The sequence below is a fragment of the Periplaneta americana genome, chromosome 9 (assembly GCF_040183065.1).
Source record: "Periplaneta americana isolate PAMFEO1 chromosome 9, P.americana_PAMFEO1_priV1, whole genome shotgun sequence".
NCBI classification, from domain to species: Eukaryota; Metazoa; Arthropoda; class Insecta; order Blattodea; family Blattidae; genus Periplaneta; species Periplaneta americana.
Genome location: NC_091125.1, coordinates 56,992,555 through 57,128,908, shown reverse-complemented (window position 1 = coordinate 57,128,908; position 136,354 = coordinate 56,992,555). Strand labels below are relative to the sequence as shown.

Genomic DNA, 136,354 nt, shown 5'->3' with positions numbered 1-136,354 from the left:
ATTATTTTACTTGCGTAATAGACATTATAAGTTTGAAGAAGAGAAAAACTATTTTAATTACAAAAATTCAAAATTACAATTGAGAGTTGTTAGCACTAGAATTTGTACTAAAATAGTGCCATTGTAATTCATTCTTAATACAATCTGGTAAATTTTAAGCATTTATTATTCATATTATTTTAAAATTACTGCTATTTTATTTAGATAGTTTTTAATTATTTAATTAGAAATATAAGTATTAACAATATTACTCTTCAGAATATAAAGCATATAATATGCTTTCACGTGTTAATTAATTAGGTTACCTTGTTGACTAGTTGCAGCTGGTGGACTATCATCAGTTGAAACTAGTAACAAGGTAACCAAGTTAATTAATACGTAAAGGTATATATAAATACTTTATATTCCAAAGTGTTATAGTGTTAAAAGTTGTGTAATCAAGATGTAAAATACTATTCTATTGAGCAATGGTTCCCAAACTTGTTGAAGGCTCGACCCACTTTTGGGCGAGACTTTAGTTTGCGACTCCCTATTATCTTACTGTACTTACCCCATTTCAAAAACGCAAATTTATGTAAAATCGGAAATAAAGATAACTTTCATTTCAAACTATGAACGCTATGACTCTGCAGTAGTAGTTCAATACAAATTGCACATTCTGAGGGATTTTTTTTTACACGCAATTAATATTGCACAATTTTAAACAACAGTTTTTTCAGTACAGTAGAGCGTCGATAATCCGAAGTAATTGATGTTCAGCCCTGTTCGGAGTATTGATTCCTTCGCATTTTCGAACAGAGGATAAAAACGACACAAAAAATAATTTTAACTACATACTGTATTAACTTTAAAGATTTCAGTAGGCCTACATACTGTACTACTCCAAACAACACTGGACAGATTTAAAAAGGTTTTTGATCTTTTTTTTAATTTTTACTGAGCTTCGTTTCTTTGCAGCCAAGTCTCTAACTTCATGCCCGCGCTTTTTCAAATGCACGTAAAAAAATTTAGTGTTCGGGTTGGAATTTTTGACGGTTCAGATTATTGACGTTCGGATTATCGACGCTCTACTGTATTACCGGAAGAAATTCAAAACAATTATGAGAGTCATTGAATCTATTTTTAGGCAGTTGCGTTCAACTGGTTGAAATTAAATAAAATGAAAAAGTGTGAAGAAGAAACTCAATGAAATATTTAGCTACTGATGAAAGGTTGAAACTACACTCTCACTGCACAGCGTAGACAGGATTTTGATCAAAAGAATGCAAGAATACCTCGAGCTTGCAAACGAAGCTCTTAATTTTTTAAAAAATATTCGTAACCTTGTACTTATACAAAATAAGTTTCTCCTCTATGACTATCAAAACAAAAACGAGAAATCTTCTTGAACTTGAATACATCAGTGTGTATATCGAACACAGAGTCCAGATTTGAGAAGCCCTTTCTGAAAAATAGGCATAATTTACCGCATTAATTGTGTTTTTATTTTATAAATATTAAAACTTTTGTTTATATAATATTATGTTCAACGTTTATGTTTATATGTATAATTCAAAACAAATATATGTTAATAAGGTGTTGTTGTTTTATTTTGCAAATTATCTCGCGACCCCCTCAGCTCTTTATACCATCCCCAATTTGCTCTTAAGAATTTCGTAAGTTTGGTGTTGTCACACCAGGGAAGGATCTCTGAATATACTTATTCGATAAAATTAAAATCATCAACACATCTTTGTATTCTCCAATATTTAAGTACTTACATGTGTAAGAATAAACTGAAGATTTGAAGTAAATAAGGGCGTAAGTGCCATTTTTTTTATTGTGTTTTTACTGGAATAACAATTTATATAGGCCTACAGTGAGGAACATAATAGATGTGTAATATTTAAGTAGAAAAGCTAAGCGAATATCTCTTCGTCAACATAATTATGACCGAAAAGTTTCGGCTGGAAGCATACACAGTGTGGCATTCTTTGACTTATTAGAAAGAAAACCCGAGTCACTCAACTATTAGGCCTATGTTCCTCATTGTACCTCGCCCTATAACATAATAAGAATCAAGGTCCAGATTTGTTTCTTTATCGTTTTATTAAGCGTTTAAGTTTAAATGGCACTTAAATCCTTATTTACTTCAAATAAATCAAATCTTAAATATTTTTAATAATGTATTTCCTTTCTAAAGAATTGAAATGAGTTAATTTGAAGAAATGTAATAATCTTTGAGGATGAAACATTATGACAGACTGAACTGGAATAAAATCACGGAAGAAATTTAAGCACTTTATAAGTTTTTGAAGTTCTTACCACAAAGAACATACCGGTAATTGAATAAATCGGGTGAATGGAAAAAGGATAATATTCCAACTTCCCTAGTTCTATTGGAAAAGTTACTATTAGGTAATTGTAGATCTAGTCATTAAGTGTTCACTCAAACAATCTCAAAGTCAAATACTTATTTGTTTAATAATTACTAATAAAATTAAATGTGTTGGAATATTATCCTTTTTCCACTCAATGTTTTGACAACAGATAAAATTATTAACTATAAAGTTTTTTATGACATGAAATGTTTAGTACTACAAAGAACACTTTAAAATGGTTTTACTCTATACAATGATGACCAGAATATGAGTCTTTATTCATCCTTATCATTGTCTGCTGTATTTGAAGTTGGATACGTAAGGATGTCTTCATAGAATGACTTGTACTCATCAGGTATGTAGTGCGTGACTTTTGAGATGTTCTCTAGCTTTTCGATGTTGATTGCAAGTTTCCCATTATATACTGCAGTAGTGGGGAGCTCCACATGATCTTGTTCCTTCAACCTGAATGTTCCATGATGCAAACCATCAATGTACTCTGAAGCCTAGATACAGCCTTTCATCTTCTACTTGTAGTTTAATGACTGAAAATGCTCTGTCACATGGCAGAAAACTGTGACCTCGGATTTATGTCAATGCAATATTGAGTAGAAAAAAAGAGAACATTTCTGGAATGTTATCCTTCTTCCATTCAACTAAAGCTTCAATGCTGGTTTTAATAATGATATGAGACTGGAATATTCCCCTTTTTACACTCATTAGATAGCTTAAGCAAAAATGTAGGAGAGGCTATTTCAGTTTAATTTGTATTTTTTTTTTTGGAATGTTATCCTTTTTTCACTCGTTCAATTCAATATTTTGTATGACTTGATATATTTGTAGAAATATTTGATTTTTACGTAATTTATTTCTACTTGTGCATTAAATGTATGTGGAAGTAGGGATACACAAATCGAGAATCAGTACGAACAGAAATAAGTAAGTACTTGTTTCGAATTAGTAACTGGCTCAATCTGTGAAACTGATTGCAGAATGTAGCCTAGAGATACACTACATGTACATATTTTTTATAATAAATGACTTTCACCTAAGTATTTATTTTCATATAAAAGTAAATCTGTTCGTTATCCAAGAATTTTACATACTCTGTTTTATAATGACTATTACACTCTTACTACGTCATACTACTTTTGACCAATAAAACTATACGAAAGGACGTATTTCAACCAATCATGGCTGCTTATCGCACAATTTTATCGCGTCCGTAGCATTTGTTTAATTTTATCGCGTCCCTAGCATTTGTTTAATTTTATCGCGTCCCTTGCATTTGTTTCTTTGTTTGTCAACATTTGAAATTGCGCTGGTCTGGACGCCAAAAAAAAAAAAAAACATATATATAATTACAAACCACTCCAGTCGATGCAGAGCAGTTTCAAATATGACTCGCATTGGCATTCAAGAACAAGAATTAATAAAAATCACTGACCATACCTATGCATCTTCTGAAATCCGATTTACAAATAAATGAAGAGCACCATTCGGAAATCCTGAATAAGTTGAATACACCATGTAGGCCTAAATCAACGAGTTCCACTTCTATTACGCACACGTCCAATATAACATCAATTGAACCACCAACCACATTCAAATTTGAAAATTGTACATTCAATAATTATTATTTTTAAAATTATTCATTCGGAAATCCTGAATAAGTTGAATACACCATGTAGGCCTAAATCAACGAGTTCCACTTCTATTACGCACACGTCCAATATAACATCAATTGAACCACCAACCACATTCAAATTTGAAAATGGTACATTCAATAATTATTCCTTTTAAAATTATTCATGTTTATTTTTTATGTCATCGTCGTTAATTAAAACTTTTCTAACACTTGTGTATATTAGTTAGGTTATGTTATAGCTTCTGCTATATGATATTATGGATAGTCACGTATCAGAGATTGTTTAATATTAAAATTTATTGAAAATCATCTGTCAAGTGACGTTGATTACTGGGATTCGGATAATTGAAGTGGAATGCAACTGTTTTAATAAAAATGAAACTGAATCAACAAAGCCTTCTTGACTAGTAACATTGCCATCGTGTATAATAGAACGAGAACTTCTCTACGAGAAGGCATTGCTCACTACTGCCATCTAGCATGCATCTAGCATAATATTTGTAATGTTGGAATCTGTTATTTGTCTATGGTTGAGATGGTACAATAATACATTTGAAGACAGTTGTATTTTCGTAAGTGAATTAATATTTTATTGCATTGGAGTACTTCGTTACTTCTAATCTTATAATAAATTTCTAAATTATAGACATCAGCTCAAAGAATTTTGAGTGACCACAAGGGTCCTGAATACAATAAATATGTACAATATAATGTGATGTGATACATTAAAGAAAAAAGAAAGTTAATTGTTGAAGGCAAATATAAGTTGATTAATTGAAATAGAGATGATGATGATGATGATGATGATGATGATGATGATGATGATGATGATACTTTCTTCTAATCGTGTAATAGTCAATTAAATCCCACTCGAGTTTTGATTTTCTCTAGATAAATCAAAACGTCTAGTGAGATTACTGTTGATAACTTGGTAGGCGTACCGGAATGGTCATACTTAGCATCATCAAACATTTTGTAAGTTGTTTATAAACAAACATTCTCTCTTTCAAACAGGTTTCAGAAACTGAAGCTACCACATTACAAACGGTAGCCCATTTCACGTTAACTATGCGAGGAGTATAAAAAATGCCGCCGAGCCTGAGATGTGAGGGAAGCGTAACAACCACTAGAACATTGAGCACGACTTGGCTATAACTTTACATGTTAGCTACATTTCTAAGGACGGCACGTTTCGAAGGTCAAAGTGTGTCTAGAGAAGTAATGTATTTCTAGAGAAGTACTGTACATTCTAACGCTGCTAATTTTATGCGTAGTTATAGGCGCATTTTCAAGCTGATCCGGAACTATGTTCGAGCGTAGGTTCGACTCCCGTTTCGACAGAATATCTGGTTGAACTTCATCCGAGGTTTTTCCCAACTGTAAGGCGAATGCCAAGTAATCTCATTACAAACTTTCGATTGCATCTTGCCAAATACCATGTCTCTATCATCAATTTCATTGAAGGTAAATAGCCCAGTAGCTGATACAGTGTTGTTAAATAACCGAATAAAATGTCTGCCTATGGCTTTATAATTCTAATCTGTGTGTATATCAATCAATACATGAGTTTCAGTTGTTTTTGCATAAATCATATCTTCGTCCATGTTTCTTGTAAATTATATTCTATGGTTGGTGATTGTGTACTATGGCTTTGTAACTACTGTCTATGCATAGTCTATAGTCCATTTACAATGGGCGTTGAGACATTAGATAATCTCTTTCTGATTGGTTCGAACCAGTTATCGGTTATCATGACCTACATTAATTTACTAATAAGTTTAATCTAATCACACATAAATAACACTAATAACTGGGTGATGAAATAATAATTACATTTCTTTAACAAAATTACTGTATGTCCATTGTATAAGCAACCATGAAATATTTTATCTGCTCGTATCAACAATTAAAATATGTAATGATTTGATATCATTGAATAATTAGAAAATGTAAACAAAAATCTATGAAAAGTAAAATCACAGACATTTTATATCGGAATTAAACAAATTTGATAAATAATAATTATATAACATAAGCTTAACATATTATTATATAATATAGGTCTAATTTCTCTACATTTTATACGTGATTTATATGCACCGTGTCCCAAAAAATGAAATGGCTGTAACTTAAAATCTATACATCAAAAGGAAGTAAATGTACTTAGGTTTGGTAGTATAGATTTTTCAATTTATGTAACAGTGGTTCTCATTACTAAATAATAACAAACTGTTAAGCATACAAACTTCAAATAACACAGCGGATCAAGCCCGACGATAAAGACAAACGGCTGGCTTATGTTGCGAGTGTCCTGGACAAAAATTATCATGTGTGTTTCTCAGGCAAGTCAATTTTCCAAATATTATCAGGAAAAGTTAAAGACACAATCACAGAATCTGGAGTGACAATTCGCGTGTTGTGTTTGAACACGAACGTGATTCGCTCGAAATTAATGTATGGTCCGGCTTAATGAAAATCGTGTGATAGGTCCCTTCATTTTTCCTGAATCTATAGTGACTGCCACAACCTATTGGGACATGCTTGAGTTCTGTGTTGTGCCATAATTTCCTGCTGAAATCATTTATGAGCAAGACGGCGCTCCTCCTCACTTCACGTGCCAGGTACGCAGTTTTCTTAATTACAACTTTCCGAGACAATGGATTGACAGAGGATTCGAGGTCATAGCTTGGCCGCCAAGGTCACCAGATCTAACACCCTTGGACTATTTCTTATGTGAATTCATGAAGGATCAAGTGGCATAGAACGCTAGTGACTGACTTGGATGATTTGAAGCACGGAATACACCTTGCGATTAAAAATATTACTATTAATATACTGAGGAATACCTGGATATAGGCTGACAACAAATTTGACATCTGCCGTGCTACAAGTGGTAATCATTTTGAAATCCATTAAATATTAAAATTGTAACTCTTGATGTATCAGAAAGTGTTAAGTTTTAATTAAACAATAACTTTTTCATTAGAGCTGTGAACTTTCGTTTTACAGTTTGTTATTATTTCTCCATTTCTTAATTTCCATAACAACTATCGTTGCATTAATTGTAAGATCTGCACAACCAAGCCTAGGTACATTTATTTCTCTTTGGGGTATACATTTTAAAGTATATCCATTTCTTTTATTGGTGTTATAAGTGGAATATGGTGTATTTTACAGTCACTTATATCGCTGAGCAATAAAAAAAATCCCTTACCTTATATTTACTAGAATCATAGCCATTATAAGTGCTTATTGTATTATGCATTGAGATTCCATTGTCTCTTCTCTTAGATATTATTAATTTAGAGGGACTTTACTCTGACTCTATCTGTAAATATCAATCGATGCATGTTTCAATTGTTTTTACGTAAATCATGTTTTTGTGCGTATTTTTTTAACTATAATTTATTCTAAGGTTGATGATTTTTTTTGCTTATGGCTTTATACCTCCTAGCTATATCAATCGAGTTTCATAATATATTCTGACGTACTAGTCGACACAGCGGAAAAGCGTACAGCTTGGGAGCGCTCGTGTCGTTGTGTTTATGTAGTCTTCTGCTGAAATAAGTGTGTAGTCCGCATCATATACAAACTGGAGCACATAAGTGGATCCGTAAAAAGGGTTGTAAAGTTACATACATTGTTAAATAAATTATATTATTATCATCGTTATTATTTTTATTCGTCGTTATAATTTTCAATTATTATTTACTTTTCTTCCAACATTAAAACATACTGATATAACAATTAAACATAACTTAGTATACATATTAAGAGGAGAGGACGGTATTTTTGGTGAAAAATGTGTACATTTTCAAAAAAAAATCTTTAAAATACCCTGTGATATGTGTGGAATGCTTGCATAACATTTTGTGAGTATTTGTACCCTTATCGGATGTTGAGACGCCATTGTCACATGCATTGCCCTTGGCGTCTCAACATCCGATAAGGGCACAAATACCCACAAAATATTATCCAATGCATTCCATATCACAGGGTATTTTAAAGAAAAAAAAATTTAGAAAATGTACTCATTTTTCACCAAAAAACACCGTCCTCTCTCAAACTTCCTGCGCTATGGATATTTAAATCACACGTCCCCTTTTATTGTTGTTTCCGGTAACTTCACTTTTTGCTATAATGCCAGACAAAAATGGATATAATTTTTGAACTATTAAATATACATGCGTGAAATTTAGAACACACACTCTCTAGACCATTAGGAAACTTTTCTCCTTAACAGAATTTTGTTAATTGATTTCATTTTAAAAATTGTCTGTCTGTTGGCAAAAATGGAAATGAAAACAGTGTCATTAAATTTTAATTGTCTATTTTACAAATGTAGGGAATAATATCAAAATTGTGTTTCAGACAGTTTGTAGAGCATGCCTTTGCAAGTACATTGCAAACAACTGTTTGAATCTATCTTTAAAAATGGCTTAGATATATCGGTTTTAGTAAAGTCCTGCATTGGGATTTTTTTTTTCAAATCTGGACCCCATTTTTTTGTCAAAATATTTATATTTTAATTGAGTTACTACAGCCATGAGCTCTCTATATACAAAAATTAATATTTTACACCAAATAGGAAAAAAGTTTTAAAAATACCGTCCTCTCCCATTAAGTTACGAAATCTGCTTGTTCACCTCCTCCCTGTGGAAACGTCGGAAGTGTTAAAAGCTACACCATTGTCAAGAAGCCACTGATGCATACCACTTTTTAATGATGCGTATTGGAGGTTTGTTGTCTTTTTTATGATTAGGGCATTATCCGTAACTATCATATACAGTAATGGTAATCCTGGAATTAACTACGTGGTCAACCATTTCACATAATTTTCACTATTAATTTCGTTAAGTTAATCACCGCATTTTGATTTGGCTTGGTAGGCCTACATCAAAAACGCCTCAGGAATAAACCCCCATAGCAGCACTTGCAGATTGTTTTACACGTTTTGAATTTGAATCCCATAGCTTTAATAATATTATCAAATTCCCGGCGATTCACCACTACCTTTGAACCCTGTTTCGTCCTGACACCACTTTACACTACGTAACTTTCTTTACGATCACACTAATTTGTGAATCTGAAGCCCATTAGCGCATTATCCATGTTGTCTACGTCAATTTTGTAGAGGCTGGTTGGTCGACATTTCTTCGAAGATGTAATAGTAAACTCTTATTTTTAAACTATCTTACTTTCTTTTCTTATCTTACAAACAGTGGCTTTATACCCAGCAATGAACGTTTCGTTGCATTGGATATTCATATAAATATGTTATAACAGTTTTCTTAAGTGAGTGACAAAATGTAATAGCTTTATAAAAGAAATCTGGCTTCACTACGCATTACCTTTCACTACTTCGACATATTGAATTGTACGAGTATTAATTGGAACTGAGGATACTTGTGGATGAAGCACAGTCTAGTATAGCCTATGCAGTCACGAAGCTTGAGTTGTTGAGGGTACTAGGAACAATAGACTGTGCCGGTACTATTTCGCTTTGCCTGTGACGATGCGAAAGTAGCGATTCTAGTGGTTAGCATGCATATTCCCTACGTATTGAGCTTCGTGACTGTGTATAAGTACTAGAATGTGGATGAAGCATGACGTCACACATTGTAGTTTCGAAGTTCATCAATACGCTTTTCCGCTGTATCAACTAATAACTCATATGTTCGCCCTGCTTCTTGTAAAAAATATTCTAAGGTTGGTAATTGTGTAAGTATGGCTTAACGTATCGATACATGAGTTTCTATTGTTTATAGTGTATGTAAGACATATTTTGTTTGTCGTACTTGTTGTAAAGTACATTTTAATGTTCGTAATTGTATGCTTTTACGTTGTAACTCCTAGCTACTGTGTCCATCAAGAATATTCATAAAAGCAATCGTATATATTGTATAGTGCTTCTATGGTTAGTGATTGTATGCGTACGGCTTTAGAACTTATAACTCTGTGTATCAATTCATAGACGAGGTTCATTTGTTTATGTTTTTGTCCTCCTCCCCAAGGACTGAACCGGTGAATAATCGTGGCTATACTTTGTCAGTCAAGCGGACTTAAAACTTCTGTCATTGTGAATAAATTCGTGAGTGAAATGATAAAAATTTAAAACGTTTCACATACTAATAAATAATTATCTCCCCCTCTGAGTGACTGTAGATTTGTTTTAGAAACTATTAGGACTGCGGTTAAGAGGAAAGCTGTCGACAATCTACAGTAAATTCTGTGTAGACCTAATAAAGTGATTGTAAAAAGTTTGCCAAGAACAAAGAATCGAAATTACACATCCTCACCATAGATTTCCAGGGAATTCCATGTACACACTTCGAAGGAACACTTCCCAACTCTGACTAAAAGTTTAGGAACTTTAAAAACAACTACATAATGCCAGAGAAACATTAGTTTTACAAGGTGAGCAATTTGTTTTGCCAATATAGAAACACAGGTTGTTTCATTTATATATAAGCATTTTGTGTAAATAGATTAATAGGTGATAATTATTTACTTTAGCGATACCGTAGTTGATGACGTGCCCAATATGACACAAGAGAAACTAATAGTAGAGGCTGGGAATAGGAAGTTTTGGGTGGGAAGAAATTTGTGCTAACCTAACCTAACCTAACCTATATTATTATGATGTACCGAAGTACATATGATATGCAGAGGGAACCTAAGAGGTGGAACTTAAACTGAGAGGATTGAATCCGACATCGGAATAGGAATCCGGTGTGGCTTAGTGGATAAAGCGTCAGCACGTAGAGCTGAAGACCCGGGTTCAAATCCCGGTGCGGGAGAGAATTTTTCTCCGCTCCACCCATCCATCATATAACCTAACCTAACCTAACCTAACCTAACCTAACCTAACCTAACCTAACCTAACCTAACCTAACCTAACCTAACCTAACAGGGTCTACCGTATAATACGATACGGAACTATTTTTTGGTTGATGTTCTTTTGTGTACTGTTGATTACGTTGTTAGTGACGTCATCAATCAGTGCTTTGTTTATAGGCGGCAGTGGTTCTATGAAGTGTTTCTTGTGTTATGTTGGTGATTCTGTGGTTTGGTGTTTTCTGGTAGTGGTAGTTGTGATTTTTTGAAGTTGTGATGTGAATAGTGAAGTGAGTTTCAACGGGCTTTGCAGTGTAATATATATTTGGTAAGTTGATTTTGTAATTTGTTACGATACATTGTAATGAGATATAAGTATAGATAATATTATATTATGGCAAACACTAGTTGTTTGGGGCGGAAAGGGGAGTTATGGAAGAATATGTTCCAGACACTGATTCAGATACCAAGTGCGAAGAAAATTTTTCGGCAGTTTGTGTGGTTTCTGCCCCTGTTAAAGAGATTACTATTATGACGACAATTTTCAGTACTGTCACCCTCTGCAGAGAATATGGATAGTACGTTTTACACAATAAATCACCCCTTGGTAGGTACCTACATGTTAATAGATTAACATTGTCTGCAACAAATTGCTGGTTTCCACCCATCTAATCTTGTTACAATCCTCAGTCTTCTGTCACTTAGCTGTTCCCTAATCTAATCCAGTCTAACCTTGTCACAGACCTCCGGGCTATGTGTCACAGACGTCGGTAATTAATGCAATACCATCATCTAATAAATGATTCCTCAGTAATTTTAATATATGCGGGGCATAAAAAATTATCCACATTTGCTTATTTCGGTATGTTGGATTTTTAAAGCAATTATTTCCGAAACCTATGTTCATAAATCAATAAATTATTATTATTATTATTATTATTATTATTATTATTATTATTATTATTATTGTAGTTCCGAACTTTTTCTTCCCAAATCTGAAACAACTTCCACAACTATAACAAGTGTATTCTGCGTCAGTAACTTAGGTAATTGCAGTATCAAAATAATAAGAGATAGGTTGTTTCTAACCTGCATACAAACCACGGAATATACTACATAACTATCTGAATGTGATATGAGGTGCCAGATTTATATCTTACTCCTGGTCGTAGCAGATACGCGCATCAACATTCATTTTATCAAGGTTTACAACACTTTTCTATATTGCTATTTTTTTGTTTTACTAGTAGTTTTGTTCTGTCAGTCATTGTTCCGAATCTCAATAAAATATAAATCACGTATGAATAATTTCGAGGAAAAATTGTTCCGGGGCCGGGTATCGATCCTGGGACCTTTCGTTTAACGCACGAATACTCTCCAGTGTTACAAAATAGTTTTAGTGTTTATTGGAATCTCTTTGATTAAAAAAGTAAAATGTCCTGTTACATAAGAAAATAAAACAATAATCAAATATCTAACATTATTAAAACAATAGTTGATGGATCATATTATGTAAACAGCACATTACTGGATAACTTATTTGTTAAGTTAGAGATAGATAAGAGAATGCGCATCATATAGATCTAACGTAGTACTATGAGCACAGAATGACGAAGTACCCATATGTAGCTCCTCATAACTTTTATTTTTATATGTAGAATATAATCTTTAAAGCAATTTGTATTAATTAGTTTTGCTATAATATTAAAAAGAACGAAATCTGTGCAGATGTTCAGAGGAGGAATATCGTAAATTTGTGTTTGTGTAGTGATATTTAGTGACAAGTGCACTGAAATACAGAAAGAGTTAATATTCGCTATTATTCATTAAGCCACGGTTGTTACTTGCGCCTGGTGTTATGAATCAATGAATAATAGTAACTCATTTTGTGAACGGCTTAAATTGACCAATTACTTGTTAGCCAGATGTATGCGGACACATAAGTAATGGATTTTTAACCGTGTGTAATATAGGTCTACAATGTTTTAACTTATCCAAGTCATTATTGTAATTATTATTGTTTTCCTTCTTATATGTAATATTAATTAGCCATAATGAAAAATAATTCTTTCAAGCCGTCCTAGCATAATGTAAAAATTCCTTTTTGGCACTCCTACATGGAAATTGCTATTTTTCATAACACATTATTTGTTAGAAACTTCGTCTTTGCTGTACGCGTACGGCAAAAACATTGTTAGATTCATTTTTCCGCACGAATACCGAAAAGTTATCATAGTAACATAATATATAGGCCTAGTTGCAATATTATACGTACTATAAAGACAATGTAGCATTAGAAGGCCGTGACTCGCAGCTACGAGCGTACTAAGCTAGCCCCGGCTATCCACTGGTTACTAGTACAGAATTCAAATCATATCCTATCGCTAACACTGGTTTATGAATACGAAAAACACTGATAATCCACCGAAATTCCGCGCTAAAAATGTCTATGAATACGGCCCTTGGCGTACAAAAATTTCAATAGTCTATGATTACCGGTAATTAATAAGTTCATTAATTCACATATACTTCCCATGTAGCTGTTCCAAAAAATATTGTACGTAACTAGTACGAAAGTGTCTTTCGCGCACTCGTTTCGAAATTCTGGACTCTGCTAATGCCTTGTCCGTAAATGTCTCACTCGTACACAAAAGCATCACTTTCTGTCCTAGTTACGTAATAGTAATATGCGTTAGAAGAGCGGTATGTTGAAGTTTTCATGTTCGAGGAAAAGTTTGAAAAAGCGAAACGTAGTTGAGCTTTTTTAATTTTCGAGAATTGAAAGAAAACATACCGCTCGTGTATCGTACATTATTTTGTGCGAAGATCGTTTATTACATACCTGAAAGTGGAATTTCTAATTAGTTGCAATGAAATCTCCATCTTGGTTTCTGTTCAATGACTGCAAATTTGGAAAATGAAAATATCTATCTTCAACATTGTTGCTTTAAAATGTTTTCTGTGTTTACTATACTCCAGCAGGCCGTGATATACGTCTGTATCCCCCCCCCCAGTCTATAAATACGAACTTAAAACAAACGGCTTCCTTAATGTTACATGCATCACGAAATGCAGTAACTTTAGTGGAGTTGTAGAGTTTACTTAATTTTTGCAAATATTTAAAAACAATAATTAACAGTGCAATTTAGGTGAAATTGCAGTGGTAAGTTTCCAATTTATAATTATTACTATGTTAAACGTCTCTAAAAATAATATGTTAAAAGCCTAAAGCAGTAAAATGAATGTCGCGCTTAAGCGGTAAGAAGAGGGAAATTGTTGTGTGTGTTCGGTTGGGAATACTGAATGTGGAATTTTAGACTTACCGCGGATTGGTTTTGTGCGGAAACCAAGCAAATACGCACGATCTCGCACAATAGTAATATACGTTACAAGAGCGGTATGTTGACGTTTCCGTGGTCGAGGAAAAGATTGAAAAAGCGAAATGTAGTTGAGCTTTTTTAATTTCCGAGAACATGAAAACAAACATACCGCTCGTGTATCGTACATTATTTTGTGCGAAGATCGTTTATTACATACCTGAAAGACGAATTTCTAATTAGTTGCAATGAAATCTCCATGTTGGTTTCTGTTTAATGACGGCAACTTCGGAAAACCAAAATATCTTTCTTCAACATTGTTCCTATAAAATGTTTTCTGTGTTTACTATACTCCAGCAGGCCGTGATATACGTCTGTCTCTTTTTTCCCCCAGTCTATAAATGCGAACTTAAAACAAACGGTAAGGTTATGTAACGATTTATTTTTCATTTTAATATTTTAACAATATTATTTATATAACATATTGCAGTAATAACATTGGCATCTGGAATCATGTTCATTTTTTGACGGGTTCCTTAATGTTACTTGTATCAGGAATGCAATAAGTTTCGTGGAGTAGTAGACTTTACTTAATTTTTGCAAATATTTAAAAACAATAATTAACATTGCAATTTAGGTGAAATTGCAGTGGTAAGTTTCCAATTTATAATTATTACTATGTTAAACGTCTCTAAAAATAGTATGTTAAAAGCCTAAAGCAGTAAAATGAATGTCGCGCTTAAGCGGTAAGAAGAGGGAAATTGTTATGTGTGTTACGTTGGGAATACTGAATGTGGTATTTCACACTTACCGCGTATTGGTTCTGTGCGGAAAACAAGCAAATACACACGATCTCGCACAAATAACTATTGTCGCTAAGTTACAGGTCGGATATAAATATTTGCTTCTAATTAAATTTAATTGTATAAGATAAATTTAACATGTGAAGTATTGAGCTATTTCTGACAGTTGCTGGTAGTTTGATAAACGATACATTATATCACTAGGATAAGAGAAAAAGACGATTATAAAAGAGGTGTTTTTTTTCCGTGGACCAAAAAATACAATACCAATTGAAAAAAAAGAAACTATATTTGTGCTAAATTAAGTAGCTACGTTTTACCATGGCATATATATCCTCTGATTGAGGTTCTGGTTGATATGTAGCCTACTTATATTATCAGGAAGTACATGTCACTGAACATGTGTGTCAAAGGAAGACCAAATGTTTGTATGCATCTGAAGTCTGACTAGTGTAATATGTAGCTAGTGGTCGATGTATGCAATGGAGGGGGAAAGGAGCTGGCCACCCCTACCTCCATCATCTCCTGGCCTAGTTGCCTCATAAGTGGTGTATTCTTGGTACCACCTGTGATGTTCAGACTTGTCTTCGGACAGTTGGCTAAACAACAATAACCATGGCATACTGAAGGTGTTCCACAGTGTGTGAACAGTGCGTTATTGAGTTTCACAGAAACGGCATTTTTCCCATGAGAGTCCCACGGTCAATCAAATAATAATAATAATAATAATAATAATAATAATAATAATAATAATAATAATAATAATAATAATAATAATCCGCGGTGCTACAGCCTTTTGAGGACCCAGACCGACCAGCCGACTGCTGGCCTCACGTCCATGTCGAAGCAGAGGTGAACGATTATTAAACCAGAATGGATGTATCGTGTGCTTAACACGATGATTGTCCCCTCCAACCATTACAGCTGGTTTTCGTAACCGGATTTCGCTATCTATCGTAGCTCCCCAAGTGCATCACGATGCTGGATGATAACCGAAATTTCATGAGAAAATTTCTTCCTCCATGAGGAGCCGAACCAGCGCGCATTCCGTAACGCGAGTCCTAGGCATGATGCCTTAGACACGACGTCACGTAGGGGGGCGTCAGTCAAATAGTGGGTTGAAAAAAACTCCAAATATGATCTTATGGCAGTAGGAAGACTCTTGTTAGTTAGGAGGTCTACATACATACTTACATACACACATACATACATACATACATACATACATACGGTCGGCCTGGTTGGCGCAGTTGGTATAGCGCTGGCCTTCTATGCCCGAAGTTGCGGGTTCGACCCCGGGCCAGGTAGATGGCATTTAAGTGTGCTTAAATGCGACAGGCTCATATCAGTAGATTTACTGGCATGTAAAATAACTCCAGCTGGACAAAATTTCAGCACACCGGCGACGCTGATATAACTTCGGCAGTTGCGAGCATCGTTAAATAAAACATAACATTACATACATTCATACGCCTACATAATACTGTACATACGTACACACATAATAATAATAATAATAATAATAATAATAATAATAATAATAATCATAATAATAATAATAATAATTTATTTATTCTGGAGGAGTTACAAATCCACACATACATATATACATACATACATACATACATACATACATACGACTACATAGGCTACATAATACATACATATATACAAAATAATAATAATAATAATAATAATAATAATAATAATAATAATAATAATAAATTTATTGTGGCGAAATTATACATACAAACATACATACATACATACATACATACATACATACATACATACATACATACATACATACATACATACATACATACATACGTATATAATGCGCCTAAGGGACGAGCTGTATTGCGAGGATGCCACTGTGATCGGTTTGTTATGATTAGCTTGTGATTATAGTTTATTAAGACATCAATTTGACAGCATAATGCGCGAATCACCTACAATTAACACCCCATGTCCACCGCTGTGGAGTAAGGTTAGCGCATCTGACAGTGAAACGAGTGGGACCAGATTCAAATTCTGGTTGGAATAAGTTGCCTGGCTGTGGTTTTCCCGGGTTTTTCCCTCCACCAATTGAAGCAGAATTGCTCGGTAACTTTCGGCGTCGGACCTCAGACTCATTTCGCCATCATTAATTCACATGTTATCATCATACATACAATAGTCCTGGTTAAGTTTGCAGTGCGGCGTGCTGTACTTGTACAAGAGCGCGGCAGTTTGGCTACCCAATCATTCACAGAGTAGGAGTGATAAGCACAATAAGCTTCAGGCTGCAGTGTAAGCCTTCGGATCCCTCCTTCGGACGAGAAGGAAAAACGCCCAATACTAACAAGATAATCTTAGACATTTCATAGACATTTCGCTAGCCCGCGCTAAGAGCGTGCTAAACTAGCCCCGGCTATCGACTGGTTACTTGTACAGGATTCATATCATATCATATCGCTAACACTGGTTTATGAATACGAAACGTTAGTTCGCTGATCATCCACCGGAAGCCCGCGCTAAGAATGTCTATGAATACGGCCCATAGATTTTAGAGGTAATGGTGCAACTTTCGTTTTAAATGTTATGTTTTCGTTCCACTGATATTAGAAATGTGTTATTATTATTATTATTATTATTATTATTATTATTATTATTATCACTTTCACTATCATCATCATCATCATCATCATCATCATCATCATCATCATCATCATCATCATCATCATCATCATCATCATCATCATCATCATCATCACTAAAAAGGACATCCTCCACCAAATTCCCATCACCTGCATTTGATCTCTGAAAGATTGGCAGATGTGATATTAAGTGCGTTCACTATGATATAAGACGTTTAGTGAATTATTTCACTGATACAGCTGAACGGATGATCGCATCACATAGTCATAATTTTCTGAAACTGATGCAGTTGCATGATGGAATACATTATTTTCATCGTGCTTTTGTATTGGTATGTCTTGCGTAGTTACTATTACAGGAATTGTGAATTTTTTATTTGTGAATGAAAATAAGCCCGGTTAGGAAATGGGAGGATTGTATCTTCCGTCTATGGGACTGGATGGTTGTCCGCTGTCCTCCCCGGCAAGGGAAAATAATAATAATAATAATAATAATAATAATAATAATAATAATAATAATAATAATAATAATAATAATAATAATCTTATATATGGTAGGCCCGAAGGCCTGTTCCGGCTCTCTCCATCTGGTTGTAGGACGACCAATTTCTCTATGATCTTCTGGTTTATGATGTAGAACATTTTTACTTATTCTATTAGAATTCATTCGCAATATGTGATCAACCAGCTATTTTTATTTAAAACATTTTTTTTTATTTAGATTAAATATATTTAGCCTAGTCCTACTTCTTTTCACTTGTTTAAATTTTTCTGACAGATCTATTTGTTCCCAATTCACTTAATCATACGTTAGCATTGACACTTTGCACAAACTTGAGCTGTGTCGATTCGGGTTTTGTTTTTCGGAATTCTGTGTATTGTACCACACATATGTTGGAATTTTATACAGTTTATTTATAAGATCATTCTTCATGTCATATGATACATCACATCCAAGATAATGAAAATGAGTAACTTGTTCTATCGGTTCATTATTTACAATTATTTTTGATCTGACTGTTTGTTTACTTTCAAAGGCCATTACTTCAGTTTTATTGCTTGATATGAACAAATTATAAGTAGATGCAATTTAATGTAACTGTTGAGAAGCCATTTGAAGTTCATTTTCCGTTTGAGCAAATAAAACCTGATCATCAGCGAATAATATAGTATCCAATGTTGGTGGCACATAATTTAAAATGCTTGAAAATAATAATAATAATAATAATAATAATAATAATAATAATAATAGATCAGCACGTCTAAAGTATATAATGTCTAATAAAAAGACTACAATTTGTCATTGTCTAATTGGAAAACATCTCGTGCCAAAACGGCCAAGTTTGCATTACGTCTAATCACAAATAATGTCTACTGAATTATGGTCTAATGCCGAATTACTGTATATAACTGGAAACAATGTCTATTTAATCCTAAAATTTATCCTCGTCTAATGGGAAAAGGTCTCATGCCAAAATGTCTAATGTTGAATTAAGCATAATCACAAAAGAATGTCTACTGAAGTATGATCTAATACTGGACTAACAATATCCGTTGACTTCACGGTACAATATGATGAATTGAAAAATATGAGATAAATAATATTACAGCTTCTAAATTAATATTATCAATCTATCAGTTTAACACACTCTGATTCGATAAAATAATGCGGCAGGCTTTTATCGCATATTCCTTAATTACAAACAATGGTTTAGACCTATTCAATAATCCTAGAAAGTGGCATTGTTATAACTTTAATTATGTGCGAGTATACGTTTCCTTGGCAATAACTCTATCATTTTAAAACACATAAACACTTTGAAATTCAGGATGAGAACGTACACAATAATCTCAGCTAAAGGGAAGAAAATTCTTGTCAATGATGACTTCGACTATCATGTTCATATGAGACTGAAGTGTAGGATATGAGATACAATTTATTGCAGGTGCGCACTCAGAGAGCTTGTAATACGACTTGTACTACCAATGCTGATTTTGAAAATATCCTAGTCTTGATAGTGAGTGCACACATCTCAAGCGAAGACAAGATGTTCTTGAGAGAAAATATGCAGCTGCTGTAAAACAGCATGTCTCGAATTCTCCTAATGGCAGGACACATCAGAGTGCGGCATTATGTTACAAAAATCGTAAGTAATCAATCAAATTCAAGTTAAAAGAATGGTAGTGAATTATCAAGAATATAAAGACCGTAGAGAAATTAAACTCTTCCTAAGTAGTTTAAACTATAGGCTCAAATTGAAAGACGAGCCATTAGGTGAAAATTAAAAGGGTTGAAATACATTTAAATATACAGGGTGTTTAAAAAATACGGGGCATAATTTCAGGTATGTATTTCCCACATGTAGACAATCAAAATAGTTCATTACAACATGTGTCCGGAAATGCTTCATTTCCGAGTTATGGCCTTCGCAACATTGAAATTCACCGGAACGTTTTTCTTTCCGCAGGTCGTTGTCATTACAGAAGATGTTCAAAATGTCCACCTCCTGCTTGAATACAGACCTCACATCGATGTCTCATTGACCTGCGAACACGATCCCAAACTCCTGGAGTATTGCGTATGTCCTCAGAACATGCCACAATTCGATTCCGAAGGGATTCCAAATCAGGCACCGGATACGAATAAACCAATGATTTTAAATGGCCCCACAAGTAGAAATCGAGAGGGTTCAGATCAGGTGAGCGTGGAGGCCAAGCAATTGGGCCACCTCTACCTATCCATCGATCAGGAAACCTTCGATCCAAGTACCGGCGAGCCGTACGACTGAAGTGTGTCGTCATGCAAGAAGTGAATGTGTTGACGATTGATCAGTGGAGTGTCTTCTAAAACATGAGGTATGGTGTTTTCCCGGAAGTTTGTGTACGCCTGCCCCGTAAGTCTGTTTACAAGTACATGGGGTCCAACTAATCGATCACCAATGATACCGGCCCACATGTTGAGGGAGAACCGCACCTGGTGATGAGATGGAACAGTTGCACGTCGGTTTTCATACGCCCATACATGCTGATTGTGGAAATTTGTTATGCCATCTCGTGTGAACTGTGCTTCATCTGTAAATAATACTAAGGCAGGAAAATTCGGATTTACACCACACTGCTGCAAGAACCACTGACAGAACCTAACTCGTGCAGGATAATCTGCTGGTGACGGGGCCTGTACACGTTGCAAATGATAAGGATACAATTGATACTCTTTCAACAGTCTCCAGACAGTCGTATGAGGAACATTGACTTGCAACGCTACCCTTCGTGTGCTGATAGAAGGAGTCATGTTCACAGTCTCCAGAATCTCCTCCTGTACTTCTGGAGTTGTAGATCTTGGTCGTCCCCTTCCCAAACCAGGAGAGTTAAATTTTCCATACTCGCACAGACGGTAATGGAGGCGTACAAATGTCTTCCGATCTGGACATTGTCGCTGTGGGTACCTCTCCTGGTACAAACGACGAGCCAGCGCAGCATTGCCGTCCGCCTTACCGTACATGAAGTGTATCTCTGCTAGCTCTTGATTTGAATACATGTCGCACAGTCTAACGCCTACACAACACTGAATGTAACTTTCGCCTCGGAATGAACTGTCAGAGTGCCCTCTTAATGTCTCCTTTGACGGCAACGACCTGCGGAAAGAAAAACGTTCCGGTGAATTTCAATGTTGTGAAGGCCATAACTCGGAAATAAAGCATTTCCGGACACATGTTGTAATGAACTATTTTGATTGTATACATGTGGGAAATACATACCTGAAATTATGCCCCGTATTTTTGAAACACCCTGTATAGACATGTATCACGGTTATAGATATAAAGTGTATATTTAAACAATTTTCTCTATTCAGACATTCTTGGAGTCGAAATCTGTTGCACACTTTGTAGGTCAACTTTTCCCAACTTCAGACAACATTGGAAGTTAGACATAGAGGTAATGGGCATGATTGTAACTTAGACATAGAGGTATTGGATTTGATTTTACATGAGACATATTGGTATTATACCCGCTTTCTTAGACCTTCTCTCGTTAGAATTAATAAATTAAACATTATTGTATTCTACAGTAAATATTTACCCTGTACTGACTGCTAACCAACAATAGTGGTATGTGTTGGTACACTGAAACTAATCCATAAAAGGGAATGTTCCAGAAATTATTAGTAAATGATAGTATACCAGTACAGAAACATTCTCGAATTTTCTGTCTAGATATTTCGATATTTTATACGTATAGAAAGTTCTCGAAAGTCTTGCGAAACCCTGGAAGCTGTCGAATATTCAAGAACATTGTCAAAGACACTAAATTACCAAAAAGGCAGCCAGACTCTGTTAACTGTCTGGGGCTCTGGGTCCGGGTCTGTTTATCTTGTGATGTATCTGCGGTGGCACTGCGTTGTGTTAATCCCACATCCAGGGAGGCCCGCAATGCGTAGTTGTCTAGTGTTGATTCAGTGACATTACCCTCCCCTCCTTACACCGCAGTGGTCTGTAAGTCGGTGTTGCAGGGGAAGCAAAACTGATAAAGAAAGAAAGATTAGGCCTATTAGATTAATACGCACTAATTTCCAGATTTATGTGGCTTTTATATGTGAGATAGGTTTTAGTTTAGTTTCAAAATTTGTTTGAATATAACGATTACGAATTGCCGATGCTGATAATAATACATACTATATTAAACATAGACCTATGTGTTGATTGAAGTCTATAATAATTTCTATTTTTCTTACAGACGCTGCGCGGGAGCGACACAGTTACACAAATAGCAGGAAACAAAAGGTAAGAATATTGTTTTAAGCCGTAGTGTCTTCAGATTTATAACTTTAAAATGTAGAAGAAATGTAAACTTTGACCTCGTAATATGACGCCACATTATTTTTATAAAGGAAGTTTCTTTCTGACGGAACCATGTTTACTAATGCAGTTATAAGACTTACGAGGTGTGATAAAAAATAACGTAAGTCGAGCCACCTTTGGACTCTGGTTCGAAGCTGGGGGGGGGGTGTCTACCCTAACTTTCAAGCTAACTGTAAAGCCATAAACCGCTAGTCTGATGCATTCCAGTATCCCGTGAGAGGTGAGTAAGTGAAGCCGTGTTTTCAAGGCTTGTTCATTTTGCAAAAAATGTCCAAATTCGAGCAAAGCAGCAGTATGAAATTTTGCTGCAAATTAGGATTTTTGGTTCGGAAAACTTGCCAAAAACAACAAATAGTCTATGGCAGTCACGTCAACTGATGCCTATAGACGCAAGCGCGCGTTTTAGATCTCAGGAGAGCCTGAGCGCTTTACAGCGGAAAGAAAAGAGGCAGACGAAAGAGGTAGTATATGCCACTTGGTCCAGCTATATACAGGGATGGCCAACACTGATTCAATGGATAAAATGAAGAGAACTTATTAAAACTGTATCCGTGTTAATTTTTAGATTTGTCTGAGAAGTTTATTGCATTATAAGAATGTAAGTTTTAATTTTAATGTTCATTTTTCTCAAGTTTGCTTTTTTATTTAAAAGGAATATTTTCTCTACTATTTTACAGAAAAACGAAATTATTATCAGATATGTTTGTTTAGTTGCCATACAGGTACTGAAATAATGTTTTCGTAAATCTAATATATCGTAAATACGTATAACTGAAGATAATGCATTACAAATTTCAAAAATATTCGCATGGAAAATGTTTGTAAGGAAATTAATTAAGAAAGCAACTACTGTTACATCATAAACAAAAGATATATGCCCATGTGTTGTAGAGAAGTCAGCTCTATAGCTTCAGTAGATTTCGAGAAAATAATGTAATATTCTGATGATAGGAAGTTGCGCATCAATATCACTTTAAAAGCTTAATGCGATAAGAGTTTTGTTATGTAATATTAGTTACAGTTAAAACGTATATCTAGGTAACTTAGCTTTGTATTGTAATAGGCTATTGTTTTGATTAGTTTATTGATTACTTTTATAAGGCTAAAGATATTATCAATATCAATTCCATCTTATCATGTCATACTCAGTCTCTTTCCTTGTGATATCACTTTGTTTATGAATTATGTGTTTCATTCACTTAGTATAGTTATACTACTATGGAATTTATGTTAATATTCCTTCTTAACTCTTTGTTATGTTATTAAAGTTTAAAACACAACTGCAATATTAAGAAACTGGTATAAATATTTTTGTTTTAAAAACAATATACGTAATATCAAACAGAAAGAAGCCATATAAAAATAACGACATAAAATTTTACGTTCCGTTTGAAGTTTGTGCACCACTGTTTTCTTAATGCAACAGGCTGCTTATTCGTATTCATATAGTAATCCTTCCTCTTTCCATATCTAGCGCTTGATGCCCGCGCACGACGTCAAGGTAAAAAAAAAAATAGCTTGCTTTTGACATCACTGGTCCATGGTGATGTTGCTGTGACAAAAAGACAGTTTGTAAGTGGTTTCAACGACTTAAAACAGGCAAATTTTCACTGGACGACGAGCATGACCATGGAATCGCTTACAAATGAAAATGTGGTTCGGGATTTGATTAGAGCCAACCGACGTCTGACAATTTAAAAAAACCTGAACAGAGACCTCTTTGTCTTAGGTATCTGTTCAGACCATTCTGACAGAGAATTTGGACATGAGACGTGGCAGAATCATGATATCTTATCTGAAAATGACGTTCACGGCGGACTATGTTAGAGTTTTCTTCATTAACAAATTGTACCAAAACTCTTATATCATAAAAAGTGGCTTAAATCTGAATACAGATGGAAGAGCTCGCATTTACTTGCGTATTTCATAGTTATGTGTAGATCCAACTCTTGTAGTTTGGACGTTGCGAGCGATTGAAGATGGGGCGTGAGCGAAAATTGTTGCATTTTACAGTTATTTTGTAACAATGTGTAAAGTACTGGTTATTGAATAAAATAATATAGGCCTACATAGGTAGAAAGCTCTTTATTTACTCTTCAATTTACACATAGGTTTGTGTTTATATTTTGCAGGTACTGAATTATTGGCATTTAACGATGTAACGCACCAGCGTGTCTTATTGGGTGCATTTTGTGACTAACGCATGGTCGTAGATAAATGTTATTCGACGTTTAAAGAACACTACTTCAATTATTTCAGCAAAAAATCGAAATGAAGGTTTCACATATCTCATTAAGCAACAGGAATTACAATATAGACTGCTACTCGGCATAAGATTAGAGCAGTTCACGGCCTTTAGCTAGAATGGAAGTAGATAGAACACTGCGCGAGACTCAGTTTAGATGGACTTACACAATAAGTATGTGGAGTCCGAGGATAAGGAAAAGAAGATATAGGCTACATAGACTCGGTGATCAGACTTCTTTAATAGGACGGTATCAATACAGTGACTTTGGGTAGAACAGTAGAATGTGGAAGAAACTGAAAAAGCATCTCAATATTTTGTGAAACTCTCTTATTTTTGTGGCAAATTATTGTAAGCATACGCCGAATCTACATTTACAAAACACATCTTTACATTTCCGTCGTATAAATGTGCATTGTCTTGTACGAAATTCGAATCTCGACTTATACACACTGTATACAACATCGAAACTGCATCTTCTTCGTTGCAATGCATACACTTTGACTGACAAGTAAAGAATTCGTTCTTACAAGTAAAATTGGAGGTGAAAGAGGTAAATCTACAAGTGAATTGTCAGTTTCGACACTGCATTGAGTTTTAATATCTGGGGCTTCTAGAAGAAAGCTGAGATCATTTTTTGACAAGAAGACGGTGTCGTCATTTGTTCATTTGCAGCGTCGTTTGTTGCTGGCGAACAGACGCTCAATCTCCTCGAGGGACTTGCCCTCCGTCTTGGGCAGTTGAAAGAATAGGCACACAAAGCAGAGGCAGTTGATGGCGCAGAAGAACCAGAAACATCCGTAGAGGTGCATAGAGTGCTCGGTGGCAAGGTACGTCTTGGAGGCTATAAACCCCACCAGGTACATGGCCGATGCAGCCACACCGCCTGCTATACCCCGCGTTCTGCAAACAGTTTAAAAAATAAGTGCCTTAACTTTATTGTTGCGAACTGGCTTGTTAAAGTAAGTCCAGTCAGAGTTCATATTTGCCATTTTCTAGACACGTCGTAAAATAGTATATACAGGTCAGAAACAGACTATCTTTGCTCTTTATTTGTTTGTGTTTCCATAGAAATTCTATCCTGCAAGATTTAATGACTTGATTTTTAAATTTTTTACACGTTTTTTTCCTGCTTCCCAGTGAGAAGTAGTTTCTGAAGAAGGCTCTCTCTCTTTGTCTTTGCTGTAATAAAAGTTATCGTTTACCATATTATAGGCCTACAGTGCTTTCATTTTACGAGGAAACTTCGCTTCATTCCTCGCCGGCCGACTTTCTGCTCTCCCGACCGCAGCGTGGGGTTCCAGTTCTACAAAATATCCCAGCAGTTAGTTGCTTCTGAGAGTTGTACCAGAACGTGTGTGTGACTGTTGCTTGTGTAGTAAGTTATCAATTGGAAAACGAAGTATACGGTTGAACAGCGAATTTATTTGGTGGAATGTTACGTGGAAAAAGATTACTATAGAAGTTGTATTCGGAGATGTAATCGTAAATATCATGACACTAGTATTCTTCAAAATCTTACGCTACGAAGTTGATGATGCCGATGATAAGAGAAAACACTCCCGCCGGAGCAAGCACGACACACAGGAAAGCGTAAGCCGGAGTTCCGCTATAATCTAGTTTCCTCGTTAAATAGAGCACTGTACCAGGAGTATTTTAAAAAATAGATTCCGTTTGTGCATCGCACCAGATACATTTTTAACCTTGGAATTAAATCTCCAATTAAAAACGGCTCTAGAAAAAAATTATAATTTAAAGAGATACACACGTATGAAAATACTCTGGAAAAACTAAATTAATCCGAGGTATCCCCAGGATCATGAACATGACCATCATCATCATCATCATCATCATCATCATCATCATCATCATCATCATCATCATCATCATCATCATCATCCTTCACGCTATTAGACCAGGTGTTTCGTTAAGGCACACGAAATGAAATCGTCAGTTACACGATTTAAAGGTGGTCCTAGTTTTCTTCTTCCTCCGGTTCGATAATTCAAAATTTGTATAGGTGAGAAGGCAAGACGTGACATGTGAGCTGCGTGAGAAGGGAAAAAATGAACTGTCACAAAGAGAGTTCGTTTCGTGATGGTTAATATTATACGCATCTATTGACAAGGATGTTCATCTTAGACTAAAACTTATCTTCCCCCTCCATACCCGTCGGTGATATGGCCACGGCACATGATAAGGTCACAGGACAGGTCTTGACTCCTTTACTGCTGTCATCCCTTCTAAATATAATGTATTCAATTTTTGTTTTGCAATTTCTGATTCTTTTTAGAATAGACGGACTATATTTTAATTATTACATAATTTCTTTATTTATTTTATGGTAGTCTATAGGAAAGTATATTTATCTGTTTTCCTAAAGAACTTCATTTATAAGTATTTGACCTTCTTATTATTTTTATTTTAAAATATATGTTTTCCGATAAGTTGCTAGTTACACTTGTTAAATCTTGTTTTCAGCAGTTAGCGTAAGAAATGTTCTTGCACAACCTTCAGCACTGAATAATTACATTATTGTCATTCCTCTGTCTTGCAAAGAAAAAATAATAACGCGATACGTTTATGCGCTTAATACTCGAGAAATCTGGTTACACTTTCTGTTAATTCGGTGACGACATTAACTACAGTAAGCCTTGGATAACAGAAATTTTAATGTATTTAAAGGAAAGTATTTTCGAACGAGACAGTCGTTATAAAACGTAAAGAGGAAACTAATGTGACATCATTCATCCATAGTGTTCTGCGCAATGGCAGGTCTTCCATTGCAAACCCAGCATTCTCCAATCTTTCCTATTTTTTTGCCTTCCTCTTAGTCTCCGCATATGATCCATATATCTTAATGTCGTCTTTATCATCTGATATCTCCTTCTGCCCCGAACTCTTCTCCCGTTCACCATTCCTTCCAATGCATCCTCCAGTAGGCAGTTTCTTCTCAGCCAGTGACCCATCCAATTCCTTTATCTATTCCTGATCAGTTTCAGCATCATTCTTTCTTTATTTCTCTTCCCAACAGAACTTTGTTTCTTATTCTGCTTGTCCATTTCACACGCTTCATCCTTCTCCATATCCACATTTCAAGTGCCTCTAGTTGCTTTCCTTCACTTCATCATAATGTCCATGTTTCTGCCCCATACAATGCTACACTCTACATAAAGCACTTCACTAATCTCTTCCTTAGTTCTTCTTCAGCAGAAGATGCTTCTTTTTCTAATAAAAGCTTCTTTTGCCATTGCTATTCTCCTTTTAACTTCCTGGCAGCAACTCATTTTACTTCTTATAACTTAGTATACTCCAAGTATTTGAAGCTGTCCACTTGCTCTACTGCCTCATTTAGAATTCGCGAATTTACCTTCTTAATTTTTCTTCCTATGATCATAGTCATGGGTGGGCAACTCGTACTCTCAAACTGTGAACAAATTCAGTCAGGTAGAATGAACTCTGTGCTAGCTGTAGTGTACGTGGGCCTTGCAAGACTGGTAGTTGTGTTTTGAAAGAGTTCGCTCTCGTCTATAGTGAGTGGCGGCTCGTCATGAGCGAATCACAGTGTAATGGGTTCAAATCTTTTCCCTTTAGTAGCGAATGGGAAAACAATTACTTTTTTGTTAATAAGGAAGGTTAAGCTGTGTGTCTTATATGTTCTGCTACAGTTTCTTACGCGTCACAAATTTCTTAAGGGCATTGACAGTGATTATCATGATCTCATTCATTACACTGAAGTAAGATGGCTTAGTAGGGGTGCCAAGTTACACAGGTTTTTCATGCTCAAGGAAGAAATACATATTTTTACGAAAAGCGAAGGTATAGAAATTCCACAACAAACAGACCCAGCATGGATTTCTGAACTTGTTTTTTTGACGGACATTTGTACACACCTTAATGATATGAATGTGCATTTACAAGGAAAAGACAACTTGATCATAAATATGATCGACCAGCTGAGAGCATTTGTAGGTAAATTAAAAAGTGGCAGTATCAAATAGAAAATAAACAAAATTCACCACTTTTCTTCACTATAAACTCTTTTCAAGAGCGATGAAGAAAGTCAGCTTATCAAATATAAAACCCTTCTTTAAGACCTCACAACAGAATTCACTGGTAGATTTGGAGAGATAGCGACAATGGACAAGGAATGGAGATTATTCTACAATCCCTTTGGGTTTCAGCCGATAGAATCTCCTGAAAATTTGCAGCTTGAATTGATAAATCTGCAGAACAGCAGCCACTCAGTGTTTCGGAGAAATCGGGAATCGAAATGTTCACAATGCTGCCTAAGTCAGAATTTCCAAATCTACGCTTGTTTGCCTCCCGCCTAGCAGCCATGTTTGGTTCCACATACAGTATGTGTGCGAGCAGTTTTTCACTACGATGAGCAACAACAAAACTGTTTGGCGATTCAGGGTCACAGACGACAATTTAGTGGCTGTTTTAGCTTATGTGTTTCCAAACTTGAGCCAGATTTTAATGCTCTGACAGCAAGAAAAAGGTGTCAAACATCTAAACGTGCAGAAGGAGTTCAGTAGTAAGTTCATTTCATTTTCTGTTATATGTATAAAATTACTTCCTTGATTTTGTGATTGTTTAGGAATGTAATACTTTTTGAAATCTCTTTAATCTATAAACACTTGTAAACTCTGATTACGTTCTATGTTTCAATGAAGACAAATAATAACTAATATTAACAAACATTATAATAAGTGCTGCAAGTATATTTGTTGTATCTTGAAAAAGTTGTTTTAATTTATGTTTTCAGCACTAAATAATGTGTTATAATTTACAAAGCTTGGCAATAATGGAATTTTAGTTTTGTGTATTTAGTTGTAGCGTGTTTAAAACTACTGTAGGCCTAATTATTGCACCATACATAATTTTGAAATACAAGTTATGGAGTAGGCATCTTTAGCTTTGAGTATTTAGTTACAGCCTGTCTAAAACTACTGTAATTATTGTACCATGCGTCATTTTGAAATACAAGTCATGGAGTAGGCGTAGATATCATTATCACCTGCACAAGCCGCCACAGCGCACCACGGCAATGAACAGTTTCTGTAACGAAACTACACACAGCTTGTGATTGCAGCGGCTACCTGAGTGTGTGCTTTTTTGTGTCAAGGTTTTTAATGCCTCATGAGTATGAGTTGCCCACCCATGGCCTTTTGTAAAAAAAAAAAAATGATAAATCAACACAGCTTACCGCATCCAACATGGGTATTAAATTCTTCTTCTTCTTCTGATTTCAAGAGGTTTTAATGTGATCCATCTTTATCAGCGTTGTGGTGAACAATAGTTAACGAAATACGAGATCATGGTGATGACCATATTATGTTACCACAGTACTGGTTGGATGACATTTAACACCTCTGCCGATGTTGTGGACGTGAAGCTAGAAGTCGACTGGTAGGCCTTCGCCCCCTATGGGCTGCTGCGGACAGGATTATTATTATTATTATTATTATTATTATTATTATTATTATTATTATTATTATTATTATTATTATTATTGGACTACTATTATTAACCATCTTGACGTGTAACGAACTCTGTGTGTGTAAGCTAGTGGTTTATAGCCTAAAGTTATTTTCTGATATGCGTGTTAATAGTCGAAGCCAATTTTGTCTTCTTTTTCCTATTTAATGAGTTAAGTTAAATATTTGTAGCTGTTACTAATATCTGTATTTTTTCATTTGATCATAGTAGCGTACCTCGCAAGTGTATGGAGAAATCTCAACTCTACTGGTTTTATTATGTTTGAATAATTTAATGTATAATTTTTACAATATTTATAAAATAATGTAGGAGCCGTCGTTACTTTATATAATTTCAGCTGTGTTCACTCTAAAATGTTGTATTTTGGTTTATTGATCTTATTGTTCCACTTATGTTCTGGAATTTATTTATTTACTTAGGCCTATGTATTTTAATAATTAACTTCTGTTGTTCGGATGCTAGGTAGATACGTTGTGTCGGTGTTGAGTTATATCTAACCGTGACCCTGATGCCACGAGACTTTGTGTTGCTGCTATCAGCTGTACTGAACACATATGTATATCTCCAGACGTCCAGAGAGAGAGTTCACAAGAATGCGTGTTACGGAAGAAAGAAACGTGATTTTATCCGAAACTATTCAAAATCGGACACACTTGTTTATGAACTTTTTTCATCAGAATGATGTCAGAAATCGCATCCTAGAGTATTGAACAATCTTCGTGAATCGTTCTGTATATAATGTTGGTATGTTGCAACATCGATATGCCTTCAAACAATTGAATTGCTTATACGTTATAACAGTCATTGTGCTGCAGTCCAGAAATGTGGAAATGACAGAAGCTATGAGATATGTGCAAGAATAATATTGTTAAGTATATATACCAGTCCAAGTCCTAATAGTTATTAAAGCAAATATGAAAAGTGTCCGTGAAAACAATTATGAATTTAATATGACGTGACATGTACGAAAATAAGAAATACTACTGTATCATCTTTTATATTTTGCTCTAGTCACGCCTTGTGACGTAGAACGACAATTTTCCGCAAACAAATAGTTTTTCTCAACATAGAAGGAGTATTTCTTTTGATAAACTGAAAAAGTACATGATCAAGTATTGTAAGAAATGTAGAGACATACCACTATGGTCCACACCTGTGGAGTAACGGTTAGCACGTCTAGCCGCGAAACCAGGTGGCCCGGGTTCGATTCCCGGTCGGGGCAAGTTACCTAGTTGAGGTTTTTCCGGGGTTTTCCCTCAACTCTATAAGAGCAAATGCTGGGTAACTTTCGGTGTTGGACCCCGGACTTATTTCACCGGCATTATCACCTTCATCGCATTCAGACGCTAAATAACCTCAGATGTTAATAAAGCGTCGTAAAATAACATACTAAAATAAAAAAAAAATACCACTATGTATTTTATTTGTGACTTTTATACGTATGCATAAATTATTTTAGGTTTAAATTTACGAATGTTCTAATTTGACAATTAGTATCCGTTTATATTGCTTTCTTATAGTGTTTCTTATTGTATGGCGATGAACCTTTGGCACAAAGTCAAGTTTGGTTACCACCGGACTGTACATGTTTGTTGTGCTGGTTTATTAACGTTTAGCGTTACTACTGTTCATTCGGTAGCGATATAGTCCAAGCTCACGCAACTTAATACACTAGTGTCCAAAATTTAAGCATAATTCGTAAAACAAAGAAATGAAAGGGAAAGCGGTGAGCAATCGTTACAAAACTTTATCACAGTGTGTGTCGCATCGTACTTGTGCGCTGTGCATAGGGAGGGGATACCTCAACCTCCGCCTCCCCTCCGAATAAACACATGTTTCGAAGGTAAGCAAACAGACCCAGTGCGACTCATTCGTTCTTGTTCTCTCATTGTGAACTGAACAGAGGGTAGTTTCTTATCGCAGTGTATACAGGACACCACCAACATGCCACAGAGACGCCAACTGGACCCTGTTTTGAAGGGTAGAATAATCGGACGTCTGGAAGCAGATCAGACACAGACCGAAGTCTCTCGAGCCCTGAATTTGGCACAAAATATCATTTCCAGGCTTTGGCGACGGTTCAAAGACATAGGAGATGTTCGTCGTATGCCTGTACAAGGTTGCCCAAGAGGACCGATATTTGACCTTAACAGCACGACGTAATCGGACGATGCCTGCAAGACAACTGCCTTCTGAGCTTGCAGCTGCCTCAGGCGTTCGAGTTTCCAGGCAAACTGTATACCGGAGGCTCAGGGCAGGCGGTCTCTGTGCCAGACGACAAGCAGTGTGTGTACAACTCACTCGAGTACACATAAGGAACCGTTTACAGTGGAGTCGGCAACACCAACATTGAACCTTGGATAAATGAAGGAACGTGCTGTTTACAGACGAGTCCAGATTCAGTTTGATCAATGATTCCCGTCGCACAATAATCTGGAGGGAACGTGGAACCAGGGTTCATCCCACAAAAATCGTGGAAAAACGCCCGTTTTGTGGAGGTGGCGTACTCGTGCGGACAGGCATAATGTTCAATGGACATACAGATCTACACATCTTCGCAGCCGGTACTGTGAATGCCCAGAGATACAGAGACGAGGTATTGGAACGACATGTGCAAATTTTCAGAGGTGCAGTTGGTCCACACTTAATCTTTATGGACGACAATGCACGTCCGCATAGAGCAAACTTGGTGGACGAGTATCATGAGGGGGAAGATATCCAGCGCACGGACTGGTCAGCGATTTCCCCGGATCTGAACTCTATAGAGCATGCCTGGGGTGCATTAGGAAGACGAGTTGCAGCCCCCCAGCCTCCATGGAGGACACTTTCAACCCTCCGCAATGCTCTTCGTCAGGAATGGAAACAGCTGCCTGCTGATCTCTTGAACCACCTGATAGAGGGCATGCCACGGCGCTGTGACTCCTGTGTAGCTATGAGGTGTAACCACACCCCATATTAACCGATCAGCACCATCATTGTTGTGGAAGCGATAGATTTTGTACAGTAATTGTGTAGAATGTGTCCCTTCGCCACAATAAAACAAAATTTGCTGATATGTGTTACTCTGTTGCATACCAAATCCTGTTTGATTCATTTGTACAAGTTTGGTGCCATTCTGATAGGTTGGGAACAAAATATTGAATCATGCTTAACTTTTGGACACTAGTGTAGTTTTGGTACCAACCTCATAGCTATGCTAATAATATGCTCACGCATGGGAAGAGATACAAATTGAAATAAGTAAGATTCGAAGTCACATACATCTCACTCCACACTCAATTAAATCGCTTGGCCAGAAACTGAGAACGCCTCGTTTTTGGTCATCTGTTTCCTCACATGAGATATCTTTAATATTACAGGTTGTGGTGGCCTACTTCCGAACCTGACTTACAGAAACGATATAGCCGTTCACGAATGCAGCCATTCTTTTCTCAGTGAATGTACTTTGTTATGACTTCCTTTTGACAAACGTGTGGTTGAAAGCAATAAAAATTCAGGCTTTACTGTAAGTTGTAAGAAGTGATAAGTGTGAGGGTCGTTCCGAAAGTAATGTCTCCTATTTTTTCTGTTGACTTGTAACGTCTGGGCCGGATGTGAGTGGCATTGTAGTAAAGGTTAAGCCTTCACGCTAATATTCTGTTAGTTTGGTTGTCGTGCTACAAATAATGGCAGGAGGGCAAAGTACCAAAATGGCACCTGACGTAAAGGTGCGTAAGAAACAGAGATGTGTTACTAAATTCCTCACTGTCGAACAAATTGTACCCATTGACATCCATCGACGTTTGCTGAAGGTGTACGGAGACCATCCAGTGCATGCGAGCACATTAAGGCCGTGAGTAGTGTTTATCAATACTGGCGAAAATGACAGTCTTCTGGGATAGGCGGGGTGTGATTCTTTTGGATGCCGTGGAGCCTGGAGAATCTGTTAATTCTGGCTAAGCTGAAAGCCTGAATTTCCAGGGTCAGACCAGAGAAGGAAACCTTTCGCTTGCAACGCCATAAGGCCAGGCCCCACAAAAGATTCGCGACCACTGAGCACGTTGCAAAATTTGACTGGACTGTCCTATTACATCCACCGTATAGTCCGGACTTAGCGCCTTCAGACTTCCATCTCTTTGAGCCTATGAAAGATCGACTACGTGGGCAACAACATTTTACAGACAATGATGCTGTCAACGCAGCTCTAACAAAGCGGCTTGTCTCTGCTGGTTCAGATTTTTATGAGCACGAGATGCAGGCTCTTGTTCATCGCTGACAAAAATGCACAACGAATGGTGGTGATTATGTGAAAAAATAACTGTAACTAGCTGAAACTTTGCTCTCTGTATCTGTTGTAGTTTCCATGAAAATAAATAAGAGGCATTACTTTCGGAACGATCCTCGTATGTTATGACAGATGTAAAAGAAATGACTCTGTAATGAAGCCGGAACTGAAAAAAAGTCTCAAGTGTTCACAACGACAAGCATGACAAAAAGTTACATCAACTATAATTACATTAAAATCCGGGTACTGATGTATACTCTGAGTGGGATTAATATCTTGTTCCCAACGACCGTACCTTGAAGGATATAGAGGTGTACATTTTGAAGACCGGGTTGCATATTTAAGTAAAATACCTCAAGAATAACAATGAAAATTATTTACAGTATATGTGGACCTTGTGACGAAATACTTGACTGCAGGAATACGAATCCAATATGATTTCACGAGATACTCCTTTCGATAAAAAAGTTTGAGGACTAGTGAATCCGTAATTCCTAACCGATTATTGTATCTCCCATATAGACTGTTCAGAAAATTCCATCCAAAAAACACAAAACAAGATGCGAAAGAGAATTTTCATGGTATGTCAGATAATGATAAAATTTACACCATAACTCACTATTTTAATCAAATCAAATGGGACATATTGCATTTCTGTTGATAATGTACTGTTAATCAACCTTCGGTCCAAGTATCAATCAAAATATCCCGAAGTTGCTTACACTTTCTAAAATGGCTTTCGTGAATCTAGAAATAATTACTTAGAAGTTACATAAACAAGCAGAAGCCTGGTTATCAGCGCACTACTTTGTAACAACTGGCATAGCATAAGGAAACGGTACGTGATTTACTAGAGTAAAAAAAAAAATGAAAAAAAAAAAAAATGCACCGAAGGCGAGTATGCAAATCAAAATTTATTCAAATGTTAGTGTCCAACAATTTACGGTTGTACAGCTGTCAAAAAAAAAAAGTGGCCGCACTCGTGAACAGCGAATATTTTCAAAGTCCACTTCGGGTCGCGGCGATGTTACACGATGCATGTGCTTGTACAAGCAGTTCCGGAACTATGGAAGTGTTCCATATCTGCTCCTCGCAGACCAGCGGTAGAGTGCTTGTTTAATGATTCAAAGGTTGTGGGTTCGCGCCTTCTTCAAGTTTTCATTTTATTTTTTAATCGTTCTTTAGCGATGTAAATGATATTCAAATTATCATTTATATCCAGTTATCGTTCTTGATGGATATCACGTTATTTATATTTTGTTATCGTTCTTTAGGGATATGAATAAAATTCAAGTCATCATTTGTATTCTGTTATCGTTTTATAACGATATGAATAATAATAATAATAATAATAATAATAATAATAATAATAATAATTATTATTATTATTATTATTATTATTGTATCTCCAGTGGGGGTTAGCCCTATTTTACATATGTATGTTAGGGCTATAGTTTTATACACAAAACAGATAAGCATAAAGAGAAATGGAAAAGAAAATTAAATTAGATTACGCTATGTAAACAAAACATAAACAATCCGTAAATTAGGCATTGCGATTGCAAAACAAATATCAGTTATCAATTTGAAACATACAAAAACATTAACAACACACATACGTAACACTTCTATAACACAAATATGCAGCTTTCCATACCATACATCATAAATTAATACACAATAGTCACACAAACACAATCAAACTATAATTACGACATTGCGACGACATCAAGCATCCCATAACTGACTCACATACATAACAAATCAAGCATCCGTTGCAACACATACACTTCAACATAGTAACCACACTTTTAAAAGTTACAACTTTGGCTCCAAGAAGAATAAATAGGACACTGTTACTAATTACTATTCTTCTACAATTTCTTAAATACATCTGTAATAAATCTGTGAAATTCCGATATGAATAATATTCACGTTTTTTATATTGTTATCGTTCTTTAGCGATATAAATAATATTCAAGTTATCATTTACCCTATATTCTGTTTTCCTTCATTAGCATTATAAAATAATATTCAAGTTATTTATATTGTTATTGTTCTTTCGCAATATAAATAATCTGTATTTTATGTAGGTAATTATTATAACACAAATAAACATCTTTCTTTGTAAAATAGGTTACTTTATTTAGATAATTAAACACGTATTATATAATATCTTATATTAATTAAACAAACCGATATTTATCATTTATATTGTGTTATCGTTCTTTAGTGATACTGTATAAATAATATTCAAGTTATTTATATTGTAATCGTTCTTTTAGCGATATAAATAACATACATTTAATGTTATGTTTGGAAAAATCCAGTTGCATAATACTGGTATTAGTTTTTCTTTTTGTATTATTACATTATACTATCTTGAACCACAATAAAATGAAAAGAAGTAACGAGGAATTGAACCTGAGACTTTGACATCTAAATTCCGACGTTCGTCCGCTGAGCTACGAGAGCAAAAGTGTGGAAACATTTTCGGAAAAATTGGCCCAATCACATTCTAAGATTTTCTGATGATTCGTAGAAGCTAGTCCAGGATGCGGGGGGCAAAGGCTAATTGAGATTTCCCGGTCTCTGACCGGGTCAAACATCCTGATAGAATTAATATTTAACCCTTGCCGTGACTTTCGGTGAAGTCCGGAGGGCCCAATTAGTCAAATCCACTCTCCTCATCTCCACGCTTGGGCCCCCTGGAATTTAATAAGTTGCGAAAGAGATAGTGGTGTGCGGAAAGCAACGGGATGTTACCGCATTTAGGCCTATCCTTCCCAAGAAAAACTGCAAACATGAACAAAGGAAGCTTTAAATAGAAGAAGAAGCATCTTCTGCGGACCTCTGGAAAAAGAACTAAGGTAGAGACTAGTGAAGTGCTTTGTGTGGAGTGTGGCATTGTATGGGCAAGGAACATGGACATTACGACGAAATGAAGAGAAACGAATTGAAGCATTTGAAATGTGGATGTGGAGAAGAACGGTGCGTGTGAAGTGGACAGATAGAATAAGAAATAAAATTGTGTTTGAAAAAGTGAGTGAAGAAAGAATGATGCTGAAACTGATTAGAAAGATAAAAAGTAACTGGTTGGGTCTCTGGTTGAAAAGAATAATAGACGACATTAGGATATGTCGATCATATGCGGAGACTAAGAGGAAGGCAGAAAATAGGAAAGATTGGAGATTGCTGGGTTTGCAATGAAAGACCTGCCCATGGACAGAACACTTATGTATGTATGTTCAGAATGCCTGGAATATCGTGTCTAAAAACAGTCGCTATTTGCATAAACTAGTCAATTCCATGCCCACTCGACTGCAAGATGATCGAGATAAGAGGAAGATAGGCTAAATATTGAATTATGGCTTTTTGTTTTGTTTTTTGAACGCTTAATTGTTTGAATGTTTTAAGGCCGACACCAGTAAATTTATTTTTTTTTATGCCACGAAAGATATTTTTATTGAGAATAAAATCTTTTTTCTTTCCATTTGCAGCCACAATATCATAATGATAAAGTCATGGCATAATATATTAATGAACCTGATGTTAATTACTAAAATAATCGTAAAAGAAAAAGGAGCCATTATGTATAGTTTGTCTCTCTCAAAAACAGAACAAAAAAGAACATAAAAAGCACGTGGTTGTAGTCGAACGCAGGACCTCATGAATAAGAGGCATAAGAGGCCTGAACGCTACCATTATGCTATCGATAACACACAGAATACTTCAATTATAACTGTAGATATCAGGCAACGTGGTCCAACAACATGTAACATCGCCTGTCTCCGAATTGTAGCGAAGATACCCGAAGGGAACTTTGTTCCAGGAGAACGGCCACTTTTTCTTTTGACAGCTGTACATACAAGGAAAATAAAAAACATTAACATTGTAATGGGTTAGGCCCACAATGTAACATAGAAAACGGCACTTATTCGTCCTGGGCGAGAGTCTCAATTGTCCCAGCGTTGCTGCGAAGCTATGCGGAAGGATATTTATCATTCATAACATATCGCCACAGCATAGACCTGTATGTACATACAGTCTTGGAAAAAAGTGTTGTTAAACAGATACTTTATAAGTACCTGTGAGCATGATCAGACATGTACCATCACGTGCCACAGATTGCTCATAACGTTTGTGCGTATTTGCTTGTTTTCCGCACAGAACCAATACGCGGTAAGTGTGAAATACCACATTCAGTATTCCCAACGTAACACACATAACAATTTCCCTCTTCTTACCGCTTAAGCGCGACATTCATTTTACTGCCTTAGGCTTTTAACATATTGTTTTTAGAGACGTTTAACATAGTAATAATTATAAATTGGAAACTTACCACTGCAATTTCACCTAAATTGCAACGTTAATTATTGTTTTTAAATATTTGCAAACATTAAGTAAAGTCTACTATTCCACGAAACTATTGCATTCCTGATACAAGTAACATTAAGGAAGCCGTGAAAAAATCAACAAGATTCCAGATGCCGATGTTATTACTGCAATATGTTATATAAATAATATTGTTAAAATATTAAGATGAAAAATAAATCATTACATAACCTTACCGTTTGTTTTAAGTTCGCATTTATAGACTGTGGGAAAAAAAGACAGACGTATATCACGGCCTGCTGGAGTATAGTAAACACAGAAAACATTTTATAGGAACAATGTTGAAGAAAGATATTTTGGTTTTCCGAAGATGTCGTCATTAAACAGAAACCAACATGGAGATTTCATTGCAACTAATTAGAAATTCGTCTTGCAGATATGTAATAAACGATCTTCGCACAAAATAATGTACGCTACACGAGCGGTATGTTTGTTTTCATGTTCTCGGAAATTAAAAAAGCTCAACTACATTTCGCTTTTTCAATCTTTTCCTCGACCATGAAAACGTCAACATACCGCTCTTGTAACATATTACTATTCTGAAGATTAGACTACTGAACATATTGATGAACAAAGGTTTCTGTAAGGACACAAAAATGACGTTATTTTCTTGCGTAATTCGGGAATATGTGTAGGTGTGTCATCTATCTTGAAACGGATTCTTTCAACATACCCATATGTAGGCTTCTGAAGCCGTGAGATCCGGGGAGCAGGAAGGGTGCGAGAATGGAGTTGCATGAGAAATTAGACGATCTCTAAAGTGTCGTTGCAGAAGGGTAAGTGACTCCATCTTGCTGCATCCATTGTCGTGGTAATAATGAGGTCTCTGTAGAGTACCTGGTTTACTGTTTTTGGATTCTGTGCAGCATCCTCGACGAAATAAAGACCCAGTATTCCATGACCCGACACGGCGCACCACATCGTAACCCGCGCACTTTGCGGTGCTTTCTGGATAACGACATCAGGCCGTTCAAACCCTAAAAAACTAGTTGCTTGTCGGTTGATGTAGCCATCAAGGTGAATATGGCTTTCATATGAAAACCAGATGTTGCAGAAGAAATTTGGATCCTGATACGTCATGGACAACACTAGGCTGCAATACGATAATCGGCTCACTCATCCCTTTCTATTAGACGCTGAGAAACTTGAATGCGGTATGCAATTCCACCCAGCTCTTTAAACATTCACCGAATAGATCTTTCTCTCAAACCAAGTTTCAGCGATGTTCATCGTAGACTACGCTTTGGGAGCTGTAACATCTGTTGGAGAAGTCTCCATGATTCTCGTTTGTGATGACGGTTCTTAGGCGCCCTGTTATTCCCTTTCGTTGACTTAAAACTGATCCCGTACGACGGAACTTGTCAACGACAGCTAACATTGTTCTGTTATTTGGTGCCTCCTTATTAAATCTCTCCTCGTACTGTTCTTCAGCGTGAAGGAAACTTGGGCCATTCTGACGTCCTACTCCGTATGACCGGAAATAATGTTCCACGATAAACACCTTCTCCTCTGTTGTGAGAACCATAAATGCAGAAATCAACACAACACTGAATTCACAATGTGAAAAAGTATTATATACTATAATTAAATAAATACTTCGTTTCTAGGTAAACGTGGACAGCAGATGAGCAATAATTTCAGTATCGCTTGTTCTGCCGCATAATGTATGTATTTGTTACTGGTTGTACGTGAAGCAGATTAGAGAGACGGAAAAGCTGTACAAGTGACTGAGCTTATTGTTACTTTCTCCCCCACCCTCTCAACATGACATATGGCGGTAAAATTTGTTCTCTTAGCCGACACCATTACCCTCAAGTTCATTGTCAGTTAGCTGTCCGATTTCATGAGCGGTGTCCAGTATTTCGTTGTCACTCAGACCTTTGAAAACCTGGGAGATAGTCTATAAAGAAAGAGCCAAACACCTTTAAACAGAATGACAAAACCCATGTAACCCCTACAGATTAAGTGAAGTTTAAATAATCCACTCACGGCTACTCTAGGGTCACTGTTTTAATTGACTAAAAATTAGAGGGCCTAGCTGTGAGAATCCACACAAAATTCACACAAAAGTCAAAATTGCATATACTTTTTTTTTTTTTAATTTCACACAGTTTGGCAACACTGGGCAGGAGTCACAATCTTTCATGCCTCCGTAGAAACGATAATAACCCTTCATAATCTGCGTCGCAAGCCATATCGTCAGCTCGTAATTGTAGTTAGCTTTGAAACTTCGCTAGAAATAAAAACAACAGAAGTTATCATGTTTTTTTCGATAAATAGTTACTCTTCGTTTGGGGGTTAAACTCTTAGCTGTTTGTATATTGTGAAGTTTAAAAGAAATGATGTCAGATAAAAATTTCAAATTGAGTCGCGGTCGGTGATAAAGTGCTGTACCTATATTTGAAAGGGTTTGTATTTGGTATGGGGTTTTCCATCACCCGTTAAGAGCAAATGCTGGGTAACTCTCGGAGTTGGACCCTGGATTCATTTCGCCGGTATTATCACCTTCAATTCACTCAGACGCTAGATAACCATAGCAGTTGATAGTGTCGTAAAATAACCAATTGTATATGGTAGATTACATATGAAGAATCAATGTCCTTCGTACATCGCCATAAAAATTAAAGTGAGAGGTAAAGAACGGAGATGAACACCGTATTGGAAGATCTATTTCTGTGGCAACTCCAGAAATGATCGGTGTCATCCAAGACCCGATTTTGAAGGATCGACGAATTGGACTTAAACCTATATCAGAGACTTCGAAAATTTCCTATGACCGTGTTTTTCACATTGTACATCTTGACTTGGGTATCAGAAAATTAATTGCCGAATGGATCCCGATATACCTGAACGCTCATCAGTAAAGCGCGGACCTCGTTGCCTTTTCATTGCCTGCTGCCGCGATACAAGTTGTCTGCACAAGGGCTATACCGAGAGTCTGACGTCACGTCCACATCACTCGCGATGAGTACGGCGTCTCGACGCATTCTCAATACGTACAACAGTCGGTCGGGCACCTGTAGACCGTACAGAGTTGTAAACAAGAGTGCCAAGACGTAAAGAAACAGAAGTTGTTACAATATGTGGAGGAATTTGGCCGTGAGTATTTCACTATACAATTAGTAAATATATTTTGCAAAGTATGCCATATACAGTTTAAAGGCCACAGAAAATTTTCATCCAGAAGCACTGTAAGTCTAAACAACATAAAAAAGTATAACGCTGTTTGGCAGACATGATACACCATCGGGTGCAAATTCATATAAGCCTACTCAGAGAGTTTTGTAACGACCTCTGCAATATGATGGTAAGTTGCAATATTCCGTTACAAAAGTTACAAAATGCTACTTTCAAATCATTTCTACAGAAATATACTGGGCGAAACGTTCTATGCGAGTCAACTCTACGCAAAATATATTTATCCCCGTGCTATGATCATGTCATAAACGGCATTAGGAAATCTGTCGCAAATAATAAAATATGGGTTTCTATAGACGAAACGGCAGATGTGGAAGGAAGGTCTATTGGCAATGTTGGAATATTATCTCCGGACAAACCTTCACAAAAATATTTGTTAACATCCGAGATGCTTACTGCAGTAAACAGTTCCACAATTGATACTCTCTTTGAGACTGCTATGAATCTTTTGTGGCCTGATAGAATACAAAGAGAAAATGTCCTTTTTGCGACCGATGCTGCAGCATACATGTTAAAAGCAGCACGCCAAATCCGGACTAGATATCCAAACCTGCTACATTTAACTTGCTTGGCCCATGGTCTGCATAGGGTAGCTGAAGAAATTAGGTCGTTATTCCCTGATATTGATGGCTTAATCTCCAACGGAAAGAAAATGTTTTTGAAGTCCCCGTCTCGAAAACAGAAATTCAAAGATATCATATCAGGAATTTCTTTGCCACCACAGCCCATTTTAACTCGGTGGGGAACTTGGTTGAAGGCGGCATTGTACTACTGTGAACACTACAAGTAAGTCCGTGGTGTAATACAAACATTTGATGGTGAAGCGAGTACGTCAATAAAGGTTGCAAAGTTTTTGTTTTCGGAAGCACTCTATGAAGATCTGTTGTACATGAAAGATGTTTACAAAGATGTTCCCACAACAATAAAACAACTAGAATCGTCAACCCTCGAAAGTCCAGTGGCCTCCAACTCGTAGAACATTTGTACCAAAGTCTGTGTGAAGCAAAACTACATCCAAGTTGGAACCGGTTAAGACGAAATTTGGGACCATGTTGAAAAAGAACTGTGAATTTTCAGCAGTGTGTGAAGTAAGAGATACTTTGTCGGTTAATGGCGGGCCCTCAGATGATACGTGTGACAGCTCATATTTTCGTTTCGCACCACTCACGTCTTGCGATGTGGAACGCACATTTTCTCAGTTCAAAATGTTTCTAAGTGATAGGCGAAGAGGTTTTTCTTTCGGCACTTTACGGAAATGTATTGTTCTTTATTGTAACGGAACTGTGGGCGCATAAATAGTAAATCATAAATGAAAACTGTTGTGCAGTATTGCATTCTATTAATAATATAATGTTGTTGAAGTTCTAAGGATGTGTTACAATGCATTTATTTACAACAACGCTGTCATGTAAAGAAGGTGCAACTTTGTCCTTCACCGCACCGAACCTATACAACGGACGGAACGTCCGTATCTTCCCCTCCCATCACACATCAAGCTAGGCATACACTACACTATCCAAGCGCAGGTAACTTATGAACGCGGGCAATGAAGACTGTGTGCTTTACTCATCAGAAACGACAGAAAGTGACAATTTCCAAGTCACCTTTCGGCGTTTTGAAGAGGATTCTTGTAACTTTTTAATCGTATTGTAGCTATGGACGGAACATGTATTCATTATTACGATACAGAGACAAGAAAAATCAAAAGAATTAAAACACTATGTTACTTCCTGCCTAATGAAATCGGGAGGAAAGGTGCTTGCATCCGTTTTCTGGGACAAGAACGGAATTACTATGACAGACTACTTAGAACAGAGTAAAATTGTGACAGGAAGACATTATTATGCCTATTATTATTCATTATGAACTGAACTTCGGGTAACGTTGTGGAGAAACTTCTTGGTAAACTTTCCAAAGATGTGTTTTCTTGCAAGAAAATGTATCCGCTCATATTTCCACGTTTTCGATTAATGAAGTTAGGTTTGAATTGATTAGCCGTCCTCCAGTTTTCCCTAGGTTTAGCCTTCTCAGACCATCATTTATTTCCGCAAATTAAAAAAAAAAAAAGAAAAACTTATTGGAAGAAAAACTTTCATCGCATGAAGTAATGGAAAGTATTGTGGAAAAATGGTTTGCAGATTAAGAATGCAAGTAAAGAAACTTAGAATTACTTTATGACCGTTGTGCTAAGTGTGTAGAGTTAAAAAAAGGTGAATATGGTGGTTGAATAGATCTATATAAAAATGTCTACAGTAACTTTTCCCGTATCACCTCGCATTATTAACAATTTAAAAAGTGTTTTGGCAATGTGGCTCTTTTGGCTAAAAGACAGTAAGTACTGTATCTCTAACTTGTAGTCATAAATTCTTGTTTTCCTTACTTAAATTAATCGTAATACAGTATTTTCCCTGTTCTGCATTGCTGATCTTGGACAATGTTTTGCGAACACCGCAGATATTGCATGAAGATAGTCACACACGTGTTAGCAGACTGACAAGAGATACATTCGAAGACGTTTCAGCTTATAGTTGGCCTTCGGAAAGTGTACTTTCGAACCAATCTAATGCCGTGAATATGTGAGAGAAACAGAGTATTTCGAATATTCATGTCGTTTTTGGTGACTAGAGGGTGACAGAATGTCTAGATCAGTCATGGGCAATATGTTCTCGCGCGGGTACAAATAATCTATCTCTCTGCATATACTAGAGATGGTAGATTTTCGCAATCACGATAAATACGAAATGTACCCATAAATACTATCAAAATGAGTAATTTTATGTTTAAATCATATTAATTTTAGTGTTTAAATCAGCGATAAAATGCGAAATTGAGTACAAAATGTGAAATGTATGTAATCCTACGAAATAAGAGCAAAGTTGCATTTAATCTCCAAACGAGCTTTTGAATCCAACAATGGCTAGTCAGATCAATACCATTATTCCTAAAAAAAAAGTGTTGTCTATTAAGGCTAGAATTTCATATTTTATTCCTGTAGACTCATGTCACTTTTTTATGTGGTTATGATTATTTTCATAAACATTGCTAACCGGTATTAAAGACAATTCATAAGTTGACTGACTGCAAATTTTATTTAGCAATGCAAATAAAATTTCCATTCTTTGTCCATGCGGCTATTCAGTCCACTGGACACCTACCAATAGCGTGGATGCAGAACGATTTTTAGTAGACTAGGTTCAATTTAATTGTTACAGACAGGAGAAACATTAACCACTTCCCTGATTAACCCGAGTTAACTCGGGTTGCTAACTTGTGTCAAAATTTAATAACCCGAGTTAACTCGTTTGAGTCCCATTTTCGCTGCTAAGGATTATATCCCGAATATATACGTGTCCATTCTTTCATTAACCTTTTCCGCACTAGATGGCTACAGAAGTTAGTGATATTGCTATATCTGGTGGTGTTTTTGTACTTCTTCCTTGCGAGTGGAATTCTATGCTCATATAGCATTCACACACAGTAGTGAGTAGATGCTAGTTAGTTTTTGCGGTTTTTGTTTGTGTTTAGTGTTTTTTTTGTGCTGTTTTGTGTAAAGATGGATCAAGTTAGTGATTCCGAAACTTTTGATCAGGAATATATTCCTGTAGAAGTTTAGGAAATGAAACATCGGTATCAGAAGACGAAGTTATAGACCAACAAACAAATTCAGATCAGTTGATGTCGCGTCTTTTCGACAGTGGTTTGAATAGAAGACATCCGGCACCATTTCTTCTGCACCTCCGAGGTTCCCATTCCCTGAAATTTTAACATTGTTTCTGATAACGATAATTCTCAATTTTTTAAATTATTCTTTAATAATGACCTCATGAACATTATATTCGAGGATACGATTCGGCATACTAATAAGTGTTCACAGAATGCAGAAAATAATTCGTGGCGGCCTACTACAGACTCTGAAATACGTGTACTTTTGGGCATAGTGATACTGCAGAACATTATTCACAAACCTGAAGAACAGATGTACTGGTACAAATATTCAAAGACTGCTACACCATTCTTCCCAAAACGCTCTCATATAGAAGAGCAGATACTACTGGCCGGAATGCAATGTGCCACTGTGCGTAACACCCTGCTTTCGAGTCTATCACACGACAAGCAACATTTAACGCCTTGATAACAGCACTGGTTTTGTACCCCATAAATTAATCCATAAAAAACATAAGTTGGTAAATAGTTCAGGAGAAAATCAAAGTGGGACAACTACCAGAGCTGGAATCAAGGTGCACGAGATAACTCGGGATAATAATTCAGGTATGAATGTATGTATGTCTATTTCATAGTGATTTTTAGGTACGTAAGAAAATTAGTGATATACAGTGATTCTGCAATATTAAATGACCTCTTTACGAAAATAAAAAAATATGACACTTTTTTCACAAAACTGGTAAAATATATAGTAAGGGAAGAGGTTAAAGTAGAGTAATGTTGAAATTTGTCTCATTTTAAACGTTGAGTGAGTGTCTTTAAAGGAAATAAAAGAATTTTTGTCTAGAATAATTACCGTATTTTCTCGAATGCCCCGAGCACTTTATTTCCGAAATATAGACTACAAGTAAAAATACGAGTGCTCGGCTTACTCGAAATAAAGCTGGCAACATTGTTCGACTTTCCTTCCGCACAATTCCTTAGGTGATAACACATGCTATTATCTTTTCACCCGAGTGTTTCAATTGTAGACAATGTTAAATGGCGTTTGTGTCAGAATCAAGCTCAAGTGTGCTAAGTGTATAGTTCGCGCGTCCCATATTTTCAATTCTGAAATTGAGTGCCACTTTACTTGCAAGAAAAACTTGAAATTATCAAAGATGCGGAGGAAGATGAAAATCGTGCTACAGGCCGGAAATTTTATGTAAGTGAAAGTTTATCAGAGACTGGAGGATCCTGTTCCAGGACAAAATTTGTTGTTAACTGAACTGTATTTTGTATTTAATTGTTTTTAATTTGTGGTGAATTTGTTAAAAGTTGTATTTTTGTACATATAGTTGGGACCTATGTTCTCTTCAATGTGCTGTCCACTTTTAAATTGAACGCATTGTACTTTCTTCTTAAATTCTTGTAGTGAGAAAGTGAAAATCTACAATATAGTAACTACTGTATTAAGCAGTCTTTACTATCAGAGGAATATATTGGCACTGGAGTCTGACGCCATAATTATCAGAATTGCGGTCTTAATTAATTACATATCACCTTAATTTATTTACACATCAACTAAATTACATATCATCTTAATTAACTACATATCAACTTATATTAATTATATATCAACTCAATTAGTTACATGACACAACTTAAATAATTACACTGCACCTCCAATTACATTTTCAGTCTAATCTTTTCAACCTTTCCTTAAATGTATTGATTTTAAGAGGACCACCCTGAAAGATTGCCGCAGGTAAGCTGTTCCAGTCAACTATTGTGCGGTTAACAAAGGAAAATTTTGCCACGTCCGTTCTTTGTTTCCTACGTTTAAACTTCCTAATATGATCAGCCCTTTCTAAGTATGATGGTGTTGCTAATCTAGCATTGATATCGGTCCATGCTTTGTGTCCCATTTGTGCCTTAAACAATGCGGTGAGTCTGGTTTTTCGTCGCCTTGATTTTTGAAGTTCCCACCCTAAATCTTTTACTATCTCCTCACCATGTCCCTTCCCCATTTTGACATATTTTGCTGCCTTGCGTTGGACCTTTTCTATTGAATCCATATTCCATTATTGGGCGAACAAGGGTTTTGTACGCTAATTCTTTTGACTTTCGGTTAGATTTCTTCAGAATACGCATAGAGAAATGTAGTGCTTTCCAGGCTTTCCTTGTGGTATTAGTGACTTGTTCCTCCCAACCCAGTTTGTTACTTAAATATATACCTAGGTATTTACAAGTATTCACTTGTGGCACCGATGTACCATTCAGCTGATATCCAAGACAAATTTCTTTATGCGTTCTACAGAAGGATATTGACTTACTTTTACTGACATTGATTTTCATTTTATTTTCTGTCGTCCAAGTTTCAATAACGTTAAGATCGTTTTGTAAGGTGGCGATATCGAATTCATCATTAATTTGTCTATATATTATACAGTCGTCCGCGAATAACCTTATCTGAGACGTAGTATTTCTATTTATATCGTTTATATATAAGAAACAATAGAGGTGCAAGGACCGCCCCTTGAGGCATGCCTGATGTTACATTTCCTAGTTCCGATATTTCTTTTCTTAGTCTGACCTTTTGGGTTCTGTTCTCCAAGAATTTATTTATCCATCTTACTACTCGTTTATCTATTGGAAGCCTGCTTAGTTTCTCTAATGGCCGTGTGCACCATTCTCGATCATCTAGCCCGCTTATCAGCAATCACGGAAACATGGTTAATTCTTGACAATGATAAAGTTACAGATGCGGTGCACCGACATTTTCCCTCGATCAACTCAGTACCGTCTGTTATTTGTCTATGAGAAGAATCATCTGAGCGCTAGGTTACTTACTTTTACTTTTAAAGGCTTCTCCACTTTATAAGCGGTTGCCTTGAATTCCCTTTTTCCATTCTTCTCTGTTATTCCAGGATCCATCTTCCAGGCCTCTAGCTCTCATTGCTTCTATAATTCTTCCCCTCCACATATATCTAGGCCGTCCTCTTTTTCTTCTTCCAGGTGGAGACCAATTCAATACTTTCTTGGGCCACCTCTCGTCTGACATCCGTTGCACGTGTCCAAACCATCGTAGTTGTCTTCGTTCCATACGGTCGATTATATTTTCTTGTAGGTGTCTTTCATTCAATGTCCAGCCCTCGGCACCATATGTCAGAATACTTTCCACTATCACATTTGAAATCATCAGCTTTGTCTTATGTGTTATGTTCCGACTCCAAAGGACTCCATTTAACTGCACCTTTTACACCAATGCATATTAAGGATGAACAGCTGAATGAATTAATGGAAACATGTAGAGATAATCAAGAACTTTGTGTACTAGGAGACTTGAATGGTAGAGTAGGTAGAAGACTTGGGAACCCGACAGTGAAAAAAAAAAAAAGCGCTAGGTTACCGCGTATAAAACAGCGAACGAACGCACTCTGTCAATTATCTCTTCGTTTTTGTTTGTCGTACTGTTTCAAATATCCTCGCAGTTTTCAAATAACAAGTTTCAATAATCATGGAAGAAAAAAAGAAAAGAGCACCGAACTTCTCACAGTTCGAAGTGGGAATTATTTTAGAACTCTTCAGCAATTCTGCATCTATATTAGAGAATAAAAGTAGGCCTACTGACGGAAGTTCTCTAAGAGAAAAGCAGGCTACCTGGTTGGATTTAACCTCACAATTCAACATGAGTTATACGTGTTTACATAATTCCACATAATTTGTAACGTAATTTATACAGTGGTTATTTCATATTATTGATAATAATTAGGAAAATTTCAGTATACGGATACCTCACTAACAATTATCTTGAAATAGGCTACTAAAAAGAGCAGATTTGTATGTGTTTGTCGAATGCTCATCATCTTGCTTACGAAAAGACACATTTCAGTGCCAGTAATTTATATGGGAAAATTTCAGTATACGGATACCTCGCTAACAATTATTTTAAAATAAAGAAAAAAAAAACAATTCGTCTGTGCATGTCGAATACGCATCATCATGCATATGAAAAGGAAGTTTTTAGTGCCAGTTTATTTTGTGTGCACAAGGTTGGAATTTTGGAGTAAGAGGAAAAGGAAAGTAGCCTATCCTTGTTCTCAAATTTATCCATTTATTTTGTGTTCACAAGGTTGGAATTTTGGAGTAAGAGGGAAAGGAAAGTATCCTTGTTCTGAAATTTTTCCATTTATTTTGTGTGCACAAGGTTGGAATTTTGGAGTAAGAGGAAAATTTCTCTTAATTCAAGCGTAAATACACTAATTGTCCAAAAACGACATGTAGATCGTAATAGTTTCAAACGGAAAATCTATAGCTAATAAGTGATAATCTCGCATTCTACAAAATGGTAATTTAGTTTTACTGTATTATTACCGGCACAGAATAACTACTTTATTATTATGTTAACAAAATTGGACAGTTAGGCCTAAATAATATTTTATCCTCAAGTAAAGTCCCGATCTTCCAAAACAGAAACATATATAAAACATTAGTCTATTTTGAGAAAAGAAAACATTTTTATTATTCATCTACAAACTTACTCTTTCTACAATAACACCAATTCTGTTATTTCCGCAGTGATTTGCGTGTTCAAGATACATAATTTCATCTTCAATTCCATCAAGTACGTCAAATCGTGCCGCCATTTTGGTTTTCTCGACTTGACCATGTTCAATTCAAGATAATCGGTGCCACACCCGTGATCAAATTCGATCATCATCAACTCGCTTGTTTAACTTTGATCGAGATTGATGCTCCGCAAATTGGCGTTGAAGATGGTCAAGTGCCGACTTAACCATGGTCAAATTTTAATCGAGAATGGTGCACACGGGCATAAAAGTTTTTCGTGAGGCACTACGTCGAAAACTTTAGCGAAATCGATCACAACTCCGTCTATTCTCCCCTCCCCCTATCAACTTCATCGGATAAATCTTGTATTAAGGATGTGATTTTAATTCGCAAGGTATCCTGGTCTGAAGCCGTGTTGATTTTTGTTCAGCCACTCGTTATTTTCTAAAATGTTGGGAATATATTGTGTTATTAGATGTTCCATTATTTTGCAGATAACTGATGTGAGACTAACAGGTCTGTAATTGTTCGCATCGCATTTGTCTCCTGCTTTATATATGGAGATTATGATAGCCGATTTCCAGTCTTCTGGGATACTACAATTTATTATTTATTGATATATTAAAAATTCGCATTAAGTAGGGGATCATGGCTTCACCTCCTAACTTTATAATTTCTGCGGGAATATCGTCTGGACCGCGCGATTTTCACAAATGTACTGAAAACATATTTCCCATAGATTGTATGCTTAAGATTTCGTAGGTATTTATAAATTTAATTTAACGCTGGATAATATTTATCTACAAGCCTGAGCTAGACACAAAATGTAAGTCACGATGGCGCGTAATATAGTTAAATGTCGATAACTCAGTAAGTCTACCTCTGAAAGACAACACAAACCTATATGCAACTTAAAGAGTAATGTCTATGTAATTTATTTTATTAATAAATAATTTTACGCGTTGTTATATAATTACTGAAAACATACAACAGTTTTTACTCACTCTCCATCGTTAATAGTTTGCCACATCCAAAGTACAAGAGTTGTACTCTTACATATTACAAGTGAACTCCATATGCCTAAGTAAATCGAGTTTTTCAAATCTGTATTAAAATTTTAGCTAGATTGTGTGATCTGATTTAGGTTTTGGCACAATTTGTTAACAATGCTTTGTTACTCGTATATTGAAGAAGACTGTTTCGTAGTCCGCTGTGACGTAATATACATATAAGGTATCATGTCGGCGCGAAGCAAGCATGCCGAGTATAAACGAATATGCTGTAATCTATAATAATAAATCTGTAGCCGAAATTTTTCTGGTAATTTTCGATTTTCCAAAAATAATTGGTCCTAACATATATAATTAACCACACTGAAACCGAAAATCGCTTTTTTGAAATTTATGTTTGTATGTCTGTCTGGATGTTTGTTACCTTTTCACGCGATAATGGTTGAACCGATTTATATGAAAATTGGAATATAAATTAAGTTCGTTGTAACTTAGATTTTAGGCTATATGGCATTCAAAATACATTATTTAAAAGGGGGGTTATAAGGGGCCTGAATTAAATAAATCGAAATATCTCGCTTATTATTGATTTTTCTAAAACATGTTACATAACAAAAGTTTCTTTAAAAATGATTTCCGATATGTTTTATTCATTACAAAATTTTGATGGGGCTGATATTTAATGAGATAAATGAGTTTTAAAATTAAAATAACGCCATTTAAGACGGTGCAATGAAGTAATAACAAATGACTTCGTCTATAAGGGGCCTAGGACAACAACAATCGAAAAAGTGGCCTTGACCAACAACAATCGAAAGCTATTAAATATAGCCCACGGAGAATGTTTCCGTGTTTGTATGAAGTAATATCGGAAGCTAAATTAACCGATTTGTATAATTAATTATTATTTCACCATTGGAAGGTGTAGTTTCTCTAGATGGACATAATGCTATAATGCTATTACAGTAACTTCTGAGTAAATCGAGGACAGGTAAGATTAAAATAGCTTCTTATGCACAGAAAATTTGATAGGCTATTTTGTACGTTCGTTTTCTGGATTTCTTAAAATAATATTTATGTACACACTCATTTTAATCTCAGAGAATTAACGAACAACGAGAGTGTATTGATTTAGTATGCAGTAATAGTACGTTAGCTTAGCAATCCATTATTTTATAATTCAAATTTTAACTATGCTCAATTGAATCGTGTTAAAATACATAAAATATATATGTAATAAATGCAATGCAAAAAAAAAAAAATGAGTAATGAGCCAAGCAGATTATGTTGCGCTGTTGTAAAAGTTGTTCCTTCTGAGATTCAATAGCCCCCACAACAAATAAAAAACTTACTTATCGGAGTACATCCGTTATCAACGCACTTTTTTATATAATATAATATAATATAATATAATATAATATAATATAATATAATATAATATAATATAATACAATACAATACAATACAATACAATACAATACAATACAATACAATACAATACAATACAATACAATACAATACAATACAATACAATACAATACAATACAATACAATAAAATATAATATAATATAAATTATTTAAGTTATTTGAAGGGTTCAGAACCTTAGTGGCCCAAGCGCCATGTACTCAATACGTAGAAAACAAGGGTTAAAATTAAGTTATTACCATAATTCAATGAAAACATATAGCAAGTAAAATAAAGTATACACATTAAATCTAAATGATATGTCAGTCTTCATTAAAGTATGGTTGCATGTAATAAAAATTAAGAAACATGTATTGTCATTGCACCAAATGAGTGGTCTCTGGACCAAAATGATCACATTTTAATTATTTAAATACAATTTAAATTGAGTAACATATTAAACGATTTATCCTTCTATCAAACACGAATCTTCCCTGGATCAAATGTCCTATTTTAATTATGTAATTACTTTATATTTATTTCTAACGGGTGCAGCGGAGCGGACGGGTACGGCTAGTAATATAATATAATATAATATAATATAATATAATATAATATAATATAATATAATATAATATATACTAATAATAAATATGTAACCGAAATTTTTCTGGTAATTTTCGCTTTTCCAAAAATAATTGGTGTTAACATGTATAATTATTCATCCTGAGACCGAAAATTACTTTTTTGAAATTTTTGTTTGTATGTCTGTCTGTCTGTATGTCTGGATGTTTGTTACCTTTTCACGCGATAATGTGTGAACGGATTTCGATGAAAATTGAAATATAAATTAAGTTCGTTGTAATTTAGATTTTAGGCTATATGGCATTCAGAATACTTCATTTAATGGGGCTTGAATTAAACAAATCGAAATATCTCGCTTATTATTGCTTTTTTGTGAAAAATGTTACATAACAAAAGTTTCTTTAAAAATGATTTCCGATAAGTTTTATTCTATGCAAAATTTTGATAGGACTGATATTTAAGGATATACAAGACTTTTAAAAGAACAATACAATACATTTTCACCGCCGCCTCAGATTGTAGCGTTGTTGTTCCTGCTGTAATTCCTATGTGCAAAATATAAAATATTTGAGTAGGAAGAAAAAACACATTTATTCATTCCATGGCAATGGCACATAGGAGATCGTGAATTCTTACATTTTCGAGAGAAAGAAATATAATTACATATCACTGTTTATGCTGTATCACTATATAAGTTATTTGAAGGGTTCAGAACCATAGTGGGCCAAGCGCCATTTACTGAAAACGTAGAAAACAATGGTTAAAATTAAGTTATTACCATAATTCAATGGAAACATATAGCAAGTAATATAAAGTTTACACATTATAACTAAATGATATGTCAATCTTCATTAAACTATGGTTGCATGTAATAACAAATAAGAAACATGTTAAAGAAATTGTCATTGCACCAAATGGGTGCTCTCTGGACAAAAATGATCGCATTTTAATTGTTTAAATACAATTTCAATTAAGTAACGTATTAAACGATTTATCCTTCTAACAAACACGAATGTTCCCTGGATCAAACGTTCTATTTTAATTATGTAATTACTTTATATTTATTTCTAACAGGTGCAGCGGAACGCACGGGTACGGCTAGTATTTAATAAAATTCGAAACAGATTATATATATATATATATACACAGAAGTACATTAAATGTTATACAACGGTCACCGAAGAATGAAGAAAATATTGTGGTATTAGAGTCTGTTCCGAAGCTTGTATGGTTGATTATTTTGAAGCATCCATGCAAACGAAACATTCAGATTTTTCAATTGCATTTTTCCAATTTTCGGACGAGGGATATACGGAGCGGACAATTTAAAAGTCCCAAAGCATTGCTCAGCCTCTCGGCGACCTGAACGCCATGCAATCGCTGGCTTTCCTTTCATGAAAGTGCGGCGCTCTTCCCGCGTGTAGTCAATCGTAGGACAGTTGTGTTGTGCAGTTATGAATGAGATTTCATCGGAGAAGTGCAGTTGTGTTGTGCATTCGTGAGTGAGATTTCATTAGAGAGTATAGAATAGCTCTGAACTGATGACACTCGATTACGTGAACCAAGTAAACCGGCAGTAAGGGACGGTTAGAAGTAGGGGTATTCCTCTTTTCCTACAGAACACGATCAGAAGAAAGTGTGATGGGCTGGGATCTTTATTAAGTTATGACAGGAAACATAGTTCACTACACCTGACGTATACTGTACTTACAGTGCGTTCGTAGCTAGGCCGGACCGTTCCGCGACGACCTTGGACTGGATGAAGATTGGTGCGCCTACCGCCAGAGTTACACGTAAACGATCGGCAAGTCATGGGTACGGAACACTAACTACTCTACTAACATTAGGTTACCTGCATCACAACAGATGTTGAAAGTGATGACCTTCAATTCGAACACAGTCCCTTTATCTCCGAAAACAATTCTGGTTCACTCGCAAAAGTTCATGTTGACTGATTGCCTGTATTTCTCTCGTGATGTTGTCCTTCAATACTTGTAACGTGTGCGGATTTGATGCGTACACTTTATTCTTTAACGTTCCCCATAAATAAAAATCGCATGGGTCCACACCTGTGGAGTAACGGTCAGCGCGTCTGGCCGCGAAACCAGGTTCGAGTCCCGTCGGGGCAAGTTACCTGTTGAGATTCTTTTCCGGGTTTTTTCCTCAACCCAATACGAGCAAATGCTGGGTAACTTTCGGTGCTGGACCCCAGACTCATTTCACCGTCATTATCACCTTCATTTCATTCAGACGCTAAATAACCTAGATGTTGATACAGCGTCGTAAAATAACCCAATAAAATAAAATAAAATAAAAATCGCATGGAGATAGGTCAGGGGAACGAGGTGGCCACAATCCTCGACTAATTATACTGTCATCAAACACACTTCGCAGTTCATGCATGGAATTCGCAGCGGTGTGCGCTGTAGCTGAATCCTGCTGAAACCAGCCATTTCTTGTTAGTTGCGGAAAAAAAAATATTTAAAATTGAAGTTACATAAACGTGTGAATCAATTGTTGTGTCGAAAAATATGGGAGCGATAATTCTACTCGCACTCACTGCACACAAACCCCAACCTTTGCAGCGTGGTGATGAACTTCATGAATAATATGGTGATTTTCGGTAGCCCAGTATCTATTGTTCTGAGTAGAACGTGACCGTGAAGATGAAACCACGCTTCATCAGTGAAGAAAGTTAAAAGTGGGTCCACGTCGCCATTATGAACGGATTGCAAAACCCAATTGCGATAATTAACCCTACTTACAGGATCTTGTGGTTGTAGAGCATAAACTACAGTTACCCTGTACGGCTTAATTTTCAGAAGTTTCGTTGCAACAAAAGCTGACGTCTTGGAAATGTTAACCTCTTGTGCTAAACGTCGCAGTGATTTGCGGGATGAGTGCTCTAGCCGGGCTCCTACTTCATTAATCTTCTCTTATGTCAGTACACGGCGTTGTTGAACACGTTTATTTTTCAAAAAAAATCCTGTACGTCTGACTTCATTGACAAGGTCATGAATAGTTAATCTGCTAGGAATTCGAACACCTGCAAACCGATGTTCAAATTCTCTTCGACACCTTCTTGCAGGAGAGTAGGGCTATTTCACATACGCATCATGGAGAAAAATACATTGTTTAGTGTACTCAACCATTATTAATAGACACTTTATCACCACAAGACAACACAATTTTACTCGCAACACGCGCACAGACGTCTTTCCCTCACGACAGATCCAACTCGACTTACTAGCGCGTCAGCGGTAGCTACAGCGCTACACTGGCGACAAGCGCGCCAATCTTCTCCCAGTCCAAGGCCGCCGCGCAACGGTCCGGCCGAGCTACGAACGCACTGTAGTTTCAAATTGTAAGATGTATTTTGTTTCATGCCTTTAGGACTAATGAAATGGAACAAATAATTTAAGCAAAGAACGGAGAATTACAAAATTATATTAATATTATACTAGAAAGCTAACTAACTGTTATATTATTGCGGTCGAGTAGTAACACAGCTCGAGAGGCATAGCACGACAACAACTTCAAAACTTCATTCACCCTCATTCTACCCCAAAAAAAGTAAGATTGTCTCTAAGGAAGACGAAGAGAGGTTTCTGAATGGATGCCACCATTTCAGAGCTGGATTGTGCATTAGCGTTGCGCAATGCGTAGTGATTGAGGACGTTAATCAAGATAAGAAAAAATTTCGAGGAATACAGCTCATGCATTTTGTCAAGATACTCGCGATGTGCAGTATGGGAACAACGTTTCTGTGGAGGGGGTAGGAGTAGAAGGGAAGGTCGGGCGTGTATCTACCGAATTCAAGGCAAAAACTAACCCATTCCCCTATAATTCGTAAGTAGACTCATCCGATCTCGTGCGCAGCTCTGTAGGAAGAGTGGGGGAGTGTCTTGACAAATTGCATGAGCTGTACGTCCCAAGGCAGCTCCTATTTCAACACATTTTTCTTCTGTAAGCACATGACGTCTTCGTTTTCTTTTCTGGCCAGTCACATAACCTGTTTCATTTTTCTTATTCTGCCACACAACTTTCGCACTTCATGTACAGTCTTAGAAAACAGTTTCGTCGCACAGATTCTTTTTAAGTCCCAGAAAAGAGGCAGTGCGCATGATCAGAGGACGAGCGATCTGGTTCACAAGAGGACTAGTTAAGGTAATAAAATTAATTTTGTTTTTTTGTATGTCTGATCATTCGTACTGTCTCCTTTCTGGGACTTATAAATTATCTGTGCGAGAAAACGTTTTTCTAAGACTGTACGTCTTCAAAGTATCTGTGCGAGAAAACGTTTTTGTAAGACTGTACGTCTTCAAGTTGAATATTACGACGACGACGCAGTAAATATCTCACCATTGCACAACACTACTGTACTCTCTAATGAAATGTCACATACGACTGTACAACACAACTGTCCTACTCCGATGAAATCTCACTCACGGCTGGCTCTTGGATTCGTGTATGCCTCTACATGTCTTATCTCATTTTAATAAAAAAATCTCCTTCAGGACAGCCACAGTGGATCAGAATTCAAATCTAGCTGGACAAAATTAATAACTTCGCTCCTAATAAATTTCCAAGAAACTTGGTACCGAAATTATGGTAGCATGTATATTTTTGTTTTTTACACATTCTGATTACATTTGTGTAAGAGGAAATACCCTTTATAGGGGTGTATTTTAGACAAAATTAATAACTTCTCTCCTGTCTGACATATTTATATGAAACTTTGCACAGACGTTACAGGTAGCATATAATTTTTTTGTGTACAAAATCCGATTACGTTTGTATAAGAGAATCCATCCTTTACTTTGGGTACATTAAGTTTTCTCCTACCCAACAGATTTTAACGTTGTTTTGTACCGAAGTTACAGCAAGCATATATTTTTATAAAAACTCTGATTACGTTTATACAGTGTGGTGACTAGGAACACTCTCCATAGCGATTTCAATGCAAAAATTTTCCTTTTTTATATTAGCTCTCTTAAATATTATATAAGAAATAGTGATTAAAGTTTTTTGTAGAGGAAAAAATTCTGCATTCAATCATACCATTAAAAACAATATTTGACTAATGATAAAAATAATGCAAAATACTCTCGCCACAGAAACTGCTCTAATTTTTAATGCATGCTAATCATAGTTAGCCATGGATTAGTAAAAACAATTGAATGCGAAGATATTGCGTATGGTTCATTTATTAATCTGAGAAAATGTATTCCATGAAAGAAAAAGTTCAAATTATTAAATGGTATTATACTGCAAACAGTTTAGTAAGGAATATCATTAAAACCGACACCAAGTCATACAAACGTTTCTAGAATTATCAGAAAATTCGAGAACAGTGGTTCTGTATTAGAAAATTGCAAATTCAACAAGTCTCCAAATAATCATCCACAAGAGGAAAATGAGAATGTATTCAATGTTATGGTTTCAGTAGTTGAAAATCCAAGGACTTTAGCTAACAGATATGACATACCTACATCATACAACGACATTGAAAATTTAAAAAAAGGAACAAGTTCCACTCGTATAAATATCAGTGTCACCAAGAATTAATGGAAAGGAAAAGTGAGTTTTGCTTTCAAATGGTGGAAAATGCCAATAACGATAGAAACTTTGTCAGAAACATTTGTTTTAGTGATGAATGTACATTTACATTACACAATGAACCAAATGTTCAGAACTTCCGACTATGAACTTCTGAAAACCCGCACAATATTCTTGAGACAAGTCCATACCTGTGGAGTAACGGTTAGCACGTCTGGCCTCGAAACCAGGTGGCCCGGGTTCGATTCCCGGTCGGGGCAAGTTACCTGGTTGAGGTTTTTTCCGGGGTTTTCCCTCAACCCAATATGAACAAATGCTGGGTAACTTTCGGTGCTGGACCCCGGACTCATTTCACCGGCATTATCACCTTCATCTCATTCAGGCGCTAAATAACCTAAGCTGTTGATAAAGCGTCGTAAAATAACCTACTGAAAAAAATTCTTGAGACAAGAACCCAGTATCCTCGAAAGATTAATGTTTGGGCAGGAATATTGGGTCATCACATCATCGGACCATTTTTTCTTCAAGAAAGCCTGGGAGGTGAAAGATTCTTGTAGTCATCACTAGAATATATAGGTCTGCACTGATAGAGGTTGTAGGAGAAAATAAAGAAACTAGGTTTCAAATGGATGGGTGTCTTGCACACAAGCCTCGCACTGTTAGAAATTGGTTAATAGATTCTTTCGGAGGCAAGGTTATTGCTCCACTTCGTATAATTGAATGGCCTGATTAATCCCTTGTTCTTTCTCCTAATGATTTTTTCTTTTGGGGAATATAAAATAAAAGTCTCTCGTGAGAGGACATTTGAGGATTTATATCACTTGAAAAATGCAATGCAAGCAGTTCAACAAGATACGATATCAAACATACAACTAGCAAATGTCAGACGAGAGTTTTATAATATATATAGTTATTGTTTAGCAGCAATTAATGGAGGTCTACTTGAACATTTATTGTGATTTACTAATTTATCATGAATAATATAAACATTGGTATTTTCATTGTTAATCTGTAAAAAATGAATTCAAATTGATGTCACATTCGTTTCCCCTTTAAATTTTATCATAAGTGGTTGAATCCTAAAATATTTCGTTTTAAACACAAATATTAGTTATCCATGACCTACTGCAATTAAGTTTTCATTAAAGATGGTTATAATTACTTTTTATTTTTAATTAATTCCAAACACACTAATAAGCAAAATATTAATTTAATACAACAAATGGATGCAGAATTCTTTTCTCTACAAAAAACTTCAATGACATTTTTTCTATAATAAGTAGGGGAGCTAATATAACAAAATATAAATTTTAGCATTGAAATCCCTATGGTGCGTGTTCTACTGTAAGTCACTACCCGATATGAGGGATATTGCCACTTTATAATGTGTGCATTCAGACAAAATTAATAATCTCTTCTACTCGTATGTAACAGATTTTTATGAAGCTCTATACAATAGTTACAGGTTCATATCTGTGTTTTGTGTGTTAATTCTGATTACGTTTGTGTAAGAGGAACTACCTCTTTATAAGAAGTTTATTTAGACGAAATTAATAAATTCTCTCATATCTAACACATTTTATGAGACTTTGTACAAAGGCAGCATGTATTTTTGCGTAAACTGACTTTCAAAGATATCCGACCTAAGATTTTATGTTCGTGTAAGCGAACTTTCCAACTACGGGATAAGTTAGAACCAAAGATATAAACAATAGACAAACTTTGAAAGAGTTGCGCTGTTCTCAATAGGTTGCACCATTATTGGAGCCGTTAAAAAGTGTCGGAGAAAATGATTATGTAGATTAAGCATAAATTATTCTCATAATTGTCTATATCAGCGGTTTTCAGCTGAATCCAGTGTTGTTTTACAATCGATAGATGAATTATTGAATTCTATAATGCGGGTATATTTATCTACGATTGGCAACAGTGACTATTATCTTCGCCATCTATTCATAGAAGTAATAACTAAAGAATTCACACTTACATCAAGAAATTTTAGATCACTATCGATTAGTAGAGTTAGATATCTTTGAACGACAGTGTACAAACACTGATTACGTTTGCATACCATCTGTAACTTTTGTACAAAATTTCATAAAAATCTGTTAGATAAGAGAGAATTTATTAATTTTGTCGATATAGATTTATGTTCTAAGCCACTGGGCATAGTCTCGTGCTCCTTTCGAAGCGTTTGATTGGGAAGAAGCGTACTGGCTCAAAATCTGCTCTTGAGAAATTCAGTCCTGGACATATGAATCATGCACATTACTGAACGTAGTCTCATGCTCTTATCGCCCATAAAGTAACGAGTTGGTTTCGATCCGCTTTCTGACAAAGCTAGGGTATACGAACCGTGCACATTATGTTCCAAGCCACTGTGCGTAGTCTCGTGCTCTTTTCAAAGTGTTTGATTGCGAAGAAGCGTATTGGCTCACAATCGGCTCTTGAGAAATTCAATCCCGGACACATGATTCAGGCACAACCTCATGCTCTTATCGCCCATGAAGTAGCGAGTTCGTTTCGATCCTCTTTCTGACAAAGCTAGAGTATATGAACCGTGCACATTATGTTTTAAGTCACTATGCGTAGTCTCTTGCTCTTTTCGAAGTATTTGATTGCGAAGAAGCGTATTAGCTCAAAATCGGCTCTTGAGAAATTCAATCCCGGATACATGAATCATGCACATTACCTCATGCTCTTATCGCCCATGAAGTAACGAGTTCGTTTCGACCCTTTTTCTGACAAAGCTTGGATATACGAACCGTGCACATTACTAAACGTCGTGTCGCGCTCTCATCAAACTCTTGACCACGAAATAGAGTGTTGGCTTCGATCCAAGTTCTGACTAATATTGAGTATGTAATCCTTGCACGTTACTGAACGTCGTCTGGCTCTATTACGGAACTGATTGCCCACCGAGAAGCGTGTTGCTTTCGATGCAACCCAAACTAATCCAAACATAAACAGCGGACTTACAGTATAATGAACGTCGTCTCTCGCTCTTAGCGAACTTATTGGCCACGAAGTTATGTAGTAGCTCACTTTCATTATGTTCTATCAATAGGAGCAGTTTTTGCTATTATAGCAGTATTTATTCAATGATATCCACTACTTACAGGTATAACTATAAACCCAAAATGATTAAAAGCACAATTTGCAATCATATTTGTATCATACTGCTTTCGATCGAAGTCCTGACTAATCCTTAGTACGTGAATCATGTTTATTTATGAACTTTCTGCTCTGCTACTAAAGATGGGAAAAAAACTAAGCAATGTTTTCGAAAATGTTGTGCAGATGGAGAAGTCCCATGAAAGAAAAATGATAGGAAAAGTTCTGTTTCGAAATAGGATTGTTCTCAACCGGCACAAAAGTGATGTGTTCAGAAGAAATAAAAGTGTAATGAAAAGAGAACAAAAGAATGGAAATATTTACATCAGGCAGTTCCCCGACGTCGTGCACAGCTTGCAAATGGACAGCATTAAACCCACTCATTTCATATACATGACTTACATAATTGCAAGTGCCTGTGATTAGAAAGCAATAAACGATTAATAAGCAATAAAGTTTATATCAGTTTTATGGTTTTAAAGAAAATTAATTCTGAGGTTACACCATGCAACAACTTTCTGAGGCAACAAGCAAGAGACTGTGTTCTTCTTTAGTCCACTTTTCTCCTATTGTTTCTTTTGCTAGTTCTTCGTTTTATTCTTTCTTCTTCCTCAGGTACCATCTCCGGTTCGTAGTGGTTACAAATTTGACACATACTCCAGGGATTTCATTTAGTTAAAGAACCTTGAAAATTTGTAAAGTGATTACTAGAGGCAGGAGTTCGTACCAAAACATAGATTTGAAATTGTGTGCAGCATATAGTACATCTCACTAGTTGTCTGCTTTGTATACTATACTCTGTTCACATATACAATTCACAGTATATCTGCAACTATGTATGGCTGACATTCGTAATCACTAATCACATTATAGCACAATAGAGAAGTAACGTTTGCGTCGGGGTTGTGCAGTTTAGTGAGCTGTTTTTAACATGGCACGAAATTGAATGCAAACTGGTAATCATACAAGCCTATCAGTAAATGGAGATACATATTACGTGGAAATTATGTAATGTATATACACAATGTAAAGAAGAAATATTATTTCAGAGAGACTGTGCTACGAAATATTTATACGGAGTATTTTCCTTCGCATGAGGGATACAAATTTAAAATTTGACTCAGAATAGACATAACTTTTTTACTTTCTCAGCCTATATACGATATTGGTATGTTTCAATATCCCTTCAAACAATAAATTGCCTGCGGACGTCCTAATGAAAAGTAGGCCTATTCTTGAAAAAAATTATTATGGGTTTAATGTGATGTGCCATATATGAAATGCACTATTATATTCCCAAAGCTGTTGTTCACTTGGTAATACAGTAAGGATTACTGTATCATATTTCAGATTTGCTCCAGTTACGTCTTGTGACGTAGAACGAACATTTTCAGAGTATAAATATTATTTTTCTGAACATTAGAAATATAATATTATATTTTTGGTAAATTAAAAATGTTAATTATTTTTAATTGTAACAAGACTAGATACATAATATTACGTATTTTGTTTGTTATTCTTGGTATGTATGTACGTATGTATGTATGTATGTATGTATGTATGTATGTATGTAATGTATATTATGTATGTATGTATGTATGTATAAATTATTTTATATTGAAAATTACGAAGAATGTAATTGACAATTTTTTTTACACAACGTCAATTGTTCATTTTGTTTCTGATTTTAAGGCCATGGATCATTGGCACAAAGATAAGTTTGGTCACCACCTGTCGGTACAAGTTTGTTTTGCTTGTTTGTTGATCTTGAGAGCTGCGTCACTAAAGTTCATCCGATAGATATAGGCCTATATTCCAAACTCATACAACTTCAGAGTTTTGGTACGAACTTCTTACCTCTGGTATTTACAACCTGTTAACTTATAGGCAGTCGAAATTTATTATTATTATTATTATTATTATTATTATTATTATTATTGTTATTATAATTTTTTTCTTGAATTGCTTTACTGGTACAGTTTTCAGCTGTAAATTGTTCCCACTAAGGTTTCATTCTAATCAGAAAAAAATGAAGATATTTCTCTCGTACAGAAAGAGTAGAGTTGTAACCTTTAGAAAACATTATTTTGTCTTAAGCCCTGATCTTAACCTGCAAGACCCACATACTATAGGTAGTGATTCTCACATATTACGTAGTGTTTTCCGTGTCTGCGGCTCAGCGTTAGAGCACTGGTTTACCATTAAGACGGGCCGAGTTCGACCAAGGAATATTATGGGTTTTCCGATGCTGGTATAGAAAGGACTTGATGCAGGACCTGGAGTTTATCAGGTACTGGTCTGGACAAGGGTAAGAGTTGAGGTAGGCTGACCCGTCTGTCAGCATCGGAACCCATATCACTTGTCGGGCTGGAACAATAATCGCATATAAAGCGCACAATGGCGCCAGTGTAAGTCTAAGTACATGAACTCATTCCAGCTCCGGTACTCGAAAGCCAGCCAGCCGGTTGTGTCTAGTATTAGTTCAAAATATTTATAAAAGTGAGAGTTTGTTTGTCGGAAGCCCTGGATTGTTGAATTATTATTATTATTATTATTATTATTATTATTATTATTATTATTATTATTATTATTATTATTGTGATGATACTCATTTCTTACTGTGCCGAGAACCAGGTTAGGTTCTAGAAAATTTATAGATTAGGACGAATATTTCTTGAAAAGAAATATTCAAACTCAACCTTTGAATGCCTGCAAACAAAATGTGATATTGTTGCCATAAACTATGAAGAGCAAGATAATTACGTCTTTTACGTGCTGTTATAAACAGTACCGTATTTATATATGACCTGTTACGAGCCATGGTCCAGAGCGACCAGTTTTAGCAGAGCGACAAATTAGACAGGATGTTAAAAAGAGGGTCTAATATTTTGAGGGGTGGCAATACGCATCATAATAAGAAAAAAAATCCCATAAACATGAGTCCTAAAATTAATAGATTTTACGAAAAACGTACTTTAAAATTCGTATGTTGGTGATAGGTTAATAGAGCCACACGTTCTACTCCGTAGATTAACTGGTTCTCAGTATCGACGTTTATTAACCCTAAAATTGACAAAGTACCCTATAGGATATAAGAGGTTAATAGGCTATATGCTATAATTTTAATAGAACAGTAGAAAAAAAATTGGTAGGAAAATTAAAATTTCTCAAGACTATTGTACAACATATAGAATATGGACATTGCGATAGTTGTTTTCTTTACAGTCCGACAAGGTTTAATAAACTAGTGTAAGAAATGAAGTTTTGCCAATTTAAGGGTTAACAATGCATGATGGAGCGTCAACAGAGTCAGATGACATCTAACACAAGTATTTAATCTCCGATGGATTGGCCGGGAAGGTCCTGTACCGTGATCTGCTCGTTCCCCGGATCTCATTCACTTGGAATTTTAGTTATGAGGACACTTAAGACCCTTCAGACCTTAGTGTATAAACACCCGTTGAAGATGTTCAAACGCTATAGGAGCGTGTCTTCAACGCCTGTCAGCACATCAGAAACCAATAAGGGATGTTTGAAAGTTTGCGTGGTTCCCTATGACATCGAGCAGAAAGATGTGGTATGATGAATGGAAGTTACATCGAGCATCTGCTATGAACAAGTAAATTCTAATATCTCGGAACACATTAATTTCAGGCCATATATTTATTAGACTGCTTTTACTTGTTTACATGAGTTCTACCAGCTCTTGAAATATTAAACTCGTTTTTTTTAACACTGTTTAGGATGGCGAAACAAAAAGTTAAAATTATTTATGAAATTTGTATATTTCAATACTTGATCTTCTCGCTGTTAACCCGATGGGATATTTTTGCTATTTCTAAATGTTTTAACTCGATTGATTGTGACACCCTACAATTTTTCTCTCTTGTGTCAGAGAGCAGATTGAGCTTCATATAAATAATGCTTTTATTAATCTAATGAACTTATTTGAAACGTTTGCGATTCTATTGTATTGGAGTACACAAGATTTCACTCATATTATTTGATTATCGTAACACATTTAACAGAAGAACGGCACTTTACGCTTGACCTTCTACTTCTAAAATGTAAAATACGATCTTTATTAGATAAGAATGTTGCGGTCAGATACTGAAGCAGTTTTGTTAATATATTCACTCGGTTATCAGTTGTCATACAGGGTGATTCACGAGGATTTACCGTCACTTACTGTCTTTGTCACTGTTGCTGTAGTTCTTTTGTATTTGTTTATGAGCAGTTAAGGGCTGGCTTTGTGTAGTTTTTGGGAAAGCTAAGCGTAAAGAACAAGGCAGAGTAGGCCCTTTGCTGTTACAACTCTGATGACGGAATTTGTTACAATTTCCGAAACATCGAGATGTTAAAGTTTTAACACACCTTAGTCAACTCACATCAGTGTCAATTATTGCATAATTATTTTTTGTATTGCTATACAGAATGCCCCATAACCTTTGGAATACTTCCATAACTACCCATATTAGTGTATTTTAAATAGTTTTGCATTTACGTCATAGGGTTGACCAAAGCCTACCTTCCGGTGTAGATAACAATTATACAGAGTGTTACAAAAATTCGTAGTAACACAAAGTTGTGTTTTTAAATGAGATATCCTATATTACATTACATGAATTTGTTACAGTCTTCATTCTGATTCAAGTGATATAGCATGGAGTACCACAGCTTTGTATTCAGGTCATTAACAAAAGAAGATCAATTTGGAAAATCTTGTGTACATTTTTAGTTATTTCATGAAAAAATACCTTTGAAAAGGTAAATTTCATATAGATATTTAAATTGCTTCCCCTCTTCTGCAGTACACCTCTCAAAATTATTTTTTGTGCAGATTTTCTATATTTTCTGGCTGCGTGTCGTAGACCTCTGATTTTAAGTGTACTCATAAAAAGAATTATAATGGTGTCATATGTGGAGAGCATGCTGACAATCTTATTGGTCCATTCATTCCAATTCATATTTGTCGTAATTCCTTGTCCAGATAGTCACAAGTAACTGCTGTATTGTGTGCTGGCGCATCACACTGCTGATAGAACATTTGAAGCCTGTCTTTAAGAGGTACAGCTCCTGCATTATGTCCAGACACTTCCTACAGAGCTGCGCAAGAGATCGGATGAGTCTACTTACAAATTATAGGGGAATGGGTTAGTTTTTGCCTTGAACTCGGTAGACACACGCCCGACCTTCCCTTCTACTCTTACCCCCTCCACAGAAACGTTGTTCCCGTACTGCACGTCGCGAGTGTTGATAAAATGCATGAGCTGTAGTTCTGTTAAGTCAACCAGAGAATTCTGAAGAAACTATAGATAATGGCGGCCATTAAAGTTCCTTGATAAAAGTATGGACGTGAGAAACGTCTATTTAAATTCCTACGCCATATATTATTACCCCATACTTGTTTTTCGCACGCAATGGAAATTTTCTGCAAGTCAGTATGTATATTATAGTGATTCACTTCTGCTTTGTTACGAAATCTTGTTTTGTCTGTCCGTAAAACTATGTGTAGGAAACTGGGATCATGTATTTTAACATTTGAAGGAGTGAGAATAATAACTTATAGTCCTAAGTCACACAAACAAAACTTTACAGGAGAGCGTGTTAAAGGTCTAGAGTCCAATGCTATTAGGTACCGGTATAATAATTTCTTCGACGTGTACTTACGTCATTTGTTGAGTGATTTCTGTAATATTTTAATAGCAGCTTCCCCATATTTGTAAGAAATGAATTCGCACAAAAAGCATTTTCGTTAAAAGTGTGGCTTATCTCATTTCCACCCCTTTCAATTATTTAAAAGGCAAAATTCAAACGTCTGTCATAATAATTTATTATGACTCATAATCTGTATCTCAAGACCCTGTAATAAATGACATTTAAATGGTTGCAATTTGTGCTGTTTCAAAATAAATTCATTGTACTGAACTTTTCGAAATACTAGATTTTTTTGGAATATTCCGTACGGATATACCTGTGGTTATCAATCAACATACGTCATCACGGCTATTGAATTATCATCATAAGTCACTTTCTTCTTATATCCTGGTTGCTTGTTATTTGGTAATTTGTTACCACGGCGAATTTTTTGTTCGAGTCTGACGAACGTGTTTTTAGAAGGCTATCTTCTTTCTGAATAACGTTGAACTTACAGTCTGGAACTATCTCTTGAATTTTTCATGAATTCCCCATACATTAGAGAGATATCCACATATTCATCGCCTGAAAATATTTTGCAGCGGCATTTAGTAACAAACAGTTAAATATTATGAAAAGAATTCTTTTGTTATACAAACATCATGGCTTATCTAATATTTGTATTGAAATTTACATTTTCAAAGATATTTTTCCATGAAATAGGTAAAATGTTATCTACCTTAAAAATTCTTAAGCTACCTAAAGTACAAAAAGTACAATTATTAATATAATAATAACAAATAATAAATAATTATTGTAATAATTATAACGACAATTATTATTATTATTATTATTATTATTATTATTATTATTATTATTATTAAGACACAAATTCATAATCTTAATAAAATTAAAGCAAAGTTGGAATTAATTGTTGAAGTGTTATACATTTTTAGTCTTTTTATTTTGAACTTGATTGGGTTTGAAAATTGTATTTAATATGCGCAATATGTATGTATTTATTTATTTATTTAATTTGTTTATAAATCTTTTTTCCTTCATACGATAATTGACATCATTGGTAGTTAAATCCATTTGGTCGTTCTGGTATTGTGTTGTGTTCTATTTTTATAAGTTTTTGTTCTAAAGGGTATGATGTCAGGTTTCGAGGTTGACATATTCGTGCCAAAACCATACGAGATATTGTTTAAAAGAAAAATCTTTGCAAATCATTCCGAATTAGATATCATTACCATGTCGTCGACATACGTGTTCAATTTTCCGTTTCGTTTTATTATAATTCTTTTATTTATACATGTACTCGTACATTTATGCCATTCAGGAAATATTTCGTTTATGTACGTACTCTATATATTAAAACAGCGTAGTTGATACCGGTAGTGGTAACTTAGTTTGACTCTGTTGATGTGTTTTAAATTCGTTATTTTATTATTTGCCTTTTATATTTAGGTCGATATATTTCTATTACGCTATCTAAATAAATAATTTAGAGTACTTTCCGATAAATAAAACAATAATTCCTATAAAGAAAGAATATGGAATGAAATTAAAAAGGAACTAAATAAAATTCATATCTAATAAAGATAAAGTATTTATTTCTATACTGCAGTGGCGGCCGCTGATCATGTTGCAGCGTTGCACAACGACCAAGTTTTACCCGCACATTAAAATGTTGTTTATATTAAATAACTAAACAGATTTTAAGTTTCCTTCTCGTCCAATTTAAATGTACACATTTTTTATTTATATATCATTCAAGAATTCGAGTATAAAATAATCTGCGTTTATAAAATTCATCAAATTGTGAATACTTCAGAAGTGGTCGTTGTGCGGCTGAAGCAACAGCCAGAGTCGTGTAGCGGCTGGTATTGAAGGTAGGCTCAGTTCAGAGTTCCCTATCCCAGCAGTTAACACAGCTGGTCGCGGCAAAGCTCTTGCAACGACCGGAAGCAAATAGTTCTTGTGTTTGCCCGTATATTGCAGAAGTGACCATTCCGAACGGACACATTCGCTGGATGACTCGTGACTTGAGACGAAATTTTCCGAGTCTTCGTTTCTCACGTGGTTTCTCACTTCCTGACTTCCTGTTTACTGACCAACGTGTAGCTAGGTGAGCACGTGGTCCAGTCGTTTTATAATCGTGTGAAATCTATTTAATCCTCTCTTAAATATTTAGTTTTTGTTCGAATTTAAGTATTTTCATGTGAATTGTGCTGCATAATATAGGCCTATATTTTTTTATTGGATGTGATATTTTCGTCAAGTTTGTGACATAGGTACTTAGGAATATAACGTTATGAATTTTGTAAGTTGTTTAAAAAACAGGAACTTTTCTGGAGTTTAATGAGTTTTATGTGAATTGTGGTAGTTGTCACAATTTTTATAGTGCACTGGTGTTTTCTTCAAGTTTGTGATATACGTGCGTTCACCATTATGAATTCTGTAAATAGTTTACAAAATAAGAACTTCTCTGTACTTTCTGACGAAAAATAAAAAATTAAACAACTTGGTAGACCATTGCCTCATCTAAATATTGTCCAGACAGTTACTACGGGGAAAGACAGTTCAAGAGAATTTTTAGAAAGGAAATTTACAATAATTGTGGTTGTGAAATGAAAAACGCGCTGTTTTGTTTTCCGTGTATTTTGTTTGATGGGGAACAGTCGTGGACAAGAACATGCATTACTGATATTAATCATTTGAGTACCAGCATTGGATTAAAATGACCATGTACTGATATAGGTAACTAATTCTACCCCACTCTTCACAGAAAGTGCAACACCTAGATCCAAACTTCACCGGCCGCCACTGCTATTCTGAATATCCTAAACTGATGTAACACTTTAGCGTGTAGCACTATATCCAAAATCTAGATTCAAACACAGAATATTTTAATGTAGCAGTTGCAAGATTTAAATTAAACAGGACTTTACAAAATGTGTTACCATAGGTCAATTCTGTCCAGAAAGCTCTCACGGAGAATTGAAAATTGTTTCATATTTCTCACGTATCTCAAGATTATGCTAACCATGTCAAACTGCAATCTTGAATCTTTAGTGAAGGTGATGTAACGGTTGCTGTGTATACTGTACACTACGAACTCAATCAAATTAGACATTAACGTAAAGCTTCCCTTATGTGACGTTCACGTGACGTGAGGTGAGAACCGCGCTTATAGTCTTCTTCATAATAATAACCTAAGGAAGCCGGTATACGGTATCTCAATAAAGTAAGGGCTTTACTTGACAGCTTTACTTGGTACTACAGGCCAGTAGTAGGCCTACCTATTTAGTTACGCGGAATGTATTCATTCAGTTATGCGGCAATTGTAAATTACATAAAATGAATTAACTTCGTTTCATTCAAGTCCAATTGTGAAAGTTGGCACTTGGTGAACATTTGCAGTCAGCTGACCGAATTGCGTTTTTTTTCGACTCTCTTTTTGCTGCAGCAAAGACATGAAGCGCTTTACTGAAGATAGGAATTAAAGCGACTGTTAATAAATACGGATAAAAATAATGAAACACCGTTCGGAGAAAACCAAGTGATCTCAGGGGACAAAGAAAATGGTTGCAGCACGTACCGTTGCGCTTTAACGTACGTCGGCTGGAAACTGCTCGCTAATGAATCATTTCCTTCACTCCACGTCTTTCTAGAGTCTAATTTTAAAGTGTCTCAATTGAATTTGCCCTTGAAATTCCTCACCGCTGAAAAGAATACAAATACAACAATGCACGCAAGTTTGTTTATGAAGGTGACTTATAGGGTAAACATTGGTAATTTCGTGATAATTTCATGAAAACTAATTTAAAATGCAAATGTGTAACTATATCCTTATTCCGATTTTTTTCATCTAAAAGACGATAACTTGCTGTACAAATCTGGAGACATAAAAGATTGGATACGTTCTTGAATATGTGCCAAAAACCACTTTTACAACTTAAGCTGAAAGGTTGGTTATTTCGTGATAACCTTGGTAATTTCGTGATATTGCATTGATAATTTCGTGAGAGGTGGAAGAAGTGTGGAAAAATTCATTAAAGTCAAATTATATTCTCATTTATTGTTACAAGACTTCAAACATAGTAATTCCGTCTAATATTCATAGCAAGAAAACATAGAAATACATATCAACACATAATAAGAATGAAATTAAATTAAAAATTGAAATTGAAAAGGGATCTTCTTTGCCCTGAAAGGGTGAACATTTTTTTATTACGGACTTTACTATAGCCTATATTACTAGGGTAACTCCAAAAGTAATGCATAACATTTGTTTAAAAATTATATTTTTATCCTACAGCTTTGGTATTTTCACAGAATGTAGATGCATCCTTAAGGAACAAAATGTCACTTTTCCACATAATCCCCGTCCCTTTCAACTGCCTTACGTAACCTAGGAACGAGGGCCTGTAGACCAGCACGGTGAAAGTCTGGATCAACACGTCTGAGCCACTCTTTAGCAGCATGCACAAGGGAGCCAGCTTCTAATCTCGTTCCGCGAAGGGATCCTTCAGCTTACCAAAGAGATGCTAATCGCACGGTGCCAGTTCAGGACTGTAAGGCAGTGTTTCAGTGTTGTCTATCCGAATTTTCTGATCTGGTCTGTGGTCTTGTGACTGACATATGGCTGTGCGTTGTCGTGCAATAGCAGAACATCCTGCTTCTCCCGATGTCGTCGAACACGACTCAGTCGAACTAGAAGTTTCTTGAGATATGCAACATACCCGCCAGAATTAATGGTGGTTCCGTGTGGCATGATGTCCACAAGCCAGAGTCCTTCTGAATCGAAAAACCCAGTAGCCGTAACGTTTCCTGCCGAAGGTGCACTTTTGAATTTCTATTTCTTTGGTGAATTTGCATGATGCCACTCCATTGTCTGCCTCTGTCTCCGGTCCAAAATGGTGGATCCATATTCAATCTTCTGTCACAATTCTTGCAAGTAAGTCATCTAGCACTTATCATTGACACTTAGCATGATAACAATTCAAACAGAAGCTACACTGAACCCATTGCGTCTCCGTTTTCTTTTTTGTTATCAAATCTTGTCTTCAGATTTCTAAAATTCGTATTGTAATACAATTTTTAAAATAGTATAAAATGTAACACTTAATGCTCAACAAAATTTCGCCTCAAACAGCTAAGATTTCTATCAGTAAATCTAAGCCTATATGGCGACTACAGATGTATCTAAAATTCCAAAGACATTTTCTAAAATTTCATGAAGATACAATAAATCGTTGTACCAAATATCATATGCTTACCTTTAATAATAAGCCTGAAATGTAATTACTAATTACAAACATCCACAAAATTTGTACGCCTGAGAAGTCGACATAAACTTGCTCTCTCCAAATATAAAAGCTCACTGAAGCAACTACAATAATCACACAAAGCTTAACTGTATGTTTCTGGAAACTGGACAACATATGCAATCCCTTGGCGGAAATTTGGATCTCGTAACACCATTGGTTAGTTCACAAAAGAGCAAAGAAAAATATCACGAAATAACTACTGCCACGAAATTACCAATGTTTACCCTACACATCAGCGAAAGTGTTACATAACATTTCTAACACAGTTGCACTTGAATATACAAATAATAACAGCTCAGCAACATTAAATTTATTGTACGAGGCGCATCCAGAAAGTAAGTTTCCCCATTTAAAAAAAAGAACACACTCTTTCAGGAAAGATTTATTGGCAACAGGTACAGCAATGTTTCAGCTATTTTTCAACATAGCTATCATCAGAATTGAGACACTTGTATCGTGGGATCAACTTTTGTATCCCTCTGTCGTAGAACTCTGCCGCCTGTGAATGGAACCAGCGTGTGACAGACGTCTTCAGCTCTTCGTCGTTGCCAAAACGCTCACCGGAGGACAGGTATTTCTTGAGGTGCAAGAAAACATGAAAATCGCTGGGAGCAAGATCAGGACTATAGGGTGGATGATCAAACAACTCCCAGCCAAATTCACTCAAAACAGCTGCTGTGCGCCGAGCCGTATGTGGACGAGCATTGTCATGGAGGAGCACAACACCTGCAGTAAGCATTCCACGCCTCTTGTTTTGAATGGCACGTCGCAATTTTCGCATTGTTTCAAAGTAACGGTCAGCGTTCACTGTTTCACCTCTTGGAAGGAAGTCAATGACCAGAATGCCCTTCCTGTTCCAGAACACCGTGCACATCACTTTCCGTACCGACAGCGTCTGTTTGAATTTCGTCCTGACCGGAGATCCACTATGCCGCCAATGCATTGACTGCTGCTTGGTTTCCGGGGTGAAGTGCGAAATCCAAGTCTCATCGCCCGTGACGATCCTGTCGAGGAACTCGTCGCCGTCATCGTGATACCGTTGCAGAAATGTCAGTGTTGCTCCTAAACGTTGCATTTTGTATTCGGGTGTCAGGTTTTTCGGCACCCACCTGGCACACACTTTTTTGGATAGAAGTGCTTAGTGACAATCTCATGCAACAAGGATCGCGATATCTGCGGAAAATGGTTGCTCAGCTCCGTAATCGTGAAGAGAAGGTTCTCCATGATGCACTGCCGCACCAGCTCAACACGATCATCATTGATGAGGGACGGTCGCCCACTGCGCTCTACATCATGGACACTTTGACGACCTTCGGAAAACTGCCTACACCAGCGACGCACCATCTCCTTACTCAAGACGTTCGGCCCATAGACCTGATAGAGCGGCCGATGAATTTTAATTGGCACAATACTTTGTGCATTAAAGAACTTTATCACCGACCGAACCTCGCAGGCGGCGGGAGAAGGAATAAGAGCTTCCATTTCGGACCACTGCTGCCACGATACTGGCACCAGGCGGGACCTGTCCGGCTGGCATATGAGTGATACGTCATAGATCTGTTACGCGTGCGCAATTGACATGGCTAATTACGTTTACTTTCAAGGGGGAAAAATCGGGAAACTTACTTTCTGGATGCGCCTCGTATACTACAAAAATTCTTAAACATAAGATTTCTGTTTTGTCTTCGTTTTACAAGTCATGCGAGCTTTCATGCTGCTTGAAAGTAATTGTTATGGCTTTAAATCTCGCCAGAACATTTTTTGTCCGTGTAGTCTTGTAATGTCTTTTCAAACCCCGACCCCTTTCGCTGCAGGCACTTATCCTTAGTTCTCCAAGTCCCAGACGTGAGTAAACCTAGAAAGGGGTGTATAAATGCTTGTATAGATGGGTGCACGGATGGATGGCTAGAAATTTAACATTCATTCATTATGTTATTTCATATGTTATGCCTATAACATTTCATTAAATGAATATTTCAATAGAGATATACGAGTAAGAGCCAATTGGCTAGTCTCCTAAATTGAGACAACTCATCCTGCTTGAGGTTTTTCCTTGATTTTCCGTGGCGTTAAGAGAAATAGCAGCCTTGCCTTTCGCGTGTTGTCTTCGGTACTTGGAGCGGATTAAGGCTGGTTCATAATAAACCGGGAACGGAAACGACAACGAGAATGAGAACGGAAATATTGTTAAAATGTATTTATATGTGAGCATTCACAATAGTTAATTGTGAATGCTCACATTTAAATGCATTTATTTTAACATTATTTCCGTTCTCGTTGTCGTTTCCTTTCTTGGTTTATTGTGAACCAGCCTTTACTCGAGTGTCATTTTGTGACGAAACAATAAGAGGAGGAATTAAAATGGGTAGAAATATCGTTGAAGATATTCAGCAGAGACAACTTGTGTAGTTTGATTATTTATAAAGACCGTTTTCTTAGTCCCACAACATTGGAATTAGTATAAGCGTGCACGGGTTATACATTACGTCACATGTCCTTCAGTAGACACTCTGCTCACAAAAACAAGTAACATGCACTACAGGAGCACTCTACAACAGATTCCTTACTCCTAAACAAGTACAATATACTTCAGTTTAGCAATTTTCATGAAGTTAAGTTTTACAACAAATATTATTATGATATATGTTTAAACATCTTATTCAGGGCAGTACCTGTGTTACAGTTGTACCGCTGTTTTAACAACAAGTTTTGCAACAAAGATTATCGTATTATTGGCTTAAACATTGCATTAAGGGCGATACCTATGAAAGAGTAACATTTTAAGTTAAAAATTTACATTAAAATTATTGTAATATAGGCTTAAACATGTTGAGAGTAGTACCTTTGATACAGTAATATTTTAAGTTAAAAAAATTACATCAAAGACTGTTGTAATATAGGCTTAAACATTTCATTAAGAGTAGTGCCTTTGAAACAGTAACATTTTAAGTTAAAATTTTACAGCAAAGACTATGTTTATTCGTCCACACCTGTGTAGTAACGGTCAGCGCGTCTGGCCGCGAAACCAGGTGACCCGGGTTCGATTCTCGGTCGGGGAACGTTACCTGATTGGGGTTTTTCCGGGGTTTTCCCTCAACCCAAAATGAGCAAATGCTGGGTAACTTTCGGTGCTGGATCCCGGACTCATTTCACAAGCATTAACACCTTCATCTCATTCAGACGCTAAATAACCTAAGATGTTGATAAAAGTCGTAAAATAACCTACTAAAAAAACTATGTTTATTCTTTTGTAATACACAACGTAGCCCGTCTTTGATGCGGGAGTAGTCTGTTTACAGCACCACACATAACTACTCTTCGTCAAGTCATTTGGCTCATTGCACAAACTTCGTATTCACTTAACTTCAAAGGGTAGTGCCTAAGGTTCTGATCCCTAGTTATGTAAACACTATGGGAGAAGAGAGACTTTCAATTCAGGTACTGAGATGAGTAGCATCCCGGCGATACAACTGTCTACGCATTTGATTAACAGTTATCCATGTTTAGCGTAGTATGATATGGTTACTTAATTCAATACCAATTATTGTACATAAATATGCATATTTGACATTTAAATTTGTACATATAAATTGTTTTTCACTGTTTTAATGTTTTTTCTTTTAAATACTGACATCAACAATGTATATTTTGATGTATGTAAAAATCTTGAAGTACAGTTTTAATGTAATGTTTTTCACAAGATATCTTTAATCATCAATGTCTGGAGATGCCACACTAGAATGACGAAAATGTTAACAATTTAAAATACAATTTACATTAAAGATAAGTCACATGATTGAATAGCATTTTCTTTGCAAATTATTGAAAATTCATTTGCATTAAATGAATACTGGGTGTTCATTTCAAAGTGTGTCATGACGTCACTGTTGTTGGGTCACCGATTTGAAGCGAGTTTCAGCTTATATGTTAGAGAAGTTGCCTATTATTTAAGGCGTTCCTCAATCTGAACTTGAGAACGTGTACGGTATAACTTGAACGTGGTAGCAACAGATGGCGGTCTGTACGGTCTGTGTGCTACCATAACCTCTTTCGAACTGTGTTTTGCGCCGGCAAGTCGTACGCAGGGTATTTGTTATCATCGGTTGCGTACGGTAACATTCCACAACACAAGTCAAATGCTCCGTGTCCGTCGAAGTTAATGTCAACAAATACATAAGTAATCGTCTTAACCCTCTCCCCATATCCCGACAGTACGTATTTCTAAACAGTTCACATTCCTGCCACTACCGGCGTTACCGTACGTATCGGCACGTACTCTTCAGAATGAACGCCGTACTTGCTAGCCAAATTCTCTGCCTCTTAGATTATACACCTGAGCTGCGGAAGTGTAGGAAGATTGAATTCTCTAGGCTCATCAGCAGGGAACGGATTTATATGGACTAAAAATATATGAAATATGTAAATATATATGTAGTTATTTTTACCAAAATATGGAATTAAATATGGATTTTTACCAAAATATGGAATTAAATATGGACTTAAAATTATAAAAAAATGACTATGTACGTTAAATATTGGTACATTTTAATCAAACTAAACAAAAAATATAATGGACGTACCTTATCTTCCAATGTAGTTTCAACAAAACACAATTTTTATTGTCTGTTACCATAACAATAGGTTACAAACATTTCTTTCAAGTGCTGAAAAGTGAATCTTCTTCTATTGTCTCTGAGGATAGATTTATACTGACTAAAAGAGCGTTCGACGTCACAAGAAGTAACTGGTACATAATTCAATTTCACAATGTCTGCTGGGGATAAGTCCAAGTTAATCTTCACTGTTGATTCACCACTCATCACAGCAACAACCTTTTGTAGTTCTTCATATCCAGGGTTTTTTGAAAGTACAGTGTCCACCTTAGCTCTTACTGCATCTGCAACTTTACCTCTACCACGATTCAGTTGTTCCACAGTACTATTTATAATTTCAAAACTTTCAGATAGTGAAAGGTGCCTATTTTGGAGACTTTTGAGCGTTTTTATGATGCATGAAAATGTATGCTGAATGTGAGCTAAGTCATTCTTCACACTTATGTCACAGGTAACTGTTTTCGCAGTATCAATTGAGACTGCATCTTCAGAGTCCAATGCAAGGAGAACATTGTTAATAGAGTCTATATGTTCGGCATAATATTCAACTGCTTCTAGCCATGTACCCCATCTAGTTAAAATTGGCTTTGGTGGCAATGGAATTTCAGGGTACATTTCTTTCAACACGTTAACTCTACTGGGAGCTTTGAGAAATACTTTTTTCACTGATGAAATCAACAAATCTACTTTAGGGAAATTGTCTCTGACCACTTCTGCCACACGATGAAATGCATGCGCCACACAAGTAAAATGAGTCAATTTAGGATATACAACAGATAATGCTTGTCCAGCTTTGACCATATAAGGGGCAGCATCGCTAATAAAGAATAACACATTATCGTACATAATACCCTTTGGCCACAGGATACCCATAGCTTCGTTGAACAGTTTAACTATAGTTTTGTTATTGCACTTTTCTAGAACATCACAATGTAAAAGAATTCGTTCAGAATATTGTTCACTTAACAAACCGATAACTACATTACCAACAAGTCTACCTTCTTTGTCGGGAGTCTCATCAATGGAAACCCAAATTGAACTATCTTTAATTTCATCTCTTATCTTCTGTATTGTCTCATCGTAGATGGATGGAGCATACGTCTTCCTAAGTGTTGACTCATCCGGGATTGTATGTTGAGTATATTTTTCAAGGAATTCCCTGAAGACCTTATTCTTTAGTTTGTAGAGAGGAATATCAGCAGAGATGAGAGAACGGCACAGGTCGATGTTAAACTCAGATCTTACATTCGATGTTGTTGGTTGTGTTAAAAACAATTGTCTCTGCTTGGAATTTAGTTGTTTGTTGGCCTGATGTTTACTAGTTGTAATGTGTTGTTGCACCAGGAACTTTTGTGTAGATGATACTGCACACTGACACAAATTACAAAATAATATTTTATTGTCAGTTGATAAACCATCTTCTTTAAATTCTGAAATGTAACTTGTTAGTTTTGATTTTAAATTGACTGAATGACGTACTTTTGGCATATTTACCGTCTTTATAGTATGATTTACAAAACTGAACCTATGTGTACTCTGACTGGCATTTAACTGTTGAGCTGCACAACTGAAGTCTGTTAAAAATTTTAAATTAAATTAATACAGTTTTGTAACTTACTTTCCCATTGTTGATAGGACTGCTAATTTTCAAATAACTCTGATGTTAAAGGGATTACTGAACATGTGTTTAAATCTCTATTGTTGAAATGTATTTTTAAAAGTTAATGGAATTTTGTTTTGTTTTATTGTTAAACCTAATATAATATGGACTGTTTTATATGAAATATGGAAAATATATGGAAATTAACGAAAATATGTACTAAACTCTAAAATATGGAAAAATATGGAAAATAAAAGTAGGATTTTTCAACCCTACACATTGTGAAACATAAAGATAATGCAAAATATAAATTATATTAGCTTTATAAGTAAATATGTATTTACATATAAATCCTTTCCCTGCTCATCAGCTAGCCACACGACGGCATACAGCGAGCCAAGACACATTTTGAACTGAACACCCAGTAGATACCACCATAAATATTACACTATATTTTTCAAGTTAAATTGAGTTTGATTAGGGAAACGTTTCAGGCCACTTTCCCATGGACGAACCCAACGGTAGTTATACATTAACATTCCTCTTTATATTCGTGATATTTATTATAAGGAGTACTTAAACATATTGGAAGTCTAAGGGGGTACGTTTACAGAAAAGATTGAGAAACATTGCTCTATGTCTATTGTATTAGATGATGTTAGCAACAATAATTTATTGCAATATGCGATAATACTTGACTTATTTTGTTTCAATAGCGTATGAATTTATATAACCATATTGTTTCTAATTCTAAAAGATCTCAAGTCGGCCTTGAGATTTTCGGCACGCATAGGAATACATCGAATGTGTCTTCATATGACCTTAAATGATTCACTATATGTTCTGAAACGTGACAGAGTTTACGTGACGCATTTTTCAGATCTCTGACATCTCGAGGATGCGCCCGGTGGCTCACTGCCCCACATTGTACTCACCACCAGTTTCACTTGACATTTCGTGTCTAAAACTACAAAAAATTACATACTAAGTTAATGTTATACAAAGTGGTGCACTAGCCCCTGTATTTCAGTCAATATCTGCATGTACCACCGTTAACAATATTGAATAATATATTTACGAAATGACAGAAAAAATATGTATTTGTATTAGATATAATTTTATACTGCTTTCCGGGAGTTTTCGTCATCTGTTGGGAAAGACTCAAAGCCTATTTGAGATTTTGTTTCGACCTATACTCTTGATAAATGATCTTCAACACACAATCTGAGGCTTTCTATCAATAATAGTAATAATAATAATTACAATAATAATAATAATAATAATAATAATAATAATAATAATAACTTATTGCTAATTTTAATACTTTGTCATAAACTTCCTTAATTTTCTCACTGTCAGTCTTCTTCACCGTACCTCTTTCTATTCATCCTCTTTCACCGTGTCAGTTTGTCGCCTGGGGAACTCCTTATCTCGTCATGTCAGGGATTTCCGAACAGTTAATCAGTTTAAATTAAGAATTATATACTTTTACTTGGGATTGATTTGTGAGTGTTAGCCGAGTTTATAGATTATTTTGTGTGTTTGTATGAATTATCATTCAAACCTATCATAAAGTAGAATTAGGATACGATGAAAGAGTAATGGAACGGAGAAAAATTCTCTCCGGCGCCGGGATTTGAAACCGGGTTTTCAGCTCTACGTGCTGATGCTTTATCCACTAAGCCACACCGCATACCACCCCGGCGTCGGACAGAATTGTCTCTGGTTAAGTGATTTAAGACGGCGCTTATTCCGTCGGATCCCGGCCAAATAGTCACTCACACCGAGTGCACCTCAGCACATGTGTGGACTTCGGTCCTATGTTCATAGACATCTATGACGTAGTGCAGAGGGCGGCCACTAGAGGGAACCCAAGAGTTGGAACTTAACCAGAGACAATTCTGTCCGACGCCGGGGTGGTATCCGGTGTGGCTTAGTGGATAAAGCATCAGCACGTAGAGCTGAAAACCCGGGTTCAAAGCCCGGCGCCGGAGAGAATTTTTCTCCGTTCCATTACTCTTTCATCGCATGATGACGCAGAATATCTGCATGGAAATATCATATGTACTTCGGTACATTGAAATAATATATAGAATTAGGATATTTATTTATCAGAGCTTCCTCAAATTAGAGGCTGCCATCAGACAAAGCATACAAAACAATACAAGAACAAATAGAAGATGAGAGCCAAAAGAGTAAGAAAAAAGGCAAACAAACAATGGCAGTTTACAGAAGAAAAAAAAAATTCAAGTAAAGAATCAATGAAAGCTAAGAAGGAAAAAGAAAAATGATAATGGTGCGTCAATTTTTTTCCATACACTGAATTAGAGTCCATATACGTGGTTCCGTAAAAGTTTGACTGACTCTTTAATTATGAGGAGGGCCAGTTCGTTCAGAAAAGATTTGTGCAGTCCTAGGGTCTTACAGAATTGAGAAGAGAAGTTGGGTATCGTTCCTCTTGCTCCAAACATCAATCCCGTAACACTGATATCGTGAAGTTGGTATTTAAATGACTTAGTTATATATAGTCTTTAGTCAAATATCATTATATGTAAGCTCCTTAATCTGCATGATAATGATTTTATATTTAAGTATTACTGTTAATATTACTACTTGTTATTTTTCGAATGTATTTGCCACTTCTGGTAGGGTGGAAGAGAAGGCCTCAAGGCCTTAATCGTCCCAGAATGAATGAATGAATAAATAAATAAATAAATAAATAAATAAATAAATAAATAAATAAATAAATAAATAAATAAATAAATAAATAAATAAATAAATAAATAAATAAATAAAGAAAGAAAGAAATAAATAAATAAATAAATAAATAAATAAATAAATAAATAAATAAATAAATAAATAAATAAATAAATAAATAAATAAATAAATAAATAAATAAATAAATAAATAAATAAATAAATAAATGAGTGAGTGAGTGAATAAACAAATAATGAGCGAGTGAGAGGATGGATGGATAAATTGGATAAATGGAAAAATGAATAAATGAAAGAATAAATTAAAAAATGAAAGAATATATGAAAAAATGAAAAAATAAAAAAATAAGAAATGAAAAAAATGAAGAAAAATGAAAAAAAAAATAAAAAGAAATAAAAAATAAAGTAAAAATGAAACAAAAATTAAAAAGTGAAAAATAAATTAAATAATGAAAAATACATTGAAAATTGAAAAATAAATGAAAAATAAAAAAATAGAAAATAAATTAAAAGATGAAAAATAAGTTAAAAATAAATGAAAAATAAATTTAAAAAATGAAATATAAATTAAAAAAATGAAAAACAAATTAAAAATTGAAAAATATATGAAAAATAAATTTGAAAATGGAAAACAAATTAAAAATAAATTAAAAGATGGAAATTAAGTTAAAAATAAATTAAAAGTAAAAAATAAATGTAAATTAAATTAAAAAATGAAAAATAAATTAAATAATGAAAAATAATTTAAAAATAGATTAAAAAAGAAAAATAAATGAGAAATAAATTAAAAAATGAAATTATTGTGCCGTCTAATTTTGAATGTTTTTTTTTTCTTTTTTCCATGAAGCCAGAATGGAAAGCTAGAAGGCTGTCAGCAAGGCTACGAGAAACAGCAGAATCCTAAGAAAACATTTCGTTCAGCACTGCCACAGGTAAGGACGGAAGGCCTGTGTCATTATTTGGCTCTTGCTGTCAAAGATCCAATACTAATTAACTGAACAGGTAGAATAAAAGAGTTGGATCCTGTATATCGTGGGAGATTTGTGAATAGGAGTATGTTGAATTCTTATCTGAATATTTTGGTTTTCCTTCTCATTCCCAGTTCAGAATTATTCTCCTATGTCAACCTGTTTTATCATATTTATAGTGTACTAGCTTCTGTAAGCCTATATAAAGACTGGAAATACCAGGTTATAATGAAGTGGACTGCAATAGGCATATTTTTTCTTTCAGATCCTTGCGGCATCTGCAAAGAACGTTCTGATCCTGGGATATGGGATGACGCTGGGGTTCCCCACGATCGTAATTCCCTCCTTATATCATCACGACGACAATGTAACTGACGTGCGTGAGAAGGACACATTGAGTCTCACAGAGGATCAAATATCTTGGTTCGGTATGTACGAGTATTCTTTCTTACATACTCATAGCAACAAACACAGTGGCGTCGAGAAACTTCTTCACCTTGGCCTTCTCGTTATTTGCAGACTGTGAGAAAGTACAGGATCCTCCCTATATGACGTTTCCCTTATAGGCTGCCCCTAACACATATAACAGATTGATCAGCCTAATGCACTTTCAAGACAACAACTTTATCAGTTTCACTCTTCTGCCATCTAGCGACTGCAAAAGAAGTCACGTTATAACCTCTGATGGAATTGCATAGAGTAATAGCACAGTCTAGTATATACAGTCATGAAGCTTGAGTTTATGAGGGTACTAGGAACAATAGACTGTGCAGGTACTATTTCGCATTGTCTGTAATGGCGATAGTAGCGATCCTAGTGGTTAGCAACTATCCATGGATGCATATTTACTACGTATTGAGCTTCGTGACTGTATATACTAGACTGTGGTAATAGCTTGCAGTAGTACTTCCATCTACCGGTAGTAAGAAAAAAATGCATGTTCGACAGTGGAGATCCTGGTGGTTGTTCGCTTTTATACGTTGCTATTCCATAACATGGGGGTAGCCAATCTAATATATATATATATATATATATATATATATATATATATATATATATATATGATCATGGCTTATATACATGCGTGGGTGACTGCACTTCAGTGAGGGTCGACGTCATCAATTTAATTCATCCCACACCATTCTGTCAGGTAGGGCTTGCGATACTACTGTGACGTTAGCGGAGAGTAGGATATCAAGATAATTCTAGGTAGGCTAATAGGCTTACTTACAATATGGAGGTCCACACCTGTGGAGTAGCGGTTAGCGCGTCTGGCCGCGAAACCAGCTGGCCCAGGTTCGATTCCCGGTCGGGACAAGTTACCTGGTTGAGGTTTTTTCCGGGGTTTTCCCTCAACCCAATATGAGCAAATGCTGGCTAACTTTCGGTGCTGGACCCCGGACTCATTTGACCGGCATTACCACCTTCATCTCATTCAGACGCTAAATAACCTAAGATGTTGATAAAGCGTCGTAAAATAACCTACTAAAAAAACAATATGGAGGAGATGAATAATTTTGAAAATATGCTAATTATAATACTTTTTAAAATTTAAATAGCTCTTAAACTACTGAACCTATAAATAGGAAACTTCAACACGTGATAACTGATATCAATAGGAATGTATGTACAAAAATCAAGCCTCTATCTTAAAAAAATATATAAAATAGAAATTCCACACATTGCTTTCCTTTACTCTTTCTTGGGGCACTTTTATTATGCGGGAAACAGTTTGTTAGGGATAACTTGTTTCATTTTTCAGTAGTCAAGTCTGTTTTATGCAAATAATTATAATTTACATATGCACTCTAATGGAACTATTGGAAGAATTTCGCGTGTCTTTCGAAATAGATATTCTGAATTAAGTCAATGTAGAATGAAATGAGTCTCTTAATTCAACGGATGCTCCAGAATCACTACAATTAGAAATATTAGACTTAGAAACCAGCACCCAAGTTAAAAGTAGGAGGGAAAATGGATTCTAATATAATCTCTGTGCGAGAATTCCATTCCCAGTTACATTTATTTACTAACAGCTGCAAACCATTATTTTCTAAGATGAACACCATCAAGCGTGCGTTACGTGTTAGGATAACAGCCTATGTCCTATTTTCAGTTTTGCGATTGTGTTCGTCAGGTTTTAAACCAGATATTAATAAAATGGTTCAGAGAAAAAGGTATCAGAAGTACACAAAGTAAAAGTGTAATTTAAAAAACTTTTGCAAATTGGTTATACGTACGTAAAATATTTATTTGTACGTTATTATTTCCGGTTTGCTGTGAAGATTAATATATTAATATTATACGTACTTTCAAATTAAGCTATGGAATAATGGCTCAATATTATATTTTCTAATTGTTACAAGTGTTGAGTGACTACTGATAAAATTATGTTTCGTTTGTTTACACACGTTCATGCAATATTATTAACAGTACTTACGGATTTTAAAGAACCCGGAGGTTCATTGCCGCCCTCACATAAGCCCGACATCGATCCCTATCCTGAGCAAGATTAATTCTAATCCAGTCCCTACAATCTTATTCCACCTCCCTCAAATCCTCCCGTCTACGTCTCGGCCTCCCCAAAGGTCCGGCCTCTCAACTAACACTCTATATTCATTTCTGGATTCGCCCATATGTACCACATGTCCTGTCCATCTCGAAAGTCTGGATTTAATGTTCCTAATTATGTCATGTGAAGAATAAAATGCGTGCAGTTCTACGTTGTGTAACTTTCTCCATTCTCCTGTAACTTCATCCCCCTTATCCCCAAATATTTTCCTAAGCACCTTATTCTCAAACACCCTTAACCTCTGTTCTTCTCTCAAAGTGAGAGTCCAACTTTCGCAACCTACAGAACAACCGGTAATATAACTGTTTTATAAATTCTAACTTTCAGGTTTTTTGAGAACAGACAGGATGACAAAAGCTTCTCAACCGAATAACAGACATTTCCCATATTTATTCTGCGTTTAATATCCTCCCGAGTATTAACGGTAGACATAAATAATAATTACTTAGGTAATAATATGTCAAACTCAGTATTATATTCAAAAGACGTCCGCTATTGATGCAACGAAGCAAGCGGAAGCAAAGCACCTTACCTTACTCTCTTCGGTAGCGCATGGAATAGGTTCATCATGGGTGAGGCATAAACAAACCACCCCTTCATGGTCAGTTGAACATGACTGCTCACACCGCAAGCTCAGCGGCATTTTCTGTTATACGCCTCGCACAGTTACCACGAAATCGTCGTCGTTTCTACAGTAGTGATTTTAGTTTCTAAAATCTGTTTAAATGGGAAAAGTTTGTAAACAACTTAAAAATGAATATAAGCGCTTCTTATTTGTATCACAAGAGATGGCCAGTGTCTCTTCCTGCAGCAGCCGGCGATGCTTCCTGCTTCAATACGTTTTTAACATCTCCGAAGATTATTTTGAAATACTGAACTAATCTATTCTTTCGAAATGATTGTCGGATTTTTCTTCCATTTTTTGCATAGCTTAAAACTACAAAAACTCGCTTAAAATATCTATAAACCATTCTCAAACAATATTAGACAACACTTTTCTACACACGAATTAGTAGTCCTTTGAGTATTTCCAAACAATGGAAAAAACACACACAACAACTTGAACTACATTTCATACGAATGAATAATCACTTCATTAACTCGCAACAGACTGAGGTGAACTGCACTCATGCAACGCCCAACAAACGCATCTTTGCGTACGACAGGCACACAGTGTGAGACAACGTTTCTGTATTTTCCTGGCATCATAATACGGACGACTCAGTAGAATTAAAACAGAAGACATGTATATGTATATATTTACAGTAAAGTCTCGTTAATCCGAACTACGCTAATCCGAAATTCTGGTTAATCCGAAAAAAATTATTTTAAGAAAAAACTAAATTTATTGTAATAGTACAAAGTAGCGAAAAGAAAAAATGTATAAATTCACTTAATATCTTTTACTTAAAAAAATTACGAAAATAGCACATTCAAGGGTACTTACAATAATTAGTGTTTTCTGTACATAATTTACACATCTGTCATGTTCATTAAGAAGCAGTGGTAGCGAATAATTTTGATAGTGCTCCATTTGTATTTTACATTTCAAAATGGACTTAGAGTCTAGACAAAGTCGTCAAATAGTAGGCTGGCTGGATGAAGAAGACGAACAAGAAATTATTCAAGGTGAATCGGAAGATGAAGATGATCATATTTCGGAAAGTGAACATAATACCGATACAGAACAGGAACAGGAAGCAGAGAGTAGTGATGACGACTGTGACAACACTCCACTATCTCAGTTTACTACTTACAAAGGTAAAGACTGGACTTCTTGGAGGAAGAGTGTACCACCTCGAAATGTCAAGACCAGAGCGTGCAATATAGTTACTCACCTTCCGGGCTGTAAGGGACAAGCTCGCCAAGCAAAGTTACCACTAGAAACCTGGTCGTGTCTAATAGATGATAACATCATAGATGATATTGTCAAGTACACAAATATTTACATCAGATCTATCCAGAACAATTTCGTTCGCGAACGTGATGCTTCGATAACTGATCAGACTGAGATAAAAGCACTTTTTGGTCTGTTATATTTTGCTGGTGCACTGAGGTCAGCTAAACTCGACGCTAAAGATTTGTGGACAACTGATGGAACAGGAATTCCTTTGTTTCCAGCAACAATGGGAATAAACAGATTCTTCTCTCTTTTGAGGCGCCTTCGTTTCGACGACATTACTACAAGAGAAATTAGAAAAGCGACTGATAGACTCGCTCCAATAAGAAGTTTTTTTGACTCTATCATAAAGAACTTCCTGAAAAGTTATACAGTTGCTGAATATTGCACTATCGATGAAAAATTGGAGCCCTTCCGAGGACACTGCTTATTCAGACAGTATATCAAAAGCAAACCAGCCAAATATGGCATAAAATATTTGGACTAGCTGATTCCCGCACTTTCTATGTGTTGAACTTGGAAATATACTGTGGTATGCAACCAGAAGGCCAATACCGTCAATCAGATTCTCCATCTGATGTGGTCAAACGGCTGATTACTCCTATTAGTGGAACTGGAAGAAATGTTACGTTTGATAACTGGTTTATGAGTGTGCCACTTGCCAAAGAACTTCTCAGTGATCACAACTTAACATGTGTTGGAACTGTAAGACTAAATAAACGTGAAATTCCTCCTGAATTTGTGCAGAAAAGGCGTGAACAATTTTCCAGTATTTTTGGATTTCAGGATAGACTGACTCTCACGACCTATGTTCCAAAACCAGGAAAAGTTGTTCTAGTAGCTTCCACTATGCATTATGATGATGAACTTGATCCAGACACCAGAGAGGAAAAGATACCGGAAATAATGTTTTACAATGCTACTAAAGGAGGCATTGATGTAGTGGATGAACTATGCGGTACATACAGCGTGTCCAGGAAATCCCGACGTTGGCCACTTACCGTGTTTTTTGGTCTTCTCAACATCACAGCAATTAATTCTCTAGTTATTTATAAAACTAACAATGCTACTTCACAAGGACCAATCATCCGCCGATCATTTCTGAAGGAACTGGCTCTTGGATTAGTGAAAAATCATTTGGTTTATCGGTTGACATTGAAGAATTTGCCTTTGGAAATCAGATCCACTATTCGAAGAATGAATGGTGTGGAGGAACTAACCCAACCAACACAGAAACGAATGAAGATGTCTTCAAGTCGATGTGAGGTATGTCCTAGGAAGAAGGATCGTAAAACTACTACTTCATGCCATAGGTGCAACAAGATGATTTGTAAAGAACATTCAGTGCCTTTTTGTGAGGAGTGTGCTGATACCGGAAGTGGTGATAGTGAGTGAGTGGACGAGTAACGCCCATAAATACTTTTTCTTTCATTTTTACATTTGTGTATGCATTGAGATAAAAAATATAATATTGTGGTGTTTTTCTGTCGAAGACATTCACTCAAAATTAGTATTCATATGATTATGTTAAATTAAAAAAAAGTGTTCAAATTACTTTAAAATATTCCTAACAATTATAAAATTATAGCATTTCATTATTGATTATATTTTGTTATTAGTAACACTTTATTTATTTTGGGGTAAAAAAATACCCAACGCGTGTGCTACCGCTATAAAATATTGTGCGTGTGCTGGCGGGTTAAAAACGCATACGATTTTTTAAAAACATTTATTGAATAATAATTATAATTTCCCTGAGACCTACATTCACATTCACATGTATTTTACATTCACAAATCTGAAAGGAAACTTGTACTGGAAGAAATAAATAATTTGAAACACAATAAATTATGGTACATGACATAAGGTCCACACCTGTGGAGTACTGGTTAGCGCGTCTGGCCCGAAACCAGGTTGCCCGGGTTCGAATCCCGGTCGGAGCAAGTTACCTGGTTGAGGTTTTTTTCCGGGTTTTTCCCTCAACCCAATGTGAGCAAATGCTGGGTAAGTATCGGTGCTGGACCCCGGATACTTTTCACCAGCATTATCACCTTCATTTCATTCAGACAATAAATAACCTGAGATGTTGGTACAGCGTCCTAAAATAACCTACTGAAAATACATGACATAAGTCCTTAGTCATGAAAATGCTGCATCTCTGACATGCTTTTACATTGCCACACAGCTTGTATCGGCGTCTTTGTTGTTGGGCTATAGTGCCCACAGTGATCCTTTCTCCGGTGTTCTTTGATGGTATGGAAGGAACGAGCTCGTCTTCCACTCTTTGAAGAAGTGTCATATTTTTGGCTTGCGTTATTTTGTGGCCGAAGGCGAGTGCATCCAAAGACTTTTCATATGATCGACTGACTGAGAAGCCTAGCATTGTTTATGCACACATCTAATAACGACGAAAGTAATGGTATGTGCCATTTTTTCCACGTAGGTCAGAAGTATGTACTCCACTCATATTGCAATTATATTTACGGAAAACATAAGTCAGACGAGCTTTAATTTCCTCTTCTTGTAAAGGGGCTACTTCATATTCGATAGACGTGATGCTCATCTTTATTTCTTTCTCGCTTTATTCTACGTGTCGGTGGTGGGGAATTCTCAATTTCATTGCTGATAAGATCTGAATCTTTTCTAATATCGGTGCCCCTTCCTCATAAACATTGGTAAGAAATAGTTATAATAATAATAATCTATACTAATAATAAATCTGTAGCCGAAATGTTTCTGGTAATTTTCGATTTTCCAAAAATAATTGGTCCTAACATATATAATTAACCACCCTGAAACCGAAAATCGCTTTTTTGAAATTTTTGTTTGTATGTCTGTCTGTCTGTCTGTCTGTATGTTTGTTACCTTTTCACGCGATAATGGCTGTACCGATTTCGATGAAAATTGGAATATAAATTACGTTCGTTGTAACCTAGATTATAGGCTATATGACATTCAAAATGCGTTATTTAAAAGGGGGGTTATAAGGGGGCTTGAATTAAATAAATCGAAATATCTCGCTTATTATTGATTTTTGTGAAATATGTTACACAACAAAGTTTCTTTAAAAATTATTTCTGATAAGTTTTATTCTCTGAAAAAAAATTGATAGGATTGATATTCAATGAGATAAATGAGTTTTAAAATTAAAATAACTGCCATCTAAGGCGGTGTATTGAAATAAAAAACAAATGACTTCGTCTATAACAGGCCTTGGACACAACAATCGAAAGCTATGAAACATAGCCTGCAGACAATGTTTCTGTGTTTGTATGAAGCTAAATTAACCGATTTGTATAAATAATTATTATTTCATCATTGGAAAGTGTAGTTTCTCTGGCTGGACATAATGCTATAATGTTATTACAGTAACTTGTGAGTGAATCGAGGACAGGTAAGATTAAAATAGCTTCTTATGCACAGAAAACTTGATAGGTTATTCTGTATATTCATTTCCTGTATTTCTTAAAATAATGTTTATGAACATATTCATTTTTATCTCAGAGAATTAACGAACAACGAGAGTGTATTGATTTAGTATGCAGTAGTAGTACGTTAGCTTAGCAATCCATTATTTTATAATTCAAATTTTAACTATGCTCAATTGAATCGTGTTAAAATACATAAAATACATATGCAATAAATGCAATGCAAAAAAATTGGGTAATGAGCCAAGCAGATTATGTTGCGCTGTTGTAAAAGTTGTTCCTCCTGAGATTCAAGAGCTCCCACAACAAATTAAAAACTTTCTAATTCGAGTACATCCGTTATCAACACAATTTTTCATAATATAATATAATATAATATAATATAATATAATATAATATAATATAATATAATATAATATAATATAATATATAATATAATATAATATAATATAACATAATATAATATAATATAATATAATATAATATAATATAATATAATATAATATAATATAATATAATATAATATAAACATAATAATAAATCTGTAGCCAAAATTTTTCTGTTAATTTTCGCTTTTCCAAAAAGAATTGTTATAACAATTAAGAAACATGTTAAAGGAATTGTCATTGCACCAAATGAGTGGTCTCTGGATCAAAATGATCGCATTTTAATATTTTAAACACAATTTAAATTAAGTAACATATTAAACGATTTATACTTCTATCAAACACGAATGTTCCCTGGATCAAATGTCCTATTTTAATTATGTATTTTATATTTATTTCTAACGGGTGCAGCGGAGCGCACGGGTACGGCTAGTAATATAATATAATATAATATAATATAATATAATATAATATAATATAATATAATATAATATAATATATACTAATAATAAATCTGTAGCCGAAATTTTTCTGGTAATTTTCGATTTTCCAAAAATAATGGGTCCTAACATATATAATTAACCACCCTGAAACCGAAAATCGCTTTTTTGAAATTTTTGTTTGTATGTCTGTCTATCTGTCTGTCTGTATGTTTGTTACCTTTTCACGCGATAATGGATGAACGGATTTCGATGAAAATTGGAATATAAATTATGTTCGTTGTAACTTAGATTTTAGGCTATATGGCATTCAAAATATATTATTTAAAAGGGGATTATAAGGGGGCCTGAATTAAATAAATCGAAATATTGGATTATTATTGATTTTGTGAAAAATGTTACATAACAAAAGTTTCTTTAAGAATAATTTGCGATAAGTTTTATTTCCTGAAAAATTTTGATAGGACTGATATTTAATGAGATAAATGAGTTTTAAAATTAAAATAATTGCCATCTAAGGCCGTATAATGAAATAAAAAACAAATGACTTCGTCTATAAGGGGCCTTGGACAGCAACAAAAAAAAAAGCTATGAAAGATAGCCTACAGAGAATGTTTCTGTGTTTGTATGAAGTTATATCGGAAGCTAAATTAACCGATTTGTATAATTAATTATTATTTCACCATTGGAAAGTGTAGTTTCTCTAGATGGACATAATGCTATAATGTTATTACAGTAACTTCTGATATGATATAATATAATATAATATAATATAATATAATATAATATAATATAATATAATATAATATAATATAATATAATATAATATAATATAATATAATATAATTTAAGTTATTTGAAGGATTCAGAACCATAGTGGGCCAAACGCCATTTACTGAATACGTAGAAAACAAGGGTTAAAATTAAGTTATTACCATAATTCAATGGAAACCTATAACAAGTAAAATAAAGTGTACACATTAAATCTAAATGATGTCAATGTTCATTACACTATGGTTGCATGTAATAAAAATTAGAAACATGTTAAAGGAATTGTCATTGCACCAATGAGGGGTCTCTGGACCAGAATGATCGCATTTTAATTATTTGGATGCAATTTAAATTAAGTAACATATTAAACAATTTATCCTTCTATCAAACACGAATGTTCCCTGGATCAAATATCCTATTTTAATTATGTAATTACTTTATATGCCTATTTATTTCTAACGGGTGCAGCGGAGCGCACGGGTACGGCTAGTAATACTACTACTACTTCTACTACTACTACTACTACTACTACTACTACTACTACTACTAATAATAATAATAATAATAATAATAATAATAATAATAATAATAATAATAATAATCTATACTAATAATAAATCTGTAGCCGAAATTTTTCTGGTAATTTTCGATTTTCCAAAAATAATTGGTCCTAACATATATAATTAACCACCCTGAAACCGAAAATCGCTTTTTTGAAATTTTTGTTTGTATGTCTGTCTGTCTGTATGTTTGTTACCTTTTCACGCGATAATGGCTGTACCGATTTCGATGAAAATTGGAATATAAATTACGTTCGTTGTAACGTAGATTATAGGCTATATGACATTCAAAATGCGTTATTTAAAAGGGGGGTTATAAGGGGGCCTGAATTAAATAAATCGAAATATCTCGCTTATTATTGATTTTTGTGAAATATGTTACACAACAAAGTTTCTTTAAAAATTATTTCTGATAAGTTTTATTCTCTGAAAAAAATTGATAGGACTGATATTCAATGAGATAAATGAGTTTTAAAATTAAAATAACTGCCATCTAAGGCGGTGTATTGAAATAAAAAACAAATGACTTCGTCTATAAGGGGCCTTGGACACAACAATCGAAAGCTATGAAACATAGGCTACAGACAATGTTTCTGTGTTTGTATGAAGCTAAATTAACCGATTTGTATAAATAATTATTATTTCATCATTGGAAAGTGTAGTTTCTCTGGCTGGACATAATGCTATAATGTTATTACAGTAACTTGTGAGTGAATCGAGGACAGGTAAGATTAAAATAGCTTCTTATGCACAGAAAACTTGATAGGTTATTCTGTATATTCATTTCCTGTATTTCTTAAAATAATGTTTATGAACATATTCATTTTTATCTCAGAGAATTAACGAACAACGAGAGTGTATTGATTTAGTATGCAGTAGTAGTACGTTAGCTTAGCAATCCATTATTTTATAATTCAAATTTTAACTATGCTCAATTGAATCGTGTTAAAATACATAAAATACATATGCAATAAATGCAATGCAAAAAAATTGGGTAATGAGCCAAGCAGATTATGTTGCGCTGTTGTAAAAGTTGTTCCTCCTGAGATTCAAGAGCTCCCACAACAAATTAAAAACTTTCTAATTCGAGTACATCCGTTATCAACACAATTTTTCATAATATAATATAATATAATATAATATAATATAATATAATATATAATATAATATAATATAATATAACATAATATAATATAATATAAACATAATAATAAATCTGTAGCCAAAATTTTTCTGTTAATTTTCGCTTTTCCAAAAAGAATTGGTAATAACAATTAAGAAATATGTTAAAGGAATTGTCATTGCACCAAACGAGTGTCTCTGGATCAAAATGATCGCATTTTAATATTTTAAATACATTTTAAATTAAGTAACATATTAAACGATTTATCCTTCTATCAAACACGAATGTTCCATGGATCAAATGTCCTATTTTATGTAATTACTTTATATTTATTTCTAATGGGTGCAGCGGAGCGCACGGGTACGGCTAGTAATAATAATATAATGAGATAATTTAGATATTTATCTGTGATATATATAACCATTAAACCTTGAGAAACCTGAAACAGCTATTATTATTAACAAGAATTGTTAGAAAAATATTTCGTTAGCCTATTCTTAAATTATGCTGAACAATGTCTGGTAGCTCTGTCACTAACTCTGCTGTGGCTTGTAGTTGAGCTCGGTTGGAGTCCTTGCAATCTTCATCTCCAGAATCTGCATCCGTTATCCTCAGGCAGACCAATGAATATATCTGCTCCATATTTTGGGATTTCGGAAGAATCAGATCTCTCCAATTATTCTAGAATTTAGGTTACTGTCAGACCAATGAGTCTGAAAAGAGGGAATAATTATGATTATGGAAACTGTAATGAAGGATCTCACTTTTCAGATGGGGCCAGTAGGGAATTCTCATGAAGATAATAAAAAGACAAAACGGGGTCATTCTGATTGTTATTCACACTCGGCTCTCATAGGTGCCGCTAGTGCCGAGAATTATGATCTACTTATTTCGTCAAAGACTATCCAGAGTGCATCCCAAGCAGTGAGATATAACATTACACAAATAAAACAATGTTGTAAACGAAAGCGGTAATAAGCCTGAGATATTCTGAGAAGTGCTATCAGAATTATCATTCCCAAAAGCACTCTCAATTCTTACACAAACTTCTATTGAGGTAGTTGTTCGTAAAAACATCGCTCAAAGGAAAATAATAAGAAAACAAAATGATTTCATAATGAAAAGCTATGTGAAAGGTAATCCTCGAATAAGTGCTTAGTGGGTCGTTATCGACCCACACTAAAATCTAAGCCCTACTGTACAGCAAATAGCGTAAATATTGACAAAAACATGTAAGATACATACAGTATTCTCCTGAATCTTCTTGGCAGGAAACACTGATTGTTAATAAAATTCACGGATTGAACAGAGTTTTTACTCACTTTTTCTTCTCCAAGGCAGACGGTAGTTGCGTCATATTTATTCGGCAAGTTCCCGCGCAATAATGACGTGGTCTGTTGGTTTCCCGCGTGTTCCACAAGTGCATTGCACCTTTGTGCATCTAAGAAAAGTAGATACGTTGTGTTGCCTAGGCTGATTCGAGTGGAAAATAATTTTAATCAATGGGTCGAAAACGACCCACCTGGGCATAAATGGGTTAAATCAGTAATTTTGTCTTGTTGTAATGAAGTGAACCTGTTGCTTGTGGTTCTAAAAATAGCAACAGAGTACTCCCACCACCATTTATCAGCGCTCGTAATTAGCATGCATTGCATTACAGGAAATATTTCGGTTAATCCGAAAATCTTTTAATCCAAATAGGTCTTGGTCCAAATTAGTTCGGATTAGCTAACTAGACTCTACTGTATATATGTATATGTATATGTATATATATATATATATATATATATATATATATATATATATATATATATATGTGTGTGTGTGTGTGTGTGTGTGTGTGTATATATATATATATATATATACACGCATACGGTACCTTACTTTCAAAACAACACTCATGTTGAAGACCTCATGTATATTTGAATAGTTAAGCGGAAAAACGTTGCAAGAGCCAAATTAAAATTTTACAGGAACTGAAAAAGAAATACTTACTGCGTAGAGGTGTAACGTTTTCCCACAACCACCTAGTTTCAACAGCCTATATTGAAGGTTGTACTTCAATTTTCAACCAACAGAGTTCAATACAGTATAAAACAGAGTACATGCAACATGTTTATATTAAAACATTGCAATTTAGAAAACAAAATGTCGTTTGCAAGTTTTTCCGCTTAGCTATTCATTTGTTACTATACAAATGTATTTCTAGATTAATATTTATCCAGTTGAAGGTGGGATTAGCTTAGATAATAATTCGCCATAAAAGTTAAGAGTTCATCTTCAGCAGATATTGTAAGGAGCGGCGAAAAAGGCGTTATTTGGTACATTTCCTCTGGAAACTGGGATTTCCATTTCGATATCATGGAACCTTGGCATTGTCCGAGCTTCTTAAAACACCAGCAGGGTCGGGGACTTGTCTTTAGTGGTGCTGCTTTTCTCGTTCAGCTCAACGAAATGGGAGGTGGATGCTGTGGGATGCAGCGGTAATAGTTGTCTATGCTGTAGCGAGTACTCGTGCCCAGCAGGAATAATTGCCCGGCCACTTATCTTTCTGCTAGTTGACAATCCTTTCGACTTTCTCCCTGTAATTACTTAAGTCCCTTAAGTGGCCTTTAGACTAGAAGTTCAAATAAAATTTAAGCTGAATCCCAAGAGCCTTTCAAAGATGCGATTATCAGTGCGTACCTTTTATTGATAATTCCTACTTTCTCCCTCATTAGTTAATTACCTAATTAATTCATTCATTCATAATTCGGGTTGCTATACCCATGCCTAACATAATACAGATACAGTCATCAACTTTGTTTCTCTGCATATTAAAAGTAAATTTAAACAGGGATAATAAACAAGCAGCCAATTCACAAGGCTACTTCAACAGCTGCGTATCTGGTTTTAATGAGGGCATTGATCCTGTAATTAACATGGAGGCATGAGATAATTTCTTTTTCTGCCTTTACAGTTTAGCACAATCTGTTCGTTTGTTTATATTTATTATCTTAAAGATTTACCGTAGTCCTATGTTTTCACAAAAAGCAAATACAGTTTCCTAGGCCGAGTTTGAACATGAGATACTTGAGATTTGAGGCAATCTGAGTAGCTATTGTTACTGCGTTATCATCAGACTTTCATTATCGTCGTCTACAAAGTAATCATAATCGATATCATACTTGGCATAATCGTCGTTATCATAATTTATTGTTCCTTCATCATGATGTCCGACTTTGAATAGCCTACGTGAAATAAAGACGTCATTAAGTAGAGAACTGTGTAAGTCATATTATGCAGAAGTATGATGTTTTAACATGTCTGTTGTATATCCAGGCAGCATCAACCTGATCTGTGTACCGCTGGGCTGCTTGGTGTCAGGGACCATCACACAGCCGCTGGGGCGCAAGAAGTCCATGATGCTGGTGAACATCCCGTTCATCGTGGCCTGGATCATGTTCCACTACTCTAGCAACGTGGGCATGTTGTACGCCAGTCTCGTGCTCACGGGGACGGGGGGAGGGCTCTTGGAGGCGCCGGTAAGTTGGTCAATGTTACACAGTGTCCAGCATATGGTAGGCACACTTCAAGAACTACAGTTACCTTCTTCCCTCCTAGCGTTGAGGAGAGAATTAAACACCCTTTACTGATTGCAGGGAACATTCACGCATCTCAATAGCGGACACATCTTGCTAAAGGAAGATTTAAAATTTCTCTGGAGAATTTCACAATTATTCATTAGTGACTACCTCATATCTACTCCTAATAATTTCCAAAGTGTGCAACTGCAGTGTCAGAATTACAATAATTGATAATTTGTGTTGTAAAAATGCAACTTGAAGTCTTAATTGAAAGAGTGAAAGAAGCAAAGAATAATCTTCGATTTTTAAATGTAGAAATGCATTTTATTTTTTATTTCTTTAATTATGGACATATTAAAATTTCTCAAGACAATCTCTGAGATTAATTAAAATAAACACTGATATTTAAAAGCTATGTAGTTATGTATAAAATTTATTTCAGAATAGTGAAAATAAAGAAACCGACAATAGTAATATACGTTCCGTTTTAGAAATCTTGTATAATTAAAATGAGTTAATGAATTTTACATTACTAATAGAATAACATATAAAATATATACTAACGCAGTGCATATTGACACGTAGTCACTTGCGTCTATGCCTTATTTTTGGCGATTATGATGGAAAATCCTGATATGATGTTGGGGCACCCATTAGATCGAATTCTGTTAGCTCCGTATGATAGGATAACATGAGTGTGGAAGTAAGCGGGATGGATGGAGATGAAGGTGATAATGGCGGCGAAATGAAACGGGTCCGGCGCCGAAAATTACTCAGCATTTTCTCTTAATGGTTGGGAAAACTCCGAAAAAAACCTCAACCAAGCAACTTTCCCCAACCAGATTCGATCCTGAGCTCGCTAGTTTCACAGTCAAACACGTTGACCTCTATTCCAAAGCGGTTGGCCAGCATATAACATACGGTATATTAATTTTTGATTTTCTCAAGAAGAAACATTTTTCTGCAGGAGACATTTTTTTGGTTCCAGGAAGGAATCTATAGTTTGAGAATTTTCACTCTAGGCCTACTCCATAATTAAATTGCATTTGTCTTTAGTACAATACTCAAGTAATATTATATCTGGCAATAAATGAAAGTTATGGAAAGTGCGGATAACCGCGATAAATTTACTCATGACTGCTGATCTAGGACTTTTTATCCCAAATTTCTCAAAATCGCATCATAAAAACGGTATGTGGCCGGGCAATTAATCCTGCTGGGCACGAGTACCCGCTTGAATCCCAAGAGCATTTCAAAGACGATCTTCAAGCTTCGCGTCAATTTAGTCGTTGCGATTCTCTGGTATTGTGATGTGATGATACAGATATGTGGAACTCAGTGTCTTGTGTAGAACTGATAAATCTCCACTTTGTATTGTGCAAAGATGCTTGCGTATTTGAAATTGTCTTCTGCTTTAGACTGTGTTACTGTTACTGAATTCTGCTTTATAAACATCTCCATGCCGCCATACGTGTTGCACTGAGGCTATTGTATACTGTATAAGCCCTCTTGTCACAGTTCCGTCGCTTAGATTTAGATAATACTCCAATTAACTGGCTGCAAGATAGTTTCCTCTCTCTCTTTCCCCTCCCCCTCCCTCCCTCTCTCTCTCTCTCTCTCCTTCCTCCCCTTACAGCCAGCTCTATGTTCCCTTAAATTTAGCCTTGACTTCCCCGTGATTGATGCCTAGTCCATCGCAATCTGAGCCTTCTTCCTCTTCTTTTACCTTTCTCCAAAGATCTTTTTCGCCATAATTTCTTTGTTTATTATGACATGTCCAGGCCAGTTAAACCTTCTAGTTTTAATTACTGAAACTATATCAAGCGATTACATGTATTAATTATATTGATATTTTTTCTAATATAGCTACGATTGACGATTATCATCTCCTTAAAATCATTCTTTCCCAATCTCTCTAAAACTTGCAATATGTATAATTTTTTACGATGTACAGACTGTTACTTACATCACTGGTCCTATCTTTAGTTTTCTTTGCTTCAATCCGATTTTGGTTAATTATAAAAGATCTGAGATAATTAATTAAAATATTCAACTCTGAACTTCTGTCCTTCTATTTCCAGTGTTAACATTTGGTTATTCTCTTCTTTGTTATTCATCATATACTTCACTTTCCTCACTATAAACTAATAATAAGACCAATTTGAGTTGCCGCCATCATCACAACTTTAACAATCTCGCAGATCATCCTAGAATTACCACATTGACATCGATTGCAAAAGCTAAACAGTAATTTGGATTTATTATTAATAGTTCACAGAATAGTACATATACATAATAATTAAAACTAACATATATACTATTTATAATTTTACACATTAAATATACAATTTTTAACATAATTTCTAAAATCAAATAATTAATGTATTTGCAAAGCAATGTCAAAAGACGTAAGTCAAAAGACAAAGCAACAGCATTTGTGAGGTGTATCAAATTCTACAATTTGGAATTCCTCGTTAGAGTAATTAAGTTATCTTATCTTGCACTTACGTCTGATTGCAAAAGCTGAACACAGAATCATACTATTATATTGCATACTCGTTACATTACTTGCCACCGGTATAACTCATGCATTAGCGTTTGCTTGCTGATATGGAGATACGCCCGGTCTTGAGTTCGATTACTATTTGAGTTGATTACCTGGTTGGATTTCCTCCAATGTTTTCCTTAACTGTAAGGCAAATGTCAGGTAATTCCATGTAAATCCTCGACCTCATCTCTCCAAATAACATCTTTCATAATATAATAATAATAATAATAATAATAATAATAATACAGTAGGGACTCGATCATCCGAACACTTGATAAGCCGAAGGATGCAGTAGTTCGAACGGACTCGAGAGACTCCCTCTTCCCGTCCCCTCATTTATTGTATACTTGTCCGAACATGCAACAGTTCAGCAAAGAGTTGGTCATATGTTTCATCACATATGATACGAAAGTCGTGGAAAAATCTTTCTCCAGAGTTGATGTCAGATAACGACGTCCCCAGTGTCCAGGATAACGAGGAAAGTCTCAGCCCAATTTTGCTCAAGTTGGCACAAGACAATAAGATCATCACTGAAGATAAGGCTTAAAGTGGGCATCTGAGGGCTGTGATGATGCAATACATCACCAAGAAATTTCGACTGATGAGAAAATCGTACAAGCTGTCAACAACGAGGAGGCCAAGGAGGAAGAAGAAAATGATGTCATGAACCTCACTACGAAAGTGTCTGCTTCGGAAGCAGTGAAAGCTTTGAACATAGCTCTTCCGTGGGCTGAAGAAAACAGCAAAGAGTGGTCAAATTATGTTGCTGCGGCATATGCAAGATTGTGCATTTGATCAAAAGTTGAATAACAGTATTAAAAAAATTGTGTAGAAAGGAAGTACAGTATGTATTAAGAAACGTTTTGGCATGTTAAAAAAGTGTTTATTTTTTCATCGTAAGATTTCTTATTTCGTTCAAAAAAACCCTGGTAATCCGAGAAATTCATAATACGAATGATCCCTTTCCCCAATCTGTTCGGATTATCAAGTCCCTACTGTAATAATAATGACAACAGTAATAACAAAAATAATGTTGCCCCATCTGCAGCATAGGGCTTTGGTGAAACTCTTTCACTCTTTCTTTCACTCAGGTCTTTTGAGTCGACCACATTTCCTGGCACCTTGAGGGTACCAATCCAACACCGGCCTCTCAACAGTTCCATCTGGCTTCACTAGTGTGTGCGATCCAGAGCCACTTTCACTCTTTAATCTGCACACTGTTGTTGATTTGTCTCTTTCCAAAGATCTTCACTTGAGATCACGTTTGACCACCAAATGAATATTTAGGTTGTGAAGCAGACATTGATTGATGAAGATTTGTACTTTGTTATTAACTTATGCGTTTAATCACCTTCTATGTTTAACATCCGTATAGGAGAATTATCAAATTTGTTCTTTGTGTAGAGTTTCTATTCATTTTTTGTACCATCTAACTGCATTTAGAATTAATCTTTCATTAGCTTACTGTCCCTACATCATATAGAAAACTCCTTTCGTCTTGCTTTAACCCTTCGGAAGTCGCGTACCTGTTTGTGACATTAGTAGTCGCGTGGGGATGCCTGACCTCCCCAATTAATTCTTCCCTGTTTATTCAATAATTATTGTCGTTTTCGTTGGAGACATTCTTTACAATTCTTTAAAGGGACTAATTTTATTACAGTATCGTAATTATTGTTTATCTAATGTGCAAAACGACAGAGAATTTTATACTTTTAAGAACACAATGTAAATATGAATACCAATAATATGTCACAATACTCCTGGCAATCAATACGTTATTACTTTCCCGTTATCTGATACATTTGAAAAACATAACAAAGGCTTAATTCTGTGGTTCAGTGCAATAACTCTTTAACTCTCACACAGCTTTCCTGTGAAAATCAAAATTAAACAAATTGTAAGCATTGAACAAATGATAATGTTGTCATCGCTCTTCTACCTTTGATGTTGTAGAAACATAGGTCTTCATGACAGCCACAATAAGATAAATGATAAATAAAATATTTCAATTCACGTTAACATCATCTATTTTTTTTAGGATTATACAGTTTTTGCACTTAACCACAAAATTATTAATTATTGTTATTACTGACCTGTTATTTTTCACCAGTTTCAAACACTTCATTCTTTACACGTACATCTATAAAACTAAACATAAATCAATAAGAAAAACACAAATTGTAGCAACTGTAAATAGCTTTCCTTTTTCTTTAGCAAAATCCTCCATTTCACTCATTATCTCGCTCGAAGCACTTTTCACAGACATTCTTCGTATGTTTCACACACATCACTTCGTAGCACTTGCAACAATAGGCATTTGTTTTCTTGTCCTTCTTCCTTGGCATATTGTACATCGTCCTGGCTTCGGTGCTCGTTCCCGTGATGTTTGACCTTGGTTTTCTTCGGTAACTCCTGACAACTTTGCTGCTTTTGCTCGTAGATCCTTGGTCAAGTACTGGGAATTGACTCTCTTCCGGATTCCTGGTTTTACCAAACATTCTCCCACTTCACGTAGAAACATTCTGCGTATAACTTCATGACTGGGGTTATTACATGAAATTATTATTTGTGCATTTATTCCGGCAATATCTAGAAGGCGAAAGAATAAAGCCAGGGGCCATCGTCTACATCTTCTTGAGGTGGAATAAGAAGCACACATCTCATCTACTGTGTCGTGTGTCCACTCCGGCCTTCGTCATGTTATACATTGTTATTATTTCTGGCTTCTTATCATCACCAGTAGTAGGATCTATTGCATCATCAAAGTGCATTGACGACAAGAGAATTACATTTTTTCCTTTTTTCGGTACATACGAGACTGCCGTAACATTTTCCCTAAAAGCAAACAGGCTGCTCTTTATTTCTCTTTTCTGTGTAGAAACCAATTCAGGTGGAAGTTCCTTCTTGTTTTTACGGAGAGTTCCAACAAGTGTGAGTTTTTTTCTTTGTAATTCATCTACCAGAGGAAAGCTGCAGAACCAATTATCTGCCGTCACATTTCTGCCACTTCCTTCTATCGGTCGAACAAGCCTCTTCACAACTTCTGTTGGAGAATTGGAAACTTTGTAGGGCCCTTCAGGTTGTTTACCCAAATGAATTTCCATTGTTTGTGTGTACCATGTTCTTGCATCACACATGGTAAATATTTTCAAGCCATTTTAGCTGGCTTGCTTGGGCTGTACACCCAATAAATGCATCTCCCTCTGAAATGCACTAATTGTTCATCAATTGTTGTATACTCGGAGAGAGAGTAATATTTTTCACAATTCTGCAGAAACAACTCGAAGATTTCTCTAAATGCAGCCAGATTATCGAGGTCTCTTCTCTGTTGTCGGTCTCTGATGTCATCGAATCGTAAAGAGTGTAATAAAAAAAGAAATCGCTGCAGGTTCATTGTCGCATGAAATATTTCAACTCCAAATCCATTTTTATCCCATAAGTCTTTCAGATTTTGGTGCCCTGACCTGTAGCATCCCGCCAATATTAGAAGACCAATCACAGTTTTTATTTCATTCTCATTTGCTCTCTTCGCATCTCTTTCTCTTGAAAACTTTCCTGAAATACTGTCTATGTAAATGTTTGTGCAAGAAGTTATAAGTCTTATCATTATATCATCGATAAACAATGAAAAACACTCAAGAGGCGACTTAGCGTTTTTACCAGCTGTTTTCACACCGGGAAGATGAGTGATGATATTTATTTTCCTTGTCCTAACATTTCGTGGAGGATGACATTTGTTCCATTTGGTTTCTTTATCTTTTCCAATGTAAAAGTCATTCGAGATTTCTGAACCCACAGACACTTCACAATCTTCATTATCGCCTCTTTCACTGTCACTAATGCCAACATCATCTGTTTCACTTTCGATATTATGATTGAGTTCCTCATAATTATCAGGTTCAACAGAATCCGATTCACCAATATTTTCGCTATCAGTGTCAACTTCTACCAGCAATTTACGAATTCTAATGACTTCTGACTCATAACTACACATTTTAGCACTATTACAGAACAATAGGAATACAGTACGAAAGCACGTTGTCACTCGTAAAACAACAGGTTACAACTGAACCCTTACATTCACAGAGACTTACGCTTGCGATCGCGTGGGGATTCCAGGAGTCCCCATTAAGGAAAAATGCTTGCTATTTCAGTACCTTTAACGGTACAACAGATTTAGTTTTCTTGAAAGAAAGGTCAATGTGCTATTGAAAGGTACACAGGATGACAGACGCGTAGGATTAGTATATTTATTTTAACAATTCTTGGAAGTGGTCTGGGGATTCCTAAACACCCCACGTGACTACTTAAGGGTTAATATAATAATTTCCTGTAGAATATTGGTAAGTTTATTCAATGCAGGGTAATTCAGTTGACTGTTACATTGTGTTTCAGGTTCTCACTTACGTAGCTGAGATAACGCAGCCTCATCTTCGGGGTATGCTGTCTGCCACCTCTTCCATGTGTGTGATTCTTGGAATCTTCATTCAGTTTCTGATGGGCACCATGATGTCTTGGAGAACTGTCGCAGCCGTCAATGTGACATTCCCTCTAGTGGCAATGCTGGCTCTCTGCTTTGTACCAGAGAGCCCCTACTGGCTCATTGGTAAAGATATTATTAACTATAATAAAGGAGAAATTAAGTAATTCATTGGTGATAAGAGAAAAATTATGTTTTTCATAACACGTATTTCAGGTTATTAGGTATTTTATAACATGCCAATGCTTTCAGCAGAAAAATAACTAAGGAAGAGACTAGTGAAATGCTTTGTGTGGAGTGATATTGTATGGGACAGAAACATGGAATCATTTGAAATGTGGATAATACCCATAGAATAGAATGGAACATGTGAAATGATCAGATAGAATAAGGAATGAAGCTGTGCTGGAAAGAGTGGAGGAAGAAAGAATAATGCTGGAACTGATCACGAAAAGAAAAGGTAATCGGCTGCCTACTGAAGGATGTACTGGAAGGAATGGTGAACTGGAGAAAGAAATCAGATGATAGACAACATTAAAACATATGGATTGTATACAGAGACTAAGAGGAAGGTGGAAAATAGGGACGATTGGAGAATGTTGGGTTTGCAGTGAAAGACTTGCCCTTGGGCAGGTGAAAGACTGTAATGAGGAAAATATTCCACTACATTAGGATGACTCTATCTCATAGCATGGTAATAACGTTTGTCACTTCCAATGAATTACATAAGTAGGACTAATATTGCAAATTTAATGTGTGTGTACAGTATGTATAACACAGTGGTTGTCAACTCAGTGCACTCTTGCGCTAGCGGCTCTTATCCGCAGGTCTCTTACAGCACCAGCGTGCATTCGTGGCTCCTGACGGGTATGCTCTCTACCTCTTCCTGCTGCACGATGGGGCAAATCATGTTGCTCCGCTTATCCTTTACCCATTTCAGCAAATGCTGGCGACCATTGGTATAACATATCATATAACAAAAATTAGATTAACTCAAAGCAATACATTACTATGTAAGTGTCGAATACTACAGTAAAATGCAAGACAAGTGACTATACCAAACCCCTGATCACATATAACAAATTGATTAGCCTAATGGCCTTTCAAGGCAATCAATTTCACTATGATGCCATCTAGCACCTGCAAAAGAAGTCACGTTATAATTCTTATAGAATTGCATGGAGAATGTACTTCAATCTAGCAGTCGTTACCAAAAATGTATTTTCGATGGTGGAGGCTCTGACAGTTGTTCTCATTTTATGTTGCCATTTCATAACATGGGAATGGCGAATCTGATATATATGTAATCAGGAACCAAACATGAAACTAAATTAACAATGAAAATGCAAATACAAATCAAATGTCCCAAATTAACCTTGTAAAATGACTGGGAAGAATGGATGGTGACACGCTAAATAGAGGATTTAAAGAGACTGAAAAAAGAACTAGATAGATTAATGTGCCACTTACTGATTCCCCAGTAGCTAAGATCAGAAGTCCTGTAATTGTTTTAGAATCCGAATGGTAGACGACTTTCTATCTGAATGACCTCGGGTAAAGTTAGATATTCAGATGTGAGGTCTAGAGAAGTGGTTGGGATGGAAGGTAAAAAGCGATCTCTGTAAGAGAATGAAAGTATTGGGATAGAGGTGGATGGAATGGCGATCTCTGTTAGGTAAGAATAATAATTATTACACTTCATATCTCTTCAGACATGGTCGTCATCAGAAATATTTCTCTTTCTGATATATAAACTCTTCTAGGATTTTTACCTGCCTTGTTTCTTACAAGCTCATGGACTGAGTTGCAATTTTCTGCAGATTTGGAGTTGTTTATCGTTCTTTACCAATCATGACAAACAATCAAGTTCTTTGATTAGTGCTTTAGGCATGCAGCCTATCGTCGGAACCATGATATGAATAAAATTTGAAGTGTACACTGTATTTTCATGCTTCTTCACTACAATTGTCATAAAATCTTGAGCCATCTCAATATATTAGGCCTACCGATTGCCATTCTGGTTCAACATGTTTGGTGTTTCCTTCAAAAGCAATTTTTCTTACTGTAGGCCTATAGTTGTGTTTACCTTCCTTATGATACGGTATATTCTATTCCATTAACGGGATGACTGATTTACACTTTATCAAGTGTTCAAGCATGAACAATATCTCACAGTTCAAAGAGATACAGAACTTTTGTTGTAAATTACATAGTTTTTGTATAAAACTCATTTGAGTTTCCGTCTTTGAGCTCACCTGTTACTAGAGAGCATTAATGCATTCTCATAAAAAAGAGGTACAGATAATCATTTTTATATTACATTTTAATTGAATAGTTATTTATAAGAGACTGACCAGCTCAATTATGTATTATTTCAATATTATTAAATAATTCACTTCAATATTGAAGAGAGGATTTATCGTAACTCCTGTGTGTTTGATTTAGTATTAATTTTAAACTTCCTTATTTCTAGTTTCTATTAATTTCAAAGTTGGGATGTAAATCTTTTATTTCGCTGTTTTTTTATTTTTATACTGTAAGTGGAATTTCTTTTGACAAGTTCAAAAGTTATGGCAGTACCGGTAACAATAAATTTCTGAAGTGCCGGTGTGTATTCTCTTTGTAAACTTTTTTCAACACTGAAAGATAGAAAATTTTATCAAAACAAATTTATATAATTTAATTTAATTTGTTTTAATTTTTACTAACAAAATTTAATTTACTTCAATTGTATTTTTAATTCACTTCGTTTAAAGTTTTTATTGTTCCAGCAAGTCAATTCAAGGGGTAGCTACCGCTACTCCGTTAACAACTATTCACAAAAAGACACATACCGGCACCCATTTTCGTCCTACATGTTCCACATCGAAATCAACTTAAAACATAGACTTGATAGTTGTTACGAAGTCCTGAACTTCTAGTAGGCAAGGAAGAAGTGTAGGCATGGGAGAAGTATAGGTTTAAAATTGTCTTAATATGAACTCTACTTGAAGGAATAGGATGAATAGTTGGGCATGCAAAATAATTTTTGTTGTGAGAGATTAATACAATTATTTAGTTTGAATGGAATTTTCATATTTGTATAAAATCATTTATTTTTCCTCATTATACTTAAAATAAAATGAACTAAATATCCAGTGTAACATTTAACAAGAGCATAAGAAATATGATACTGATATATTACAAAATAATAGGTGAAACCAAACAACAAGCTTCTGTTAGTTCGGAACAGTAGAGAGATATTGATGTTTGTAGAACGACTATTAGCTATGAAAGGTGGGAGGGACTCAATACTTCCATTCTACCATGTACCATAAGTCTTATACTTAGTATGGTAACTGCAAGTTATTAAAAGACAGTTTGAGCTTTACTGTTTGCCTTGTTGTTGGTCCTGTTCACGGCTCAGACAATGAAATGTTCATTAAGGGGACCCTGTAGGTAAAAATTCTTGAAATTTTTTTTTTTTCGTTGTTTATGCTATAAAATTCTACATTCTTTTCTGTTTATATATATATATATATATATATATATATATATATATATATGTCATTATTCTATCTTCCCTCTAACCATTTCTAAAACAAGTGTGAATAAGGTCCTGGAATGCACTAATAAGTTTATTGTATTCTCTAAAGCTTGTTTTTTTAAATTAATTTAAATTATTATAAAATGATTACTATTTTTATAATTATGTATATAATTATATATTAATTTATTTCAGATTTTATTGTTTTTTTTATAAATATCATTACAAAATCACATCGGATTAAAAATTTTATTTTGGACTTACAAGACTAATATAAAAAAAATTAACTACCGTCAATGTACTAATGTTAAATTTGCTTTATTTAGTGACCCATTATCTCAGGAACTAGTGAAGATATCATAATGTAATTTTACAGGAAAAATCAATGGTTCTTGAGTAAAGGGATATGACATAAAATTGAGTTTTTTGTTAAATGGAAATTAAAAGTCGTACTATTATTGCAAAAATTTTATATAGAAATAAAACATCAAATACTAGTAACTTATTCTTTTGTCTTTTGCACACCCACTTGTAGAATTTTACTTGCACAAAAAATGACTTAAATCACAATTCAGAAATTTTATTTATGTTGTAAAGATATTGCAGACGTATGTATATTACGAAACGGCTTGCATCATATTTCATGAGAAACGAATCTTTAATAAAATTATAAATTGGTTCAATTTTGAGGACAGAAGTGGAAAGACAAAAATAATAGAATTTAAAGAAAGAAGAATCGCTGCTAAGATGGCTAAGAATAGAAAGCTATTTTTTTTCACTGTTGTGTAGGGGAGAGTCGGGTAGTATCGGACATCGGGTAATATCGGACAGTGAGTTTCTTTCATCTACCACACGATGATAGTACCTGATTGACATGGTTACGTTTCTGTGATGTCGCATAGAGAAACGTAACCATGTCATTCAGGTACTACCATATGGTGGTAGATGAAAAAAACGCACTGTCCGATACTACTCGATGTCCGATACTACCCGACTCTCCCCTATAAACAAAGAATACAATAAGCCTAGTAAGTTCATACATTTTCATTACACAATTTTAACACTTGTATCACTAATGATTTGGTGAATTTGTTATATAAGCAAGTTTTCTGTGTTAATTGAAACTTTTATGTTATTTTTACCTTAGTTAATAACTGGGCCAGAAACAAGTGACACTAGATGTCTGTTGGAAACATGTGAAATGAAAGTTTTGAGGATAGCCTAGAAGCAAACACAACTTTAAAGGATAAAATCAGAAGTGACAAAATAAGAAAGTACTTTAAAATAGGTAGATGAAATATCCAATTGAATAAAAAACAGAAGAAAAGAATGGAATGACCATACAGTATAAGCCAAATGACAAATAACAGAATAGTAAAAATAGCCAGGGACAAATTTCCGATTGGAAAGAGAAGCATAGGACGACCAAAGAAAAGGTGGAAAGAGACAGTAGAGGCAGATTACTGAAGAGGAGCAAGCAGCAAGCCAATATTGGAAGTGATAGTGGTAGTGGTAGTGGTAGTGGCAGAATAGCAGAAGAAGAAGAAGAAGATCTTAGTTAATGACTAGTTTCGGTATGATATACGCAATATTCAGATTTCAAGCCAAAACTAGTCATTAACTAAGACAGAGTATTCAATCTTTTTTGCTAGCATACCTCTAAAATATTTTTTTCTTTTACCTTCGTACTCCTAAACTGCATTGTAATATATAAGAAATAATAAAAACAATGGAAATATGTAAACTGAAATAATTATCAACAAACATAATAAAATAGGAATGTTAGCATTTCTACATACTTAGTCAGTGGGGTGCGTATGGGTACCTCTTCAGACAACCCTGAGTACCCTGGGGTACGCGTACCATAGATTGAATACCACTGAACTAAGGTATATCACAATTGTTTTAATAAACACAGGAAAGTTGTTAATTTAACAAATTCACCATATCAATACCTACTATAAAATTGTTTGAGTCAGTTAAACTTGTTAAGTTTTGTGTTTGGAAGAAGTACAGTAAGATGAAGAGTCCATATTCAAACACATCGCGGCATGTCTTGAACTCTGGTATACATTTCTTTGTTTCAAAGTTACTCGTCGGCTGTTGTATCTTAGTGTTGATGAATTGTCATGGTCGTTGTAGTCGATTAAAGTCCTGGTTTTAGTCTACAAGTGTTTCTACCAAACGACACTGAAATAACTTCGTTTTACATTTGGAAATGTCTGGATTGTAGGTTATACATACTTTCATTTTTGTAAGATTCTTACACTGTTACCATTACTGCAATATCTTTACTTACAGTACCGGTAGTTATAGTGACAGAGATGATACTGTCCTAGACAGGGTGCGAATTAAGATTTCTGATGAGGAGGGGATAGAATCCTAGATAGAGTATACTATATGTAACATTATTATTACCCTTATTCGATACGGCTCAACAATTGGTCGCACTGAGTTGCTTGTCTTGCATCTTGAGCATAATAATAATTATATCCATGAGCGGATTAAAATAAGATGTGTAATTCCTAAGTAATTGATTGTTGTCAGTTTGCCAATGATGATAATACATTAATGTTATTTTCTTTGCTTACTTTGTACAGTACTACTTTATAAAGTGTATTCATATTAAAACAATTATATTTTGTGAGGGGGACAGAAGTTATCCCTGGCAGGGATGTTAATATGAATTTATCAGAGAGGGATAACTTTCGAACAGGGGGAAATCCCCCCTCCCATCCTCCCCGTTAATTCGCACCCTGGTCTTAGATAGGAAGAAAAATTTAAAACATATTTTCTTAAAAACAAAGATGAGGAGAATTTTTTTTCTCTATTTTTGCCCAACTCCCACGATGTAAATTTAGTACTTAGCTGTTTAAAGAGCAATCTTATACCTAATTCTACCTCTCCCTGGGGTAACTTAGAATATGATATTGTAAATGGCCTGTTATGAGGTGTAAACTATGAAATTTAGCTATTACGGAAAGTAATTAACAACTAAATGCAATTTTGGTGTCATAGAACAAAATAAAGGAACTAATATGGTATATTATGTTTGACAGGCAACTCAAAATTTAAAGTTTTGAGAAAACTGCTTTTTAAAGTTTCATGTTGCTGTGAAAAATCCAAGGATCACTGAAATTACTCGAAATTCTGTTAATGATGTATTGATATGTCATATAACTTTCAATTAACTGATGTTAATTGGATCTTTCACTGTAACATGAAATTTTAAAATGCAATCATCCCAAAACTTTAAATTTTGAGTTGTTTCCCTTTTGAACTGGTTCTTCGATATGTGTGCGTGCATGCGTGCGTGCGTGTGCGTACGTGCAATTTAAATAGGTTCCATTGTCTACAACCCCAAGAGAAGTCTATGTAACCGTAGACATGGCTTTTCAGTTCTCGAGATACAGCAAAGATGACTCAAGCAAATCTCTGATTATCACCAGACAGACTAGTGAAGTGCTTTGTGTTGAGTGTGGTATTGTATGAAGCAGAAACATGGACAGTACGACGAAGTGAAGAGAAGTGACTAAAATTATTTGAAATGTGGGTATGGAGAAGAATGGAACTTGTGAAATAGACAGACAGAATAAAAAATTAAGCTGTGTTGGAAAGAGTGGGTGAAGAAAGAATGATGTTGAAATTGATCAGGAAGAGAATACGAAATTGGTTGGGTCATTGGCCTACTGAAGCATGCACTGGAAGGTGGTGAACGGAAGAAGAGTTTGGGGCAGAAGAAGATATATGGATCATATGCGGAGACTAAGAAAAAGGCAGAAAATAGGAAACAGTAGATAATGCTGGGGGTGCAGTGAAAGACCTGCCATTTGGCAGAACACTATGTTGTATAATATGTATATCACAAACCATCCCTGAATACCAGTGGGATACCACTTGGCACTGTAATCTTTCCTTCATTCTCAGCAAGTTTTGCTAGAAGATGTCCTTCGTATAGCTTGGTATCACTCCCAGATGCCAGTTAGTGTCGGCTATTTGCGTTTTCCTCTCGAATCTGTGAAGTTTGCTTCTTGAAGAGAATCAGTAATTTCGCTGGTCATTTCTATCTTGTATCACCAAAGCTCACATGCCTTATTCTGAAACCATATTTTTTGATGACATGGAATGATATGAAAATAATGAGTAGAGTAAGAGAAAATAGAGTTTATTGGTGGAATGAAATTTATGTTGAGAAGAGAAGAAGGAACCCGAGAAAACTCTCATCCATTGTTCTTCTCCAACACAAGTATCACTCCAATCAGCGCCACGGATAGGACCTGGTCTTGTGATCCTGAGCTATCTGGGAGAGAATACTGGCATGAAAATTACTAGTAAATTAAGTACACATTTTTAAAACCTATAGGCCTAATTTAATTTACCTGTTAACCCAGGGAAGCAATAATTATGGAGCATTACCATGCCACTGAATGAAAATGGTGAAGAGTAAGATGGTGTATTTCTTCCATGCTATGTGACAGTGACAAACCGTAAGTAGAATTTTGTCAAGAGGGAGTAATTATTAAAATTGTTTACAATTTACATTATTTGTATTTTAAATTTTGTGTATTATTATTATTATTATTATTATTATTATTATTATTATTATTATTATTATTATTATTATTATTATGTTACAGTATATTTATTAATATTATACTATGTTCAAACAGAACATATTCATGAATATCTTATAAAATCTTTGAAAAGTAATTTTTTCACAGCTAACCAATTTTTAACAAATTTTAACTTTTGTTCAATTTTGTATAATAAAAATTGCTTATGTCATTATTATACTTGCACACACACACACACACACGCACGCACACACACACACACACACACACACACGCACGCACACACACACACAACAGTTACTTGTATATGATAGGTAAGACACTTTACTTTATATAACAGGAAAATCCATGGAAACAATGAAATATATTGTAGTAATATATATATATATATATATATATTTTTTTTTTGAAGTTCAAAGGAGGGTTCACGTCCGGTAAACCCCCCTTTACGTTCGCCCCTGCTATGTGATAACTTGAAAGTTCCAATATGTTCATAGTGATTAATTTGAGTAAGCTGAAAATACTTTTTTTTGCTTCCGGAAGGTCGAGGGAGAGTGGCTGATGCTGAAAAGTCGCTCTGCTGGTTGAGAGGCTGGGTGAAACCTGATGAAGTCCAGCAGGAACTGTCGCAGCTGGTTGCTTCCCTTACACGTGACAAAGGCAAGGGCCCTTCTGTGGCATCAAGCCCTTCATGTTCTTCGTGGCGCAACTATACAAAGAAAACCTTCATTAAACCTTACCTCCTCGTGTCAGCTGGCTTCTTTTTTGGACACTTTACAGGAATGATAACTTTACAGACATATGCTGTCACCATATTCGACAAACTGGGTGCTCCAATTGATAAGTATGTTGCAACGCTGTACCTGGGATTAGTTGAGTTGGCAGGAACATTGGTATGTATGTTGCTTGTGCACTGGACAGGAAAGCGGCCCCTCACCATATTCTCAACTGCTGGCAATGGTCTGTGTAAACTAGCCGTTGCCACATATGCATATCTTAAGATCTCCTCAGAGGCCTGGGTGCCCATGACGCTATTGATCGGTTCAGCATTTCTGACTCATGTTAGTTTGCGTTCATTGCCTTGGATGCTAATTGGTGAAGTTTATCCGTCAGAGGTCAGGGGTGTTGCTGGTGGCGCTTCGGGATCCATAGGATATATCTTCGGCTTCGCAGCAAATAAAGTTTATTTTCTTATGGTGAATAGTATGACGCTACCAGGGACATTTTGGTTTTATGGGGGAGTCAGTCTTTTAGGGACAATCATATTTTACTTCTTCCTACCAGAAACAGAAGGTAGAACCTTGCATGAAATAGAGGAACACTTCGCTGGGACTCGTAATCTGATGAAGGAGAATCAAGTGTCGAACAGTGCGTCTGAAAAGTGGTCTGCAGTGAACCCAGCTATGGTTCCTGATGCTGAGTCTCATCTTTGATGTAGAACTCGGAAGTATAACCCAGGACTGTACCTGAAGAAATGAGGAGAAACCATCCCTTTTCTTATTGTGAACTATTTCTTCTGATTAATGAAGCAGTTTTAAATCATAGATTACGTAATATGCAGTGTGATGGAAAATATAAGTTCTGATCAAAATATTGGAGGTCTGAAATGTAACGGTAGACATCTTCTTCAAGCTATACCTATTCAGTGTGAATTACGATTTCATTTTATCTATTAAAATATGTCTCTCTCTACTGTACAATCATAGAACCTTCCCATCCTATGATGTGAGAAGTCTATTCATAGAGAACCGATTTTTAATTTTGTCTCCTTACTTTATCACAATGAATTTTTTAATGTATTGCATAAATTTCTTTAACTTTAAAACTGTCTGACTGGCAAACGAATTTTACAGCAACAATACTGACTGGAGTAATCGGTCATCAATAATGGTGTTCCATGTACAGTAATGTCAAATATCTAATATTTTCTTAAGATTACTGCCTTCACTTCTTACGAAATTATAATGAAACGTTTTGACTTTATATTCTTCTGTCTTTTCTTTAGTAGCATAGCATTGATTTGTGGGATAAATAAAAACATAATAATACAAGAGATCTGTTTAGAATTAAATGTTTGATTGATTCACTAATTGAATGGTTAATATAGGTAGTGTTTTCAAGAGATAATGCATTTAATTTTAATTGAAGAATAGGCTTACATTTGAAAATTCATATTAGGCCCATATTTTCATACTTTTACTGGTAGCATAAATTGTAGCCTGTTAATCTATACATTCTAGTATTATCTCACCTTTAGATCCACTTATTTATAACCAGTAATATTTCTCCTGGCAACCCTTAAGTCTGACTCTTAGTGAATTCTTTTTATCCCCGGATTAATTAAGATAACGATTTCTTATTCATTTCCTCGTAATACATTTTTATAACTATAAAGTTGTTTATTTAAATGTTTAAATGTTTAGTTATGACTTAGGATTAACAGTAACAGTTTTTACTATAAAAGTGACAATGGAAGCTATGAAAAAACATTTGATATATTCATTGTATGTGTAATACTTAGAATGAGCAATGTTCTTTTAAAAATTTCACAACATAAAGTGAGAATAGATCATATTTTGAAATAATTTCTTTCGCTGAGATGTTTACATAGCCAGTAACATTGGTTTACATTGACATTCATTACAACACTATTACTTCACAGCCAGTAAAATGTCTCTATCTCAAAATTAAAAACATTGCTTTCATGGTTGACAGTTAAGTTGACATATTTAACAATTGTCTACTCGCTTCTTAAGTACTTTATTAGGAAGTCTCGGAAATAATTTAGAAGTATGTAGCACAGTAATTTAACATTTTATCTTCCAAATGCAATGTTTCTGAAATAGAATAGTTCCAGAAGCTACTGTAATGTTATTTTAAATTTTCAAGCTTACAACATTTATTTTTTATCCTGATACATATTTGTTGCGCATTCACATTTACATTTAAAACTAGGAATATGTCTGAAATGCAATTTACGAGCTCATAATTGCTATAATTTGAACTTAAGTTTCGGTGCCTGTGATATTTATTTTGCATTTTGTCCTTTCAAAGTATTCGCAGCTGTTATTCCTCTAATACTTTGATCAGACTTGTACCATTGGGAGAATTAAATCCGAATTGCTTATTTTACGTGGACAAACAGGGTGGTGCTATGTCTTAACTTACATTTTGTTTTATTTTGGATATGCCATGGTGTACAGTTTATGTTATGACTTCATCACTTTTTTATATCTGATCATGTTTTGTACTGTTCTGTGCTTCCTAAAGTGTCAAAATATCACATCATTTATTAGATGTATAATAGTTGATTTCATAAGGATAATGTTCTGTACATAAATTGTTTCCTTTTCCTTATGTAATTACAACACTGTGTGGAATCCTACGTTATAATATTAATAATAAAGTATTGCACTCATTGTTTTCGAATTATATTTTCATTTTTAAAATATTCTACTTTAATTCTTCCAGTCAATGTAACCTACTACTGTGATATGCCCACATAATATAATGTAAAGAAAAGCACATTGTAAAGGATTGCATACTGCTGCACCTATGAAAGAATTTTTAGTCATTGTTCTCTTACTATTTCTTATAATTTCTTGATCAGATTTTAGTTTACTCATGTAATATACACGTTTCCTTTGAAAATTATTTTACTTGCGTAATAGACATTATAAGTTTGAAGAAGAGAAAAACTATTTTAATTACAAAAATTCAAAATTACAATTGAGAGTTGTTAGCACTAGAATTTGTACTAAAATAGTGCCATTGTAATTCATTCTTAATACAATCTGGTAAATTTTAAGCATTTATTATTCATATTATTTTAAAATTACTGCTATTTTATTTAGATAGTTTTTAATTATTTAATTAGAAATATAAGTATTAACAATATTACTCTTCAGAATATAAAGCATATAATATGCTTTCACGTGTTAATTAATTAGGTTACCTTGTTGACTAGTTGCAGCTGGTGGACTATCAGTTGAAACTAGTAACAAGGTAACCAAGTTAATTAATACGTAAAGGTATATATATATACTTTATATTCCAAAGTGTTATAGTGTTAAAAGTTGTGTAATCAAGATGTAAAATACTATTCTATTGAGCAATGGTTCCCAAACTTTTTGAAGGCTCGACCCACTTTTGGGCGAGACTTTAGTTTGCGACTCCCTATTATCTTACTGTACTTACCCCATTTCAAAAACGCAAATTTATGTAAAATCGGAAATAAAGATAACTTTCATTTCAAACTATGAACGCTATGACTCTGCAGTAGTAGTTCAATACAAATTGCACATTCTGAGGGATTTTTTTTTTTTGGACACGCAATTAAGATTGCACAATTTTAAACAACAGCTTTTTCAGTACAGTAGAGCATCGATAATCCGAAGTAATTGATGTTCAGCCCTGTTCGAAGTATTGATTCCTTCGGATTTTCGAATAGAGAATAAAAACGACACAAAAAATAATTTTAACTACATATATTGTATTAACTTTAAAGCTTTCAATAGGCCTACTTACTGTACTACTCCAAACAACACTGGACAGATTTAAAAAAATATTTGATCTTTTTTTTAATTTTTACTGAGCTTCGTTTCTTTGCAGCCAAGTCTCTGACTTTATGCCTGCGCTATTTCAAACACATGTAAAAAAAAATTAGTGTTCGGGTTGGAATTTTTGACGGTTCAGATTATTGACGTTCGGATTATCGAAGCTCTACTGTATTACCGGAAGAAATTCAAAACAATTACGACAGTCATTGAATCTATTTTTAGGTAGTTGTGTTCAACTGGTTGAAATTAAATAAAATGAAAAAGTGTGACGAAGAAACTCAATGAAATATGTAGCTATTGATGAAAAGTTGAAACTACACTCTCACTGCACAGCGTAGACCGGATTTTGATCAAAAGAATGCAAGAATACCTCGAGTTTGCAAACGAAGCTCTTATTTTTTTTTTTTAAATATTCGTAACCTTGTATTTATACAAAATAAGTTTCTCCTCTATGATTATTATCAAAACAAAAACGAGAAATCTTCTTGAACTTGAATATATCAGTGTGTATACCGAACACAGAATACAGATTTGAGAAACCACTTTCTGAAAAACAGGCACATTTACTGCATTAATTACGTTTTTATTTTATAAATATTAAAACTTTTGTTTATATAATATTATGTTCAACGTTTATGTTTATATGTATAATTCAAAACAAATATATGTTAATAAGGTGTTTTGTTTTATTTTGTAAATCATCTCGCGACCCCCTCAGCTCTTTACACGATCCCCAATTTGCTCTTAAGAATTTCGTAAGTTTGGTGTTGTCACACCAGGGAAGGATCTCTGAATATACTTATTCGATAAAGTTAAAATCATCAACACATCTTTGTAGTCTCCAGTATTTAAGTACTTACATGCGTAAGAATAGACTGAAGATTTGAAGTAAATAAGGGCCTAAGTGCCATTTTTTGTGAAAATTGTGTTTTTTACTGGAATAACAATTTATATAGGCCTACAGTGAGGAACATAATTGTTGAGCATAGATGTGTAATATTTAAATAGAAAAGCTAAGCGAATATCTCTTCGTCAACATAATTATGACCGAAAACTTTCTGCTAGAAGCATACACAGTGTGGCATTCTTTGACTTATTAGAAAGAAAACCCGAGTCACTCAACTATTAGGCCTATGTTCCTCATTGTACCTCGCCCTATAACATAATAAGAATCAAGGTCCAGATTTGTTTCTTTATCGTTTTATTAAGCGTTTAAGTTTAAAAATGGCACTTAAATCCTTATTTACTTCAAATCAATCAAATCTTAAATATTTTTAATAATGTATTTCCTTTCTAAAGAATTGAAATGAGTTAATTTGAAGAAATTTAATAATCTTTGAGGATGAAATATTATGACAGACTGTACTGGAATAAAATTACGGAAGAAATTTAAGCACTTTATAAGTTTTTGAAGTTCTTACCACAAAGAACATACAGGTAATTGAATAAATCGGGTTAATGGAAAAAGGATAATATTCCAACTTCCCTAGTTTTATTGGAAAAGTTACTATTAGGTAATTGTAGATCTAGTCATTAAGTGTTCACTCAAACAATCTCAAAGTCAAATACTTATGTGTTTAATAAATACTAATAATTAAATGTGTTGGAATATTATCCTTTTTCCACTCAACGTTTTGACAACAGATAAAATTATTAACTATAAACATTTTTTGTGACATGAAATGTTTAATACTACAAAGAACACTTTAAAATGGTTTTACTCTATACAATGATCATCAGAATATGAGTCTTTATTCATCCTTATCATTGTCTGCTGTATTTGAAGTTGGATACGTAAGGATGTCTTCATAGAATGACTTGTACTCATCAGGTATGTAGTGCGTGACTTTTGAGATGTTCTCTAGCTTTTCGATGTTGATTCCAAGTTTCCCATTATATACTGCAGTAATGGGGAGCTCCACATGATCTTGTTCCTTCAACCTGAATGTTCCATGATGCAAACCATCAATGTACTCTGAAGCCTAGATACAGCCTTTCATCTTCTACTTGTCGTTTAATGACTGAAAATGCTCTGTCACATGGCAGAAAACTGTGACCTCGGATTTATGTCAATGCAATATTGAGTAGAAAAAAAGAGAACATTTCCGGAATGTTATCCTTCTTCCATTCAACTAAAGCTTCAATGCTGGTTTTAATAATGATAAGCAAAAATGTAGGAGAGGCTATTTCAGTTTAGTTTCTCTTTTTTTTTTTTTTTTCCACTCATTCGTTCAATTCAATATTTTGTATGACTTGATATATTTGTAGGAATATTTGATTTTTACGTAATTTATTTCTACTTGTGCATTGTATTTACGTGTAAGTAGGGATACACAAATCGACAATCAGTACGAACAGAAATAAGTAAGTACTTGTTTCGAATTAGTACAACTGGCTCAATCTGTGAAACTGATTGCAGAATGTAGCCTACAGATGCACTACATGTACATATTTTTTATAATTAATGACTTTCACCTAAGTATTTATTTTCATATAAAAGTAAATCTGTTCGTTATTATAGCTATCATGAATACATTCAGCTTCTACAAAACATATCCCAGAATTTTACATAATCTGTTTTATAATGACTATTACACTCTTACTACGTCATACTACTTTTGACCAATAAAACGGTACGAAAGGACGTATTTCAACCAATCATGGCTGCTTATCGCACAAATTTATCGCGTCCCTAGCATTTCTTTAATTTTATCGCGTCCCTAGCATTTGTTTCTTTGTTTGCCAACATTTGAAACTGCGCTGGTCTGGACGTCAAAAAAAAAAAAAAAAAAAAAAAAAATATGTGTATATATATATATATATATATATAATTACAAACCACTCCAGTCGATGCACAGCAGTTTCAAATATGACTCGCATTGGCATTCAAGAACAAGAATTAATAAAAATCACTGATCATACCTATGCATCTTCTGAAATCCGATTTACAAATAAATGAAGAGCACCATTCGGAAATCCTGAATAAGTTGAATACACCATGTAGGCCTAAATCAACGAGTTCCACTTCTATTACACACACGTCCAATATAACATCAATTGAACAACCAACCACATTCAAATTTGAAAATTGTACATTCAATAATTATTCCTTTTAAAATTATTCATGTTTATTTTTTATGTCACCGTCGTTAATTAAAACTTTTCTAACACTTGTGTATATTAGTTAGGTTATGTTATAGCTTCTGCTATATGATATTATCGATAGTCACGTATCAGAGATTGTTTAATATTAAGATTTATTGAAAATCATCTGTCAAGTGACGTTGTTACTGGGATTCGGATAATTGAAGTGGAATGCAACTGTTTTAATAAAAATGAAACTGAATCAACAAAGCCTTCTTGACTAGTAACATTGCCATCGTGTATAGATCGAGAACTTCTCGACGAAAAGGCATTGGTAGTAATCATAACTCACTACTGCCATCTAGCATGCATCTAGCGTAATATTTGTAATGTTGAGATGGTACAATAATACATTTGAAGACAGTTGTATTTTCGTAAGTCAATTAATATTTTATTGTATTGGAGTACTTCGTTACTTCTAATCTTTATATACTTTCTTCTAATCGTGTAATAGTCAATTATATCCCACTCGAGTTTTGATTTTCTCTAGATAAATCAAAACGTCTAGTGAGATCACTGTTGATAACTTGATAGGCGTACCGGGACGGTCATACTTAGCATCATCAAACGTTTTGTAAGTTGTTTATAAACAAACATTCTCTCTTTCAAACAGGTTTCAGAAACTGAAGCTACCACATTACAAACGGTAGCCCATTTCACGTTAACTATGCGAGGAGTATAAAAAATGTCGCCGAACCTGAGATGTGAGGGAAGCGTAACAACCACTAGAACACTGAGCAAGACTTGGCTATAACTTTACATGTTAGCTACATTTCTAGGGACGGCACGTTTGCGAAGGTCAGAGTGTGTCTAGAGAAGTAATGTATGTCTAGAGAAGTACTGTACATCCTAACGCTGCTAATTTTATGCGTAGTTATAGGCACATTTTCATGCTGATCCGGAACTGTGTTCGGGCGTTTCGACAGAATATCTGGTTGAACTTCTTCCGAGGTTTTTCCCAACTGTAAGGCGAATGCCAAGTAATCCCATTGCAAACTTTCGATTGCATCTTGCCAAATACCATGTCTCTATCATCAATTTCATTGAAGGAAAATAGCCCAGTAGCTGATACAGTGTTGTTAAATAACCGAATAAAATGTCTGCCTATGGCTTTATAATTCTAATCTGTGTGTATATCAATCAATACATGAGTTTCAGTTGTTTTTGCATAAATCATATCTTCGCCCATGTTTCTTGTAAATTATATTCTATGGTTGGTGATTGTGTACTATGGCTTTGTATCTACTATCTATGCATAGTCTATAGTCCATTTACAATGAGAGTTGAGACATTAGATAAGCTCTTTCTGATTGGTTCGTACCAGTTATCGGTTATCATGACCTTCGTTAATTTACTAATAAGTTTAATCTAATCACACATAAACAACACTAATAACTGGGTGATTAAATAATAAATCCATTTCTTTAACAAAATTACTGTAAGTCCATTGTATAAACAACCATTACATATATCTGCTCGTATCAACAATTAAAATATGTAATGATTTGATATCATTGCATGATTAGAAAATGTAAAAAAAAAAATCTATGAAAAGTAAAACCATAGACATTTTATATCGGAATTTAAAAAAATTGATACATAATTATATAACATAAGCTTAATATATTATTATATAATATATACCTAATTGCTCTACATTTTATACATAATTTATATGCACCGTGTCCCAATAAATGAAATGGCTGTAACTTAAAATCTATACATCAAAAGGAAGTAAATGTGCTTAGGTTTGGTAGTACAGATTTTTCAATTTATGTAACAGTGGTTCTCATTACTAAATAATAACAAACTGTTAAGCATACAAAATTCAAATAACATAGCGGATCAAGCCCGACGATAAAGACAAACGGCTGGCTTATGTTGCGAGTGTCCTGGACAAAAATTGTCATGTGTGTTTCTCAGGCAAGTCAATTTTTCACATATTATCAGGAAAAGTTAAAGACATAATTACAGAATCTGGACCGAGATTTCGCGTGTTGTGTTTGAACACGAACGTGATTCGCTCGAAATTAATGTATGGTCCGGCTTAATGAAAATCGTGTGATAGGTCCCTTCATTTTTCCTGAATCTACAGTGACTGCCACAACCTATTGGGACATGCTTGAGTTCTGTGTTGTGCCATAATTTCCTGCTGAAATCATTTATGTGCAAGACGGCGCTCCTCCACACTTCACGCGACAGGTACGCAGTTTTCTTAATTAAAACTTTCCTAGACAATGGATTGACAGAGGATTCGAGGTCATAGCTTGGCCGCCAAGGTCATTAGATCTAACATCCTTGGACTTTTTCTTATCTGGATTCATGAAGGATGAAGTGGTATAGAACGCTAGTGACTGACTTGGATAATTTGAAGCACGGAATACACCTTGCGATTAAAAATATCACTATTGATATACTGGATAGAGGTTGACAATAAGTTTGACATCTGCCGTGCTACAAGTGGTAATAACGTTGGAATCCATTAAATATTAAAATTGTAACTCTTGATGTGTCAGAAAATGTTAAGTTTTAATTAAATAATAACTCTTTCATTGGATCTGTAAACTTTCCTTTTACAGTTTGTTATTATTTATTCATATCTCAATTTCCATAACAACTATTGTTGTATTAATTGCAAGATCTGCACAACCAAGCCTAGGTACATTTATTTCTCTTTGGCGTATATATTTTAAACTATATCCATTTCTTTTACTGGTGTTATAAGTGGAATATGGTGTATTTTACAGTCACTTGTATCGCTGAGCGATAAAAAAATCCCTTACCTTATATTTACTAGAATCATAGACATTATAAGTGCTTATTGTATTATACATTGAGGTTCCATTGTCTCTTCTCTTAGATATTACTCATATAAAGGGACTTTACTCTGACTCTATCTGTAAATATCAATCGATGCATGTTTCAATTGTTTTTACGTAAATCATGTTTTTGTCCGTATTTTTTTAACTATAATTTATTCTAAGGTTGATGATTTTTTTACTTATGGCTTTATACCTCCTAGCTACCGGTATATCAATCGATACATGAGTTTCATAATATATTCTGACGTACTAGTCGACACAGCGGAAAAGCGTACAGCTTGGGAGCGCTCGTGTCGTTGTGTTTATGTAGTCTTCTGCTGAAATAAGTGTGTAGTCCGCATCACATACAAACTGGAGCACATAAGTGGATCCGTAAAAAGGGTTGCAAAGTTACATACATTGTTAAATAAATTATATTATCATTATCATCGTTATTATTTTTATTCGTCGTTATAATTTTCAATTATTATTTACTTTTCTTCCAACATTAAAACATACTGATATAACACTTAAACGTAACTTAGTATACATATTAAGAGGAGAGGACGGTATTTTTTGGTGAAAAATGTGTAAATTTTCGAAAAAAAAAAATCTTTAAAATACCCTGTGCTATGTGTGGAATGCTTGCATAACATTTTGTGAGTATTTGTACCCTTATCGGATGTTGAGACGCCATTGGCACATGCATTGCCCTTGGCGTCTCAACATCCGATAAGGGCACAAATACCCACAAAATATTATCCAATGCATTCCATATCACAGAGTATTTTAAAGAAAAAAAATTTTAGAAAATGTACTCATTTTTCACCAAACTTCCTGCGCTATGGATATTTAAATCACACGTCCCCTTTTATTGTTGTTTCCGGTAACTTCACTTTTTGCTATAATGTCAGACAAAAATGAATATAATTTTTGAAATATTAAAGATACATAAGTGAAATTTAGAACACACATTCTCTAGAACATTAGGAAACTTTTCTCCTTAACAGAATTTTGTTAATTGATTTCATTAAAAAAATTGTTTGTCTGTTGGCAAAAAAGGAAATGAAAACAGTGTCATTAAATTTTAATTGTCTATTTTACAAATGTAGGGAATAATATCAAAATTCTGTTACAGACAGTTTGTAGAGCATGCCTTTGCAAGTACATTGCAAACAACTGTTTGAATCTATCTTTAAAAATGGCTTAGATATATCGGTTTTAGTAAAGTTCTGCATTGGGAACATTTTTTTTCCACATCTGGACCCCAATTTTTTTTTAATATTTATATTTGATTGAGTTACTACAGCCATGAGCTCTCTATATACAAACAATTAATATTTTACACCAAATAGGAAAAAAGTTTTAAAAATACCGTCCTTTCCCCTTAAGTTAAGAAATCTGCTTGTTCACCTCCTCCAATTAGGTATCCTGTGGAAACGTCGGAAGTGTTAAAAGCTACACCATTGTCAAGAAGTCACTGACGCATACCACTTTTTAATGTTTCGTATTGGAGGTTTGTTGTCTTTTTTATGATAAGGGCATTATCCGTAACTATCATATACAGTAATGGTAATCTGGAATTAACTACGTGGTCAACCATTTTACATAATTTTCACTATTAATTTCGTTAAGTTAATCACCGCACTTTGATTTGGCTTGGTAGGCCTACATCAAAAACGCCTCAGGAATAAACCCCCATAGTAGCACTTGCAGATTGTTTTACAAATCTTGAATTTAAATCCCATAGCTTTAATAATATTATCAAATTCCCGGCGATTCACCACTACCTTTGAACCCTGTTTCGTCCTGACACCACTTTACAGTACGTAACTTTCTTTACGATCACACTAATTTGTGAATCTGAAGCCCATTAGCGCATTATCCATGTTGTCTACGTCAATTTTGTAGAGGCTGGTTGGTCGACATTTCTTCGAAGATGTAATAGTAAACTCTTATTTTTAAACTATCTTACTTTCTTTTCTTATCTTACAAACAGTGGCTTTATACCCAGCAATGAACGTTTCGTTGCATTGGATATTCATATAAATATGTTATAACAGTTTTCTTAAGTGAGTGACAAAATGTAATAGCTTTATAAAAGAAATCTGGCTTCACTACGCATTACCTTTCACTACTTCGACTTATTGAATTGTACAAGTATTAATTGGAACTGAGGATACTTGTGGATGAAGCACAGTCTAGTATAGCCTATGCAGTCACGAAGCTTGAGTTGTTGAGGGTACTAGGAACAATAGACTGTGCCGGTACTATTTCGCTTTGCCTGTGACGATGCGAAAGTAGCGATTCTAGTGGTTAGCAATTATCTATGTATGCATATTCCCTACGTATTGAGCTTCGTGACTGTGTATAAGTACTAGACTTTGAATGAAGTATGACGTCACACATTGTAGTTTCGAAGTTTATCGATACGCTTTTCCGCTGTATCAACTAATAACTTATATGTTCGCCCTGCTTCTTGTAAAAAACATTCTAAGGTTGGTAATTGTGTAAATATGGCTTAACGTATCGATACATGAGTTTCTATTGTTTATAGTGTAGGAAGACATATTTTGTTTGTCGTACGTGTTGTAAAGTACATTTTAATGTTCGTAATTGTATGCTTTTACGTTAACTCCTAGCTACTGTGTACATCGAGAATATTCATAAAAGTAATCGTATTTATTGTATAGTGCTTCTATGGTTAGTGATTGTATGCGTACGGCTTTAGAACTTATAACTCTGTGTATCAATTCATAGACGAGATTCATTTGTTTATGTTATTGTCCTCCTCCCCAAGGACTGAACCGGTGAATAATCGTGGCTATACTTTGTCAGTCAAGCGGACTTAAAACTTCTGTGATTGTGAATAAATTCGTGAGTGAAATGATAAAAATTTAAAATGTTTCACATTCAAATAAATAATTATCTTCCCCTCTGAGTGACTGTAGATTTGTTTTAGAAACTGTTAGGACTGCGGTTAAGAGGAAAGCTGTCGACAATCTACAGTAAGTTATGTGTAGACCTAATAAAGTGATTATAAAAAGTTTGTCAAGAACAAAGAATCGAAATTACACATCTTCATCGTAGATTTCCAGGGAATTTCATGTACACAGCTCGAAGGAACACTTCCCAACCCTGACTAAAAACTTAGAAGCTTGAAAAACAACTACGTAATGCCAGAGAAACATCAATTTTACAAGGTGAGCAATTTGTTTTGCCAATATAGAAACACAGATTTTTTTTATTCATGTATAAACATTTTGTGTAAATAGATTAATAGATGATAATAATTATTTACTTTAGCGGTACCGTAGTTGATGACGTGCCCAATATAACACAAGAGAAACTAACAGTAAAGGCTGGGAATAGGAAATTTTGGGTGGGAAGAAGTTTGTGCTAACCTAACCTAACCTAACCTAACCTAACCTAACCTAACCTAACCTAACCTAACCTAACCTAACCTAACCTAACGTCATCAATCAGTGCCTTCTTTATAGGAGGCAGTGGTTCTTTGAAGTTTTTTCTTTTGTAAAATTTGTTTTGTTATGTTGGTGATTCTGTGGTTTGGTGTTTTCTGGTAGTGGTAGTTGTGATTTTTTGAAATTGTGATGTGAATAGTGAAGTGGGTTTCAACGGGTTTTGCTATGTAATGTATATTTGGCAAATTGATTGATTTTTTAATTTGTTAAGATATATTCTAATGAGATATAAGTATGGATAATATTATATTATGGCAAACACTATTTGTTTGGGGCGGAAAAGGGGAGTTATAGATGAATATGTTCCAGACACTGATTCAGATACCGAGTGCGAATAAAATTTTTCGGTAGTTTGTGTGGTTTCTGTCCCTGTTAAAGAGATTACTATATAACTTCTTAGTTACGACGACAATTTTCAGCACTATCAACCTCTGCAGAAAATATGGACAGTACGTTTTATACAACAAATCACCCCTTGGTAGGTACCTACATGTTGATATATTAACATTATCTACAACAAATTGCTGATTTCCACCCATCTAATCTTGTTACAATCCTCGGTCTTCTGTCACTTAGCTATTCCCTAATCTAATCCAGTCTAACCTTGTCATAGACCTCTGAGCTATGTGTCACAGACGTCGGTAATTAATGCAATACCATCATCTAATAAATGATTCCTCAGTAATTTTAATATATGCGGGGCATAAAAAATTATCCATATTTGCTTATTTCGGTCTGTTGGATTTTTAAAGCAATTGTTTCCGAAACCTATGTTCATACTTCCGAACTTTTTCTTCCGAAATCTGAAACAACCTCCACAATTATAACAAGTGTATTCTGCGTCAGTAACTTAAGTAATTGCAGTATCGAAATAATAAGAGATAGGTTGTTTCCAGCCTGCACACAAACCACGGAATATATTACATAACTATGTGAATGTGATATGAGGTGCCAGATTTATATCTTACTCCTGGTCGTATCAGATACGCGCATCAACATTCATTTTATCAAGGTTTACTATACTTTTCTATATTGCTATTTTTTATTTTACTAGCAGTTTTAGTCTGTCAGTCATTGTTCCGAATCTTGATAAAATATAAATCACGTATGAATAATTTCGAGGAAAAATTGTTCCGGGGCCGGGTATCGATCCCGGGACCCTTCGTTTAACGCACAAATACTCTCCAGTGTTACAAAATAGTTTTAGTGTTTATTGGAATCTCTTTGATTAGAAAAGTAAAATGTCCTGTTACATAAGAAAATAAAACAATAATCAAATATCTAAAATTATTAAAACAATAGTTGATGGATCATATTATGTAAACAGCACATTACTGGATAACTTATTTGTTAAATTAGAGATAGATAAGAGAATGCGCATCATATAGATCTAACGTAGTACTATGAGCACAGAATGACGAAGTACCCATATGAAGCACCTCATAACTTTTATTTTTATATGTAGAATATAATCTTTAAAGCAATTTTTATTAATTAGTTTTGCTATAATATTAAAAAGAACGAAATCTATGCAGATGTTCAGAGGAGGAATATCGTAAATTTGTGTTTGTGTAGTGATATTTAGTGACAAGTGTACTGAAATACTGAAATAGATAAGAATATTCGTTATTATTTATTAAGCCACGGTTGTTATTTGCGCCTGATGTTATGAATAAATGAATAATAGTAACTCATTTTGTAAATGGGTTAAATTGACCAATTACTTGTGAGCCAGATATTTATGACACAAACGCCTAGCGTCTCGTAATTTCTCACGGACACATAATGGATTTTTAACCATGTGTAATATGGGTGTACAACGTTTTATCTTATCCAAGTCATTATTATAATAATTATTGTTTTCCTTCTTATATGTAATATTAATCAGCCATAATGAAAAATAATTCTTTCAAGCCGTCCTAGCATAATGTAAAAATTCCTTTTTGGCACGCCTACATGGAAATTGCTATTTTTCATAACACATTATTTGAGCCGTTCAGAGCAAAATTGGGTAATGATGTTTAAGGGTAATTCCACGGTAATGGACGGGACAATTATACAAATTGGTCAGTATAATATATATATATATATATATTTTTTTTTTTTCGTACGGAAATTATTTAATATACCAAATAAAAGTCAGAATGCCTCCATCAGGTTATAAGCTGATATTATTTCTGTGAAAAAGCAAATTACGGTTTAAAATATTTGACAACAGTTATAACTGTTTAAAAAAAAGGTAACAGACGGGACATAAAAATGTCACAGTATAGGCCTATACAATGAACACAAACTCCATAAAATCTCTGTTCTGCTATGAAACACAAAAATATCACAATATTACCAAATATTGCGAGTGTACACAGCTATTCATGGGTGCATTCAAACTTTGTGTAATATGAATTGTGTATTGAGAGGAACTGTCTAAAAATGGGTAACAGACAGGACATACAGGTAACGGACGGGACATTTTCTGAATGTGTCTTGTAATGAATGGAAAGAACAACTGAATAAAAAAGTGAACTATTATAAAAAAGTTTTAAACAATTAATAGACATTATATCTGCACATATTACTTTAGCATACCTCTTATAACAACAAAATAATACAATTGAGTAGGTCTATAATGTCGCATATTGTACAACGTAATCATTTAACGTTGTAATACCAAAACTATTGATTGATGCAAAATAAAACAAAGAGTAAAAAAATCAGATTAAACATACATACAATAAATGCATTTAATAGGTCTATTTTTATTTTGTACTTGAAGATTTGGTTTTCTTGAATGTAAATTCATGGTCATCAGAGCTGTAAGAGTAATATTTCCATTTGATTTTGTATGGAGATACTCCAATTATGGAATGCATTTTTTTGTGTCTCTGGAAGGGACGCTGTGTTGTTTCAACGCGCGTTCAACATATCATGATGTTTCACTGTTTCATCTGTAATCAAAATTATCTTGACGGAAGAAGTTGCAGCACATTCGACAAACAATTATGCATCACCCAAGTCCAAATAAGCCTTTTAATAGTTGCCCATACACCACCTACAGCTTCTTTCCCAAGACTCGAGGAGAAAAAAAGGCCAGGACAGTTGTATCCCATAAAATTCTTCTATAAATGATATGTTCATGAAATTAAATCTCTGCTTGAATTGAGAGAGAGCCCCATCAGAAGAAAATACATGTAGGTATTTCACATTTGGATGATTATTTTTATGTCTCTAAAAATTTCGTCTAAGAAAGCAAAGACAGCATATTTATCATGCGCCAAGGCATAATTACAAGGTTCATTGGCAAATCACGCCACTGCTTTGAAAACTGTAATTTGCTTGTTATTCCAAAGAGCAGCCTGTATTTCATTTTGAAACATAGCGGAATAGTTCTCCGAAAAGTCCATTGTTTATTTATTTATTTATTTATTTAAATTTAAATATAAAGAATAAAGAATATAATTACAAACAAACAAGAGAAATATAAATAAAATAATACAATCAATATAAGAAAGGAGATACAGTAGTATTAACAAAATTTGAGACCGAATGAGCAGCGCTCGTGTTCGGTCGCAGTTCAGATATAATATTAATAGGCCTATAAGAGAATATAAAATAAAATAAAATAGGAAATAAAATTTAAAATTACAGTTACAGAAATTTTATAATACAATATTAATATAAGAGAAATATAGAAAAAAATAATAAAAATAAATAACTTAAGTAAAATAAAATAGGAACTAAAATTTAAATTACAGCGGCAATGGAATTATATAATATAATATTAACACTAGAGAAGAATAATATCTCACGTGAAAAGTAGGACTATATATATATATATATATATATATATATATATATATATATATAAATTTATTTAATCAAATTGAAGTTATTAACACGTTTCTAATTTTCTTGTTATATGTTAGTGAGTTACATGTTAGAAGTTCTGGGTGTAATTTAGTTAAAGCATTGTACAACCGAGGGCCAAAATTAATGCTATAACACTAGACCAGCAGATGTGAGATATTTAGGTTCTACTAATGTTGAATTAATATTTCGTCTTGTGTCATAATTGTGTGTCTGTAATACAAACTTACTAAGATTTTTATGATAAAATTTTAACAGCGTATACTTATAAATTTGTTCAATATTAAATACATTAAATTTAGAATAAATTAATTTAGTTGGATAATCAAAACGTTTCTTCAAACAAATTTTAATTATTCGTTTTTGTAGTAAATTTAACGGACTAAGATTAATTTTTGTACTTCCACCCCAAACAATTATACCATATTGAAAGATAGACTGAATAATGGCCAAATAAACATTTCGTAGAACTCTAATGGGTAAGTAGCACCGAAGATTAACGAATTTATAAATTGTTTTACGAAGCCTCTTACAAAGATAAGTAATGATTGGAAGCACACTTCAGATGAAGCTTGTCTTACTTCATTAAAAATGCACTTTTTTGCCTTGTGATGAAGCAATGTATCAGGAGGGTTGGTATCTGGTTTTTCAATTCTTGCACATCTTCTGCAATTTAACTACTGATTTCAATTTCTTATACTTTTCCATTTGCATGTACCCATTGTTTATATGTAACCTGTTTATTTAAATCTTCCTCTTTAATTTCTAATCGTTTGTCCAAGTTATCGTAATATCCATATTTGTTAGTAATACATACACTTTTCGTTTGCTACATCACAAACTACTGATTCCATGTAAGCTCGAACAGTATTCATTGTAGGAAGACAAAGTTTCTGACTAAAATATTCGGCATTACAGTGATACATACACACCAGTGGCGGCTGATTGACTGAGGCAAGTGGGGCCGGGCCTCAGTCACTTGGCTTAACAGAAATCAAATTTTGTGTTTTTATATGATGTATTAGTTATTTGAATGAAGCATCGCTGTAGAAGCATTTTAAAACTTTGTGATGTATATAGGCCTGTTTTGCAGTAAAATTTACTCCTGAGGCCAGAATCGCTCGTGCCGGGTCTGGTTGTGGTGTATATAGACCTGTTTTGCAGTAAAATTTGTTCCTGAGGCCAGAATCGTTCGTGCCGGGTCTGTCTTCTGAATTTCCTGTATTTTCGCGGAGTTTGAGCTTGCGCTTAAAACGTTGTAGCCGAGGCACAATTCGTCTGGCCTCGTGGCCTGGTCAGGTTTCACTCCTCACATCCATGGGCCGGCCTCAAGGGTAGAGTGGGTGGGAATAGCAATGGTGACTTGTCTTCCTAAATAGGCCATAAATAACAAACATTCCAGCTCTTTGGCAGGCAGAGACCCACACTATTCCCTCCCCTTATGTCTCAGTTTATGACTTAAGCGAGGGTGTTGTACTATTGTACTTGGTAGTACAGTCAATCCGCTCTAGTACAGTAGTGAATCTGGGCCAATGTTGTTATGTATTTCGGGAAAATATAAACAGAAACAAATGCGAGAAATAATGCTAGTGTAGTTAATTCATTGTTAAAGTGTCCTTTTTTCAAGAAGAAATATTATTGAAAGAAAGGAAGTTTTAAATAAAGAGAGAGTCTACCGAGATACCTACGACATCGCTGACAATTTTTATGACAGATAATCTTAAAACGCGAGTTTCTATTGCATCCTGGTATGCGCAACATAAATGGTTAAGTGGTAATGTGGTGTAAAATAAACTTCTCTGTTGGCCTTGTTCGTTGCTGTCAAGGGAAAAAAATAAAAAGAACAGAAAGGAGGGGATTTTCAACACATAATGTGGGTTGCTTCATCACACTGAAACAATCACTGAAACTCACAGCATAACAGCATATTTGGTGAGTGTCATTATTTTTCATCAATAGTAGGCTAATAATAATAGACTAATAGTAATAGTAATAATAATAATAATAATAATAATAATAATAATAATAATACAGTAATCATGATATTAATAATATAACAATAATTAATATCGTAAATAAACATTTCCTATCGGAGGCACTTAAACTAGTTGCATCTGGCCTCACCGAGGATTTCGATAACCGGCCGCTACTGATACACACACAGATATTGTGTGGTGTTATGTGTATAGGAAGAACGTATTTGGGACGAAGGGGTGCAAATTTTGAAAGTCTTATTATGTTTGTCCCTTTTCCTGCAACGAATAGGTTACAAGCTTCTTTAATGGTCATCACAAGATGTTGTTTCTGCATTTGTACCTTCCCAGTATCTGTGTACATCGTTAAACAGCCTTTCCTTCCGGAAGCCTATCTGCTGATATCTTCCTCTGCAATAAAATTAATTGCATCATCTTCGACATCTTTGACAGGGTTTCCTATTACAGATATATTGCTTTCCTTTATCCATAATTCACAGGTTCTCACTAATACACCCACAACCTCATAATACCTTCTGGGACTTTGAGGCAGATTACGGAGAGCATGATGGACAGCTTTAGCCCTAGTGTTAGAAACAGAATACAGTACTTGAACAAGTTGGTTCTTCACTTGGACTCAGGCTATTCAATTTTTACCGGTAGACACGTTTCCGTTCACGATCATATTTTCTTTGCTTTCTCATATCCTTCGGTGTCATAGTTGTCTTCTTCAGAGCCCGTAGATGTTTCTTCCTTCTTGCGTCCCTAATTTTAGCATCTTCATAATTCTCCGAGTATTTCAGGCATTCTCTATACAGCTTCATTTTCTCGGCTGGAGACATATTTGCCATGTTATTAAAGTACTATTAACCTGCAATATACACTTTAACTATGTGGATGACTATGATGATGATGATGATGATAATGCTGATGATGTTAGTAATAATAATAATAATAATAATAATAATAATAATAATAATAATAATAATAATAATAATAACAGCGAATTCACGGTATGGACTTCATGATTACGGACAAGTAACGGATGGGACAGTTATTCTTGTTCCGTCTGTTACCACAAGATGTCCCGTCTGTTACCACGATTAAAAATATTGTTTTGAATTTAATTAAGGTCTTGAAGGTTCATGGTGTTCATCGTGGAATACTGGAAGAGAATATGTTTTTTCATTGGCTAGTTTGCAATAGTATGGCTTGAAACTAAATAAATTCAAATATTTGATAACGGACGGGACATAAACTTGAGCTGATTTAGATGACCTCATAACAAAAGTTAAAACTATCGAATGAGGCAACGCATTATACCTGCTTCATCCTCTTTCGCGAAGGTGTACGTTCAACCAAACCACTCACTGTTAAGATCATTCGCAGACTGATGAGATAAGGGAGACCAAAGTTCACTGCGGTTACTTCGCTTGTAGGAATAATATGCTCTAACTTCCCGCTTACATTCAGAACAAACTATAAACGAAAACAAGCTCTCTTCTGTGCCTCGGTCTTGTCCATTCATCACTCTCAGACGTAAAAATAATAAAGACTTTAAAACAACAACTTCGTATGTGACATCTGATGTCATGGTTTTCATGGAATTACCCTTAAAGTAAGAATTCTGTAAAATACAGCGCAAAGTAGCAATTAATATGGCCTTCTTGCTATCCACTGACTACTAATAGTTTAAATAAATTGAATATTATTTGCTACTTTGCGCTGGATTTTACAGAATGTTTACTTTAACCCTCATTACCAATTTTTGACTTACACCACTTCTGCTCTGAACGGCTCATTTGTTAGAAAGTTCTTCTTTGCTGTACGCATACGGCAAAACATTGTTAGATTCATTTTTCCGCACGAATACCGAAAAGTTGTCATAGTAACATAATATATAGTTGCAATATTATACGTACTTTAAAGACAATGTAGTATTAGAAGACCGTGACTCCTAGCGTACAAAAATTTCAATAGTCTATGATTAGCGGTAATTAATAAGTTAATTAATTCACATATACTTCCCATGTAGCTGTTCTAAAAAATATTGTACGTAACTAGTACGAAAGTGTCTTTCGCGCACTCGTTTCGAAATTCCGGACTCGGCTAATGCCTCGTCCGTAAATGTCTCACTCGTACACAAAAGTATCACTTTCTGTCCTAGTTACGTAAATAACTATTGTCGCTAAGTTACCGGTCGGATATAAATATTTGCTTCTAATTAAATTTAATCTAAGAAAAAGAAACCGTAGTTTGATGAAGATTGTTGCATGGTAGTAGAAAGAAGGAAACAGGCAAAATTGAAATTCTTACAGGATCCAGTTGAGGAGAAGAGAGATAATTATTTCAATGAAAGACGGGAAGCAAGTCGTACACTTAGGAATAAAAAGAGAGGTTACTTGAAGGAAAAACTGAATGAGGTAGAAACAAATAGTAAGAATAAAAACATTCGAGATTTATATAAGGGTATAAAGGAATTTAAGAACGGATATCAGCCAAGGGTAAACGTGATCAAGGATGAGAATGGTGACTTGCTTGCAGACTCTCCATCAATCCTAAACAGATGGAAAAACTATTTTGCGCAACTACTAAATGTACATAGGCCAAATAGAAATGATCGGGACGAAATTGAAATACAAACTGCTGAGCCATTTATACCCGAACCCACGCTTTCAGAAGTCGAAATTGCGATAGAAAATCTGAAAAAGTACAAGTCTCCAGGTATCGATCAAATTCCAGCAGAATTAATACAAGAGGGTGGAAGTGCATTATATAGCGAAATTTATAAACTTGTACTTGCTATTTGGGAAAAGGAAATTGTATCAGAACAATGGAAGGAGTCCATAATTGAACCTATTTTTAAAAAGGGGGACAAAACCAACTTTCGAGGAATATCACTTTTGTTGACGTCGTACAAAATTTTGTCCAATATTCTTTTGAGAAGATTAACTCCGTACGTAGATGAAATTATTGGGGATCATCAGTGCGGTTTTCGGCGTAATAGATAGACTATTGATCAGATTTTTTGTATTCGACAGATAATGGAGAACAAATGGGAGTATAAGGGTACAGTACATCAGTTATTCATAGATGACTCGGTTAAGAGGGAAGTATTATATGATATTCTTATTGAATTTGGTATTCCCAAGAAACTAGTTCGATTAATTAAAATGTGTCTCAGTGAAACATACAGCAGAGTCCGTATAGGTCAGTTTCTATCTGATGCTTTTCCAATTCACTGCGGGCTAAAGCAGGGAGATGCACTATTACCTTTACTTTTTAACTTCGCTTTAGAATATGCCATTAGGAAAGTTCAGGATAACAGGCAGGGTTTGGAATTGAACGGGTTACATCAGCTTCTTGTCTATGCAGATGACGTGATATGTTAGGAGAAAATACACAAACGATTAGGGAAAACACGGAAATTTTACTTGAAGCAAGTAAAGCGATAGGTTTGGAAGTAAATCCCGAAAAGACAAAGTATATGATTATGTCTCGTGACCAGAATATTGTATGAAATGGAAATATAAAAATTGGAGATTTATCCTTCGAAGAGGTGGAAAAATTCAAATATCTTGGAGCAACAGTAACAAATATAAATGACACTCGGGAGGAAATAAAACGCAGAAGAAATATGGGAAATGCGTGTTATTATTCGGTTGAGAAGCTCTTATCATCCAGTCTGCTGTCCAAAAATCTGAAAGTTAGAATTTATAAAACAGTTATATTACCGGTTGTTCTGTATGGTTGTGAAACTTGGAATCTCACTCTGAGAGAGGAACATAGGTTAAGGGTGTTTGGGAATAAGGTGCTTAGGAAAATATTTGG

General features: G+C 34.9%; 1 protein-coding gene across 2 annotated transcripts; it reads left to right on the top strand.

Moving 5' to 3' along the window:
* Positions 1-46,771: 46,771 nt before the first annotated feature.
* Positions 46,772-116,011, top strand: LOC138705944 (facilitated trehalose transporter Tret1-like). 2 transcript variants are annotated; one of them, XM_069834751.1, is made up of 6 exons: positions 46,772-46,937; positions 82,706-82,790; positions 83,092-83,254; positions 97,328-97,530; positions 104,516-104,726; positions 113,244-116,011. In XM_069834751.1, exons 1-6 carry the CDS (start codon positions 46,894-46,896, stop codon positions 114,131-114,133), a joined length of 1,596 nt encoding a protein of 531 aa, XP_069690852.1. In that variant the 5' UTR covers positions 46,772-46,893; the 3' UTR covers positions 114,134-116,011. The 2 variants fall into 2 exon arrangements, with proteins under 2 accessions (XP_069690852.1, XP_069690853.1); XM_069834752.1 differs by having other exon boundaries at positions 46,786-46,937; positions 82,710-82,790.
* The last annotated feature ends 20,343 nt before the right edge of the window (positions 116,012-136,354 follow it).

Excerpts from the sequence above, each read along its gene's own strand:
- LOC138705944 (XM_069834751.1), top strand. The coding sequence starts at position 46,894 with ATGCGGAGGAAGATGAAAATCGTGCTACAGGCCGGAAATTTTAT. Across the intron at positions 46,938-82,705 it reads CTACAGGCCGGAAATTTTAT|CCAGAATGGAAAGCTAGAAG; the intron begins GTAAGTGAAAGT and ends TTTTCCATGAAG. Across the intron at positions 97,531-104,515 it reads GAGGGCTCTTGGAGGCGCCG|GTTCTCACTTACGTAGCTGA; the intron begins GTAAGTTGGTCA and ends ATTGTGTTTCAG.